Source organism: Mixophyes fleayi, chromosome 11 (genome assembly GCF_038048845.1).
Source record: "Mixophyes fleayi isolate aMixFle1 chromosome 11, aMixFle1.hap1, whole genome shotgun sequence".
Classification (NCBI taxonomy): Eukaryota; Metazoa; Chordata; class Amphibia; order Anura; family Limnodynastidae; genus Mixophyes; species Mixophyes fleayi.
The window spans coordinates 34,833,656-34,977,834 of record NC_134412.1 but is presented as its reverse complement, the minus strand read 5'-3'; the positions used below and the strand labels follow the sequence as shown (position 1 = coordinate 34,977,834).

General features: G+C 39.6%; 1 protein-coding gene across 1 annotated transcript; it reads right to left on the bottom strand.

Moving 5' to 3' along the window:
* Positions 1–39,479: 39,479 nt before the first annotated feature.
* Positions 39,480–139,318, bottom strand: CACNG6 (calcium voltage-gated channel auxiliary subunit gamma 6). The gene is made up of 4 exons (XM_075189846.1): positions 138,634–139,318; positions 50,567–50,641; positions 44,241–44,378; positions 39,480–41,682 (listed from the first exon to the last, which is right to left on the bottom strand). The coding sequence occupies exons 1-4, from the start codon at positions 138,950–138,952 to the stop codon at positions 41,456–41,458; spliced, it is 759 nt and encodes a 252-aa protein (XP_075045947.1). The 5' UTR covers positions 138,953–139,318; the 3' UTR covers positions 39,480–41,455.
* Between the last annotated feature and the right edge of the window lie 4,861 nt (positions 139,319–144,179).

The following is a 144,179-nucleotide window of genomic DNA, read 5'->3' as shown; positions in this document are numbered from 1 at the left end:
TGCTGAAGCCTATTGTCTTTAGAAGGAGCAGGGTTTTTTTTTTTTACAATCACCCTTTTTTAAAGTAACCACCCAAGACAGACTAGCTATGTGCTTGGCTACTATTATGTGATCGAATGCTTCATAGGGGCACTTTGGAGATTATATAATTATCACCTCAGGGGCCTTGTTAATTGTCCTAGAAACCATAGGCACAAGCATCTTCTAAAGGTAACTTGAGTTTGGTTACCATGATTATGGGTGATTCAATGGTTCAGGTCTCTATGAAATCCTGCTAGCCAGCCCACATTGTCTACCATTACATGAAATACATGCTCTCTTTGTATATAGTATACTATTTGACTCCTTTTACCTTTACACAGAGATGTCAGATGGGTGGCATTACACAGCTTTCAAGTCCAGGGACACATTATTTAATTAAGGGTAATTTAAAATTTGAAAAGTTGGGTTTAATCTGGTTAATTGAAATGCAAGATTGCAGTTTAGAACACACAGGTAGATCTATCGCTTCTATTGCAAAGAATAACAAATATGCTACACTTCAATGTCTCTTACTGAAAATAAAAAGGTCACTAGAAATGTGTGCAATATATAGTCTTTTGAATATGGATAATATACCAGGACCTTTCTAATAAATTACTTTCTCCACACCTGTGCTTTTAAAAAAGGTGTGATTATATTATTCAGGAGTCCTTTCCCTCCCAGAAACCAAACTATGAAACAATGCTCATGATAATTTAATAATGTCTAAAAAAAATTAAAATAGGTTTAGCGTTAAATCCTATTTTTCCATCTTTACACTATGGCCCATATAATGACGATCTGATATATTCGGGGTTTATATCATGCCAATTTTAACTGATTTGAAGATATTCAGTTGCAATTCTGTTCCAATGCATGAAAGAAACTATCTCTTGTTTTTACCCACAACCAGTGGCCAAATTGGAAATTTAGACGTGCTGGCATGGAAAATGTAAGTGAATGGCATTTTGTATCTTTCAATGAAAGCAGTAGCAGTAGGAGAAGTGGCATACTATATTATACCAGCCCACTACAAGCACTGCCCATACCACCGTATACCAGCCCACTACAACCACTGCCCATACCACTGTATACCAGCCCACTACAACCACTACCCATACCACCGTATACCAGCCCACTACAACCACTGCCCATACCACCGTATACCAGCCCACTACAACCACTGCCCATACCACCGTATACCAGCCCACTACAACCACTGCCCATACCACCGTATACCAGCCCACTACAACCACTGCCCATACCAGATTGGAGAAAATGGAACAAAAACTTGGATCTATCAAGTAAATGAAATGTACAGATGTTAGTAAAAGTGATGCCCAATCAAGAAATGGAACGCATTGAGAAATTAGTAGCTTACATGTGAGTTCAGGCCTTTGTGAAGGCTAGTTTATGCGATGGTGGTGATATATGGTGTTGCCACATTGTTATTGTAATTATGAAATCTTACATATTGTGCCATTAAATTGAATAGGGGTTGCTGTTCTGTCACACCAGAGAACATTGGCTGACAAAGTGTTACATGCATTGTTTTGACAAAATTACATTCATGGAAAAAGGAAGTACACCCGCATTCAAATTGGTGGGTTTTACATATCATGACTTAATTAACAATTACCCAGCCCTCATCAAGTCATAAAATTTTGTAAATCTAACCTCAAGTGTCAGATAACCTATAATAGATTATCTTATTATCTATTCAGCAAAAAATAAGACAACATGAAGAAGCCATCAATGACTTGAAATAATTGTTTTCTGTATAAATTACATATCTGAAGACTTTATGGCCCACTCCTCCGTAGAACGTTGCTTCGCTTCATCAGTGCATTCATTTATGCAGAGCTCTCAGAAGCTTGAGACATGGAAAAACCTATGAAATAGTGAAAACGAGGAAGCATGTGCAGTGGTTGGCACTAAATGAATGAGGTTGGGAATACGCTGACTATGTATGAATGAATGTATCAACCCATGAGAAGCACAGCAACAAAATTCCCACACTTTTGATAGGTGGTTGGGTGATGGAATCTAGTAGACACTTCGCTTCATTCATGTAGTGCTGGTCACCACTAATGTATGATGGATGGTTTAACAGGTTTCTTCCTACATTGGATCAAGACATAAGAGTGTGGATAAGGACTTCACTGGATGAGAAAAGCTTAGTCAGTGCTTTCACTATGTTGGATGGAAGACCGTAAGATTTTTGTTTTTATGTACTTTGAATTAAAGGTTTTAAGGACAAGGGCTTGGGCATATCTTTACTTTTTTAGTATTTCAAATATCATAGGATACCGTGGGACTTCTTCCTTATACAGGAACATAAAGGAGAGTAATGTTACCACTCCTGAGGTTCTTATCTCTAATTAACCAAACCAACAGCATCTAGGGCAGTATTTTAACCGCAGGGCTTGCTAACGCTAACAGTAATGACAGAATTTGCAGTGGGGCCACACTGTTCATTTATTAAACTTATGGGCCTAATTCATCAAGGCCCACACACTGATCGCATTGCGCGTTTTCTTTAAAACACACATAAATCAGCTCTGTGCACTCCTCCTGTGCACAGATCTCAAGATATGTGTGCTGTTGAATTCAGAAATATATATATATATATATATATATATATATAATGTTAACCCGTGCATGATACTCATGCATTCTAGTCAAATCAAGATACTTAAGGTCTTAAAAAGGTTCTTGTCATGCATTTGGGCCTAGCCCAGGCCTCCTCAGGGGAAGATCGTTACTTCCCGACGCAAGCGCCCTTTTTAATGTGTGTTCATGAGGTAAAATTACCTCACGAAAATAAGCTTGACTCCTCAACTCGTAAATTTAGCCTTTACTACCCCTCCCACGGGGGGATGATGGAAGTTAACTGACTTGACTATTCTAATTTTTTTGTCAAATAATGTCAGTATACCAAATTTCAGGTCAATTGGATGAGCCCTTTCTGAGAAAATAGTTTTTTCCACACACACACACACACACACACACACACTAACGCACGCCTCTACACATGTGTGTTCATGAGGTAAAATTACCTCACAAAAATGAGTTTGAGCCTTACTAAATTTCAGCCCTTTTTGAATTTTTTTTCCCACACACACTAAGAATTTAGTAGGTCAGTGTATAACTCTGCCCAGCAGGTGGCGCTGCAACCTGGGTTTTTTTTTCCACACACACACAGACGCCACTAAGCATTTATATATTAGATATAATGCCACCAGTTAATAATAAATACATTAATGATAAAGCAGTAAAATAAAAACATTTATTAGGGTGCTGTTAGTGTCTGCTGTACGTAAAACACATTTTTACAGTTGCTCCTGATTGCAAACACATGTTATAGCATGCATACTAGACTGTCCTCACTAGTGATCAGGACTTAGACTATCCCTGTAGCTGGAGCAAGAGAGACAGCAGAAAAACAAGTAACTTTGAGATGCCCAGAGCTTCATTTGGACATGGCTGCATGCACTTGGGTTTGCCACGCGCTTAATGTACAATGATTATGGCAGAATACCCATTCCCTGCCATGTTCATTACCTGAAATCGTAGGTTGTAGTAAGTGTCTTTTACTTTGAAAGATGGAGTGGGTAGAGCTGCGTGTACTGGCATGTGTCTCAGTTCTGGGTATGCGTAGAGTGATTTTGCATGCGATACGCTCAAAATTGGCAGATACATGACTTAATGAAAACAAATAAGAAGCGCAATGTTAACAACTCCACCGCATTGATGAGGTGACCTTATATTGCATTCAATCCACTCTCTCTCTTTTTCTCTTTCTCTCTCTCTCATATATATATTATATATATATATATAACACCCCTTTCCCAGCATGCCTTTGGGGGGAAATTTTCTTTCTTTTATGGAAGAGTTGATTACTATGTTGCTTGGTTAGTGTTCTGTGAATTTGCAACATCAGAGGGAGACTAAAGGAACCATCTGCCCACCTACTCATGACCTCAGACATACACATAAAGCATCTATAATCCAGACTGGTCGTTAGAAGCCACACCGGCACATTTATTGCTGAGGCATGGACCAATAATGTTTTATTTTCTTTCTCTTATCAAAAATATATTTCACCATGAAAAGGTTAATATAGCGGTGGATACATACCCATGAAAACAATTTAAGCATCAGGGAGAATTATCAAAGCAATAAACCAATAGAGCAGCAAAATTTGTACACAAGCCAATTGGTATGCTTCCCACCTTCTATTATTGATAACACTAAGAGGTACCTCTGGCCCACTTATCAATAAGTTTGCTGAAAACATGCACAATACTCTAATCACATAAACAGCATTTGGTAATAAAATATTATAACGGTCAACCTTACTTCGAGCAGTGTAACAGAAATCATGCAATGCAATTTAATGGGTATATACAAATGTTCAAATCCTTGATGTCAGGGAGTGATTGTTAGGAACCCCAACAGCCAGCAACACAAAACCCGGAGTCTACTCAGAAGTCTGGTTTTCACTGGAGCCCCTAGTGGTGGGGACAGACTTGGCCGCAGACAGCTGAGGGTCGTGAGTTGTGCACTGACTGAGGAGAACCCAGCTTTAGCTTAAAGGAGCAATTAGCAGAGTGAAGTCCAGGCAAGGGTCGAGGGCCGGCAGCAGACAGAATATCCAGTACACAGAACCGAGGGTAGAGGTCACAGGCAAATCAGCAGCGTAGGAGTCCAGGCAAAAGGTCTAGGGGCACAGGCAATCAAACAAAGTCAGGAATCAGGCAAAGGTCGGCAACAAATAATCAAATCCACAGGAGCAAGAAATATAGCAGGCTAGTAACAGCAAAGCAGGAACTATAACCCGCAGGGAGGGCTTGTCCCTTCCTGCTTATAAACACATAAAACCCAATCAGGATCTGTCCTGCACAGCAGGTATTACTTAGCCCAGCTGGGCTACAATGATGTATGATGTGCATACGTGCCCGGTTGCCCTGGATGCGGGGATGCAGCGCTGGAGGCAAAGAGCGTCCCGACCATTGCCTAGGCAACGGCCAGGACCAGGAGGAAGTGACACACCGGTCGTCGTGACGACGGCCAGGACGCCGAGCAGAACCCGGAAGTGAGTCGCGGCGGTGGCCAGAGCCGCCGCGGCTAGTAAGAGTATCCCCCCCTTGAGGAGGGGTTAAGGAACCCCGACACCAAGGTTTTCCAGGAAAGTTTTTAAAGAAATCAGCAAGTAATTCATCTGAGTGAAGATTTCTTTGTGGTACCCAGGACCTCTCCTCCGGGCCATATCCTTTCCAATGAACCAAGTAGTAGAACTGACCTTGGACCTTTTTTGAATCAAATATCTTCTCAACTATGAATTCTTGATGTTAGTCTACCGAAACTGGCTGAGGTCTAGAGGGCCGACTTTCTGAGGTGTACAGGCACGAAAAGTTTGCCCACTGGTGTTTCAGAAGGTGCCTGTGGTTGACATTGCTGAAGGGTTTTACCCAATTCCTGCGTGAAGGCAATCAAAATAGAAGAAGCGGAAATAATGGAACAGGGCTCAGAAACTGGAGTTGGAGAAGAGATAAAGTTACGGGACAGGGCATCTGCTCTTAGGTTTTTTGAACCAGGCCGAAAAGTAATAATAAAATGGAAACGAGAGAAGAAGAGGGACCACCGTGCTTGCCTGGAGTTCAACCTTTTAGCGGACTCAATATAGGATAAGTTTTTATGATCCGTATAGATTGTGATGGTATGTTTTGCTCCTTCAAGCCAGTGGCGCCATTCTTCTAATGCCCATTTGACGGCCAGTAATTCACGAATGCCCACGTCGTAATGTTCTTCAGCGGAAGAGAATTTTCGAGACAAATAAGCACTAGGATGAAGGCGGTGGTCCTTAAGCTCTTTTTGAGATATACCGCTCCAACTCCTACATCCGAAGCATCAACCTCAATAATGAAAGGAAGGTCTGGATTAGGATGTCTCAGAACTGGAGCAGACATGAAAGCACGTTTCAAGGCTTTGAAGGCGGAAACTGCAGTAGGCGACCAGATCTTGGGATCAGCACCCTTGCCGGTGAGAGCTGTGATGGGGGCGTTGAGAATAGAAAAAGAACTGATAAACTTCCTATAATAATTGGCGAATCCCAGGAACCTTTGGATGGCCTTCAAATTAGAGGGTTGTACCCAATCAAGAATAGCCTGTACCTTTGTGGGGTCCATAGCAAAGCCTTCAGGAGAAATGACATATCCCAGAAAAGTGACCCTGGAGACTTCGAAGTCACACTTTTCTAGTTTAGCATACAGATGATGACGGAGCTTCAGAAGTACTTGTCGAACATGTTCCCGGTGTTGTTCTAATGAGCGGGAATAAATCAGGATGTCATCTAAATAGACCACTACGAAGGAACCCAGGAATTCACGAAGGACATCAAGTCTTGGGAAACAGCTGGAGCATTGCTGAGGCCGAAGGACATAACGAGGTATTCATAATAGCCCATTTGAGTATTAAAGGCGGTCTTCCATTCGTCGCCACTTCGAATACGTATCAAATTGTAGGCCTCTCGTAGGTCAATTTTGGAATAAATTTTAGCTCCCTTTAGTTGATCGAAGATGGCTGAGATAAGTGGAAAAGGATAAGTATTTTTAATGGTTATTTTATTTAACCCTCTGTAATCAATACAAGGCCTAAGCCCACCATCTTTTTTTAGCCACAAAGAAGAAGCCTGCTCCGGCGGGAGACTTGGAAGGCTGTATGAAGCCTTTTTGCAGGTTCTCCTTTACATATGATTCCATGGCTTGGGTCTCTGGAATAGATAAGGCATATAATCTTCCCTTGGGCAACCTAGAACCAGGGACAAGGTCAATAGCACAATCGTACTCCCGGTGTGGAGGAAGAACATCTGCTTCTTTCTTAGAGAAACGTCATAAAATTCACGGTAATGAAAAGGCAACCGTTCAGGGCAGATCTGAGTAATTCTGAGTGGTAGAGACAAGCATGAGTGAGAACATCGAGAACCCCACTTGATGATTTCTCCCTTGGTCCAGTTGATACAAGGATTGTGAAAAACAAGCCAGGGGTGGCCCAGAATTAAAGGAACCAAAGGGCAATTAATTAGATACAGAGAGATGGTCTCGGAGTGAAGGGCACCCAACTTTAACTGCAGAGGAGGTGAACGATGATGTATTTCACCCTTATCTAGGCGATTTCCATCCAATCCAAAAACAGTGATGATGGATTCCAGAGGAACGGCTGCGAAACCCAAGGACCGAGCGAGAGCCAAGTCCAAAAAGTTTCCGGCAGCTCCACTGTCCAGAAAGGCTGAATCTTGTCCATTAAAGGTGAGCTTAGCAGGTACAAGCAAAGAATTTTTTGGAGAGATGACTTGTAGGCCTAAGTGGACACTCTCCATGTTCACTTGGCCTGGTCTTTTCCCGGTTTAACAGGGCAAGAACGGAGCAGATGGCCCTTATCTCCACAGTACAAGCAGACACCCAAAATACGCCTCCAGGTTCGTTCCTCAGATGATAGTCGCTATGCTCCCAGTTGCATAGGTTCGACTTGATCAATAGGAGCATTTTGCGGAAGCATAGGAGAAATGGAGGAAGAACTTTCCTTCTCAGCCTTCCTTTCTCTGTATCTCCTGTCGATTCGGATAGCTAACTGCATAAGTTCTTCGAGGGATCCCGCAGTAGGGTACTGGACCAGGGAGTCCTTTATTTGCTCAGAGAGACCCAGACGGAATTGACTACGAAGAGCTAGGTCATTCCATGCACAGTCTGAAGACCAACGCCTGAAGTTGGAACAATATTCCTCAGCGGAACATTGCCCTTGCGATAAAGATTGAAGCTGTGCTTCGGCAGAAGCCACTCGGTCCGGGTCATCGTAAATCAACCCAAGTGCTTCAAAGAAGGCGTCCACAGACTGCAACTGAGGATTGTTGGAATCTAGGCTGATTGCCCAGGATTACGGATCCCCTTGTAGGAGAGAGATAATTATCCCCACTCTCTGCTGTGGAGATCCAGACGAGAGTGGTCTCAAATTGATGTAGAGCTTGCAGCTTTCACGGAAGTTACGAAAGAGCTTACGATCTCCCGAAAAGCTGTCAGGTAAATGCATCTTGGGTTCCACCATGGCGACTGAGCAGCTTGTGAGGTTCCGGACGCTTGTTCTTGGGCAGCATGCCGCTGGGACAGCTCCTGGACCATCTGGGACAAGGTCTGGATTTGTCCTGCCAGCACTAGCGCCGGACTTGGTTCCATAGGACAGAATGTGATACAATTCACTTACTCCTAATGTAAATTTTTCTGGCCGGTTATAATGTTAGGAACCCCAACAGCCAGCAACACAAAACCTGGAGTCTACTCAGAAGTCTGGTTTTCACTGGAGCCCCTAGTGGTGGGGACAGACTTGGTCGCAGACATCTGAGGGTGGTGAGTTGTGCGCTGACTGGAGAGAACCCAGTGATAGTGTAAAGGAGCAATTAGCAGAGTGAAGTCCAGGCAAGGATCGAGTCCCGGCAGCAGACAGAATATCCAGTACACAGAACCGAGGTCAGAGGTCACAGGCAAATCAGCAGCGTAGGAGTCCAGGCAAAAGGTCTAGGGGCACAGGCAATCAAACGAAGTCAGGAATCGGGCAAAGGTCAGCAACAAATAATCAAATCCACAGGAGCAAGAAATATAGCAGGCTAGTAACAGCAAAGCAGGAACTATAACCCGCAGGGAGGGCTTGTCCCTTCCTGCCTTTTAAACACATAAAACCCAATCAGGATCTGTCCTGCACAGCAGGTATTACTTAGCCCAGCTGGGCTATAATGATGTATGATGTGCGCACGCGCCCGGCTGCCCTGGATGCAGGGACGCGGCGCTGGAGGCAAAGAGCGTCCCGACCGTTGCCTATGGACCAGGATAAAGTGACGGCAGAACCCGGAAGTGAGTCGCGGTGGTGGCCAGAGCCGCCGCGGCTCGTATCAGTGATGGAGATGTTGATCCTAATTATTTGTTCCTGGATTTGATGTACACAAGTACAACATGGATGAATAAACAAATGCCACTGTCCCTCTGAGCTACTAAGCTTGACAAGGCACAAAGTGTTGTCAGTAATAACACTTTGTTATATTTTTCTGGCATAATAATACACCTCTCCTGTAGATCTTTACAAACAACACTCCTTCACTTTCTCATAAGGTCCCTCCAAAATGGATGTAGAAACATGTGTAGTGAATCCTGACTGTTCTTTCCTTTTTACTATGTTGAGTCAAATCACTGTTTCCTTAAACTGTGTCACAATTCACACTTGTAATACTCTCCACTGAAAATTGTTCTCTTTTTTCTTTTTGAATACACTCTTTCACCTTGGTATCGCAGTCTCAAATCCCCTATCTACTTCTTCCTGCACTATACCCTTGAAGCTAAAACAAGGGTTTAGCTTCAACCCTACAAGAGGGTTTTTACAAATTTATCTTCAGGTCTCCCCATTAGTTCCCTGTCTAACTAACAATAACACAAGACTGAGTCCATTTAAGTAGATAATATTCTAATCAATTTCTACTTATCCCACTGGTCTCCATGTTTCACAGTCAGCATGGTCTCTCTCAATGATGGAGTCAAGTAGCCACATCCACTCTTCTCCGAACGGTCTCGTCTTCTCTCTTGCAGATTCCTCCTCCAGTCTCCTCCTCTCTCTTTCTGATATTCTAATCAACTTCTTAAGTGTTCTGAAGTGTTTTCTCTCACTATTGCCTTCTCCTGTGTCTCTGACTTGCTCGCACCTGCTCCTCTCTGCTCACTCACACACTCCTCCTCCTTTTTTTTCTCCAAGAGTCCTCACTCACTTTCCTGCTCTTCACCACCTCTGCATTACTCTGAGTGTGCAAACTAATTCCCCAGCTGGGAGCAGGTCCGCCTTCAGAAATCATGGAGCCTAGTACGGGCCCCCCCGTGTCCCCCGTGTGTCCCCCCACATGAGCAACAGCAACACATACTTACCTGGGGCCCCGCTGGGCTCCGCTACTCTGTCTTCAGCCTGGCTGTCACTGTGACAGCCAGGCACCAGGATGCGATCGCAGGGGTGGAGGAATCATTCCCCCTGTGATCATGTGATCTGTCACAGGCAGACCACATGATCGCAGGGGGAATGATTCCTCCACCCCTGCGATTGCATCCTGGTGCCTGGCTGTCACGGTCACATGATCGCAGGGGGAATGATTCCTCCACCCCTGCGATCGCATCCTGGTGCCTGGCTGTCACGATGACAGCTAGGCTGAAGACAGAGTAGCGGAGACCAGCGAAGCCCCAGGTAAGTCTGTGCTGCACTGTTGTACCAGGCCCCCTGGTGAGTCCGGGCCCGATACAACAGTACCCCCTGTACCCCCCTGATGGCGGCCCTGGCTGGGAGATATAGTTTCCAGCGAGCACCACCATGTTCCATCACGCATGAGTGGCCCACCACGGACACAGGTGCTAAATATAATTTAAATAGCAATAAAGAACCCTTTAAATGGAAGATACCCCTCATTCAACATTGAAAATTTCTTTAGCAACTTCAATTACATCTCTTTTCTCAATTCTTCCGTGATAAGAATTTCCCATTGAAAGTAATGGATAACACCGGACTCAAGCAGGCAAAACATTTTTTGTGAAAAAGTGTTAGAAAAGCAGCATTATAGACACACCCATATTTTAGAAGTATGGCTAAATGTTTAAAGTATGTCTAAGTAACTGGCTATGACACACTATTCTGCAAAAGCAGAAAGCCACAATGAGCATGGTTGATACAAAGTATACAAAGTATATATACTATAGCACCATTTTGTTAAAAAAGAGAATAGCATATATCAGTTTCTGAAAAGGAAGATTATAGGAACAACCTTTTGGTCCTTTATAAATATCCACTAGTCCCCCTTGTTAAACCAGCATTCTGTTTTAGTTTTATAGTAGTAAACATTGGATCTGCACAGCTATGTAGCAGTTTTAATGTTTTCTTTTACATATGTTAATAATAATTAAAGTAGTTTATTACGAGTTTCAAATCATCATCACATTTTTTACAGCAATCCAATAAGATTAATGTAATTATACTACGTGTAGTTCAATTATATTTAAAACTAGGTTAATTAATCTAAGATATTTATTATTAAAAATCATGCTAAAGTACCACTTAAACAAGTGTATGGGGTTTTTTTTTAGCTGAAAGGAGATTTAAAGTACAGCTGCCTAGTAATATATCATATTGCAACACTTTCTAATATATGTTTAGGTTTCCATGCAATATTCCATATTACATGTGATGTTTCCAAGGACAATGTACAATTCATTTTCTCTGCTTACTTTCTGTTATAGGGGCATATTTATGAACGAGTGAATGCCATTTCCACCATGATATTTTCACTTCATCCATTAAGTAAAAGGGGTAACCTTTGGTGATAATCACGCTGGCATTGGGGAAGCATATTTAACAAATATTATTTTCTAGAACTACACATTTTTCTAAATGTTTAAAATATTTTTTTTTTACATTTCTATAAATGAATTGTATCTAATTTAAAAAATAGTTTTTTACAAGTGGAACTGGGATAGCAAGTGGCACACATGTACACAACTGCAGAAACTTGCATGACAAAGTGGTACGTTAACTCAGTTGCCTCAGCAATATTTTTTGTTAAAATAACAATGGTAAGTGAATTTATTTTTGGCAATAAAAAAATCTTATTGCCATGATTAATGTACCGCCTAATCCAGTAACTATTGCTGAGATGTACAATGAAAGGAAACAAATCCTACTCTGATAGCCTTACACTCTAAAAGGGTGAATTATGTGTAACCACTGTCACTGTGTGTAGTGTTGAGGTGCACAGTTTAGGCAGTGAACCTCCTCTGCAGCCCTGGCTAGCTCCTGGCATGGATGTAGATGACCAGAGAGTCACTTGCAAGTTATTTTTATAGAGTCTTTGTGAAAATGTTGGAACACAGGTGATGTAACTTGGTGGTGTGGTGCAATCAGATGTCTTAATATTGCAGGCACCAGACCACCTCTATATCGCAAAATATTATAAATTAGGACTCGAATGGGGACGAATGCTCTTAAACGGTGGGCTTGCATTCTAACCACAGCACTTTTCTCCAAGGGTTAAACTGGTCATCATGAGTTTGAAATAGCCAATAGGATCACTACTTTAGGAAATCTTTATAAGCTTAGGGTCATGTGAAGTTCATCCTCTTTTCTTGTAGAGTTTTCGTGGAGAAGAACTTGCAATCAGATAACAATCAATTTATTACTTTACTGTTTTGTCTTTTTTCTACTTTATTCCTTTATAATTCCCTTACCCTATCTGCTACATTTCTTTATTACCATCTTTTGTATCTTTACATCAGCTTTCACTCATTTTCTATCCCCTCATAAGTTTAAATCAGCTTTCTCCTATTTTCTATTCCTTTATTCTTCCTCATAATTTTCACATTTACTCTCCGTTACCAGACGTGATGCATGTTCAAATCCATTCCCAGCCTAGAAGCAATTTGCCCTCCCCCTCCAGTCATTTGTCCTTGGGCTCATTATTTTCCCCAGCATCATCGGTCAACAACCAAGTGATGTCAGCGGCCTCTTCCGACCAACTGTCCTTTTCCTCCCAAGGGGTCATTCCTCATTTTTTCCCTTATGCACCTTATTCACAAGTTTCTGTTCTACCTTCATTTGCCCCGCCACAAACTCAGCAGAGCCCCCTAGGGGTTCAACCAACTCAGGCCACACAACACGGCTCTGATACAAGTTCCCAGACACCGAGAGTGTCATTGCCCCAGTACAGAGCGAGCATGGCTCAGGCAATTGGGGTCAACCCAGGAACCCCTCTTAGTGTAGACCCACATGTTTTAAGCAGCAGTCAGGCTGCATTATTTGTGTTACCGGAAGCTGTGGTGTTTCCAGTTGTACAGGTTAGAGGTGTCGATTTGGGTGTTGGACAGCAGAGTTCTCAGAACAGGAATGTTGTAGGTCAGTCAGGCATGGCTATAGAGACAACTGAAGATGTTGCAGGAGTGTCGGCAGTACAGGTGCATGGTGAGTATGACCATTTTGTTGGTGCAGACAGGCAGGGATCTGACTTTTAGGTTCTGAGTACTGATGAGGATTCCTCGGACTCTGATCACAGGTATCGTGAAGTAATGCGTATTATGCACACACACCTGAGACGTGATAGAAGACGCACTAAGAGATGAAGGGATCGTACGTTAAATAGAATTCTCCCTGGAAAAGATATTGTTAAATGTTCCAATAGGGCTATTTTAAGAGGTCTTCAAGCAAGCTCAAGGCACAAAATTGAACAAGGCATTTATGTGGATGTTTTTAGTCCTACAGAACAGGGGAAGGTGAAGCTGAAGTAGGCAAACACAAAGGACGGGGGGAGGTGAAGAGGCAATTAGGTCTTATGATAATTTGGTGATCTGTTTTATTATCTTTGCTTCTGCACATTTGCTTAAGAGGCCAGCTGTACATCAAGATATTCTAAGCAGAAGATGCGTGGAGGGGGTGGGGACAAGTTGTGGAAACAATATGATGAAGAATTCCATAAGAAATTAGATGGGGAAGCTAGTATTCCATTCGGATTCAAAGACATAGAGATCTAGATGGCCGTACAGCAGTCCTATTTGACCAATCATGTTTTAACCGGTAACACAAGAAAAATCACGTCATATAGAGCAGGCCAGTCCTTTCTCAGCGGGAATACATTTTTCAGTTTCAATAATTCCCTTTGTAATAAAGGACAACAGTGCAGGTTTAAGGACGCTTGCCTGCGATGTGGCGGCCGTCACAAAGCTAAAGACTGCCCTTGTGGCCCCAGCACACAAACCATAGGCCCCTTCTAAGTAAAGTCCCATCCCCTGCATTTGTGCCATGATAGGAAAATGGACAAATTTTTGAATAGGGGTTTCAAGGATGGTTTTAGGATTCCCATAAAAGGTTTCCTTATGGTGATAGCTACTAGAAATTTGAAGTCGGCTTATGACTACCTTGATATCCTTGCAGACAAAATAGCCAAAAAAGTCACATTAGGGCGCATATGCGGTCCTTTCCCCTCTATTGAACAATTTGATTATATACAAAGTTGGAGTAGTGCTAAAGAAAGTTCCCGGTCAATTCAGGTTCAGTTAGCATTTGTCATATCCTTAAGGTGGTTCTATTAATGATGCCATTGACCCAAACTATTCTTGGGTTATTTAGAATTTGCCCATGATATAGTGAGAAGTTTTGGCCCAGGTACCCTTATGACAAAAGTAGAGGTGGAGTCCGCATTTTGCCTTCTGCCGTTGCACCCTGAATCCTTTCGTTTCATGGGTTTTCGAACAGCACTGGTTTTTTTTGTGGATAGATGCCTACCTATGGGTTGCTCTATCTCATGTACATATTTTGAACATTTCAATACATTTTTGCACTGGTGTATAGCAACAGGATCCAACCAGGGGGGGGTGACACACTACTTGGATGATTTTTTGATGGTGGGGCTGGATTGGGTATTATGGGGAAATGGCTCTCAACTACTTTATTAATTCCCCTTAAGTCTTAGACTAATCCATAGCCCCTCCCCCCATTCTTCTTTACTGGGAAATTTGGTCTGTTGGCTGTGCTGGATGTATGAATTAAGATCCCCTGTTGCAACAGCCTTTCAATTACAGTATATACCCCTAATTCCACCTCTGGTTTTAATGGGTACTGTGGTATTTTTGGAGATTGCCTGTGACTTTTTATATGAACCATTACAGAGGCTACGTTTGCCATCAGTCCATTGTCCTGTCCATCTTTGGTCCATAGGAAACCTGGTACCTGGTACTTAACATTTCCTCTACATGAGATGTACTTTGTTCTAGAATGGTAGAGTGCAGCATTAGCCTTTGTGGGGTGTCTAATATGTCCTGTACTTCATGTGCAAACTTCCCTGGAATATCCAGAAATACACCATAAGGGGTGCAGTAAATAATTCCCATTACTCCCATAGCTGGAACAATTTTGTTAGTAACCTCTCCTTTACATTTACAGGTTATCACTGACCTGGCCGCCCCTGTATCCAGAAGAAAAGTTTGTGTTACACCACATACATCAACTGTCAATGTAGACTCTTCCCTAAGATTCTCAGTTAATCTAACTGTTTGTAGGATTTCCTTGGGTCTGGGAAATCAGACATAATTGAATGCAGTTCAGACCTAGTCTATGGACAATGCATTGCTACATGTTTTATGGGGACTACACGATCCTTGTCTGCTTTCCCATTAGGAACTGCAATTGTCTGCACAGGATGTAAGCCCAGTAACTCATTACATTCAGGACTAATTACTGGAAGCACTGTTTCAGTACAATGAATGTTTCCCCGCCTATTGGTTTCTACACTATTCTCACTGATTTCAGCCGCTGCACCTGGTGGGACCGCTCCCTTTCTTTGTCTGCATGGCACTTCTTGCATATTTATTGCATGGGCAATGGCTGAAATAACAGTGGGTTCATCATCTTCTTCAGAACATTACCTCGCATACCTCTCAATATGGAATATATATTACTTATGTTATTTTTATCGTTTTTGGTATCGGTTGTACTTTTTCCCCTTCCGCATATGGTGGTGGGGGCACACTTGCACTCACTTCTCTTCACTTCAGAACACTACCTTCTACTGCGCAAGCCCTCTCGTACCACATTCTCCCTTCTTGTTGCCACAGTTTTAAACAGTGTGTTTATTTCTCTGTTTAAATGAGTTTATCAAACAGATTTTATCTCTAACAATGCTTAATACTTCTGGATCGAGACTACCAATCTTAGGAAAATGTTTCACTCACTCATTGGTCATCTTGACCTACTTATCACAGTACGCCGTTGTGTACGCTCCATATTTCCTGTCAATAAAATACCTCACAGACCCTATCAGGCCTTTTTTGACCTGTACGTCGGTCACATCGGCCATCTCTCACGTTTGTTTAGCACCCATGTGGAAACGGAATCTTCAACGCTTCGCAGTGCAAAACTCCCAATAGAGATATTTTTAGTGGCCGTTGATGAATTCCGTAAGCTGCGTCCACTCACTTCTCAGCTAGGTACAACTTAACAATTCATGTGATGATAAGCATACACAGCGAGGACCCCCAACACAGTCACTTAGCTGGGAAGACGGAAATATCAATGTTTTAGTGCCCGTGTGGAAGCGGAATCCTAAACGCCTCGCAGCACAAAACAATACCCCGCCATTTCAGCTGAGTAATTTAGAACTGGGAGAACTGAATATTGAAGAATATCAGCCTTTCCAGCAAATTTCCTCCCACAATCCACAATTTCACAATCAGGTGCATATGCAGCACGTGCGGTTCAATCGCACAGCCTGCATGTACTAATTATCTGCAAATTTATGCAATTACAGTTGGTATTAAGACAAAAACCCTGTCAATTTTTATACCCTGTCTACTCAACACAAGCTATGAAAGGTCAATGTTTATACTGTTTCCTCAACAGAACCTTTGTCTTAACCTGCATTTTCACAGTCAAACAATTCACATTTCACATACACCTTTCTTTTCTGTATAGAAAAATACTTTCCCAAATGGTAGTAATAACTTCTCAGAGGTTTAAACAATTAATTTCACTATAAAATAAAACAGCAATATCTATCAATAAAAGCGTTTAAGCATGTGGCAATACAGAGAAATATATGCGTACACTACACAAACAAACTACGTTTAAATGGCAAAATGACCTGAAAAAGAAACAGTTTTTCTTTTTTGTCCCTAGGTTTTAACCAGCACCCCTTAGATTACACAAAGCGGATATTCGGTTTTGCAACACTGGATGATAAAAGGCTTAGAACTATTTGCGTTCTTACCCAAATATGACGCGTCTTCCATCCTTTGTTGAGAACCAAAATCCGAAGGTTTTGCGAATCCTCCGGTAATGTGATCTCCGCTCACGAGCCTTCAAATTGTATTGTTCGTATTGTTGCTGCCAAATAAATATTGTCCACTGCGATCAATATGGTTCCAATGTACAAAAGAGATTTAATAGCAAGATGTAATAAATAACAATAAAAGAAAAAAGTACAGCCATCACACATGCAGAGCACTGGATACAGCTAACAGTAATTCAGTCCTGAAGCCTGGGGTCAAAGTAGACTAAATGGTGGTCTCAGTGCTTGGTTTATATACAATTTGTGTTACATAAAAAACAGTGATGATGTCATAAAGTAAACAAGAGTATTGTAACTGTATTCTCCATTGGTTCAGGATTTAGGACACTCCATATTTATAAGTGTTCGCTAGTATGATTGCATAATTAGCCCTTCCACGCCGTAGCGTACCATTCGCTTATTTTCACATAAAACCAATTAAATTGATGTTTAGTAATTTGAAATGACTTAATCCAATTATATGACTTTCCCAAGGGCACAGTATGAAACAGGATAGACAGGCGAAGGGGAGCAAAAACAGCATAGAGGGCACAGTGTGAAACAGGGGAGACAGATGAAGGGGAGCTAAAGCAGCATGGAGGGCACAGTGTGAAACTGGGGAGACAGGTTAAGGGGAGCTAAAGCAGTATGGAGGGCACAGTGTGAAACAGGGGAGACAGATGAAGGGGAGCTAAAGCAGTATGGAGGGCACAGTGTGAAACTGGGGAGACAGGTGAAGGGGAGCTAAAGCAGTATGGAAGGCACAGTATGAAACAGGGGAGACAGATGAAGGGGAGCTAAAGCAGTATGGAGGGTGCAGTGTGATACAGGGGAGACAGATGAAGGGGAGCTAAAGCAGTATGGAGGGTGCAGTGTGAAACAGGGGAGACAGACGAAGGGGAGCTAAAGCAGTATGGAGGGCACAGTGTGAAATGGGAGACATGTGAAAGTAAGCAAAAGCAGCATGAAGAGCACAGTGTGAAACAGGGGGTGCAGGTGAAAGGGCGCAAAGGCAGCATGCATGTCATAGTGTCAAACATCGGTAAGAAAACATTAAACTTATTTTTTTTTCTTAATATTAAACCTAGTAAAATTGCGACCCACACAATCTTAGACTTTGACCCAATTGGGGTTTTAAGTTTGACATGTCTGTCCTAAGGCTCCCTTAAGAGGAAGCACTTTGTCAGTGAAAAATATAAAGTAAATAGCAATACTGTCTGAAAATATGAAGAAAAAATGATTTGGCATTGCCTACGACTGCACTTCATGCACAAGTATTAGTCTCTCTTTGCAGGACATATATCTACTTACTTACAGGAAGAATTCATTAAGACTCGGGTATCTGCATAAACAAGATGGCAAAACCAAGGCAGCTTTAGGATATGCAAAACAGGGTTAATACTGTACTTTGTAATACTTTAAGGTGAGTGTTTTAGATTTGACAGGCTTTGTCATAGAAGAATTCTGTTTAGAAAACTTAACATAGTTAAAAATAACTGTATACATTTTATTTAATGATGCACAAAGCATGTACACAGAAATAGACACATTTATAATAACAATTCAGCCTTAATACACTGTCATAATTGGTAATACTATTCTGTTGCAAATATTTACAGACCTGGGCACAGTAAAAGTTAGATGGCAGTCAAAAGTATATGCAGTAATAAATATAAGCTTCTTCTCCTACATGAGCACATTTTCCTTCCCTTCTAGGGCTTAAACTACATTTCACAGTTTGCCTTTGATGTTAATGGCTTTCTTTGGCGTTTACAGAGTTCTCTAACTTATCTGAATAAAGTATTTTTTCTGGTATGTCCTGCGAAAAATCAGGGAGCTGTGGTCCTTTACACTGACAACTAGAGCAGAAGTAGAGGCAGACTAGTTTAAGGTTACAAAACATGCTACTGTATTATTAATAATATTTGTATCAAAAACAACATTTGGTGAGTAGTGTTAAAATGAGCTTCTAAGTAAACTCTCCAGCTGTTGTGGCATTCAAGGAACTGCCTTTTAGTACTCAACACAACATATCGAAATGTTTATCCATTTGCATATTTCTACCTACAGAATTACTTTAGATTTTTGTTGTGCTTTGTTCTGCTTCCAACTGCTAATGACAAAACTTCTCTTGTTCCCATACCTACTTAATTCCCTACCTCAGGCTCCAAATTTTGAAATGCTCTCTGAAAACCCATCTTTTTTTTATCGCTTACCCCTCCTATATTATTTACATTGGTACATCCTCACAGTCCAAGGGGTAAAAGTATTAAACTGCCATTCATCAAACCTGCCTCAGTTTTTGCAATTTTATTAAATGCAAAACCTGGTGAATGTTGCCTTTGGTAATATTGCTGTTTTACATATGGCCGTCAAACTTGTCGAAAATCTGACATTTAACGAATATCCACACTGAGCCAGACTCGCTTCTCTGGTTTTAGATCTGCTGAGTTTCCATTAGATTGTAACCTCTCTTGGTATCATTATAGTCTGCATTTATTTTGTCTACCTTGTATGTCCCTGTTTTTTGTATGTCCTGTTTTGCCCACTGTCCAGCTCTGCATAGCACCTACAGATCAATAATAATAATAATAATAATAATAACTTTAAAATGCCTACTTTTGCATTAATAGTTTTACTGTCCTTTACCAGTGTAATTTTCAATTCTCTGAGCAGAACATGGCATTTCAAGAAACAATTAAAAATTTGACAAAAGTGCAATTATTTAGTGTGTGCACAATTTTCTTGGGCTTTTGCTTGTGCTGTGTTTTGAATTGTTAGCTATGTGAATGGCACCTGCAGAATTCACCAACGTTTTACCAGCATCTGCATTGCTTTTGGAATGTGAAATGAATAAGTGATCCAAACACACTCGCTTGCATGAGCTCTACATATGCACATATTTGAATAATTCAAATTCAAATATGATTATGCCAGGTATGAATTTGAATACCATTTATTTTACTGTAACGGAAACAGTAATCCATCTCTATACTATACTCTATACTAATTCTTGCTTAAAATCCAATAGCTGGCAGTCAAATGGATAAAAATAGATAGAGCCCAAAAAATATGGAAAATGTGTGGATTACTGTAGTGAAGAAAGTCCTCCATTATCTGAGGGATTGAAAGGCGTCCTCACCTGACTAAGTGTCAGCCTCTCTCCAGCATCTAATGATCTCAGTTAGGGGTCTATTCCAACTGACAGACAAACGATGCTTACTGTTTGTTGCAGCACACTGGCCTACTGATCCGTGTGAATTCCACTTCGTTCTGTTGGAACGCAAATCCACTTCTTTGTTCCTGTTGTACGCACAACCCTACTGCATTCAATGTGTGCCACAGGAAATCCAATGGTCCATCGCCAATTCCCAATGCATTTCATCTTGCAGACTTTCTCAAGGGATGAGCACTATCCATGTGTATTGTATCATAAATAGAATTGTATAGCCTTCCTTACTCCTCCCTCTGGATATAAAAACACTTCCATTTTTTTATTTCATAACAATTTACAATTAAAAGTAATTCTGCTATATAAAAGTCCATTAGAATACTTCTGCTTCTAGAACCTGTATAAAACTAAATATAAATATAAACAATTTCATATATAATAAGCTCAAATCCAAAACTACATACTATTTGGGGGAAAAAAATGATGTAAGAGGTTCTAGTACATCTATTGCGGATGTTAAAGAAACTTGACAAAAAGGAAAAAAATAGATATTGCTCAAATGGAAAGAATGGTAGATCTATATGCAATTATGTGCGTATATCCATATATAACACATTATTACACATCTATGCTTGTATGTCTAAGAAATATAGCTAGAGAGTACTAAAGGAAAAACTTCATCTCAAAATCAATGTTAAGTCCCTTGGGTGTTAGGGTACCTACATTGAAAAACCATTTTGTTTCTTCCTGTGATAACCGTCTTTCAAAATCTCCACCTCCCCGGTCTGGTATAACAGTACAAATACCCAAAGAGGTGAGGTCCTCAAAATGTCTATTATGTATCTCATCAAAATATGCTGAGACACTATGGGTACTTAATCCTATCCGTATGTTCCACACATATTCATAAACTCTTACTTTTAGTTTCCTCTTTGTGTGTCCTATATACTGCAGTCCACATGGACACGTCAATAAATAGATAACATTCTTACTCTCACAAGTTATTTTACGTTTGATGTGTTATTTGGTGCATTTCATTATTACTTACCTGTTGTTTGCCAAGATCTGGAAATCCATTGTTCCATTCAGCCTGAACTGTTTACTGTTTATTTTGCCTACCCTGGACTATACTTTTCTGCAATAAACAGTTTAAAACGTTTATATCACGTGTCTGGCTCCATGGCTGTAATTAAGGAATTGGTTTTGAACAGAACTATAACATGATGGTATACTCTTGTCCATTTGAAAGGGACTTGAATTGTTCTTTTTTGTTTGCTAAGTGGCTCTTAATATGTTTGCACCCAAAACAGTTTTTACAATTAAAAAAGCCCCCTACTTGTTCATTTAACCAAATATTAATAACCACTTGCTTTTCTTTCACATAACTTGATACTAGTTTCTGTTTTAGATTAGCAGCCCTTTTAAATCTAATAATGGGCTTCTTAGGCAGTAACTCCTTCAATGTTTCATTCTTTAAGAGTATATGCCAATGTTTTGATAGAATCTGTTTTATATTTCCAGCTGAACTGCTGTGCTGTGATATGAATCTTGATTAAAGAAATAAAACTATGGTGGGATAAAACAACTTTAGAGAAATACATAAGCATGAAAATTATTCCAAAGGCACTGAGAATCCTATACATAGTTGTGAAACTGTTACATTTCTGAGTAAATGGAAAATTGTTCAGTGGCTCTGATCGAATTATTGATCAGTCAGAGGGAGGAAGCTCTGCAAAAAATTATTAAAGAAATTGACACTATTCAGGAAGAGCTAGAGCCACTAGAGCATATGGAAGATTTTATTAACCTATATAAAATGACACAAGCTAAACTTGACAGAATTGAAGGGATTATAGAAAGGAAACAAAGAAAGCTTTAAAGGGATCAGGATGAATTGACATACTGTTCAAATATGAACAATATACAACAAAAATGAAGTGTCTATAGAATAGACTATAGAAAAGTTGGAAATACAGGAAACAATTATAACTACTGATTTCCACAGTTACATCTAAGAAATGAAAACAGAAGTACAGCTAATTATGAGGGATATTATACAGAGTCCATGGCCATCCGTAAGAATGAACATTATCCTAACAAAAAAAATGAAAGAAAATATGAAAGAAGATTTAGTAAAAATAATTAATCATGCAATCATTTTAATGATAAAAGGATTGACAATAAAAATAGAAGATTTAATTATAGAATGAATGAAGAACACAAAAAGAGAGTTGAGATAAAAGGAGAGGACACTAACAACAAAAATGAATCATCATTTAAGGAAGGGGTTAGAGATATGGAGAGAAGTAATAAAGAGATGACTACAGTCTTAATACATAGAATTGAGGATAATCAAGAACTCATACACTATGAAAAGACAAAAAAAAACATGTCTCAAGTGACAATCTAGACTTGATAGACCAAATATCTTTTTAGAAGTCAGCCCACAATTAAGAGATTGCCTGCAAAAAATAATTTATATTGGCGGAGAGGCAGAAGCTCAGGGAGGTAAAGAATGCTAGAACTAGGAGAGGGAGAAGAAGGAAGAGTTACAAAAACATTGAAAAAAAATAGATACAATCTTGGTACTTTCAAATTAGAACTCCAACATGTACACATTTTGAATAAGGGTTTGAAATTTGTTCCACACAGTATTTTGAACAAGTTTGAAACTTTCATAGACTTGAATAGATTTATTCGGAAACTCACCCTTAAAATTTTAAAAAAATAAACATAAATGTGATACAATTGAACCTAAGAATAGTGGGATGCCCGGTTCTAAGTTCACACATACACATCTTAAGAAAGCCTCTATTTTCTTCCAAGTTTTATGAAAGTCGCTTTATAAGTACGTTTGAGAAGTTGGTAGAAGATGAAATCAATAATCTTAAAGAAAACAAATATATGAGATATAGCTTATTCCCCGATGAACAAATGGCAATGAAAGATCTTCAAAAATATTAGAAGATAATCATCAAACCAGCCGATAAATGGGGGGGGGGGGGGGAATTGTCATCTTGAATAAGACTGATTATATAAAAGAGGCTGTACAGTTATTGTCACATGTAAAAACCTATGAGGTCTTAACAAATGACCCCGCCATGTAATATAAAAATTAGCTTTTTGATATATTAAATGGATGATCATAGGCATTCTGAATACACAGGGATATGAATTTTTGAGAGACGAACACCCTTAAATACCTGTCTTCTATTATCTCCCGAAAATTCATAAGAACCTTTCCCAACCACCAGGGAGATTGATTATTTTGGAGTTTCACTCCCTGACGTCTAAATTGTCAGTATATATAGACTGCTTTTAACAGCCCATTAGTAGCAAAACAGAGAAGTTTTTTTTAAAAGATACTACTCAAGTTTTAAGTATCTTAGACACAATGAAGTGGGGATCAGATTATTTACTGGCAACATGTGATGTAAAGTCTCTTTGCACCTGTATCCCACACAAAAAAGGCTGTGACCACATTGAACAGTTCCTGTCAAATATGGGAAAATTAGAAACAGAACAGACTGATTTTATTCTCAATAGTATCCACTAAAAATAAAACTTTTTGGTTTTAAGGGTTACATTATAGACAGGTGAATGGCACAGCCATGGGGACTACATGTGCCCCAAGTTTTGCGAATTTGTATATGGCTAATTGGGAAAATGATTTATTTGGAGCAATAATCCTTATATGCAATACCTCATCAAATGGTATAGATATATTGATGAAATGTTTGTTATCTGGCAAGGAGATTGAGCCATTTTAGAAGATTTTATCACATATATTAATAATAATACATAAAATCTAGAATTTACGGCTGAAATTAGTGCTGAGAAGGTTGCTTTTTTGGATTTGGAGATTTTTTATTGAGGGAGGGTCCATTTCCATCAGAAAATTTAGTAAACCAGTGGATTGTAATGAGTTTATCCCAGCATCTAGTAATCACTACAAAAGTTGTTTAGATAACATACCAAAGGGGCAGTTCAAAAGAATTTGAAGGAAGTGTTCAGAAGTGGAACAGTTTGAACAACAGGGGTCCGAGTTAACAAAAAGATTTGAATAAAAAGGCTGCGATATCAGAAAAATGAATAAGGAATTTGAAGAGGTTAAATAGATGAATAGATCTGAACTCCTCAAGTATAAGACAGATGAATATAGTTGTCTAGGAGGAGATAATATATCGAAACATTGGCATATACTCTTAAAAGATGAAACATTCCGCTCTTTATAACCTCCCAGCTGCCCCTGTCCCTTCCTCACAGCAATCCAATGCTGCGCTGATCTCAGTTTTCCTTGCTACATCTAAACTCCCCAAACTATACCCGCAAGCCCTTAACACGTTAATGAAGAAATCTCATTGGACAAAATCCATATCGCTATTAAATCACAAAAAAAGTGGCAAATCCTTGGGTCCTGACGGTTTCACAGCAGCCTATTATAAAAAAAATTCAAGCTTGCTTGCCCCCCACCTGCACTCCCTATACAATGGTGTCCTTCAGGGGACCCCCTTCCCACCTGAAATGCTCGAAGCCAAAATCATAGTGGTGCCAAAAGTGGGAAAGGACTCACTTCATTGCGCTAGCTACAGACCCATCTATCTCCTTAACCTGGACCTAAAGATATACACTAAAATCCTGGCAAATCGCTTAAATTAATTCCTCCCATCATTGATCCACTATTACCAGGTAGGATTTATCCCGGGGTGCCAGGCAAGGGACAACACCAGAAGAGCCATTGATGTCATCCATATTGCAAACACCAGGAGGTCCCCTACCATTATCCTCTCTCTGGATGCTGAAAAGGCATTTGATAGGATGTCCTGGGGTTTATGAGAGCAGCTCTGGAGGCCTTTGGCTTCACTGGTGACTTTCTCACTGGCGTTCTGGCACTGTACTCCTCACCCTCGGCCAAAGTCCTGATCAATGGTATACCCTCAAATTCGATATCCATTCAAAACGGTACAAGGCAGTGTTGCCCTCTCTCTCCCCTCATTTTCGCTCTAGTGATTGAGCCAATGGCCTCTCAAATTCGATCTAACCCCAAAATTTGGGGCATGCAGGTGGGAGACATTAACTCTAAAGTTTCGCTTTTGGCAGATGATGTGCTACTTTCCCTTTCTCAGCTGACCATTTCCCTCCCCAAACTCTATAAGGTTCTTCAGACCTATAGTGCGGTATCTAACTATAAGATAAATTATACAAAATCAGAGGCTATGCTGGTCCGTGTCCCCCCCCGGGAAGCCGAGGTGTTGCGGTCCTCTTTGAAATTAAAATGGCAGACCAGGAAAATAAAATACTTGGGAGTCTATCTTACATCTCGATATGACCTCCTTTACCAGGAAAACTTCCCGCCCTTATTCTCCAAAACACAATCTGATCTGGCCTCCTGGAACCGTCTTATTATCTCATGGCTGGGCAGGATCATAGCAGTCAAAATGAATATCATACCCAAATGGCTATATCTCTTCCAAACCCCACCAGTTGCTGTCCCCACCACCCTCCTATCTAATATCCAGAAAGCTCTGACTCGTTTCATCTGGAACCACAGGTCCCCAAGGATCTCGCTCAATGTTTTGAAAAAGCCCATCTCTGGCAGCGGCAGGGGATTACCCGACATCAAGCTCTACTATCTGGCCTCCCATTTCTCCCAAATTGTTGCATCATATGCCTCCTCGGGTTCCACCTCGTGGCTTGACCTAGAAGCGGCATATATAGCCCTCCCTGATTCCACTCCGCTATGGGGTCTACCCCCTATACATTGTCCCCCCCATCCAAATTACTCCCTACCACTAAATTTGACATCAAGGTTTGGGATTCTTACTCCTTCAAACTAAAACTCACATCTGCCCTTTCCCCCCTGACCCCCATTTGGTTAAACCCTATATTCCCTCCTGCCCTCTCCAAGGTAAGATACCGCCTTTGGACTCAGGCTGGCCTGAAATTCCCGTCGGACTTCTCAAAACAAGGTCAATGGCTCACACTAGCAGATCTTCAGCCTCACCCCCCAGCCCGAATGCTTAACCCTTTTAAGTTCTTTCAAATCTCCCATTTTTTGAGATCTCTGCCACCCAAATATTTACTCTGCCCCCTTACCCCATACAAGAACCTGTGCAAACTCCACCCCATGGATAAGGGTATGATATCACAACTTTATAATATCTTTATTGAATCCACTATCCATCCGCAACTCACATGAAGCTGACTGGGAGAGGGATCTTGGTCCTCCCCCAGATGAGGAGGCCTGAGAGGACATGAGACTGGGGATATCCAATGCCACACAACTGGTGGTCTTGTCCAGTTATTACTCCCTTCTGGGACGCGATCCATGGCTTTATCAACACTCTATTTGAAGCTCCAGTGGCGAAGGCTTGGATTTTTCTCCTTTGTTACCCTTCACCAGACCTTGACCAATTTTCGAGAAAGCTAACAGCACACATCCTCACAGCTGCCAAATCCCTTATATCCCTTAATTGGAAATGCAGCTCTCCTCCATCTCTATTTACTCTCAAGAAACAAATTTGGCATGTGGCAGCCATGGAAGAGATTACTTACTACTTACACGATAGAGGTTACACTTTCAACCAAGTGTGGGCTCCTTGGCAGTTCGCAGAGCGTTCTTTCCCCTCTGGCCTTTAACGACTTCGTCAGGACCCATGTGCGGCGATCAGGACTCTGTTCCTGCTAAGCCATCTTCTGATCCTCTACAACATTTACATATTATCTTCTTCTCGATCACTCCTTTGTAGCAGCCTTTGTGGTCTCCCCCCCACCCCTCCTCACTTTCTCTTCTAATTCTCCCTCACCCCTCCCACCCATTGCACCGTTTCTATTTTTGGTTTATATACTTTAACAAAAGCAAAAAATGTGGTTAATTTATGTTTAAAGTTATCGTAGGGCGTTTTCGCTGGATCCTACTGCAATGTCAGTGTCCTTTTATGTATATATTGTAAACGTTTTACCTCCTATTGTACACGCCTTTCATTGACTAACCATCCAAAATAAAGATTTTTTTTTAAAAAAAAAGATGAAACATTGAAGCAATTACTACCTAAGAAGCCCATTATTACTTTCAAAAGGGCTGCTAATCTAAACAGAAACTAGTATCAAGTTATGTGAAAGAAAAGCAAGTGGGTATTATTACTTGATTAAATGAACAAGGGGGCTTTGTTTTATTGTAAAATCTGTTTTGGGTGCAAACATATTAATAGCCACTTAGCAAAAAAGAAAGAAAAATTCAAGTCCTTTTCAAATGGACAAGGGTATACTATCAAACATAAAATAACTTGTGAGAGTAAGAATGTTATCTATATATTGACGTGCCCATGTGGACTACAGTATATATAGGAATCCCAAAGAGGAAACTAAAAGTAAGAGTTTATGAACATATGCGGAGCATATGGATAGGATTATTTGTCCTGTTATACTGTAGTGTATACAGTTATACTGGTATTTGTATGTTATATGAGAGGTGGAGATTTTGAAAGACAGTTATCACAGGAAGAAACAAAATGGATTTTCAATGTAGGTACCCTAACACCCAAGGGACTTAACATTGATTTTGATATGCATGCTTTCCTTTAGCACTCTTTAGCTATATTTCTTAGACATACAATCATAGATGTGTAATAGTGTATTGTATATGGATATACGCACATGATTGCTTATAGATCTACCATTCTTTCCATTTGAGCTATATCTAATTTTTCCTTTTTGTCAAGTTTTTAACGTCCGTAATAAATGTACTAGAACATTTTATATAGTTTTTTCCCCATATAGTATGTAGTTTGGGTTTTAAGTTTACTGTATATGAAATTGTTTATATTTATATTTATTTTTATACATGTTTTAGAAGCAGAATCATTCTCAAGGACTTTTATACAGCAGAATTACTTTTAAGTAAAAATGTTTCAAGGATTGTTGAGAAAAAAAAAATTGAAGTATTTTGTTTTTCAGAGGGAGGAGTAAGGAAGGCTATACAATTTTATTTAAGAGACAATACACTGGATAGTGCTCATCCCTTGAGAAAGTCTGCAAGATGAAATGCATTGGGAATTGGCATTGGTCCATTGGATTTACTGTGACACACACTGAATGCAGTAGGGTTGTATGCACAACAGGAACAAAGAAGTGGATTTGCGTTCCAACAGAATGAAATGGAACGCATGCGGATCAGTACGACAGTGTGCTGCAACAAGCAGTAAGCATTGTTTGTTTGTCAGCTGGACTAGAACCCTAACTAAGATCGTTAGATGCTGGAGAGACGCTGACACTTAGTGAGGACGCCTTTCAATCCCTCAGATAACGGAGGACTTTTTTCACTACAGTAATCCACATATTTTCCCTATTTTTTTCCGGCTCTATCCATTTTTATCCATTTGGCTGCCAGCTATTGGATTTTAAGCAATACTTTTTCTATATAAGGACTGCGACATTCATCTAGATATATGCATATTTATTTTTAATTGATTGTTAGTATGCCCATACTAATTTTGATGGTTTGAAGTTTTTATACCGTTTTTAATACTTTTTTAAATTAAATATGAATTGCTTTAGAGGTTGTGGCGCCTGGTTCACTTAGATTGTTCATATTTTAATTGGAAGTTAGGTATCTATTCTATTCACCCTTTTTAATCATTCTTATAAGAATTGCACTTGGGCATATATATTAGTGAATGATTTTTTTGGGTCTGTTTTGAGAGCTATTATTCCTGGTGGTATGAGCGCTTAATTTTGATTTATTCCATCTCTACACTACCATCCACTTTTAAGTGTTTATAGACAATAAGAACTATTTCTCATGTGATGCTATTTGTATTATAGGCTAACGTCCTTTTATTATAGGCAACTGTTAAAGTTGACTGGCTTTTATTCTATTAGTAATTCCCATAAATTAAGTCAGCCAGCTAGCACGCACTATGCTTCCAAAATAACAGTCACTTCTGACTGCTCTGCAGCCATACAACTCTTCCTTCTGTGGCTCTGCCCCGCTCTCCTTATTCTTCACCTCACCCCTTGCTGAGTGACTAGTCCCTACCTCACTGATATTTGCAGAACAGGAAGTGCCAGACGCTGTTCAAGTCAGTCTTGCTTGGTCCAGGTCACCCATAATCTTTTTAAAGAAAGGAGCCCAGTAACAGAAGAGTGTTCCATAATTAAGAGGCCAATGAGGGCAGACAAAAGACCACAGGAAGGGGAATAAAAGGAGCCTCAATTGTGCAAGAGCCCCTAAAAGGGGTGGTGACAGAGGGGGATGTAAAGCCGCACAGTAATGAAAGCGCCTTGGTAATGAAAGTCCCAAAGAGAAGGGTAGAAGCAGCTGAGGGGGATCCCCACCTTCAGAAGTAACATTGCCACAGCAGTCAGAGGTTGGCACTACAGGGAGAAAGGCAGTGATGGTGTGAAAGCACCATCCACCAGGTACCCTATGGATTAGCCCCCTTGGAAAGACCACCATACCATCGGGGAATGGGGGGGGTTACTTCACAGTGCAGCATGGCTAATTGGGAAGTGCAGCTGGTAGGGAGGTTGGAGACTGCATGGCAGAGGAGTTCCTGGAGAGTTGGATGGAGGTCCTGAGGATTTGTAATTGTCCATCTGCATGCCTGCGACTGGGTGAGATGAAATCTCTTGAGGAACCTGTGTAATGCATCTGTAGTCTGTGTCTGTGGAACTACTGCTCCCAGCAGCAGCGACTGGTATGTAACATGCTGTGAGTTTTCTGAGTTTATAAGTACTATGCAGGAGTCTGCTATGAGGAGATAGCAATAACATCTGCTGAATAAAATATGCAGGAAGAGGAGTTGGAATAAAGTTTAGTCTTTATTTTTGAACCACGATGGCCTGGCGCCCTATGTCATTTGCATTGGACCCACACCATTGCACTAGAATCTGCCCACATGTGACTATGTTAAAAACCCATGTATTGCCCTCTGGTATTGGTTGCCCGTACCTACCAGCTGGCCGGAGCAGAAAGTACCATCTTTAATTGCAGTTAAGACCATCAGGGGCACCCTTCACAGTGCAAGTATCATTAACAGTAACAGTCAGGTGTAATATTAGTTATGGTCATATATCGACACTCCCTGTTGTTTCACCACTATATCTGATCAATGACCTGTCAAAACTGCTGCAGGGCTCTGGCAGTGAAAGTCAGTGGGATATATCTAGCCTATAATAGCAATAATCACATCAGAACAGGGCAGTAGTGTCCTGGCTCCAGGCCCGGCGTTCCCATTAGGCAAGGTTAGGCAATTGCCTTGGGCGCCGGGCTCTGCAGGGTGCCTCGAAATTAAAAAAAAATGGAAATCCACGGGGAGGAGAGGGGGGAAGGGGCTATGAATCTTACCTGCATGAAGCTGCTCCTCTCTGCTCTGTCTTCTCCCCTCCGCTCACTGACAGTGACAGGCCATGATGATGTCATCATCACGGCCCGACAGTGTCTGTGAGTGGAGGGGAGAAGACAGAGCAGAGAGGAGCAGCTTCATGCAGGTAAGTTAAAGAACGACATGGGGAGGGGTGGGGAGGGGAGCTGAGGGGAGGGAAGCGCAGCGGCGATTTTTAAAGGGGGGGCGGCGATTTTTAAACGGGGGGGGCGGCGATTTTCACACTGTGCCTAGGGCGCCAAGGACCCTAGCACCAGCGCTGCCTGGCTCAGTTAAAGTCCCTTGTCTTTTACTTTCAGCCTTCAACTCCTCCAGCCCAAGCATTATTGACCAGAAATGCTCAGTTCTTCTTGGATTATTAATTAATTTGCTTCATGCAAAGAAACCTTACAAGCTTATGATTAAAATAAATTATGTACTCAATAGCCCTAGAATAAATAATTTTCTTGAATGATGCACTGACCAGTATACTAGCTTGCTCACATCTATATTTGATGTGGTATCTTCATTTAATCTTAACTTAAATGCTGTCTTTAAAATCTGAAACTAACATCAGGGCCAATCCTTATTAGCCATTTGAAGTCATTGACCAAGGGAAAATATCCTCTTTGTCCTACTGTTCTACTAAAAATGTCATCTTCAATGTATGTATTCCAAAAATACAGAGAATTCAGCATGCACTTATCGCCACCTCAACTAGCTCTTGTATTTTCCACATTCACAGTGATTAAAAATAGGCAAACAATTTGGCAAACTTTGGGATTCAATGGATTTAGTTTCTGCAATATTCTCAAAAAAGATTATCAAACAGAATTACATGAAGTTCACTGATGATGGATTACTTACTATAGTATAAAATGGCATTTATTAAACAACACAAACAGTACAAAAACAATTTAAATGAAAAACAACTATTTATGCCCCCAAAATGGCTTATTAAATCATTTTATTCTGCTTAAAACAGAAATAAAAATTTGAGAATGGATTCATTGACAATCAAATTTTCTGTACCAAGATTGCAAATGTTTACATGAATTAACTGCAGAAGCAGCACTTGTCATTGCACATACCTCACTAATTTACACAGTATATTGTAAGTCCAGAGCACACAAACAAGTCTTCAGGAAACAGATATAGGGGTAAATTTACTAAACTACTGGTTTGAAAAAGTGGAGATGTTGCCTATAGCAGCCAATCAGATTCTAACTGTCATTTATTTAATGCATTCTATAAAATGACAGCTAGAATCTGATTGGTTGCTACAGGCAACATCTTCACTTTTTCAAACCGCAGTTTAGTAAATACACCCCATAGACACTCACCAGAACTTCAGAACTGAACATAGCCGTGCTTTGGGAGGTAAAGGTGCAGCAGACATACTGATATTGATTACCATGGACTCCCAATATCATGTGATGTTTGCCATTGCTTAGAAAGAGCATGATTTATTTATTTTATCTTTTAAAAGTCTTTATTTGCTTTGTCAAAACATTAAAATATTTACGTCTTTATTAACATGATCATTAACATGAATACACAGTTCCTTCACTTCTGTCTGTATAATGCAGCAAGGTCTTGTTAGACCTGTGCTCTGTGCCCAAAACAAAGTCTCCTGCTCAACTCTTCTAAGATTTCCTCTGTCCATTGGCTCAAGTTTGCAGACACCAATCCTGATTCCCTCACATACTCCCAAAGCTAGATCTCAAATTACGTTGACTCTTAACTAGAGACGTAAGAAGAGGTTCCAGTTAGCATGAAAATGCTTCCTCCGTACTATTTCTCTTTGCTTTTTATCAGCAGATGGTGTTTGTATTCTTTCAGGAGTATTTTTAGCCAGTAGCTGCAACTTGCAGTCTATGACCATGATGATAGACAGCACGAGAAGTGCTAATGGCAATTGATATGAGTACAGGTCTTAAGTGTAACACAGACATGCAACTATGTTTGCTTATTTGAAATTATTTTATATTGTATATTATAAGAAATACATGTCTGTTGATATTGGGGCTGATGCAGAGTTGGTCTCAAAATGGAAATAAATTATTTTTAAAAAAAGAGTACGGAAAAATAATGGGCTGAATTCATTAAGGAAAGTAAAGCAAAAAAAAGGAGTAAATGTTCATTTCGGGACATACCATGTTACAATGTAAGGGGTGCAAATTAGTATATTATTTTGCACATAAGTTAAATACTGGCTGTTTTTTCATGTAGCACACAAATACTTGATAGATTTATTTTTACAGTGAAATTTTAAATTGTTCTAAGACATGCCCTATCCAAACTTTAAATCTGTCCCCACATTTACAATTTACCTCCCCCTCCAATGCAACATGGTTTTGCCCAGGTGCTAAGTTACTCCTTTTTTATGCTTTGCTGTCCTTAATGTCTCAGGCCCAACGTGCTAACACCCATATATAGAGTGCTATACATCTCGCGATAAGTCCGCCTTTGCATCAGCAGCATGTGAGCCTGATGTATGACAAGTCATCAACATCAGCAAGTAGTTGCACATGCCCAATAGCAGTTGCAAAAGATATGTCTTTTAATAGGCGTATGTTTCTGCAGGTCTGAATGAGCCACATTTGAGTAAGAACACATTTACTGTAGGTTTGCATTTACACACCCCTTCCCTCTCCCTTTTGACTCTCCAAGTGCAGGCGGGCACAAGTGCCACGTCACGCAAGTCGGTATAGGTGAGTATGTGTGCACCCACTTTCTTGGCATGAGCAGAGCGATTTTACACAAGATACGCCCCGCAAACTGGTGTATGTCCGCCTCTGTATCAGCCCCATTGTATGCAGTGCCCCTAACTTGTTCAGCTTGCACAAATAATTTTGACTATCACTGTATTAAAACATTTACGTTAGCTTCAATCAATCTCAGCATTTATAATAATATTTTCCAATAAGCATATTATATAATATTTACAGTATGTAGGTAAATATTTTAGTGTATAGGATCATGACATTTCCATAAAACAATAATGCAATATAATCTACATAATTTATTCTACAATGAACATTTTAAAAATGTCAAAGGCCCCAGATATGTTGATTGGTTGTTGATTTTTTGCAAACATACCTCTGTCACATATGAGGTATAATAGTTATATTTGAAACACTATTTAAACTTTATTAGGAGATCATTATTTCTGATGCATCAATAAATGTCAGTGTTGTTCATTGACTGCAATACTTCAGTCTATAGATTTATATAAACTAATGTTTACTCAACTATGAAACTATTCTTATTGATTTATGAATAGCACTGTATTGGTGCACATTTACATGAAGCATGTCGCATAACATTTCTGGTAAGTAGCTAACATAACTACTAAATCTATGATCTATGTTACTGCCAGTTGCTTCTATGTTTTACTGGCCTTCTGTTTTAAATGAACTATTTTTATTAAGATGATGTAAAAACGGGCTTTGAATGGTTGCAAATGTGTTGTAAAGACAAGGGGGTAAATGTAGGAAAGTTTGGTTTTATAATATCGCAGATTTTCGGCAAGCTTGCTGGCAATAGTTAAAATAGCAATCTAATTAAAGGCAAAACCCTCTGGGTAGCCGACACTTGCAGAAAATCACTGATCTGACAAAACCGGACTTTCACACATTTACCTCAAGGTGCTCAGCAAGATGATCTTTATAAAAAAAATAATGTAACAGATCTGAGCTTACTAATCATCACTGTAAAGATGTGGAAGACTATTGCTACTAGCGGGAGACCAAGTGATTATCATTACTGCTTCACACCACTGGGGCCAGGGGCGGAGCTATCATTGGTGCAGCAGGTGCTATACACTGGGGCCCATGGAGATAATGGGGCCCACTGCATGGAGAACTAGCGAGCTGTGGGCTCCGGTTCTCTCCTCCCGGCTTCCCTGCACCAGGGCCCAAAGCTCGCTAGTTCCGCCTGTGACCAACTATGGGCTCAATTCTATCCTGGGAGTTTATATGTTTACCCCATGTACGCATGGGTTTCCACAGGGTACTCCCCCAGCTTCTTCTTGTAGTCCAAAAAATGTACTGGAAGATGAATTGGTTTTTGACAAAATGAACTCTAGTGTTTGTGTGTATTTGTGTTGTAGAGAATTTAAACTGTAAGATCCAATGGACAAGGATTAAACATTCTCTATAAATGCTAAAATAAATATGTAGGCAATGAATAGTAATAATACCACTAGCATGTTGGATGTGTACTGGATATCTCTCTAGAACAAGAACCACATGATAAATGTATGATTTTCAGGTCAATTCAAGACTGCAATTCAATGCAACTGTCTTTCTGAGTTAACATTTTCCAAGTAGTATAAAAAAGGCTACCAATACATTTAGCTTACTATCGTTCCTCTAAAGCATAGTTTTCGTTGCAGTAGCATAAGTATGCAAATGGAATAGGAGACAGATTCTTAAGGTTTTTAAAACTGTAAAAAATAATAAACAATAGAATAAAGTTATTTTAAAAGTTTCTGCCTTCTAACAAAGTCATTTAGATTATTACGTATGCAATGCTTTATAAAAGGCCGATCTATCTGCCGCACAAGGTCTGTATTCAATTGTTAAATATTCATATAATACATTTTCTAAGTGACTATTGAAATGTCACGTGATATTTGCATTTAAAATATTTCTCATACATGCAGTGAAGTCTACTGGCAGGCACCTGACACAGTAAAAATGCCATTTTAAACAAGCACTGACAAGTTCCACACATGGTGAGGGCTTCACTAAGGGTAACAGAGCCTGTTTACTATCCTACAAGATGTAACCAGAGCAGGGCTGGGACCAGAATAACTATTACTTTAGCCAGCACAGAGCTAACACTAATATGATTCTCCTGCTTTAGCCTGTCTACATCTAGATCCCGAATCACTTATATAGGGATAATTTTTCAAAAATACAGCCCTGAGATGTCTTACCTCAGCATTTAACCGTTACTTATTTTCGCTGTAGAGAGTCCACCCTGAGCAGTAGGTTTTGGAGCCTCCAGGGTAGCAGCGACTAGTATTACTGCAGCATAAGCAATTCTATTATTGTGACGTCTGCATCATTAAAAGGCCATTTAATGTGCAGGGATTATAAAGATTACATTTCCCTTACATGTAAATTGACCATACTAGGAGTTTAGAATGTGCAAAATATGGACCTTAGATGTATTTTAAGATTATTACTATTATATAGTGTTCTTTCTTAACTCTTTGCATGGAGCTACCTTGCTGTCAGCGAGTTAAAGAGGTAGTGAAATATTTATATGGTTGCAGACAGTAAAAAAACCCTTTTTGGTTCAAATGTTTTGTGTTGTATAACAGCGACCATACAGAGGGCTATAATGCCTCTGCCCCAAACTGCTGAGAGGCAGGGTCTTCGTATGTGCATATAAAAACACAAATTGGGATCGACTTCTGGATCAGACAGGGCACCATTTGCACACTCAGACAATGACCACATACACGATAAGATGTGGTCAACGACTGACCAATTCTACCATCTATCCTGACGAACATCTGATGGCTCCCCATCATATGCAGATCAGATATGGCTATCTCTTTGGGCACATACATGCTGTACTTTGCAGACAATCAGGTCTAAAATGGCCTAACTGGCTTTCTAAATTGTAGTGTGCATTTCTCATACTTTAATCTCATCCGGTGCTGTTTTGAAGCTGCTAAGCTTTGACCTGGTCTTTAGTTGTCATTTTGCATAAGTTGGTCTATTTCCTCTTGCTTCTGAAGATTTATCATTTAGGGGTAAATTTATCAAGCTACGGGTTTGAAAAAGTGGAGATGTTGAATATAGCAACCAATCAGATTCTAGCTATCATTTATTTAGTATATTCTACAAAATGATAAGTAGAATATGAATGAATGCTATAAGCAACATCTCTACTTCAAACCCACAGCTTGATAAATTTACCCCTTAGTGTTGGGTTAGTATGCTGATGCTCCAGCATAGATTTTTTTTTTTATATAATTGGGAGCCTGTCAGCTCCTCTTTTGAAGAGTTCCCCATTACTTATTGTACTAGTAACATATAGCAGATTATTTATGTTATGAGCGTTTTGTCGCTATCCAATAACGATTGTCGAATCTTGATTTGTGTTTCCAACGCACAAAGATTTATTCTCAAAAAGTAGCAGAATATATTCAAGCGAAATAATAATAAGTACAGCCGTTACTTATCGCAGGCGCTCTGAATCCAGTGTACAGTCATTCAGGTCTGAAGTTTGTGGTCAAGGTGACTGAACACTAGAGGAGGAGCTGCTGCTTATATGCACACAGAGATACTGTAAACAATGCAGATGGTATAGCTTGCTTCTATTGGTCCAGGTTTCAGGAAGGCCCAGGGGGTTGTCGATCATTGGCTAATTCAACCTAAAGAATCCAAAGGTGGGGGGTCATTTCTCCAGGGGATATGCTCCGATCTTCCAGCCAAGATTCATAGTCTTAATAGTCCATAATACCCTAACATTAATAACTTGCGTATGCACTCTGCGATCCCTTTGCAGAGTGAACCGGAGAGTCGCAAATGTAAAGGGGATTAATATGATACCACACATGACATGATTCCTTCAACCTCTACCATATGTTTTACTGATATGCATATAACTTATAATATTACACATAAACACTACTATATTTCGACATAAATAACTATGTGTTGCAACTACCATTAATGTGTACTATTTTACAAATGTGTGTGTTGGTGCGAATGTATGTAAAAGCGTAAATACTGTTTTTGCCACGTGTTGTGGCTGCGTATGCCCTTCCACGCCGTAGCGTGCCATACGCATCTTTTCAGACAAAGACAACCAAGTTTGCTCGAGTTTAATTGAAATGACTTTATCCAATTTGCTGACTTCGACATGTATTTCTAAATTCTCTTCATACCTGCAAATCATGGTCTTGTTCCACTAAAACACTCTGGAGGTAATTTACAAAGTGCAAAAGTCGACTGCTCAATGTTAAATTAGCTTTATATTTGTCATGTGCCTCGATTTGCGCTAACGCATTCAGATTTCCGCTGAGGAGCATGGATTTGTGAAGCAAGATGGGAGCATTTGTGGGAGCAGAGCTCTGCACAGGCAGAGGTGAGAGGTGGAGCAGGGGCTGGGGGGCAGGGGGGTATCTGTTCCCTGGGCTGGCCCATAGTAGGCTACTTTGGGCTGGGTCATCTGCATTTTTTTTTTCATTTAAAATAGGCTGCTGAGTTAGTCTTGCCTCCCGGTCTAAAGTTTGCCAGTCCTCCCCTGATGTGGAGTGAGATTATTTATAACAAAGTACAGAATGCAGATGTGCCTCATTTTTGCAGAGTAGTGAAGAAGCAAGATTATAGAATCAAAATGAAAGAAAGTCAAGTTTTAGTTTGTTCCTCTCTATGCTGCATGCAGTCATTTCCACTCCGCAAAGAACATGTAGTTTGTACCAGCTCAAATCTGGCAGAATTCTGGTTGCATGTTATACTTTTACATGAGACTGATATTGCGCCTCCATGTTGTACAGGTGCACTCCGATCAATGTAATAGACGGCTTCAGACACACAAATTTGCCACATGTAATTAAGACAGCCTGGATGTCCCCTCAGGTTCATGATTAATGCAATCCATTAATGAGGCTAAACTGAGAAATATGTTACAAGAAAGGGTGAAAAGCTTTGTTTAGTGCAATAGATGGTACTAAGGCAGTAGGAGGTTGTATATAGATGTGTCATTTACACTTTATCACAGTCTGCCTCTGTAGATGTTTACACCTCTCTGCACACCACGGTGCACTTCTAGTTTGTAGAGTAAGGGACTGATTTTGAGTTAGGAGCAAAGCAAAGAAAAGGAACAAATTTACACCTTGGCAAAACCATGTTGCATTAGAAGGGGAGAAAAATTTAAAATGTAGGGACAGATTTATAATTGGGATATGGCATGACATAGGTCAACTTTCATTTCAGTGTAAAAATTAAGCTATCATACAAAACAAAAAGTATGGTCGCACACAAAATTAGGACCAATCATCTATAGTGGGTACTAAATGCAACCTCACGCAATAGACGGGGTGCACTCTAATTTTTACTTGGTTATAGTCAGAGAAAAAGGAAAAGAGTAAATAGAGGCACTCCGGTCCCTAAGAGAATAGTATCAATTAAAACGAAATTTTATTGAATTCTTATTTAAACATCAAATAAAGCGGCAAAATATTGATAAAAGTGTAAGTTGTATATGTGGTGTATTTAAAATACAAACACCCGACAGTGGCAGGTATTGGATATCACAAAGGCCAATTGAATTGCATTGAATGTATCTAGGAACATATCACACTTCAATTAAAGCTTCCGCAGTCAATTCCTAACATCAAAATAGTATCCAACATCATATGGGTCTGTCTATGGCCTATTGAGAATTTATCTGTAGCCTATAGGTCAATTCCTATGCAGTCCAGCTATGAGAAAGGGGAAATTAAATATTGCCCCTAAAATCATACGATTATTAATATTTCGCCGCTTTATTTGATGTTTTAATAAGAATTCAATAAAATTTCGTTTTAATTGATACTATTCTCTTAGGGACCGGAGTGCCTCTATTTACTCTTTTCCTTTTTCTCTGACTAAAAATAAAGCTATCAAGTATTTGTTTGCTACATAAAAACAAAGCCAGCATTTTCTTTGAGTGCAAAAAAATAAGTCAATTTGTACCTTTTGCATTGCAACATGTTTTATCTAGGTGCAAAGTTGCTTCTTTTATTTGCTTTGCTCCTAACTCAAAATCAGGCGCTAAGAGATCATCTTCATGTCCACTGGGCATGCCATCCAGGAGCACTGGTGCACAACCATGGCATTCTACCATGTGCATCAAGTGTGCTTTGTATCTGACCTCCAGAGACATCTACATGCGTACATATAGCATACATACTGTACTGAAATATTTGGCAGAGAAAACTAATACTTATAGACAAATAATCGCTTTAAAGTCACATTTATTGTGACAGCTTAAATATCTGCATATTTAGGACAAAATCGATTCTTGCAAGTAATTTCTTATTGGAAGTCTGTTTCCAATTGTATTTATTTATCTTTACAGTGGTTTTACAGTTAAATTGCAAACGTATGGCAGCTTTACCCTTTATACCAAACAACATAAACATTGAAGAATAGTTGATCCTATTTTAAGTCCATGTTGTCTCTCAACAGTAGAAGTGTAATGCTGCAGAATGTTGGACCCCCACTTTGCAGTGTTTACTGTGCAGGCTTCAAGTGAGTTACAGAGTTCGGCTCCTCTGTCAGTGCATCTTTCCCCAAATCCTTGTTACAACTCCTCTCATTATTAAACAGCAATGAACGGTCTGTGCTTTCAGAATCTTGGTGACTCTTACTCTAAAGTTTAGGAAACTGGACATTCAAAGGGAAAAAATGTTCATGTAAACTGAACTGGTTTCACAGTCATTAATGAAAGAACTAAAAGAGATAAATGAATGGTGGTAAGGAGTTATTTTTAAGCTACAACAGTGTAAGCTATCCATGGGCTTGTGTACTGCCAGCAGCTCTTAGCATTAGCATACATGGAGCAAGGGGCCCTTCCTCTATAGTTAAGGATTCTGATATACTTAAAGCATACTTGCCAACTCCCGGAAACTTGCTTCCGGGAGTTGGGGGCGTGACTGGAGGGCGGGGCAAGGCCAATCGCGTCATTTTGGCCCTGCCCCCCGCGGAAATGTGCTGTACATTGCAGGGGGTGGGGCCAAAATGACACGATTGGCCTCCCACACCCCCTCCCGCCCTCCAAAATGGCGTGATTCACAGAGAATCGCATCAAATGACGCGATTCTCGGTGAAATCTTGGATCCGGGAGAAATGCCAGCTCCCCCAGGAGACTGACCAGAATTTCGTGAGTCTCCCGGACTTTCCGGGAGAGTTGGCAAATATGACTTAAAGCTGCACTACGACCTAGTTAAAGGCAATAGTGTAGGTTTACCATAAGCCAGAACTCAAGAGACTGATCCATGCAGCCGCTTTCCCAGGGCTCCTCAATTCCTCTTATGGCATGGGGAGGTGATTGGATAGACTAATTAGTAGCCAAAATCAAGATATTGTGGCTTGTGATTGTTCTTCCTGCTCACACTTCCTCTCCTCTGCTATCTAAAGGTGATTAACAGAATTTATTTATAATACAGAACTGGCAAAGCCTCAGGGAAAATGACATGTAGCAGCCCCAGGGTTCTGACTGGGGAGGGGGACTGCACGGCCATTTTTGTACTAGGTGGTAGTGCAGTGTTAAAATGTTTGTTAAACTATGGTTAGTGTTAGAAAACGCTGACTGAATGAAGCCACGGGTGAATTAGGACAGTCTACATTTAAAAGCACAAACATCATGGTATGAGTAACTGTTACAGCCAAGTTTAAAATTCTTTCATACTGATATCATGGAAAGTGTATAAGCCATTGAGACCTGGATGTACAAAACAAGTATTTGTAAATCCCATTGGCTCATAAAATACATTGCAAAGAGCATCCTTGGTCATATTTCCAAAATGGATATACAAAATATTTGCGATTTGAAAATTGCAATGAACGGCTTACATGTTAGTACAGTTCAATACAAACACTCACCAGAATAAAAATAACCTTTAATAGTACAATATAATATAACACCAAAAAAAATGAATATTGTTTCTATACAATAACCCTCCCCCAACCCCAAATAAAATACATTGATAGGGTTCTGGACACTATAAAGCTTATTTACAAAAGGGGAAAATGAACCGTCCAGTCCGAAATAGGAAACAAATAGTTTGTCCTTCTGCTGAAGCCTCTTCCTTTGCAATTGCCACAACTCCTACAGTCTGAATGATGACTGTTACTCTGAATCAGGTGCATAAAATACAATGACGTAAACAAAAAACTGTCCTCATCTTGCAAAGGACTTTAGTGTTGGGGATCTGGCCACTATTGATCGTTCTCTAGCTATCATGCTAGAAAATTTGGCAGTAACGATCTCGATTTTATTTTCTTATGAACTGCTTCCTTTCTTCATGCAGTATTCCCAAGGTTTTTTGGGCAAAGATGGCAAAACCAGGAGCAAACAACATATTCCTCCAAATATCAAGATGGCTCCCGCTGCTACTGCACATGCTACAGACCACGAGTATTCATATTCTAGTTGTACGTTCTGATTGCTTGCCATAAGCCAGCCAACAGCCTGACGAAATATCATCATAGTGATCAGGACAAACACACCTGAAGAACGAGAAAAGTCACAACAAGATTTAGCCGAACATACATTTCCTTCACATTTCACATATCTAGTACAGATTTTTCAGAGCAGAACTGGTAAATTGAACCTTGCCTCATTCCCACCCTTTAATTGTGTTAGCCTGAATGCAATGAAAAACCGAGTCCCTACTAAAACACAGTATTACATTTTTAATCCAGTTTTTCGATATTTACACAACACAGAGAACAAGAACAATGAGTTAAAAAAAAAAAAATTTCTTGGGAGCAAAAATTCCCAGGGAATAGAGACTGTACTTGGCAATCAGGAGCAGTTGGCAACCATGGTTTAAAATTCATCGTTGACACATTGTAAGCATCCATGTTTTATGACAGGTTAATGCATAACATATATATCACCCTCAACAGGTCTGAATTCCACTGCACATATGGCTGCTCCTCCATCCTCTGCAGCATATAGAGGGTGGAGTTCTAGCGTGTCAATACCTCTTGTTTTCGATCATGACAGTGCATTTTAATTATTTTTGGATTTGCCCCCAACACTGAATGTAGTTAAATATCTGATACGCATCTATCTGGACTGCGTAGTGGAGTGGCCCCGGTACCTAATTTGGTACCGGGGCCACAATATATCACCCTCAACAGGTCTGAATTCCACTGCACAGATGGCGGACACCGGATGGACGTCTAAAACCAACATAGATGTTAAGACCGCAGTTCCTCTTTTTTGGGACTGCACAAACAATTAACGTAGTAATATAAATGGAAGTTACTAATTTTTTGAACTACAGGAAGAAAGAACGTAGTAATAAAAATGGCAGTTACTCTTTTTTGGAATTACAGAAAGAAAGAACGTAGTAATAAAAATGGCAGTTCCTCTTTTTTGTAACTACAAAAACAAAGAACGTAGTAATATAAATGGAAGTTTATTATTTTTTGGAACTACTGAAATAAATAAAGTATTAATAGAATCGGCAGTTACTCCTTTTTTGAACTACAGAAAGAATGAACGTAGTAAATGTAATATAGATTGCAGTACCTATTATCTGGAACTGCTTAAAAATTGAACGTATTAAATGTAATATAGATTGCAGTACCTATTCTCTGGAACTGCTTAAACAATGAACGTAGTAAATGTAATATAGATTGCAGTACCTATTCTTTAGAACTGCTTAAATATTATTTTTTTTTATTAATTTTGTATAATTTTTAAAATAATTTTTTTTAGTAATTTTTAAGACATTTAAATAATTATAACATTTGTATGGACTTAGCACAACAAAGCACAGGACTAAAGCACCACTGGACTCAGCAGGACAGACACTGGCCAAAGCACCACTGGACTCAGCAGGACAGAGCACAGGACAAAAGCACCACTGGACTCAGCAGGACAGAGCACAGGACAAAAGCACCACTGGACTCAGCAAGGACAGAGCACTGGACACAGGCATAAAGCACCACTGGACTCAGCAAGGACAGAGCACTGATCACGCAGGAGCACCACTACCCTACACACCCTCCCTCTTCCCTGATGTCAGGCGAAATGAAGATGGCGGCCGAAGGTGAGTATTTATGACATCCGAGTATCGCGAGATCCGACGCGAGACTTGGATGTCATAGCCTCGTTTCGGATTCCTTTGGCGGCCGGAAGTACCCGAACAGTGCTCGGATCCCGTCGGATCCGCACTGTTCAGGTGGACTCGGATAAGCGGAATCCGAGCTCGCTCATCCTTAGGTAAAACCTGTCATTTTATAACTTTCATTACATTACCTAGCAGATTATATAATATTTGTATGGTACATAAGTAACTGTGGTATATTACCATAATTATATTGTTATAGTTTTTGAGTTGTAATGCCATTTTTCAATATACTTTTTGAAATTTTGCCAGAAATAATAATAATCTATGGGAGTAAGTCAAATAGGTGTGAGAATGTGACCAGAAGATTCATCATTCAACATGTATGCTATGCCCGGACCTGGAGCCAGAATGTGCAGAAGAACGGTAGCTGGTATGGCCACACAACCAGACTTTATACCTTTTTACTTCAGTACAGCCCTCACTGTCATAAACAGACACAACAATTTTCTGATACACTTCTATCGTATCTTTGACACCATGCAGGACATCTGGTCCAGAGGAATCTTCTGTCAACATGAGTGAAGTTATGGGATTTCATCTATATATAAAAATTGCTATGTAAATGTATCCCAAGCCAGAATTAAATGTTTTCATTAATTTCTATGTAGGGTGTTCGTGTTGTATCTACTGAAATGGCTAGACACTGGTACCTGATGTCCAAGATATTTCTTCTAATACTAGATACCATCAATTGTGCCTCCCTTCTAACAAGATTTGAGCACAAACATACTGCTTAGGGGGAGACATACTCTCCCATTAGCAACACTAATAAAATATATCTAAATATATTTTTATATTACAAATTGAGCATTTTTTATTTCAAATTAGATAGTAATTCTCCTTTAATTGTACCTAGGTTATTGCAAGGTTAATCTGTTTTTAGCCATTTTAATATAAATGAATAAAATATTATTTCCTTACCAGAGAGAATGAAAAAGAACGATGCAGGCTTCAGGAGAAACTCAACACCTTTGCTCAGGACCATAGTAATACAGATTGATCCCATTACCATAAGAGTTATACTCAATAGAGATAGAACAGCTGCAGTAATATTTAGATCTGTGGAAGAAAAATATTTAAATACCACACAAGAAAATGAATAACGTTTTATATAATTACTATGACATATAATGAATGGGAGAGCTGAACTACATATACACACATATTAAAGTGTACTTCCCTAAAATAATATAACATTATCTCAAATAATGGTACACAAATTAATGCATATTATAGCCATCAGGTTCTGCAGGCCCAGAGTACCTATAGCCAAAAAAACAATAAAATATATGAATTAATTTCTTCTATCAAACCCAAATTACAATTTCTCAGGCAAACAAAAAGCTCTCGCCTACACGGGGGAAACATTATTACTTTAGAAAATACATGGTAGTGCTGTATAGCATTTTATTTTCATGATAGATAGATAGATATATTGTGACAGAAGCACTGGAAAAGTTATTAAAGGCAGATATACAGTATACGTCCCAGGTTTCTGTCTTGTGTGTTTTAAAACACCAGGGAGTTAATTTGTGTTTAGAAAAGAGCTTCACATAGAGTGTTTTCAGCTGTAGAAAATGCCCTTGTAAAGGTCCCTGGGGTTATGAATGGAGAGAGAAGGGCAGGCTCCATTCATCAAACCCATTCCAGGGCTTCCAACCTACCAGACACTCTGCTGGTAGGCTGGAAATCAGAAGTTGCACCTGTGGGGTGGTGGTAAAAAGCTTCTAGGCAGTTCCCTCAGGCTCTCACTACCTGGGGAGCGGGTCAGATGCCTGCTGAGAGACACTGCAATTTATTACCAAGTTATATTAGTCAGAAACCAGACAGGCTAGGACTTTTGTTTATGTTTTGTTTATTTTTGGGAGCTGCTAAATAAAACCAGCTGCGGTTACTTGGAACCACGGCACTGGACTGGTGTGATGTACTTGGCTGGTGTATGCGAAGTGCAGCCGTCTACCCCAGCAGACGGTAACCCTAACCTGATCTTCGACAATATCTATACACACACACATACACAGACACACAACACACAGTTTTTCCTGTAAGACCATGTGCTCCTCACACATTCATACATAAATACATTTAGCAGTTAAATTAGGTAAAATAATATTAAGACATTTCAAAGTCCAGAGATGGGAAGAAAGTTACAATAATAAATGTGTATAAATATAGTTGATTTGCATTATAAAAAGAAGTACAGTATGAAGGCATTTGGTTCCATAAGCAGTGGCATAGAGTTGCATAAGAGGGCTAACATCCCACCATCTTCTGTCTTTTGGGTGATCACTATTTGCAAAGGAAACTATATAAATATTGCACCAAGAGAGCATATATTAAAAAATTATGTTAATTTAAATATAAAAAAAATATTAGCCCAAGTTAGGGCTTAAGGGGTCACCTAGACAAAATGTAAGTCTTTATTTTATTGACCTTAGTGGAATCCAAAAATTGATAAACACATTAGGGTAACACACTCAGCCTTCTTTTTTTTAAATCTTCCTGTTTGCTTTAAGTTCCTGAAAGTCATGAGTAAATGCAGCTTTCGGTACTACATGTACTGAAGCAGCTTGTACGTGAAAACTGGGAATGTTTTAGGATAGATGAGCATATAGGACCTCAGAGTCAGACGCAAAGTCCGTTTTAGGTGCAAAGACCAAAAAAACCACTATCATGCGTGTGCAGCAAGCACCATATCCGCCTGCATTTTGGACGCCATTAACACTTGCGACAGCTTGCGGCTTGCTATGAGGAAAAGGGCGGAACGCGGAATTGTGAAGGTATGACCCTGTAAGTAAATCCTAGATGCAGTAAGGCGCTGACGCATCACACGTCAAAAAAAGGGCTAAAACTGTGCGGCAGGAATTAGGTGGCGCAATAGTTAGCTAGCTGCACGAAATACTCGTAGCTCGGTAGGGTATTACTGAGTGGGACGCAACTGGGGTTGCATGCTACTCGTAATACCTTACCAAGCTCTCGCACACTCCCACTCCTACACATCTTAGACGCACATTACGTCCGATTATAAATGAGGTCCATAACGTATTGACAATTTCAGCATGGACTATTTTCAGCACCAATCACCCAGGAATCAAAACCTTTTTATAACTAGACAGAAGAAGACAAAAGAAAAAAAAAATGTTGTTTTTAGGATGTCAGTTTAAAATAGGGATCTATTGATTTTCTTTTTATATTTGTTTTTGTTGTTCTAACCCACCATGTTAATGCCAAATGCACAACAATGTAATGTCAAATGCCTGAACAGCGACAGAGCAGTAAAAACTGAATTATGCTTCATTTTGTGTGTGAAAGATATTCCCACTAATCTGAATTCTAACTAAATAAACAATCCAAGTTGAAATTTTCTAATAATGTTATCTGGGACTGAGCAGGAAAAACTAAGATTTATTGAAGACTATTTTGGCATAACAGTCGTTAGTGGTCTACACAAAACTCGTACGTCCAAAATCTTCTAACTTCTTGGTCATGCCACATAACACCCACCCTTCACTGCCTGAAATATTTGCCTGCCAGAGATTCTAAATAAAATATAAGATTCTGCATAACCGAGGGCCCGACTACCTGAAAGTACTGTTGGTCCTTTACACCCAAACCCGTGGTCTCCGATCAGTTTCAGCCCATACTGTATTCATTTCTTTGCACTCGAGCATTCTGTCACGGTGTTCTCTCTCTCCCCCCCTCCCTCTCTCTTTATGGAACTCCCTCCCCAATACAGTTCAAGAGGTCTTCTCTGAAATTGTTTAAAGAAACAGACTGAACATGTACGCTACAACACAGGAATTTAGTTAATATACACACATTTATGCTTTCTTTATCTCTAAAATACAAGATTGTACAGAACACAAGATATTCTACAAAGGTGGTAATAAAATACATGTACTGTCTACTTGAAGATGATTAGACTCTTCTTGGTCATAGTTTCTAGATGTGAATCTCTAAGGTTGGAAACTTTATGACCATGGAAAAGATATTGCATACGTTTTCTAGTAGACTGGACAACTATTATAATATGTGGTTAGATATGGGCCATGACATGAATGTAGTGTCTTAAATTCTCATATTTAGAAATCACATGAATCTCTTGTATTAAAAACTAAGTTCTCTTTCTACCATTCTTTTCTGGCATCACTCAACATTATTGTTTATTTAAGGCAGCGATAGGCAACTTTTGGAAGCCAATTTCATATTGAGGGGTGTTCCATTGAATTCATGCTCTCCTAGCAGACAGAAAATTGATCATTCATAACTTTACCATTTTCTGTTGTTTATTCATTTTTATTTTACAATAAACTATTGTTTTATATCTTTGTATATCATTTTGTTAATTGTTTTTTATCTTAAGTGCTGTGGATTTATTTTCCATATTAAATTACACTTAATAAGTTCATGTTTCTGTGTTCTTACAAATTCACATATCAGACTAAGCTTGGTATTAGAACATTATATAGCTGAAACAGAGAAGGTCATTTGGTGTATGGTAGCTCTGGCTTAGGGGAGATCATATGTTTTATGATAACTCTGATTAAAGTAAGTTGTGAGAGATTAGTTTATACGAAGGGAGAACCGAAAGCTTCCTGAGTAAGACTGTCAGCTCTTTAAAAAAAACTTTGGTAGCAGCATAATTGGTAAGGCAAAAGTTATTGTGTGGTATCCCACACACTAACATTTGCAGGGAGAGTTTTTAAAAGAGACCAGGTGGTTGTTTTTGATTAACCCTTTGTCATACACACGTCATACAGGCTCATGATAGACTGATCATTTTAAAGGAACTCACACAGTCTTTGATCACCTGCACAACCGAAGGAATGCTTGTATAGCGAATTCTAAATGCTTTAGCAATAACTGTCTGCATCATTGCTGTATGGTGATATCAGAACACAAGCATAATATGCTGAAGCTACAAGATTGAGGAAGGCATTTTGTAACTCTATTGAATGTGCTGTGTGCACTCCTTTTGCCAGTGCATAGGACTAATGACCAAGGCTAAAAAAAATCTCATTTGCCCAGGAGAGCTACAGGTGAGCCCCTTGCAGTCAACATGCATGTCCATGGTCAACTGTTTCTCATCACCGCTCTATGGTGATAATACTTTATTTATTTTCCTCTACTATTTCAATGTGGTTTAACTGTTCACAACAAAAAGTACTTATGTAGTTCCCAACTGTACAATTAATATTTCTATCATGGAGCTCAAGAATATGTAGATAAATGTTCTATCAAAATGGTGGCAGAGCATTCCTCTGTTCCCCAGAAGCACAAAACATAGAGGAGGTAATTTATGAAGGATAAAATGTCCATAGCACAAATACATCTGTGGATCAACTCAATTTGTGCAAATACGGCTAGATTTCCACTGGGGTGCATAGATTCATGAAGCAAATGGGCTGCATTTGCAGAGGAGCAGACGTTTACACAAGCAAAAGAGAGGCGTTGGATGTAGTGACGGAGGTCTAAATAAGGTATGCAACCTACTACTGAAGAAACTACCTACTGGTAAAAAATGCATCAGGACACAGAGTAGATAAGATACGAGCATTGGCTAACGCTCTGATATCTGTCAATGTGACAGGCTGGTGTGTTGGAGAGTGCTGAGGTCATATCTTTAAGTACAGAAGAAGCGTACCATTACACATTGTTATGAGGAGCAAAGCAGAATTTTTTTTTTTTTTGCAGAGGGTACATTTTAAGGGGTATTTCTTGCTGTGCCCGAACATTCTCCTTCTGCCAAATAACTTTAATTATGCACTCAGAGCTGTAAGAGAATAGGTCTCACCACATACTTTGAATGAGTATACAATGTACTGTCATAAAATAAATAATTTTTAAGAAACTGGCAGTGTGCCTCCCAGCCCTTAACCAGCCCCAACTTTATTATTATTTTATTGTTTTTACTTTTGGAAAAATTAGCTGAATCTCACAGATACCACTACAGGGGCCCCAATCTTAATAATTACCCCAATCCCTGCAGCTCAGGGTTATAGAAGGGTGGGAAGAGCGGCCCTCTCTTGCCCACCCTAGAGTCACCAGCCCTGGTCATACCAAACTGGGGCTGGTATGAGTGATAGTAGTGGATCCCTACACTTGTGATCTCTCCTTTGTAATGGAAACTAGCCCAAGCTGGTTGTGGATTGGGAATAGGGAGCATGATAAATATTTATTTTTTATTTATTTATATTACACAGGGCATTGTACATCATTTTAATTACAGTTGGCGAATACACCTGCAATTACACTTCTCCGCCAAACTGATCCCATTAAAATTAAGTGTTCCACAGAGAAGCGCATTTCTAAGTGCACTCCAAGCAATTCAAAAATAAAGCGTCACACACACAAAAGTTATACATCTATTAAATACCATCCGATCTGATGTTACATCACATTCATGAAGAGCCACACAACACATCCAAAAACTTAATTGTGGGTGACAGGTTCAATAAGTTGCACATAAATTCCTATCCAGACAAGGCTGGAAACCAGCACTCCGTATAAAAATAAACTTTATTGTTACTTTTAAAGTCCATTATGAAACTGTTCCATTATACCATCCATAGCAGCAAGTCAAAAAAGACAGATAATTATTTTCCAATATACTCATCTTGTGCTGGCACTGATGGAATAAAGCTCATGATAGTGTATATCATAAAATACCCAACGGCCGTTTCGGTGCTCCTGTGGCACATTTATCAAAAGGCTGCTATGATATCATATCATAAACTAGTCAATGGTCAACTTGTTCAGCATTGGTTTCACTGCATAATGAACAACTCAGGCTTACATATTTTGCACTACTCCCACAGCCCGAGTTTGAAGGACAGGTGACACTCCCACCTGGTCTTTATAGAGGAGCTCTCTTCAAGTGCTCTGCTTGATTAGTCGCACTGCAGACACAGCTACTGTTAGGTGTGGAAAGAAACCTCTAAACTACTTAAAAATATGTAAGTTAAATCACACTCTATGCTGTTATTTTGTCACACATATATCCTCCACCTGTGTATCTTTAAACTGGGTGCACTGTTGTACAAATGTGTAACTCTGTTTGCAGCCCTGCCTCTCTTAGGGGCCTGTGGCAAATCACTCCCTTTGCCACAATATATTCATGTATAGGGATGGTACAATGTGTGCATATTTATTTATATATATATATATATATATATATATATATATATATATATATATATAAATACATGTTTGATAACAAATGATCTTAAATGAAGAATGTAACTTACCTTTATGCGTGACCCGTTGAAATATAAGTGCATTTTCACCAGTAGTGAAGAACTTGAAATATGAACAATTGGAATCTATAAAAGAAAAGTTGCAGAACTAAATATCGGGTGCAAAACACAGCAATAGACAATTTGTGAATAATAATTTGTGGATTTTAGTGCTTATGGTTTCGTACAACATTCAGTATCCTGAATGTCACTACCCCAGCACATGGATACTATAATTTACAATTTTTTCTTAAAGTAGACCTCTCACATAAACACAAACTATACATTAAAGAAACACATATCTTACATTCACTGTGTGTTACAATAGTAAAATGTCTTCTTCATTGTCATTTTACATGCTTGCATGAAATCAGTTTTCATTTCTGCTTGTATGGAGAATTATAAGCGTGATCATCCCATGTACTGGCAGGAGCATGCTAACAGTGCACCCAATAAACTACTTGCAACATCATTATTATTATTATTATTATTATTTATTTATAGGGCGCCACTAGGTATCCGTAGCGCCGTACAGGGACAGACAGAAATACAGTACAGGGTGAGACATCACGGAACAGTTAACAAAAAGCACAGTAACTCAGAAGCTCAAAGTACAGCTAGATGACAGGCGAGAGCCCCAGCGGGGTAGCTAGAGGGGTAGAAGGGCCTCACAGAAGAGACAAGGAGCTGGAGAGCAGAGTTAAGGTGGTGGAGAACAGGAGGAGAGGAGGCCCTGCTCGGAGGAGCGTACAATCTAAGGGGAGGGTAGGACGGACAGAGACGCAAGGGTAGGAGGAGGAGAGGGGGAGAGTGGAGGCAAAGACGGAGGGGAGGGGGGGAGAGGAGAGCGACGAGGAGGAAGGTAGGTGGGAGACAGGAAGGAGGGCAGTTAAGTGGGGGACTGGAAGGCTATAAGGAAGAGGTGGGTTTTTAAGGCCCGTTTGAAGCTGGACAAGTTGGGTGAAGTTCTGATGGAGCGGGGGAGCTGGTTCCAGTGGAGTGGGGCAGCACGGGAGAAGTCTTGGATGCGAGCGTGGGAGGAGGTGACCAGGGGGGAAGAGAGGCGACGGTCATTGGCCGAACGCAGAGGGCGGGATGGAGCATGGATGGAGATGAGGCTGGAGATGTAGGGAGCGGTGGAGTTGGAGAGGGCCTTGAAGGTAAGTGTAAGGAGCTTGAACACGATTCTGTAGGGGAAGGGGAGCCAGTGAAGGGATTGGTAGAGGGGGGAGACAGAGGAGGAGCGGCGAGAAAGGAAAATAAGCCGAGCGGCAGCATTGAGAACGGAGCGAAGGGGGGCGAGATGAGAGCGGGGGATTCCAGTAAGGAGGAGGTTGCAGTAGTCTAAGCGGGAGATGATAAGAGAGTGGACAAGAGCTTTAGTGGCGTCTTGGGAAAGGAAGGGCCGAATGCGCGCGATGTTGCGCAGCTGGAAGCGGCAAGATTTAGCAAGTGAGAGAATGTGAGGGGCAAAGGAGAGAGAGGAGTCGAGGATGACACCGAGGCAGCGAATTTGAGGAACAGGGGAAAGAGAGGAGTTGAGTACAGTGATAGAGAGGTCTGAAGGGCAGGGGGAATGAGCAGGAGGAAAGACAATTAGTTCGGTTTTCGCAAGATTAAGTTTGAGAAATTTAGAGGACATCCAGGAGGAGATGGCAGAGAGGCAGTCGGACACCCTGGAGAGGAGGGAGGGAGAGAGATCAGGAGAGGAAAGGTAGAGTTGGGTGTCATCCGCATAAAGGTGGTACTTGAGACCAAAGGAGCTGATGAGTTTGCCCAGGGAAGAGGTGTAAAGAGAGAACAGTAGGGGTCCGAGAACAGAGCCTTGGGGGACCCCTACTGGAAGGGAGGAGGGGGGGGGAGAGAGATCCAGAGGTGGTGACCGAGAAGGAACGGTCAGCAAGGTAAGAGGTGAACCAGGACAGGACGGAGCCAGAGAGGCCAAAGGATTGAAGGGTGTGGAGCAGGAGTGGGTGGTCAACGGTGTCAAAGGCCGCTGAGAGATCCAAGAGAATGAGAAGGGAGAAGTGGCCCCTGGCCTTAGCAGAAAGGAGATCATTGGAGACTGTGGCCAGGGCAGTTTCGGTGGAGTGGAGAGGGCGGAAGCCAGATTGGAGAGGGTCAAGGAGGGAGTGCTCAGAGAGGAAGGTGGAGAGGCGGCTGCAGACGAGTCTCTCAAGTATTTTGGAGGCAAAGGGGAGAAGAGAGATGGGGCGATAGTTGGAGAGAGAGGTGGGGTCAAGATTAGGTTTCTTGAGAATGGGGGAAACAAGAGCGTGTTTAAAGGAGGAGGGGAAGATACCGGTGGAGAGGGACAGATTGAAGAGGTGGGCGAGGTGGGAGCAGGTGGTGGGGGAGAGGGAGCGGAGGAGGTGGGAGGGGATGGGGTCAAGGGGACAGGTAGATGGGGGGGAGGATGAAATGAGAGAGTGGACTTCTTCGCCCGTAGTGGGGCGGAAGGAGAAGAGGGATTGGTGGCTGGGGGGAGAGGGAGGACGAGTGGGGGGGGCAGGCGGGGGAGGGGAGGAGGAGAATTCAAGTCGGATGGCCTCGATTTTAGAGGAGAAGAAGGAGGCAAAGTCAGCGGCGGTAAGGGAGGAGGGTAGAGGAGGGGGAGGGGGGGACAGGAGGGTGTTGAAGGTGGCGAAGAGGCGGCGGGGGTTGGAGGACTGGGAGGAGATGAGGGATTTAAAGAAAGATTGTTTGGCGAGAGAGAGGGCGGAGCTGTAGGAAGATAGGATGAACTTGAAATGGAGAAAATCAGCCAGGGAGCGGGATTTTCTCCAGTGTCGCTCGGCCGTTCGGGAGCATTTTTGGAGGAAGCGGGTGAATTTGGAGTGCCAGGGTTGGGGTTTGGAGCAACGGGGGTTGACAGAATGGGCCGGGGCGACGGCGTCGAGAGCAGAGGTGAGCGTAAGGTTGTAGAGGGAGACCGCCAGGTTGGGGCAGGCCTGGGAGGAAAGGGGAGAAAGGAGAGTATCGAGAGTAGAGGACAGAGTGGTAGGATCAAGAGCGTCAAGGTTGCGCCTGGATTGAGTAGGAATGGGCATGGGGAGGGGGGCAGGAGAGGAAGAGAGAGAGAAAGAGAGAAGATGGTGGTCGGAGAGAGGAAAGGGAGAGATGGAGAAGTCAGAGAGATTACAGAGGAAGGAGAAGACTAGGTCGAGGGAGTGACCAAGGCAGTGGGTAGAGGAAGAGGTCCATTGTGTGAGGCCAAGGGAGGAGGAGAGGGTGAGCAGTTTAATGGACGCAGGGTCAGTGGGGTTGTCGATAGGAAAGTTGAAGTCGCCAAGGATGATGGAGGGGAGGTCAGAGGAGAGGTGGTGAGGAAGCCAGGCGGCAAAGTTGTCAATGAAGAGGGAGGTGGGACCAGGGGGGCGGTAGATGACAGTGACGCGGAGGTGGATGGGGTAGAAGAGACGAATAGAGTGGGCTTCAAAGGAGGAGAAGGAAAGAGAGGGTTCAGGGGGGATGACACGAAAGGTACAGGCAGAGGAAAGGAGGAAACCCACACCACCGCCTTGACGGGCTCCGGGTCTGGCGGAGTGGGTGAAGGAGAGGCCACCATAGGAGAGAGCGGCGGGGGAGGCAGTGTCAGAGTCAGAGAGCCAGGTTTCAGTAATGGCAAGAAGGTTAAAAGAGTTGGACAAGAAGAGGTCATGGATAGCGGTGAGTTTGTTGCGGACGGATCTAGCATTCCAGAGGGCACAGGAGAGGGGGAAAGAGGGAAGAGGAGAGATGGGGATGAGGTTGGCAAGGTGGGCAGTGCGTTGGGGAGGGCGGGGGGAAGAGGGGGGGGTGGGGCGCCGGGAGAGAATGGGAATGGCGTGTGAACAAGGGGGCATAGTGAGGGGGGAGAGAGGCGGAGGGGGGCAGAGAGGAGCGAAGGACAAGGGGGATAAGAGAGCCAAGGAAGGAGGGTGGAAGGGAAGAGGAGGAGGGAAGGGGTCAGATGGGAAAAAGGGGGGGCAGCACGGAGAGAGGTAGCGGCGGAGGGGAGACAGAGAAGGGGCTAAGGGAGGGCGGAGCAGACAGTAGCAGAGAGAGACGGCGGCAGGTGACGGGGAAGACAAAGGGCACGAGGAGAGAGGGAGGGAGATGAGGTCAGTTAATGAGGCCTAAAGTGGCCTCAAGGAGAAAGGGGAATATGAGTGGCATAGTGGACAAGGCAGGAGGGCATGAGGAAGACAGTGGGAACTGGGGACAATGAGAACAGAAGATGACAGGAAAATAAAACTAGAGGCATTATACTGCAGTATGTCTCCAGCTTTCAAAACAGACTTCTGATTGGTTCTGAATGGTCACAAGGCTTGTGCTAGTTTTACTACCTATTTAAAATTACCTTAACTATCTGTTAATTCAGAACAATCAGTGCTCACACATCTCCTTAGTGAAACAATTGTATCTCAAAATGTTCTGTAGTTATATCATGTAAATTCATGAGAAAAACACATTTGATTCAAAGTGTCCAAACTTACATTTCATTTACACCGTGTGCATGTAAACTAAGGGTAAGTTTTTGCCTGAATGTTCCCTAAAATATTCATGGAGCACGTCAAGTAAATGCAATATCTGAGGCACTCATGAATATTGGTCAGCTAAGACAAAAGGGCTATTTGTAGGCAACAGATGCACTTTAACATATTTTTCTAAAAAGTGAAGGCCATTTACTAAGATTTGCACCATTGAGAACAAAATATAAAAAAACCAAACCAAGCGATTTTCTGGACAAATTCTTCTACAGTGTTTGTTACTTGATATAGACAGTCAAGTTTATAACCATTTTTCATGACAATCTGAACAGAGAGGATTCAGTTCTGTTTCAGGTTATGGTTGATGCTACACAAGTAAGTCTATGGGACTGATACATAATATTCAATAAACAATTGAAGGAATCCTTGCTAATAAGCCTTATTTATTAATGTACAATATAAATGTTTCTATGGGTCTTCCCACCTTCATCAAGATCTTGTACATGCATGTCAAATATTATGCCCAGAAATATTTAATCAATTAATTAAGCAACCAAACATTATTGAACGCTATTAAGTGCTCCTCTCTAGGACCAGTGCTACCATATATTCAGCTTTAGGTAGCTGCCTGGGGCACCACCGAGGCATCCACTCCCCTACTACCTCCATGGTGACAAGGTGTCAGAATTACTCTGTGTAATCGATGATACCTGCCAGCAGTTGGCGCTACTGAGTACTGAGGCGCGGAGTCTATCACGCCCCTGGTTTTCACCAGGAACCCCCGCAAGGAGGTATGGACTTCGCTGCAAGAGATGCGCAGGTCGCGGCCCTCAGTATCAGTCAGCTGGCGAGGTAACAATTGAGGCAGCGGTGATAGCCCACCAGGATGCAGGATGGAAGAGTAGTCAACAAGCCGGGTCACAACCAGAGGAACGGATATAGCCAAATCAGAAGCAGGAGAATGGTCAGGAAGCCGAGTCAATACCAAATATCAGTCTAAGCCAGAATCAGGAACCGAAGAAGAAGTCAGAAACAAGCCGGGTCAGAATCCAAGTAACAGCAACACAGGAACAAATGCTGGAGCAAGGCTGAAGACCAAATACTCTGGCACTAGACATGTGTCAGAGACTACTTTATATACCCTAAGGTGCCTCCTGATAGGGTTAGGGAGATTTTGGCGGTAACACATGCTGGCTGCAGACAGGTGAGCAGAGATAGCGTCCCGCTGCTAGGCAACAGGACGTGGTTGCTTGGAAGGTGCAGGCGTCCGTCTCCTGCCCCAAGTGTCAGAGACGGCGCCTGACACAAGGTCATCAAAAGGGGCACCTGAAAGTTTTAATGGAAAGCTGCATAACTGAGTGTCATGTGATTGCAGCACTCACATGTTACACATTGGACGTAGGCTGATACAAATACTCTTGTGTAGCTGACAGCAATGGAGGAAAATCAGGTTAAAAGAAGGGGTAATGTGGTACACACTGGTGAAAAGAGGGGCATCTGTGATATGGAAAAGAAGGTTGGTGAGCATGTGTGAGAAAAGATGATGGGTATGGGGGCATGTGAGGGAAAAGCTGATGAGCAGGGGGGCATGTCAGTGTGTACCAGGTGTGTGAAATTGGTGTTTGACCTGTGTATAGCAATCAGTGTGTATCAGGTGTGATAAGTTGGGTTGATGTGTTTATAGTGATCAGTATGCATAGGGTAAGTAAACAGAGTGTCTGTTGCTGACTTATTGCCGCTATTTTTTTTGCTCTGTTCTGAGATTTAACATTTGGAACCCCTTCTAGAAATCCTCTGTTTTCCCCTGTGCAGCAGTGGAGCCTGAACAGCGTTATGCATCAGACATCAGTACATCTGGACATCAGTGCATCTGGACTGCAGTCTTGCCAGCCAGCCAAGAAGAGGTAAGAGTTATTATTTTAATTTTACAAAAGTGAAGTGTGTGATTGGCTGGGAAGTGGGTATTGGGGGGAAGAGGGGTAGCAGGCTGAACTTTGCATAAGGCGCTGAAGAACCTTGCACTGGCCCAGCTCCGCTACCTGCATATTTACCATCAATGTACATATTATGTTGTGCTGTATGGTTCACTTCCATGCCTGTTTTGTTTAGAAGTGGATCATTTTACATTTAAAAGTCAATTAGGAATCAGATAATGTTTTAAGCACTCACCCATACTCTTTACTACACATTCCTGTGAGGTCAAAAGCATGACCATACAAATTAGTCAAGTCCTTACTTGTAGATGGTAATAAGAAATAATGTGTATACAAATAATTGAAGGCAACCCTGTGCATACAATTTGACAAAGTATAAATGGCATGGATTAATATGCGTAAATAATTATTACCCTATTTTTTTAAGACCACCAAAAGGTGACATGATATATATATATATATTATGGACTATGGATGGTATAGTCAATGTAATAGTAATACAGCTCGGTTAAGTTTCAATTATCTTTTCAATCAACAGAGTGAATGTGCATGTGTCACTATTGAGTGTTTGAAGAATTTATTTATATTGATTTAAGTACGCCTAGAAATGCGCTTTCCTGCAAAGCTGCATTGGAAGATGCATATTGCATGTCATTAGAAGTATTGCACGAGATCCCCAGAAACCTGTTATATATGGATCACTTAACATACATAAAAATAGTTCTGAGCCTCCTATATGTCTGTTTAGCAATAAATTATGCCACCCAGAATGCACTAATACTTTTATTTAGAGATATGTTCAATTTCTACCTACATAATTAAAAAAAGGAGTGATTTTTTGTCCAAACTTTTTTTCATTGGACACAGAAAAATGTAGATGTATCTAATAGTTTTCATGAAATCAATATCGAAGACATTTCTTAAAAAGGTTTCCTCCACCAGCACACCTGCTAATTTATAACTTGAACTACTACTAGAACTCCAAGATTTTAGAGTGTAAGTATTTTATATTTGCAAATGATGGGCCTGATGCAGAGTGGGATGTTCACCAGTTTCTGTAGCGTATCTTGTGTAAAATCACTCTGCACATGCCCGGAAAGTAAGCGCATGGATATGCACCTATGCAGACCTGCATGATTCTGTCACTTAAGCCCTCCTGTGCCTGGATAGGCAAGATTGGGGAGGGAAGGTGCATGCAAAAGCAAACTCAGTACACTGAAGGTGTCTTTCATCATCAGCCCCTATTTCTATTTACAAATTCACAGACAACAGAGACAATGGTGGGTTATTCAGTCGCTTCTTTCTCTGCAAGTATATATATATGGGCTAGTTGGAGGAACAGTATAATTACCATATACCTGTGTTTATTTATTTATCTGTTGGTGGGGCTTAATAGATGATATGTTTATGATCTGTAGGAGGAGGTGGTGGATTAAGATGATCTGGGACCATGCGCTGTACATAGGTCATGGTCCACCGCCCAACACACAAATGTTGATTACATAGGAATTACGCATTCTGCCATATGTAGGTACAATGTGTGTGATCCTGCCATATGCACCATTTTCCTGGGTGACACTACCCCCCAGCTTACCTTGTTACATATGACACCAAGCCCCCATCCTCTTGTCACACCCTGCCACCCTATGTTACATATCACCCCCACTCACATACAATATGTGAGATTGGGATGATGGGTGGTGTCATACGTCACAAGGGGAGAATGAGATGGGGAAAGTGGAGAGGGCAAATATGACACATGTCCTCCCCACTGTCTCTTTATCCCATATACTCCCTCCTCAATCTCATGCCCCAAGCCCTCCCATCCTTCTCTTTCCCTTGGTTTCCTAACATATCCAGTGTACGGAGGAGGAGGCCTATTGTCTTCTTCACAGTAGTTCCCACCACTGCTACATGTGGAAAGCTTCTCTGAGCAGAACACCGGTGATAACGATTATTCTCTGTGCAGATCTCCTATTTCATAGAGCAGCAGTGTGAGGATGCTGTGTAGCGAACTGCAGTACTTTGACCCTTCTCCACTAGTCACCACAGCAGAATAAGTGCTGCTGAAGAAGGGAAATCCTTGCTCAGCCACCTCCCCTTTCAAAATTTGTCAGGCTGCTGGCCCACAGGATGATCACCCAATCTGCCGCTACTGTATTCCTCTACTCGTAGGAAGATTATAAACAATTGCAATCCTTTTTAATTGAGATTAAAGGGCTCAAGTTGAGTTGAACACAGTTTGCGTTTTTGGCATACATTGCTAGTTTCGGAAATAGTGGTTTGCGCAGAAGTATAAAAGTGTATTATACATGAAAAAACACAAACTGTGTTCAACTCAACATGAGTGCCTAAATCTATAGATCCAACATTATTTCCATGTGCTCGTCCACAGTCCTTTCTTTTGTGATCGGAAAGGAAGATGCACTAAAAATATAGTTCATTGACCCCCTTGCAAATACTTACATAATCATGCAGGTAATGTATGCAACAATTACTGCTTCCATTATTATCCCCTCAAAGAGCATTTCCATTGCTATTCAAAATGCATTTTATTTGCTGTTCTAATAAAGGTAACCCAATAACCCAGAACTCATACATACACTTAAAATCTACAACAGCAGCAGCTCAGGGGGCCCATATATGAAAACGGAAGCATCGCAGAAATGGAGCAGGCTGAATACATATACAATAAATACATAAATCTGTAACACCATAAGGAAAAAGCCTCCATTTATTTGTATTAATAAGAACAACTGGTTAGACCAGGCCTGTCCAACCTGCGGCCCTCCAGGTGTTGTGAAACTACAAGTCCCAGCATGCCCTTCCAGCTATCAACAGGTTGTCTACTGGCAAAACATGCTGGGGCTTGTAGTTTCACAACACCTGGAGGGCCGCAGGTTAGACAAGCCTGGGTTAGACAGTTCCAGATACTAGATTGTGATGACATAGTGATTATATATATATTGTGTAAATAATAAGTTACTGTTAGATTTGATTTGCTAGTGTCATATTAAGGGAAGAGGCTGGGGCCAATAGAAGGAGGAAACACTGAGGGCAGTAAATGGGTTACAGGAAACAGGGAGAAATAATTGTGAGAAGTTTAGAGGGCAAAATAGCCCATTTACACTGCCTAAAAAAACCTGGGTTTTTGCAGGGACGAGCTCCGACGACCCGGGTCAGGGCTCAGTGTGAAAGGGGGTTAGTGCAAAATCCTGGCTCTGATGACCCAGGGATTAGACCCAGGACTTTACAGGGTTTATTTCCATGTCAGTCCCGGGTCGCCTGCAGTGTTTTTCAACCCAGGTCTCACCAAACACCATTGAAAAGTAAAATAAATAAATAACAAAATCATCACCACAAGAGGAGCCAATCAGAGCTCCTCTTGTGATGTTGCCAGGGAGACCCCGGCAGCCTCGTGTTCAGTGTGAACACGGTCTATCCAGGAAGTTACTGGGTCCAAGTTGCAGTGTGAACGGGGACTCTGAGCTGGGATGCTCTGTGACACAGCAAAATCCCAGCTTGAAAATCCCGGGAAATTGCAGGGGTGGCAATATGAAAGTGGTATAAATTAAAACACTTGTAGTATGTAGATAGACATGACAAGAAAGGTAGCGTCAGGGGTGCAGGCTTAAAATACATAGGTATATATTTACTATACTGCGGGTTTGGAAAAGTGGAGATATTGCCTATAGCAACCAATCAGATTCCAGTTATCATGTTGTAGAATATACTAAATAAATGATAAATAGAATCTGATTGGTTGCTATAGTCAGCATCTCCACTTTTTCAAACCCGCAGTTCAGTATTTATACCCCATAAAGTTACAGAGTGAAAAGACAGAGAAAGGTGAGAAAAAAAGAGGGGAAAAGGGTATTGGATTAAAGGGAGATGCAATCTGGAAAGCCTATATCCTGAGACAAAAGAGTGAGGTAATATTCCGGAACATTATAAAGGTTGACAGCGTTGAAGATATGTAAAATAAGAGGTTAATATTTAATAGCCAGGTAAGTAAGCTGGAGAGAGTAGAAATGGGAAAGGCAGAACAAACTATATGGACAGCCACCAGGAGACCTATCCAAGCAAAAGGCCTGAACTCTCACAATACCCACAGTTATTAGTTGTATTATTTGTGTCTCTCTTTGACCTCAAAATGTTGCAATTAGCTCTGCAATTTTGGTAAGAGAAAATGTAATGGTGCTCTGGTTACAAATGAGGTAAAAACATTTTTATCTTCAATTCTAAGGGGGGGTATTCAATTGACGGCGAGATCGCCGAAAATCCCGCGCTTTAAAAATATTACCGGTAATGCGGTAATTTCTGGCTGAAATCCAGCAAGAAAATTACCGTATTAACGGTATTTACGCGGAGGATTACCGTATTACCGGTAATATTTTTAGAGCGCGGGATTTTCGGCGATCCCGCCGTCAATTGAATACCCCCCTAAGGGTCAGTTTAACAAAGGGAGAAAAACCCTAAATCTAATGGAGAAGACTATTGCTGGACATCACTGGCAATAGCCTTCACTGGGGGCCTCGGGCGAAACTTCCCCATGCTAAGCTGTCCTCCTATTGTTATTTCATCTCAGGATTGCTTCATCATTTAAATAAAGCATTTTTCACTAGTAAAACTAATTATTATTTATTTTTTTCAACTTTATTATTTAACATTTGAAATGTCATTGCACCGGCAAAATTTTATTGTTAAGCAGTGATAGAAAATCTTCCATATTGCCCATTGTTAAACAGAAGCTTAAATCTGTGAATCTTACTGATGCATTTTTTGCAGCATTTAGGCAAAAAGGAGCTTTCCTAACTGTTGTTACTATATTGTGGAAGCTGCTGAGGATAAAGAGTCCATAAGGTGATGTCCCCTTGGAAAGTGCCCCAATACAGTGAGTGAGTGTCGCTGCATTAGGGCAGTGTGGCTATACTGAGGGCAAGGAGAGAGGGAGACAATACCCTTGGAAAGTGCCCCTTTACAATGAGAGGCATTAAGGCACTACAGACACCAAAATAAAGTCCCTGGATCCTGTGATGCTGTCGCTGTAGAGTCCCGGGAGATGGGGATGGTTTATGTTGGAGCATGTTAAAAGCCTGTCTGCCTGGAAATGTGAAAATCTTGGAGAGGTTGTGGTATGTGAGCAGACTTGGCACTACTGCTCCCAGCAGCTGGTATGCAATCTGACAAAACTGAGATTGCTGTAACTAAGAGACTGGGCAGGAGGAGAGAGGAGACTGTGTATTAAACTAACGAGTTTACACCTGCTAAAGAATTGTGCTGGAGGAGTTTGAGAATGTATACATCATAGCAACCATAATGCTTGGGTGCTGGAGGAGTTTAAGAATGTATACAACACTGCAAGTGCAAACATTATGCTTGGGTGCTGGAGGAAGAGATATTGCAATAAAGTAATATATTTAAAGTTTGAACTGGTGCCCATCTTAGTGTCCAAATCCATGCACTGAACTGGGTTAAACATCCATATATATTCGGGAAGGCCCTCTGATCTAATTTACTATACCCACCAGATGGAGGGGGCAAAAAAGACTGTGGGCTAGATGTACTAAACTGCAGGTTTGAAAAAGTGGAGATGTTGCCTATAGCAACCAATCAGATTTTTGTTATTTATTTAGTACTGTTTACAAAATGACAGCTAGAATCTGATTGGTTGCTTTTGGCAACATTTCCACTTTTCAAACCTGCGATTTAGTAAACATACCCCTGCATGAGGTAGTAGATCACATGTCCAGGGAGACCTTCACAGCAGCACCATTTTTCACTGGAAAGTGACTCAACTGATGCCTAGTTGATGATGCTGGAAAGTGCTGTTTCAGGCTATGTTTTAGGATATCGCAAACCTGCTCAATTGGGTTCAGAGCTGGTGACGAGAGTCTTGTCTCCACATTGTTTTGCCTAGAGAATACAGTGAGCAAAAATGCAATGTGGTAGTATTTCATGATAGTCCTCCTTTAACTTTTAGATCAGTAGCCAAACTTAGACTAAAAATTTGGGGAATTTCCACAGAAATCATGTAGGGAAAAAAATGTGATGATATTATAAAATTATTAAATTTTATAATATTGGATAATAATCCAATATAAGGAAATAAAAGGTTACCAAGGAGTTCTGTGAACATACACCGATAACTTCTATATCTCTGTAACAGTTTAAAGTAGGGGTTACATTATTAATTTGTAATACGTGAGTTTTCATTAAATGAATTCTGTTGCTTAACTCACAAATAGACTCAGACTGACAAAGACTCACATTTACACAGACTCACAATCACAGACAGTGACTGACGCAATAAAATGACTGACAGTATGACAGAAATCCTTCCCACCACCTCCTCTTGCCTTTCTTTCTATAGTATGCATGGGACTGATCTGACACACTGCTGTCATCACTTGTCCTTCTGTTAGGGCCACAGCAATAATTCAGTATGCAATGACCCAACTCTTATATAGATAATATTATATAATATGAAATCCAATAATGTCTATTGTGTAATTAAGTTGGGTTTCTTAAATTGGCTGAGCACCATGAACCATGGAACAACTTGTCAACCACTACTTATGATGAATTCCACACTGATCTTGTTGTCGCTGAAATTAGAGCAGACATTTTTCCTAGCTTCCACTTGTCATCAGGGTTATGGTGGAGCCAGTTAGATTATCAGAGTAAGAAGATTAAAGTGGTATTGCGCACATATTGAGCATTTCCTTTCTATATCCAGCTTGTGTCATATTGTTTGTGAAATGACTTCACTATTAGCCGTTCATGTCCTCTTCTCCTGGAGGTGAAGAGTTTAAAGTTTATACCACTCTCTGTATCACACATAAAAACCATTGTTATAAAATGTTCTATCATTTTAACGGAAAATGTAGCTGCAGAGTCTTGTCTAATCACTGACCTTCAACACCTTGGCTCACCTCGGCTAGTGTCTGACATTCTGCTGTTATAATTAGAGAGTACAGTGTGCAAAGATGCCATGTGGGATGTGTATGTCTGTGAGTATGTGTGTGTCTGTGAGTGTGTGTGTGTGTGTGTGTGTGTGTGTTTAGGGGGGAGAGCAGTGGTTGTGAATGAAAACTGAGACTTTTTCTTTCTTTCTGTTACTGGATGACAAATAGGCCAAAACTTTATTCCTCTATCATTCTTCACTTATGTTAACTAGAGCACCTGAATGATGCTAGTCCTGTTTCTGTGTGAGAAATGTCACTGAGAAATGTCACTGGAGAATGGAGAGTGACAAGAACACTGCTACCCCTGTTTCTGTGTGTGCAATGGTGCTGGATCTGCTGGGGAGGGAGGTACTTATGGAATCCAAAACCTGCGAGATCCGACGATGCAACAATGATGTTTTGCCTCGACTCAGATCCAAAGAAGCGGAAAAGTACCTCGGATTGGCGATGTTCCACGGGATTCGGTTTTCGGAAAACCGAGTCTGAGCATCTCTAATTTTTACATGCATTCACTATTCCTTTAGGTGCATTTCATTTGAGTGTCGCTGCTACTTACCCTAAATAAAAATAGAATCTGTGAAGTGTGTTTGGTCTGAGCAGCAATCACAAATTGGTGAAGCAGCTCTGCAAATAGGAGTCACTGAAGTCTATGAAGAATGTGAACACAGTACACATGGGCATTAAGAATCATGGATGGTCTATGAATGCAGTATGTTCTATTATCTTGCCACCTTGGGCCACATGTGTACCATTATCCTGTTCTTCATCATCATCATCATCACCATTTATTTATATAGCGCCACTAATTCCGCAGCGCTGTACAGAGAACTATCACATCAGTCCCTGCCCCATTGGGGCTTACAGTCTAAATTCTCTAACACACACACAGACAGACACAGAGGGGCAGACACAGACTAGGGTCAATTTTGTTAGCAGCCAATTAACCTACCAGTATGTTTTTGGAGAGTGGGAGGAAACCGGAGCACCCGGAGGAAACATACAAACTCCTTGCAGTTAAGGTCATGGTCGGGAATTAAACTCATGACCCCAGCGCTGTAAAGCAGAAGTGCTAACCACTACGCCACCGTGCTGCCCATAGTACTCTATTTGTAGTGATAGTTATGCTGCACTCATCAAACAGTGAACATCATACCTCCCAACTGTCCTGATTTACATGGGACAATCCCGATTTGAGGGCTGTGTCCCACCATCATGATTGGGACATTTTTGTATTATAGACGGGAATATTGGAAGGTGTCTTGTTCACTGCTGCTCTCTGGATGCTGCAAGCACCTGTCACTGGTACATACAACAGTAAATGGGTGTTAGGGGGTAAAGGGAGGGGGGCAAGAGGCTACCACACTCCAGTCCAATTCCTTATGAGCAAGCTCTAAAAGACAAGTATTATTATTGTTAACCCCTGGCTTTAGGGTTGCATTTCTTGGTTGAACCTTTATAGTAAAATACAACTCTGCTAATTCCAATACTCTTCATCATATGAAATAATAAAATATAAGGACAAATTGCAAGGTGTAGAAGTGTTAAAAACTAATGTTATCAAAAAACTAAGATTGGCAAGGGTTCAATATTCTATCAAAACATCCTATTGTGTCCTATCTCTCCACAGTCCCATCAAGGAGAAATGAAGTCATATAAAAGTCTACCTATATTTGAACCACTTTTCTTTTGATGGACGGCCATCTCCACTCCCTTGGTTGCACCTTCTCTACACATACTGCTCACAGAGGAAAGGAACACCAGAGTTCCCTCCCTTCTGTGCAGAATTTAATTTTGAAGCATTAAATTTACCATCCATGCACACAGCATTCTGAGGTTAAAATCTCTTGTGGCGTCAGTGGTAACACATCGTGGAGCTCTTTAAACAAAGGGAAGCTGGGCCCCCGAGCTTCACAAGTAGCAGCAATATTTGACACAGCAACTGATGGGTCCACTCAGCTGCTGGGCCCCGAAGCTGAAGTCTTACTGCCCTGGCTGTTATTCCATTAAAAAGGGTATTTCTAAAATGCCCTCTTTTTGCTATGACTGATCAAATGGCAGAGCTTTGTAGGTCAGTCAACAGTCTGACAGACATTTCTTCTCACAAAGAATAGCTTTCTTTCAGAAGAGAGGAAGATAAAGAATATATAGCTGACTACATGGTCATTTTATAGGGTTTGGACCTGTTAAGGTGCTTGTTGCTGTTGGCTTCTTAAACTTTACTGTGACTGGCCTTTAGGAGGTGTTTTTTGTCGGCTAAATTTCAGCGTTTGGCAACTCTGTTTATCTTTACGGTTAATGCTTCCGCTTTGAGCATTTTAATTCTCTGATTGGCTGGTTGGGTTATGCACCATGATACTTGTTAAGTAGGCTTCCCAAGTAAGGGCATAGGGAAGCCATTGTCGGCGAAAGCAAGCAAATTATACTGTTATAACCATTTAATTATTATTGGCGATAACCAGTTGTTGTACAAAAAATACCTGTGTTCGCTGCCTATAGGGCTTTTCGTCCTTTCATAATTTGGTCCATAAGAAAGGTAAATCCTTTGCCATAAAAATAAATTATTAGGATTGTATGCTGATTGGCTACATGTCTTATCCACCTAACAACTGACAAGCAATGCTCTGACTGACAGTAGACCTTGTGAGGCCAGACGCAGATTTTCAAGAGTAAACCCTTAGAACTAGCCTAGTCTTTGCCTACAGAAGTCCTCTTTCCCTTACAGATGAACATGCTCACCAGTTCTCAGTTGGAAGTCGGTAGTGTCAGCAATACAGGAGAGGCATATAGCCAAATACCAAATTAAGGCAGATGGCATACCAGAGTATGTCTAGGCAATAGGTCAGGTGGTTGCAAGGCAGAGGAATTACACACTCTTTTAGTGTAGAGAGCCAATGAAATGGCTTCTTGGCAGTCAAGCTTCCTGCAACTGATACATGGCAGTGGGGTGACTGCACTTTCAACCACTCCGAAGCGTCCGTAGAGGGAAACATCATGGAGCCTGATCCTACCACTTGTGACAGACCTACACATATTGTAATGTTCTGACTAGCTACAGTTCAAGCTAGCCTTGTAAATGTTCAGATGATCTGATTGGTTAAAGGATTTGTCTAGCTCCACCCACATCTAAGTTGTTTACATATTGAAATTAAAAATAAGCATTCACATCCTAGTGAATTGCACCTAAAAACAATGTTAGAGTCTGCTCTCTCCACAGTAAAATGTAATGTCAGGCTTTCTCTGTTGATGACAAAAATACATTTTAATACTGTACATTTCCACATACCCTGCTGGTAATTTTTAAAAAGATGACTGCTTAAACAATTTTCTATCTTATTTACGTGACAGAAAATGGCTTTGTAAGCAGCTCTCAAACATTTCTGAGCTGGAAGTAAACGGAAATTAGGCCTTTTGCTGTTTTCAGATATGGAGGGCTTGTAACACAACTGCAGCTTGCAAATCCAGTCTGCAAATTCAATTCTATGTTTCTGTGCCTGTGTGGGCGTCCTGCGTAAAGCTTCACCTGCTACCACTACAAGAGATAATAGCGCACTGCTGCAGTCGGAAGTCCAAGTAGAAAAGCATTCATCAGAATAGGAGAAAATGGAAGAGCAAACGACTTTATTATGTCAGGAAGTACAATCACAGCACTTTCAGAAGCCTTATCACTTGCTATCTCAAATACACATTTTCTGTATACTACACAGAAACTGTGCATTATTTTATTTTTCTTGTGATAACTGTAAAAAATTACTTCCTTTCCTTTCTCTTCTGAGAGACATATGAATCTCATTCATACTCTATAGTCACACTCTGCCTTTACACACAAGTATTTTACATTCCTAATAAAGCATTTTTATTCTATTCAGCTATGTAGTTGCTCTTCAATGCTGTAATCTCAAGCAGCATTGATCTGTATATACTTCACAGACAGTGTAACACTTACTCAAAATAGTGGCACTGTGGTTAACATTGCTGCCTCACAGGGCTGATCCTGAACAGGGCTCTATCTGTGTTGAGTAATGATTTTGGTTGGCAGCAGCAAGAAGAGTCTTACAACTTGCAAAGCCAGTCTTGGGACCCGCTGCACATGCTTGAGCCAACATGTGACCTGGAACTGGAAGCCTGCACTTGGGTTTCCAAATTCACCAAAATGATATATTAAAGTTAAAAAGCTAAAAAAATACAAAATAAAAATTAAAACTTTAGAATAAAAACTTTATTTTAATAATAATGCATTTTTCCTGTGGGCACCCACTACTAACACCATCCTGATATGGCGTTAGCAAATAGAGGATAGCAGCAGTACTTGTAATTGTTAATGTTAGAATGCTATTGTTTCAGTGGAGTGCCTGTGGAGTAGGGGCATTTCTGAGAAAGTTATAGTTTTTATTACAATTTGGCAAATCTGCTCCATTTTAAAGATAGAGGATTTCTTAACATTGTGCAGATGAAGTAAAGGTTTGTACTGGATGTACACTGAATGGCTTCACATGACAGTAAAAATATGGTTGACTTTTCCTCTCTTACAGATTTTTTTCTGTGAGGAATTAGCCATGTTTGGGGTATTCAGGGGGGCTGGCTCGTGTTTTGGGGCACACTGTAAAATTATTAGCCCTGACACATCTCTCATTTAAATGTTTAATCATTCACTGCAGTCCCAGATGCAGTTGTTACAGAATCCATGTTGAATTTCCCACCCCACCCAAGACTTCACTTTATTTATTCACTGCTTTGAGCTGTGGACGGGAAATTTATAAGTGATTTGCAGTTGTTGTAGCAAACTTGGCTGGACTGACAAGGTGTCTCCCCCTTCCTTCTCATGTGAGCCTCTCCCCAACCCAGGAGTATTGGAGAAATACAAGTTTATCTTGCCAATCTGGTTGTAGGGATTCACTATTGCCATGCTGCTCACTTTTTCCAGCATCTCGAGAGGCTGACGGCCCTGGACTAGATGGATCAGCGGTGATGCAGTGCTGCTCCTCGGACCAGGAGTGGAGTTACATCGGTAAGAGTGAGCCAGTTTGGAACAACCAGATCTGTGGTCTAAGAGCAGATGGGTAGTGGCTAGACTCCTTCCTTCACCTGGGTAGTAGCCACTTTATCACCACTCTCTTGCCATCATAGACTGGACTGATTGAATTGAGCATGTTGGAGTGCTGTCTGTTCAGCTGGCAAGCACCCCGACATGTCCACTTTATGCTCTGAGATGTCATTCTGGGACTGCATATCCCTTGTGCCTCAGGAATACCTTTACCCCTGATAGGCATTCAAGAGACCACTAATGCTGTCTAGTGAATGGACATAGGTAGGACATCTATTGGTCGCATCTCAGCCCTTACCTACATTGCCTGCCCAGCTTCCATTGTCACCGGTGTCTGGCAGTACTCCCTGTGCATTTACATTGAGCCCAACCATCAATTTTACAGCCTACAACTACAGGGAATAGCAAATTCAAGTGACAGCAGAAGACAGAAGAGGTAACTTATCAACCTATTCTCACAAATCAATTTTGTGCCATTAAAAACTGGTGTGCAGGGGAGTTACATGTGAAAGAAAATCTGGTAGGTATATATTGGTATATGACAAAAAAACTGGCTGGCATATAGGGTGGCGATAGATTTGTATCAATCATTTGCAATAAAGATTATTTGATTCGCTGTGGTTCCAAAGCACAAGAGGTTTTATTAGCAAAGTATTACAAGGCAAACTTTGGCATACTGTACATACAGTTGTGCCTGTTGGCACCAACACAAGGTTATGTCAGAAGGCTCTGGTTTCCAAAGCAAGAGATGAACAATTTATACACTGTACAGTTGTAAAAAGCAGTGATATCACAAAGATACACAATTACAGTATTAAGGTCCACAATCATAGGTCAAAGGGTCTTGACCTCCCAAGAACTCGACATGTCATTGAATAATTCCCCTGGATATTGTTCCTTGAGATTGCCAGTTGTCCTTCTTCAGGTTTCTACCTCTAGACTGGTATAAATTGGTTCCTTTATGATCCCTGTGAACTGGCTTTTTGGTGTAAAAAGTGATATTATTTATAACTAATATTCTCAAGGTGAGAACACTACATAAATAACATAAAAAATATACCAAACTCAATTTCATTTATATGTTGGAGACTTTAATTAGCCTCTTCCTCACTTTATATTTTTATATTAAAAGATAGAAAATATATGAAATATATGTAAATGTTGCGATAATAATTGCATAGTGTATGAATTGTGTATGAATCACATTGCAACTGATTGTACAGAAATTATTAATTACTACCTTCATCCAATTATTAAACTTCAACAGTGTCATGTGAGAGAAAAGTTTGCATATGGAGTAGCATGTGAAAAAATCTGGTGGGCATATAGGGTGTGACATGAGATAAATGTTGGTGGGCAGGTGGTGATATATGTGAGAAAAGTGGTGGCACATAATAGAAAAGATGTGAGAGAAAATTTAGTGGATATATGGAGTGGCACATGAAAGAAAAGCTGGTGGATAACTGTGGGTGATGTGAGAAAAAAGTGTTCATTATGGAGTGGATTGTGAGAGCAATGCTGGCGGGCATATGGGATGGCATGTGAGTGAAAAGCTGGTATGCATATAGAGTGGCTTTTTTTAGAGAGAAGCTGGTGGGTATATGTGAGAAACTGGTGGTTATGGGGTAACAGATGGGACAGTGGAGTGTAGAAACCTGCTTTGCCCCTGGAAAAAGCGGACAGCTACTAAAACTGCAGAGCACAATATCAAACTGAATGTGACTGTACAACAGATACAATGTTCAGAACAAGTGCAGTGTGCAAAAAGAGGCTAACTGTAACCGTAAAATGGACAAAAAGTTACATAAAATCTGCAGTGTACAAAGACAGGATAACCGTGGTTGTAAAACAGACACAAGGTTCAGACCATTCTGTAAAACAGACACAATGTTCAAAGTAAAAGTGGCTGGAAAAATTTGACCATGACTTCTAGAAACATGGCTCTCCTTTCCAGAAGGAGAGGGTAGTCATGTTCTTTTGCTGCTGCACCTATGATGCCAGTACCGGCCTAATGGCGCTGGAGGTACTGGGATCCAGGGCACGGCCTTTGGTGGTAATTGCTTGGACCACCAATGGCAACATTATATAGTGTGTGCCCATATTATAATAACAATGGACCATTATATTATCCCACTATCTGATTGGGTACCACAAGGCTCTGTTATTGGCCCTTTACTTGTTTCATTGTACACCTCTTCTCTTGGGGCACTAAATCGCTCATTCGGCCTCCAGTACCGCCTCTACACTGAAGTCACTCAAGTCTATATCTCTTCCCCTGACCTCTCCACTTCTGTACTATGTTGTGTAACTAACACAATATATCTACACTTGGATGTCCCAATGCTACCTAAAGCTCTACATGTCCAAAACAGAGCTTATTGTTTTCCTTCCAGCAAGAAACACTATCTCCCCTCAAATCTCACTCACTGTTAGTAACACCACAAATTCCTCAGTCTCCCAAGCCTGCTGCCTTGGTGTCACACTTGAATCACCCTCTGCTTTATTCCTCAAATCCATACTCTTTCCCAGTCCTGTCGACGCCACCTTAAAAAAACAATGCCAGAATACTCTCTTTTCTTACTCAACATGCTACCAAAACTCTTATCAATTCTCTCATCATCTCCTGTCTTGACTACTGCAACCTACTGCTATGTGGCATTCCTGACATCCATATATCCACACGTCAATATAAAATAAATCCTGCTGCAAGACTGATCTTCCTCTCTCACCGCTCCACATCTGCTGCACCACTTTGCAAATCCCTACACCCGCTCCCTGTGTCTTTCAGAATCCAATTAAAAATGCTCACCCTTACCTACAAAATCCCTCAACAGCACCACCCCTTCATCCATCTCAAATCTCATATCAAAATACTCTCCCTCTCGCCCACTTAAATCTAGCTCTGATCTGTGCCTTGTCTTGTCTCTGGTAACCACCTTGCACTCGGGCCAACAAGACTTCTCTCATGCTGCTCTTCACTTATGGAATTCCCTACACCGCCCAATGAAGCTTTCCCACAGCCATCATTAGATGTTCTCTAAAAACCCATCACTTTTTTAAAGCTTACGTTATCCCTGATGATGCTACTCACAGTAATTCATACTCACAATTGTCAAAATCTTCACTGCAAGCCACACTCCCTCCTCTTGATTCAGCTGTGCCCTCTTCCACTTAGAATGCAAGCTCTCTAATCAGCAGGGTCCTCCATACCCTTTGTTTTCAAGTCTGCATTTCTTTTGTCTGCCTTGCATGTCCTTGATTTATGTGTGTCCTGTTTTCCATACTGTACAATGCTGTGAAGCACTTACACATCTCCGATAATAATAATAATAATAATAATAATAATAATTATTAAGCAAGAATTCCCCATCATGCCAGCAGATTTTATATTATATCAGCGTTACCAACAATTTACAGTGACCACATTTGCCAAAAATGCTCCAGGTACGTACCACAAGTTTCCCCATTACAATGGCACTGTCCACAAAATACCATCAATGCCCATTTTATACTAGCTGTACCTATATTACGCTAGGAATCCCCTGGTAGAATACCATCGCTGCTCTCATTACACCAGCATTGTCCACATTATGCCAAAAATGCATATATTTACATTATACCAGTAACATCCAACAAAAGTATATAACTGAAGTGCCAACATTGTGCTAGAAATGCCCCAATACATACCATCAGTCTCCACAATATGGCAGCAGTGACAGCTTCACAACTTAATTACATTATACAAGCACTGCTTATATTATGCTAGCAGTGTTCATCTTCCTACTCTACCTCCTGTCCTCTTGATCCCATTCCCTCACAAATTGGTATGTCCCTGTCTTCTGTGCTCATTCCTTCTCTAACTAAAATCTGCAATCTATCTCTTTCTACTGGTATTTTTCCATCACTATTCAAGCATGCAGTGATTACTCCCATTTTAAAGAAACAGAATTCTGACCCTAACTCTCTCGTAAATTACCGCCCCATCTCCCAGCTCCCATGCCCCTACAAGCTTCTCGAGAGAATTGTCTACACTCGCCTCACACACTGTCTTACAGCAAACAACCTATTGGATCCTCTTCAGTCATGCTTTCGCTTTCAACACTCTACAGAGACTGCGCTGACCAAGGTTGTCAATGATTTGATCACAGCAAAAAATAATGACCATTACTCTCTTCTAATTCTCCTGGATCTCTCTGCTGCATTTGACACTGTTGACCACTCTCTCCTGATACAAATGCTACAATCCCTAGGTCTTGAATGCACTGTCCTATCCTGGTTCTCATCCTATCAATCTAATCGCTCTTTCAGTGTTTATTTCTCTGGATCCACCTCTGCTCTGCTTCCTTTATCAGTTGGAGTACCACAAGGCTCAGTCCTAGGTCCTCTGCTATTCTCTATCTACACCACTTCTCTTGGAAAACGAATAAGCTCCTTTGGATTTCAGTATCATCTCTATGAGGATGATACACAAATTTATCTATCCTCTCCTGATCTTTCACCATCTGTGTTGTCTCGCGTTACTGACTGTCTCTCTGCCATTTCATCTTGGATGTCTTCTTGCCAACTCAAACTCAATCTTTCAAAAACTGAATTAATAGTGGCGACTAGTGCCCCCCCCACCCTTTCACCCCCACAATATACTATTATAAAATGTTTTTGATGTTTTAATATCCTGAGTAACAATTGTATACTTACCTGTTTCCTCAATGGTATTCTGTTGATGTCCTGGATATCTATTACTCAAAATGTTCTGTTACATTGTTATTTACTCATGTTTTGCTCTGTTTTCTGTTTTGTTTTGTTTTTTCTACTTCTGCAATGTACTAATTTGCTGATTCGTATCTGTATATCATTGCGATTTCTTTAAATAAATAGTTAAAAAAAAAAAACTGAATAAATAATATTCCCACCCAAAAACAGAAGTTTCCTGCCTGCCATTTCTATTTATGTTGATAAAATTACTATAAATCCAACCCTGCAAGCTCGTTGCCTAGGTGTAATCCTTGACTTACAACTATCGTTTATTCCCCACATCAACTCTATACAGCTAAAGAACATTTCCAGAATACGCACATATCTGACACAAGACACCGCAAAAACATTAATTCATGCACTCATCATCTCCCATATCGACTATTGCAATTCCCTCCTTACTGGTCTTCCCAAAGTCAGACTTGAACCCCTACAATCTATTTTGCATGCAGTGGCTAGATTGATTTTCTTTGCAAACCGTTATTCCTCTGCTGAGCCACTCTGTCAGTCTCTACATTGGCTGCCTGTATTTCAATGAATCCAATATAAAATTCTTCTACTAACATACAAGGCCATCAACAAAATTGCACCGACATACATCTCCTCACTTGTCTCAAAATATCTCCCAACTCGACACCTCCGTTCTGCACATGGTCTACGTCTCTCCTCCACTCTCATCACATCCTCCCATTCTCGGTTACAGGATTTTTTCTGAGCTGCACCCACTTTGTGGAATTCCCTCCCTCGCACAGTAAGACTTTCATCTAGTCTTCAAACCTTCAAGCGTTCACTGAAAATCCACCTCTTCAGACAAGGTTATGATATTCCTCAACCACCATCTTAATTTCCCTAGATTACCCTATTACCATCCTCTACACAGCTAACGCAAGACAACATCCCTCTGACCAACATTGCCACACATACAGCCCACTCACTACTTTTACCTTTGCATTCTAGCTGGTCCATTGTACAATATGATGTAGCACATGCCCTTGTGTTTCAAACTCCCATTGTCCTATAGATTGTAAGCATGCGAGCAGGGTTCTCTTACCTCTCTGTCTGTATGTATTACCCAGTATTGTCTTATTAATGTTTGTTCCCAATTGAAAAGCTCTACGGAATCTGCTGGCGCTATATAAATAAATGATGATGATGATGATGAGTGTTCAAGTTATGCCATCGCTGCATCATTATAAAGGGAGTGCTCCCCATTATATAAAGAAAGTGCCCAATAGACAATTTACCTTTAAGTCTTGTTTAGGTAATTCTCAGCACTGCATATCCTGCCTGCCAGGTTGTCTCTGTACGTCACTTTCAGATATTAGCTTTTTGATAGTTGTAGCTGACAGGTGAAGGATGAGCTAGGCATTTAGTGTGAGTGCTATGTACAACAAGGATTGGTAGCTACAGAAGTCTGCACATTCACAGTTAAACTATTAAGCCTCTAAGCCAGGGAAAATTCTTTGGACTCAGAGAGCCCAGGAATGACCAAAAAATCCAGATGGATATCTAACAGTTGGCAAGTATGCCTGAGTATTTTTCAAGTCATAAATATTGTAATTCTATTTTAGGTTACTTAGTTTCTGTGCCTATGTTTCCCATATATCTCCTCCTAAAATGTTCAAACATAAATATAACTCTCCATAATAGCTAACAGTAAATCAGTTGTGCAGAAGCCTTTATATTTTGTCATATGCCATACCACTGACAGGAAGGATTAAGAAAGCTATGGGGCAATATCTGTTCTATGAAAAGTGTTTCTGCATATTGTCACTGCTTCCTTCTCTACATGTAGTATTCCATTACCAAATTCTTCCAAAAACCAGCTTGAAGATTAATGAAAGGGAAAGCATGACTTAAAATGGGAAATAATATGTAGATTTACTTTAAATGCAAAACTAATGTCCATGCATGAAAAAAAGACGTTCACATTTTTAGTTTATTTGTAACCTCACCCTTCATTTCATTGTTTAATACAGATTCTTCTTCTCTTCATCACAAGCGGTAAAAGACACAGCGCACAGGTGTGTTATCATTATTACAGTTTATACAGTGGGGAATCATAATACACAGCTCTATACAGAGAATATGTAATCATTCACTTCAGTCCCTGCGCCATTATAGCTTTCATTCTAAATTTTCTACCACAAACACAAATACACTTGGGTCAATTTTTGGCAGCAGACAATTAAGTCACCAGTTTGGTTTTGTAGCACCCAGAGGAAACATGCAAACGAGGGGAGAACATACAAACTCCACACATATGGGGCCCTGACAGAATTGTCAAGGAAAATGTACCAAAATGGTAACATAGTCTGGATAGGATAATTAGAAAGATGCTTCTGAATTAGCAATACTGCCCATAGAGGTGGGCAGAATATTTTGTGCTTAGACTCTCAAACCAGAGTAGACATGCAGCAGTAGAACGAAGTGTTAATATGGAGCCCTACGCTCCATCTCCCATCTTGGCAGTGGTGTCCCCTGTGATCTAGTGAAGACAGGAAGTGGGGCAGCCTCCAGCTGTCTGCATCGCTCTACTGAGCGTGCACAGACAGGAAGTTCATCTCTCAGCAGGTTCTTCCAGTGACAGTTGAACTGAAAAGAAGTGATAACTGGAGTTGCATCCTTTTTGTGAAAACTTACTTGTATCTAGATATATAAAGTGAGTGGAGGTGCAAAATATATATTAGCAACCTGTTCTCTGACATTGCCCACAATATAAAGCTTACTACATGCATATATATTAATGTACTATAATAGTGTTTAACACATTAACTGCATAACCTTGTCATCCTGCCTGTCTGTTGCAGTCAGTATCAACTTTGAGCAACTGTATATATGTATATATCATATGTTACCACAAGTTATGAAATAAAACCAACAAATTGGTTAAGTCTAAAAGCTTCTTGTGGTTTAAAATCTACCACCAACACCACTGACACCTATTCCATATAACAGCACAAGTGCCCTGATAAATAGGTTTCTGCCAATTCCAAGACCTATCAATTATTGGGTTCTCCAGCTGTTGGAAGAAACCTGGGGGTAAATGTTTCAAGCTGCAATTTTTGCAGCGATTTGAAATTGCTGCAAATCTCTAGAGATCATCGGCAATTTCAGCAACAAAGTCGACTTATATATTAACTAGCGATTTGTTGTAGTCTCAAATCAGAAATCGCTGTCATTCTCGAATGAGTTGCATTGATTTTACAAAGTCTCAAATCCCCCGTGTTTGGTTGTAAAATCACCATTTTCAAACCAATGCTTATTTCTGATTGATTGCACGTTTTCAATGCAAAACTCATGCAATTTTGACCTCACTAACATTATAAAAAGCAGGATACTTCATTATTTCAGTTGATAGCGGTTTCAGGAGTAGAGAGAGAGCTGTGGAAAGAGAAGGAGAATTGTGATTGTTGCTAAAGGAGTATGGAAAGTGAGTTGGGGGATTGTGTTATTTGCCTTTTGCCTTTGTTTGTCTAACTGTCTGTGTGTTTAGTTTTTTAGTTTTTGCTTTGGTGAGTGATTTTTTTGTTGTTTTCTGTATTTCCCCTGAGCTTGGTTTGTGAGTTTGTTGTGTTCTGTGTTTCCCCTGTGTTTTCTTTGTGAGTCTATTTCATAGTTGCCTACTCTCCCGGAATGTCCGGGAGACTCCCGAATTTCTGGGAGTCCGGGAGGCAATTCTCCTGATTCCCGGCCAGCTCAGTAAATTAAACGAAGGGGGGCGGTGTTTAGTGACCCTGTGCGTGTTTCATTCTGGCCCTGCACCCTATTTTTATTGGTCCAAAATAGTGATGACAGTTTTGGAGACGGGGCTAATGATGTGATTCTATGTGCCCCATCCCCACACAGACACCTGCTCCCTGGACCTCCCGAGAAACATGTTGCCAAGTATGGTCTATTTGTATGTTGTCTTGTCTTGTCTTTTCTCTGTGTTTTCTTTGTCAGTCAGGGGGGCGAGAGGTAAGAGAGATATTGAGTCTAAGGAAAGTGTGAAGGAGGAGAGAGAGGAGAAGCACAAGTTGCAGAAAGAGGCAGCACAAGTTGCAGAAAGAGGCAGCACAAGTTGCAGAAAGAGGCAGCACAAGTTGCAGAAAGAGGCAGCCAGTCCACCAACTTCCACACCCAGCTAACCTCAATCAGCATCTGTACCTAATTTGTCTGAATCCATTCAGCAATTCAGTCAGGTATAAGCAAATCTAGCTGCATTTGATCAGGACTCCCTGAGAGGTATACAGCGCCAGCTAACAGAAGGTTTTAGATCTTTGCGCAATATTCAAGGCACACAACAAAGTATGTTTACTTCCTTGAATAGGATAGATGCAACCATTATCCAAATAAACACTGGACTAAACAATCTATCTGGGGATTTAATATCTGTCTGTGGCCAATTATTGTCGCGGCTACTGGTGCTCTCATCCTCACTTGGCTGCAGTGTTAGCACTATCCCAAGCACGTCATTGCCCACTACTTCAGTGCGTAGTAGTGGCTGTATCAGGGGTGAAAGACAGGCACACACAATCGGGGAAAAAATAAACACTTTACAAGTTGTTTTGCATACATTTATGGCAAATCAGACAAGTGTCATTGTGCACATTGTGTTATTTAGGTAGAAAATAGATATTTACTTTATACCCACTGGTACAAATTGAATTAACCTTAAGATGTTTAGATGAGCAATCTGGGTAAACTTGTGATAATTTTTTATCTTAAATTGTTATTTCAAAACACATACACATACACTTTAAATGAGGTTATAGGTTTTCGAAAATAGCCATGTGGTTATGATGTTAATTATGAAGTTGATTCTACAAAAATAGTTAAAAATAAAAAAACAAGGTTACTGGTAATTACTAAACAATTGCACTTCCATAAAAACCATACTCAACTGAAAATTAAGTCTGGATGATCCTATCTCTAACCTGCCCCCCTCTGTATTATCCACATCAGGTGCTGGAAGGAGCTCACCTGCGTCGTCACTGTCTACTGCTGGTGTTAGAGGTATACTTTGGTTTAGGGCCAAATTATGCAGCAGACAGCAGGAGAACATGATATCAGCCACCTTACCTGGGGCATAGAGAAGCACACCTGTATCAAGGCACCTGAATGTGGACTTCAAAAGGCCAAAGGTACGTTCTAGTGGCTGTGTGCGACTCACTATATTTGTGTTGTGCAGGAGACTGTGGATTCAACAGAAGTGTCATAAACTAGGATTGACACCCATATCCTGAGTCACCTAGAATAAAACAAGTAGCACATCTAGAGAAGCATCCAAGTCTCTTTAACCCCTTAGTCACTGAGGCTTTTCTACGCCCCCTGTGCTTATCCTATTTTATTTTAGGCTAGTCACATTGCAACATCAATATCAGTCATTTGTTTATGCATTACCCACACAAAATACTTTTTCTTTTCACAGAAGACTACATTTTCAGAAAATATTAATAGTCTGCTAATATATCCTGTCACGGCAAAGAAAATCTACCCAAAATTGCCAAAAAATGTTGTTATTGAAATAGCAAGATAGTGAAATTCAAGTAAATGAAAATTAAAAAAATATTTTGTGATTCTTTCTTTACCATCAATCCACCTTTCCAAAACAGCAAAAGCAGGATTATACACCTAGGTTTTCCTAATAATAACTGCTCTTGAAAATAATAATGTATTTTGTTTGCTTTTTGCTAGTTTGCCCAGATATGAAGGAAATACATAAAATGTTTGAATTGCATAGGTAGTCCATTTTTTTATTAAGACAACCTACCTTGTCAAATTAGGGTGTACCTGCGTTTATTGAAGCCTATACGGAGGAGACCTGGGCATTAAAACTCTGGACTTGTTAAGTCTTTCTGTTTGCCAATATTGGGAACGGCGATGGGAAAATCAATGTCTTTTATATCCAAACATAATAACTCACCATGAAAAACTATAAACATTCTGAAGAGAGATTATCCAATCTTACTATTAGATATAATTTGAAAATCTAACCTCAGAATACAAACCTCCATTATCTTTATAAGGGCAACTATTTACAGAACATATTGGCACCAAGTTTGTTTTAGGAAAAAAATTACAACTGGGAAAAAAAGATTGATGAGGCATTGGGTATCCTTCGGTCTGTAGAGAAGCCAACGTGGTGCTTCAAATGTAACAACTTGCAGTGTATAACTGTACACATCTACAAAATTGTGTGTTACACTTTAAATCAAATACGACACAAATGGAATTTCAGATTAAGTATTTTATTAATTGTAAAACAGAATTTGTAATTTACATTCTACAATGTTCCTGTAATTATCAATATGTTGGCCACACTACTCAGGCCCTTAAGAACAGATAAACAGATTTATATATCTGAATAAATGTGCCAATCACAGTGTTTCTGGATACTACATAGAAGTACATAGAGGTGCCACTTCCTGAATACATCTCATTGGTTTAGAATGTATTCCAAGGACCTAGAGAGGAGGGGATCGTTTCCAAAGGTTATATATCCATCAGGCCTTGTGGATACATAGTCTTAGGGCTCTGAATTAATCAATTGACCTGGAATTTTTGAATTAAACTTTGAGTAATATTTTTCAATAATTTCTTCACTTTGAATTACATTTATTCATAATATTTAATTCTTAATTCAAAATGCAATCATACTTTTCATTTTTGTGCAATTGTCCAGATAACCTTCTCTAGTTATTATAAATTATTTAAAATATTTAATATTTTTTTCTTAAACTATTGTAAAAAATCTTCTATATAACTATGATTGTCACTGGGGGTCTGATTCATCAAGGTACGAATTCTAAACGCAACGTGTATTTCTTTAAAAATGCACATAAATCGGCTCTGCTAGTGCCGAATTCAACAAGGAATGGATCTGAAGATAAGTGCACTGATGAATTTGGGTGTAGGTCTGCTCTGCTCTGCTACAGAAGACACTGCAGGATATGTCCAATACCTATGTGGAATATACATTTGAAACCAAGAGGACAGAAAATTAAAAACTATTAAAATTAATGTTACCTGTTATTAATATAAGCATTAATGACAAATCAGTTAAAAAAAAGTTACACATTTTTGTCCCATGAAATACACTTATTAAGATAATCTTACTGTCTACTGAGCATACATTTTTACACTTGCTCCTGAAAGCAAACACATGTTATAGCATGTGTACGAGACTGTCATCACTAGTGTTCAGGATTTAGACTAGCCCTGTAACTGGAGCAAGAGATACGGCAGAAAAACAAGTAACTCTGAAATGCCTAAAGCTGGATTCGGACATGGCTGTGTGCGCTTCAGTTTGGCACGCCCTCACTTTACATTGACTACGGACAAACAATCCTTCCCCGCCCCATTCGCTTTGTGTACATAAATTAAGTGAATATTGCTGCACTCACTGCCGTATTTCCCAGTTCTGGGAATGCGCAGAGTGATTTTGCATGCGATACGCGCAATCTCTTCACATACGTGCCTTGAAGAATCAGGCCCTATCTCTATAATTACAATATTACAATTTAATCTCACGCTGCAAGTGTTGATAAATACAGTAGCACATTGTGGTACCTATAACAGATTGTATGTGATATATTCAATCCACAATATCTCAATCAACGGATGGATCTATATACTTAGCAATATCTTATAATCATGATGTGTTTAGTTAAGAAAGAAGCATTTTGTAATATTGTTGGTGAACTGCTTCTGTTTTCTGCTCTACAGATGAAACAAAGTATCATATGCAGTTCCAAATTGTTTGTAACATGTCAGATCACTATATTGTTTATATTTTTATATTAACATTATAATTTAATTACATTATAGAAACCCATATAGAATTGAACCTTTATGCTAATTGGTCCATTCACTGGTTGAATTATGAAAACTAGATCCCATTGGACCGTGATGATTAAGATAGCCAGACCTACACTCTCTAGTGTATCCTTCTGAAGAAACTGCTTTCCTCAGCTGAGACACATGTTTACGACTTTATTTTGCACAGTCTTTGGGAAACATTTTACCTATTAGGTGGTTGATTTTCTGGATCAGACGTTGAACTTACAAGCTAGAATATGGATGGTAGAACCAATATGAATAATTCAGGCTGACTGTGTTACGAGATATTAACCAGAGAACTTTTTGTGCTTATGTTTAACCTATACCAGAGGGACAACAGTTCCATAACATTTGCCACCATCTCATTTACTTTACTCATTTACTGCTAATTGCACATCTTTGGTGATTAGACTTTGTATATGAACACCTGGGGCATTGTGTTCTGTTACTCCGGAACCATAACCCACTGATTTAAAGAATTTGAATACTAAGAAGTTGAATTCACTTACAGTGCAAAATTGACTTGTTTCATATTAGTTTGAATAATATTTTTTTATTTATCTGATTTTGGGCAAAATAAAAATTCTAAACATTTATATGACCTAATTAACGATTTTAGGTCAACTGTATAGTACTGCAGCAATTTCTTCTTTTCTACTTATGATGTTGAAGGTGTGTGCAGTACCTTACAGACAGCTTCTCCAATTGATATATATACAAATAATATTTTTCAAACTAATTTTTTATAGATAACTATTTAAGTCATGTAGCGCCCATGGTTACTTTCTTTTGTTTTATTATCATCTGGTGATCAGTGGGTCTCATCCATAGCACTTTTTAGGTATATTTGCAGGACTAGTCCAACTCTACCTGTGGCCTGATGGGGTTAAGTTATAGCTTCAGGGGTCATGCTTCATTTATGTGTATATGCCTTTATTTACTCATATAACACTTGCTCGCCCCAATTCCATTTCTCCATGCATAAGGGACTGCAGGTCTAAGAGACATCTATTTTCAGATGCATTTCCATATGTGTGGCAATAAGGAATTGCATATATTTGCACCCAAAAAAATGGGCATATGTCCAATTCTAAATAATGTCCTTACTGTGAATAGATTAATACAAGTTTAATTGCATCAAACATCCAAAAATAAATATAAACTGAACTAAAGATATCCTGGTTTCAGATTAAAAAAATCGGATTGCCTACTCCTGGGTATACAATTATGGTTTCTCAAAGAGAAAGTTACAGCGTAATAAAATATAACGCACACGTGAGTAGAAAGATACATTGTACTATTTAGATCCCCTCCTTGAAATTCAAGTTTTCAATGACCAATGCATAATATTTAAGGGAAGGCATAAATTTAAAATATTGTATATACAAAATATGGATGCACTGTTTAATAAATTAAATGTTCTTCATTTATTTTTCATGTGGATGAATCTCAAGTTATGCCCTATTGAACTAACAGAATCTCATGTGGACAGTGCTGGTATATCTACTTATGAAAATACTAACAGAAAAAATACATAGAAATTAGAATACAACTAAACTGATTAAAGTGTGAGCTGTCTTCAAGGTCCAGTCTAGGACAAGACTTAATGCAAAGTCTCAGAAAAAAGTATATAATCAGACTTTTAACTGTAAGTGAATGTCAAGGATAGTGTGCAACAAAACATATGTGTACTTCTGAGCCATATTATCCATAAATTCCATGGCTTTCGTCAATCACAGATTGGAAAACCAATTTGATTTTCTCAGTCAATCCCAAATCCTTTACTTAGAGGGAACTACCACTGCACTGAGTAACCTGCTATTTTACTCTATACAACACTTGAGTCTAGCTGTCATAATTAAACGTCTCAAAATTATCTGCTTTCATTGGCACCCTACAAAGTTTTGGGAACTGATGGAGAGTATATAAATAATCTATGATTTTATATCTCATTATATAATATATATCAGAATTCAGCCATAGTTGAATGAACACACTGACTGTGCACATACAATCCCTTCCCCCACCTGTTACTATGGAACTTGAATATCAGAGAAACAAGTTTTGAGTAGTTGGTCATATTAACATGTGAAAGGCTGTGGTCTGTTTCCTGTGGAAAGGTAAACTCCATTCACAAGAAAGGTTTTTGATCTCATGTAACAAGGGAAGTGAAGCACTGGCTGTTTTTCTACCTGGGAGGACACACATGGCCGAACTGCTGGAATGAATTGGTGGTTTGTATATGGGGCCTGGAGAGGCCATTTATATTAGAATCTGGCTATCCGGATAAATGTTTTAATGGAGTTTTGAATGGAATGAATAAAAGGTGAGTGAGTCTGGAAACATAGTTGAATGTGTTTTTGAATGGAAGATGGTTGATTAATGTTGTAATGGAGTTTTGTTAGCTTATTTGAGTGGAATTGTCTGAGTTCAGATAAAATGGAGTTAGTGAAGTTTTGGTCATGTAAGAATTTGTGGTTTTGGCAAAGGTTATTCTTGGAAGGCTAATGGAAATTGCAAATGTTGTGTAATAGAACTGTATAGAAATAGTTTGTTTAATTCAGTTTAGTGTAAATGTATAGTAAGTTGTGCATAGTTTGTTTGTTAGATAGATTGGTGGTGTTGAAAAAGTATTTCATGGGAAAGGGAAGAAACCGTTTAGATGATATTGGAAAGTCTGCTATGCTGCTGTTGAAAAGTGTGGCGGACATTAGGATTTAGATGCATTGCAAGTGATTAGGTTGTTCAGGAAGTGGTTAGATTGTTCAATATAATGTTTTGTTAGACTGTTGGTTTAAAGGGTAGTTTGTATCTTGGAAATAATGTGGTTTATTGCTGGAAATGTTGATGTTGTTAATATGGCAGCAAGGTGAAATACCACGTGTTTAGAGCTTGCTGTGTTCAGACAATAGAGGAAATGGATCTAGAAGCTCCATGCTTGTAAAATGGCTGCCATCTAGAAACTCTCATGTGAAGGGAATGTGGATACTAAATAATGGCTGTTGGACTTTGACTGAGATAAGTGAAATGAAAAGATAGAGGGATAAATGTGGTAGAGTATGTAAGAATATTTGGAAGGTTAACATGTATGCTTGAGTGTGTGTCTCTCTCTCCCCCCTCAGGTCTCCCTCATCCTCCCCCTACTCACACACAATGCATTCACACACCTGGATCAATAGGTAAAGCTTTACTCACACACAGACACTTATACAGACACAATGACTTGTATATTTATATAACAGGCAATAAATGTAATGCATTTGCACTAAAATCTATACTTTGTGTAAAATATTGTTACGCTGTTTACTGTTTTATAATATATACATGAGTTTTACAATTAGAATGTTAATAATACAGCACATATTAAATGAAACTATATTTTGTGCGTAGTTTTTCTTGAAGATATGAGCATTAGCTATTATATGAATATTGGTCCTGTGGATTTAAGGGAAAATAAGAATTATATGTCTTAGGTTAAATCACAGTTACCTTTGCGAGGAGTGGGTTGACAGAAATAGTCATATATAACGGTATTAAATGGTCATCCATACATTTGCCAGATTATTAAGGAGATTAAAACCCCTTAAACACCCAAAATCCTTTTACAAGAACTAAAATAGACTGCTCTCTTCGGTGATATTTGATGCTATTTCTGAATGCAATGTTAGGTGGTCTGTGGTTACAAAAAGAAAGAAGAAAGAGGAAGGTCCTAACATAAGTGTGCATAATAAATTACAATTTAATAAGCTAATACAGCAAAGCTCATTCTACAGTGGTCGGTGATCACCTTTACACACAAATATATATGTAAATATATATAAAGATATATATAATATATATATATATATATATATATATACAGTATATATGATCCATTTCTCGTGTATTTACAATGAAGCACAATTGAAATAATAATTGCTACTATTGCATATTTATTTCATTTTATAGACTGTCAATATGAGATAATAATCTTAAATGTGCAAGCATATGATTGATTACAAAAACTCGCCATTTAAATTGCTGAGCGTCAGTGAAGAAATCCCTTTTTTTCCATGCCAGTTGCTTTGTTATGCTTCGTGTTAAGTAGTAGTTTCTGGTTGTAGTATTTAAAGGTGCATTTTGTCAAAGGCAAATGGTGTCTTATGTGCTCACGTATAATGTCCTACCAAAAAAGGATTATTCTTCTGGGAAGCACAATTATCTAATGGATGATGAAGGAAGAAGAAGTGTCTGCAAGCCAATAGATTTTGTTGCCAAACTATATTTTAAATTGTGGCTGATACAAACATGAGGAAAAGTGGGAATTATCCCTCAGTCATAATTCAGCAAAATTGGGTCAAAATGAATCAGAAATAATGTTGAATAACATATATCCATTTCCTATGCATTAGATAAATAATGCTTAATACTAATAGTGCATAATAAAAACGTAACAATGAAAAAGAAAAGCCTCCTGTACACTACATACCACAAAGCTATTTCCACTACACTCTAGAATAGCATGTAACAGAAACTTGTATATCCAAAGGAACTACAACACTGGTCTCTTTAATTGGCTCTTGCTTCTGAGTGACATGGAAACAGAGGTCATGGAGAATGCCGTTGAGACTCATCTGTCATTGTGAAGATGAACAAACCATAGAGATGACTGATTGTGTATTTCACAAAGCAAGCTGGTGGTACAAAATCAGTCCAATGATCTTGGGGTCACAGCAGCTGAGGGATGAGTGAGGGCAGTAATTGGCTTCATCAACACATTCAGAACATTATATTGCTTTGTCAGAAAGCACTTCTCAAATTTTTACAGTAGCCGGTGGTTCTAATTGTGAGATACCTTTTTAAATAAAGTTTTATTCTACTGTCCCTCTCTAGAGCGCATTGGGTGAGAGAGTGAGTGTTTGTTTTTAATTGTCTCATGTTTTTTGCTGTGTTTTATCAGTTTTGCATTACATTATTAATATATCATTAAATAGATCATTCAGAGGCGGAACTAGAGAGCTGTTAGCACCGGTGTAGGGAAGCGTTGAGGAGAGAACTGGGGCCCACAGCTCCCGAGTTCCAACCCACTGCATCTGCCGTGCAGTGGGTTCCATTACCTCCCTGGACCCCGATGCCTCCCGCACCAATGGTAGCTCCATCACTGAGTTAATTCATATTGTTTGTGATTGTACATTTTGGTACAGTTTTGGTGATCTATGGTTAAGTGCTGTTGCACTAAAAGGTATATTGTGTCCTGGGTGTTCTGTACCAGGAATCAAGCAAGGTCAAAGTTATCTACAAGTAAATTTAGATATAGACAGGTTCTTAAAATGAACACTGGCAGCCTGGTCAATGCAAAGTGCATACTAGCTCAATTATCTTACTGCAAAACTGTTCCTATTAAGATATACAATGGTCATAAAGTCTTGCTCATAAAGAAAATATAAATTATAGTCTAAATATAAAGAAACTGATGCATGAGCAAATTAGAGCCATTTTTCAAGTTTCATGCATGGAGATTTTTCCGAATGCAACATATTGGAACTGTCATATCGTTCAGTGTGATGCACCTCTTTTTAAGCTCAAACACTTCAGTTTGTATGTAATTCACTAAAGTGCTCTACCATCATCTGATCGTGGCTCCAAAATCTTATATAAATATCCATCAGAGGGCCCTTTACAGTGGCATTTGGTTGCTGTTCAAAAATTTTAATTGAAACCCTTCACTTTCACTAAAAAGATGGTTTCATAATAACTCCCAGAAAATTGTACTGTGACTGAAAGATGCCTGTATTGTCAGTCTGCACTGAATGTGCATCCTTTTGCCAAACTGGATTATAAGATAGCCCTAACCATTAAAAGAATTCTAGCTGTGCGTAGGACCCCTGCCTCTCAGCTGCCCAACTTCATTAATATTTGCCAGCTGGATGAATAAAGATTAACTGTTTCATTGTCAATCTCCCTGCATGAAAAATACATGAAATAAAGAGGCCATTTATGGTCAACTGTAAAATCCTGCATCTACTGATCCATCCATTCATCAATTTCTATATATATATATATATATACAAGTTAACCCGTACATGATACTCATGCATTCTAGTCAAATCAAGCTATTTAAGGTGTTAAAAAGGTTCTTGTCATGCATTTGGGCCTAGCCCAGTCCTCCTCAGGGGAAGAGCGTTACTTCCCGACGCAAGCGCCCTTTTTTAACGTGGTTTTGTCCACATGTCACCACGTCATCATTTTTTTCCATCACCTCATCCTTCATCTTCATCGCCACATCCTTAATCTAAAACCCGGGTCGGGCGGGTTCATACTGCACCTGCCCGACCCGGGTTTTAGAAAAAAAAAAAGTGTAAAAAAATGTTTTAATTAAAATCTTCTTATCTATACTGCCCTGTGCCCCGGCAATATCCCGGGTTAACAACCCGGGATATTGCCGGGGCGGCAGTATGAAAGTGGTATTAGTAATACATGAAGATATTATGGAGAGACAGTCTCAACAGCCAATGGGCAGCTACAGTGTTGCCAGACTGAACCAACCTGAGCAAGAAGTCACCAGGAACTAATAATTTTATCACTACTTAAAAAAACCAGTTAGGCAGTCATACAGGATAACGTTTATATAGATAAATAACTATGTTCTACACTATTTATGGTTTAAAGATTAATATTTCCAGATCCTCCTCTTTTCTGTTATAGGCAGCCCCCAAATTTGAACAGCATCAAATTTATTGTTTCATCATAAATAAACAGGCACATTTCCATGCAAGATTATGGCCCCTATTTATTAACCATCACATTTTATATACAATGTATTTCAATCCTCATCGCAAAAATAAGGATTGCAACATCATGCATATTTATTAAATAACTTCAACAGGAACAGCAGTCACGAAAAACTGCTGCCCCTGCAAAGTTCAAACTGACCTTTTCACTGCGTCTTCTCTCCCGAAAACTGCTGAGCGATCCACAGCAGTCTAGAAACTCCATGTGCGCGTGCCCCGTCCGAAAACCTAGGGCATGCGCACAAACATTTCTGAGGAGGTGATACTGCATGTGAGAGGGAGGAATCACATTGATCCCTCTACACGTGCGCTGTTCAGCTCTGCTCGCTGAACAGTAACACACACGGTAATGTACGTCAGCCGGACCTGGCATACTTTAACGTAAACAGGTTCTGATTTTTGGATCTTTATACATTGCGGAATACAGCAGTTCCCATTGACATCTATGGGGACGGCTCTGCAGTTCGAAGAGAAATGAGATTACAGAACTTGGGAAATCTTCCAATGGGCTGCATAAAATTTTGTGCAACTAACATTGTGTCCTAAATGTTCCACTGGGCTGTATTTATTCGAAATAGGACAGAAACTATAAACACATCTTTATTACCAGAGAATAAGCACAAGAAAAAGAAAAATACATTTTGCAAACCAGTTTTGCAATACAGATTTTAGACGCACTGACATGAAAGCCATTTTCAAACTTCAGAAAATCTGGGAAAAGTAAATATGTGACAATATTTAACACAATAAAAACAGGAACCAATTTAGCCAAAGAATTTATGTCGCGCCAGGATTCTAGGATATCTGTCTGCGCAGCTCTCTTAGGTCATCCACTTTATAGACCAAATCCCAGTAAAGAGCAATTGACTTTCACTCTCTTAATTTAGGACACAGACATGAACATTACTGCTTTGAGCCATCATTTTCGATTATCTATTTTTATTTTTTTAATTTATTACTCTAGTGTCATTAGTGTTCCTTTCTGTATTGTGTAGACAATGAACGGACTTTTATGTGCATAAATACTTGTAGTTTTTAGAATCTTTTATAACATGTTTACCCTGACAAAGTGACCGCAGAGTCCTGAAAGTTTGCTGTTTATCTTTTCATTTTTAGGTTGCCATGAAAAAGTATCACATCAATACCACCAGTATTTTTATTTTTTTTTCCATTTGACGACAACATTTTGACACATCACTGTACAAAGTTTTATTTTGTCTAATTTTGTGTCAAATGTACACATTTACCCAATTGTTAACACCCCTAAAGCAAATAAACACATAAAATATTAATATATATTACATGTTAGCTAGTATGTTTACTTGTAAATGATTACACTTTAGCTAATAAAGATACCATAGTGGAAGCGTATCTATACATACAGTGTAATATTTTGAGATCTGAAGAAATTGAGGTCGCTTACCCCTCTTAAATACTGACGATCACCCACATATTTACGCCTTACTGTGTTTGGTAAGACACTGATTATAGTTAGCTCGATTCTTATTTAGATCAGCTCTCTGCCTGCCTCCCACAAATTCTTCATCTGACAAATATAAACGGCTAAAAATTTGTGACACACGTGAAAAATTACAAGGTTGTGCTTATGTACTGACACAGTGGACATTGTTGTTTTAAGATTAAGTAGTATATTTACTAAACTGCGGGTTTGAGAAAGTGGAGATGTTGCCTATAGCAACCAATCAGATTCTAGTTATCATTTATTTAGTACATTCTACAAGATGACAGCTAGAATCTGATTGGTTGCTATAGGCAACATCTCCACTTTTTCAAACCCACAGTTTAATAAATATACCCCTAAGTCTGCAAGCATGGGGAACAAGTGTCCTAGCTCTATGTCCACCAATGAAAACGGTGCCAAAAGAATGTATGAAAAGCCCAAGATAGTCAGTGACACATTGATGGCCACACACACTTTCCACACCACCAGCTACTATTGTTCTTCTGCTATCTAATGTATCAATTGTTCCCTCTTAGATTGCAAGCTGGTTTGGACCGTCTTTACTTTCTGTTTAATGTCATTATATGTCATTTATTTGTATCATGATCTCCTCAATGTACAGTGCTGCGCTTTATGTTAAGGCTTTATAAATAAAGGATAGTAAAAATAATCGCATTGTCATTTTGTTGAATGTACTAAATAAATGCTAACCAGAATCTGATTGGTTGCTATAGGCAACATCTCCACTTTTTCAAACCCGTAGTTTAGTAAATATACCCCTTAGAGTTGAGTAAGGCCATGCCCTTCTCCCAAATCTAAATAAGTCTGCACATTTTAAATGTGTCCCTCCTGAAAAGCAACATGCTATCAATTGCTCATGGTAGCTGGATTTGCTCCTAACTTTAAATGAAGCCTAGTGAGAGTGCAGGTCCAAATCATGTTACTAAGTGCAGAGATGGCAACTTCATACCCTAAAGAGTTAGTAGGCTATACTTTAAAGCGTCTTGTCACTCTTTCTACATTGTATGTGGATAGACCTGAAATTGTGCAAACAGAGGTAGGCACAGACTGAGCACCTTAAAATGTGTAGGCACATTTGCACACATATCATCATCAACATTATTAAAATTTATTTATATAGTGCTAGCAAATTCTGTAGCGCTATAAAATTATGAACAAATACAGTAATAAAACAATACTGGGTAATACAAACAGAAAGGTAAAAAGGCCCTGCTCACAAGCTACACTCTATGTACACATAGCAGGCCAAAAGGAAGAAAGAGGGTTTGTGGCTTTTCATCAATGGAGCCTGGAACAGAGTGTATGGTTCAAACTGCACAGGACAAGATGTATGTGGCCCCTGAATGGACTGGTGCAACATTTGTGTAGCTCTGGATAGAAATTTGGTCACGAGATGAACCTTTCAGTATATCATCTCACTGCTGCTCATTGCCAATGGCTGTGTATGTAAATCATGAGGAGATTGCAGACTTTCTACTGTTGTAAAAGGAAAAATACTAGTGAAGTGTTATGGATAGGAAATAAAAAACTATAGTTAATTGATATTTTTAACCAGATAATTCTTTACTTGATTTTTAGGGGATGATTTAGTTTGGCTACGTTAGTCTAGGAATAACACGGTGCTTATAGTATTACCATTAATATGGTCTATTTAACCCGGATTTCTGCTTGCGGCTCCTAGGGCTGCAATCAAAAATCAGCGTTAAAATTAGCATACTAACGGTAATACTGTGCACTACTACCGTAGTAATGGTAATAGTGCGCAGGCCACGTTATTCCAAAAATAATGCAGCCAAATTGATTTGGCCCCTTAATGTGTGATTTTATTTAAGACTTATAATGGCATAAGGACAAATTGTAGACATACTGCTCCAACTGATTGAGTATTACATGTCCTTCCTATCTTAACCCTTCTATTCTGCTAAATATATTACAGATGGATTATATTTATTTTACCGTAAGAGTGTAATTGAGCGCTAGACGCACAGAACTTCAATGTAGCAGATCCTTCCTGGTCCACTTCCACTGAAATACAATGGGGGTATTGCAATGTTATTGTATGCAATCTGGTACGTCCACTGCTCTTCAATCATTGCCAGATGTTATGTGAAAGAAACATGAACCATCTGTAAATATGATTCCCTTTTTATGTGATATATATGTGATAATATGTCACTAAGTCTTATATGGGAAGACTGACAATCTGTAGACAGGCATAAATGACTCGGATTCTACCACTTCCCTGACTGCATCCCCCACCTCCAAAGTATACATTATATTTGTAATAATGCACTCCCTACTGTAGGTTATATACATATTCAAAGTCACCAAAGAGTGTGGTGATCATATAAAGGCACAATGCTCTAGGCCTAAAGTTTTTATACCACAGTAATCTGGAGACCTTGTAATAACCATATATTTTACAGTAGTCAATCTGTTATTCCTTATAAAAAGTTTTCCTAATGACCCCTGAAGTGATGTGAGTGACCACTCACTGATTATAAGCATTAGACATCAACCCCCCCTCTGGTGCTTGAATCAACAACTCCTGCTCTTTTTAATTATATTATTCTGTTACGGACATTCTTATATGGTGATAACAGAACAGGCATTGCAGTGATTTGTTGAATAGGCTCCCCCATCCAAGCATTTGAAAACACCCCTTTAAAATTTGCCCTGCACCCTCTCTATCAATGCAGGAAAGGTTTGATACTATGTACTCAGCATAGAGAAGTATTCTGAAATTGAGATATTTGCTTTTTCACTCAATCCCTTAATGACTACAGTGTAGACATTTATGTCCGATGCTGGTGGGCTTTATTCCTAGCAAAAATTAATTACCATTTGTTGGCTATGGTAATCAAGCACTATACTCAGAACCCAGCTGACATTGACAACACTGGATTCCACTGAAATAACCAAAGCCTATTGCAGATCTATCATGGGTGCACAGGGTGAGGCATCTCTGGGGGTCAGAGGTAAGAGGATTGACTTCTAAGGCCTTTTGGGGAGATTCCCTACACCACTGAGACCCCCACATCAACTTAGAAAACAGCAGAGTGCTATTCTCTTCTGAGCAGCGCATGCGCTAGTGAGCGGTATCGGTTGTGCATACTCTTCACTTTTCAATGAGATCTGACCATGTCCACCCCTGTGACAAGCTATTACTTACAGCTCCTGGTCACTGGATTGCTGTACTAGAGCTCACACTGATCGCAGGGAATCCTGTGATGTCAGAATTGTGATCTCACAGTGGCTTAAATGTCGGAAACCCAAGACAAAAATTAGCCACTTTAATTTTTGAAGTAACTTTCCATGGTTGCAACAATTGTGTAAAGGTAACTTCAGGAAGAACTGCAGAGAAGTGTATATTTTTCAATTTTTGCCTGTATAAATAAAAAATATTTACTTCATTACCTTACATAAAGAAGGCTCCCAAAAAGTCATATTCACTAGTGTTCATTCTATGCTCCACCCACTTCTTTTGATTCAGCTCTGTCCTCTTCTCAGTACATTGTTAACTCTCTCCTGAGCTGGTCCTTTTATGTCTCTGTTTTATGTATGCAATGTTTTTTCCATTGTCCAGCTCTGTGACACCTTCCAAACAATAACAATAATAATACAGTTTTCGTTGTTCATTAGTACAGATAAAGCATACTTGCCAATATTGTGACTCTGTCCTCCATGAGATCCTGGAGGACAGGTCATGTGACAAGGGTAGATGGCTTTGCGTCACCATAGCTCCTCCCCCACTATAAAATGCCAAAATTCATGGCATTTAATAGGGGGAGCTTAATGACACAATTAAGCCCCGCCCTGATATTCAATGCCGTGAATTTCAGCCTTTTTTAGGATCCAGGAGGTTTGCCTACTCTTCCGGGAGTCTGGGGCATTGCCAGGGTGTGTGTGCCTACCAACAGTCCTGATTACAACAGAACAGTCCTGATTTTAATGCTCTGTCCTGCTTTCTACCTGGGGATGTGTTTGTACCGTGGGTGGGAATGATGGGGGAAGGAAGGTATGTTTGTCCCCTTTCCCACTGCCAGGTGCATACATGTTGGGAGGTATGATTATGTTGTTACAGTCAATAAAGGATATATACAGCTGTGGCTAATAATAATGTTTGTTAATAGGCGTGTGATGTCACTTATATAAGTGAGCATGGCAGCAGAGAAATTACAGGAAATGATTGGAGGAGGCAAGGCCAGGTGAGGCATTGTGACTGGATGCCATCAGGAAGAACTGTGCTCTTAGGAAGGCAGACTGTGTGCTGTGGGCAGTCCAGCCCTAATGCTCCCCATACCAACCCCACCCTTGACTGCAGATATTATTTATAAAGTTCACACATATATTGATGTGCTATGCTACAAATGTTGTATCTTAAAGTGTTCAACATTGTTGCAGAATACCTCTATAACCAAACCTTATGTACAGACTTGAGATTTCATACCAGAGAATTAGCACATAGTTTAATGGAAACTCAGATGTCACAAAGGTTAAGTTAACATTGTCAGTTCAGGCTAATCCTTTAAAATGTTACTGGAAAACCAAATTCCTACAAGGAAGCAATTATCTAAAAGAGCAAACGATGGGAATAAAGCATCATTTGTCAGATTAAACTTCAACGCAGCATTCCTATAGTTAGGTGTGTTTTATAGGATAATGTCACTTCACAATTTTTTACTTTATAGTTTTCAATGTGATTAGTTGGGTACTCACATCATTTAACTTTTACACTTACAAAAATCAATTGCTTTACAGCACAGGTATCTAAAATCCAAACAATTATATTCACCGCAATATCAATTTCATAATAAAAGTTAAAGATTATCCCTCCTGCCTCCAGTGACCAGGGGCCTGATTCATTAAGGATCTTAAATGAAGAGGATCCTTATTTCAGTCTCTTGGACAAAACCATGTTACAATGGAAGGGGTGCAAATGTGTGTTCTGTTTTGCACATAAGTTAAACACTAACTGTTTTTTCATGTAACACACACATATCAACTTTAAATTTCAGTGTACAAATAAGCTTTTAAGTTTTTGTGTGTGTTACATGAAAAAACAGTTAGTGTTTAACCCTTGTGCAAAACAGAACACACATTTGCACCCCTTCCATTGTAACATGGTTTTGTCCAGGAGACTGAAATAAGGATCCTCTTCATTTAAGATCCTTAATGAATCAGGCCCCAGATGCCTCCCATAAATCCTGTTTGAAGTAAAAAAAAAAAAAAAATTCAAAAACAAGAGTGGTATACCCCCCCTCATTGTCCAACTAGTCCCAGTACAAGACATCCTGGACTGTTTTCCACTAAACAGGGAAACTGTGAAATTGAGTCCCCCTCACATAGATAAAACTAGTAACAGCCTAGTCAGTGCACAATGGAAAAATCCCTGTCCTGAGGCTAAGAGCTTGCTCTGAAAAGCATTGGTGATCAGGGTAGTCAACACGATTGTGATCCACTGGAATGGGAAATTTCCCACTCTGTTGTCCCAGTATAATGAACGCTGGTACCTTAGACTCTAATATTTTATTGCCTACAAAAATGAAAAATAACATTACTGTTATTTTCAACAAGTTATTAAAGTAGATGGAGCTATCTAGCACATTATAAACTGTTGTATATTACAGGCTTGTATTGATGGCTCTTGTGTTTGAAGGCTATGTGCCTAGATATAATGTAACTAACATTAATTTGTGCAACAATAGCGATCTGTGCCATTTATTAAAGACTGTTTCCTTTCTACCTTTTCTACATATGTTTGTTTGTTTTGTAGTATTTAACTTTAATGTGCTTTAATTGTAATTATACTTGTGGATATTTAGAAGAGTGTAGTAAAGAAAGATTATATTAAAAAGGCAAGTTATATGATGATTTAATAATAGTTACTACGCTCATATAAATAAATATTTCCATCCTAACTCTTTTTTCCTTACTCCTATGTTCACACACACACAAAATATCCTCAGACCATTTCATCTTTCACATTCCACCTTATATAGTCAATATCCGAACCTTCCCTGACTCATATACCTTACACCACCAGATTTCTTAAGCCTTTTTTGCCAAACACACATGCCTCTTTATTACACCCAGTATAATACCTCCACTTCCGTTATGTTCCCTTTTTCAAAAACACACCGAAACACACCCACCCCAGATGTTAATCCACAGGACATCTAAGGACTACCTACAGTGCTCCACGGCTATAATCGGATAAGTTTCCATTTTGCTAGTCTTACATGACTTAATGGGTCCCCAATCCACAACCAATATTTGTATTCCAACAACTTAAAAGATAACAACAAGAAAACAAAAAAAAAACATCCCTGTATATGGGATTAGTGCTATAGTAACACCAGCAAAAGGCAAAATGTAACATTAGAAAGGTTTTCTCTAGCTATCCATGATTACACCTTTCACTAATTCTGTATGGGGAAATAATAGTAAGGGTGTCTCTGTTCAGAATGTCAATGTGCATCAGAGAAGTTTACGGTTCAGTAAAATCTTCAATTCTTACAGCATAATGTTCATACAAAATACCATGTACCTGTGCAGAAAACAGTAGTTTGCAATTGCTTCTCCACTCCCTGCCTGCAATCTCTGCCTCTCAGCCCAGCACAAATACAAACATATTTATACCCAGTACCGGAGCTACCATTGCTCCAGCAGGGGCAGTGCACCGGGGCCCATGGAGATAATGGGACCCTCTGCACAGGGAGTTAGCGAACTTTGGGCCCGGTTACCTCCTCCCCATTTCCCTGCAGTAGAGCCCACAGCTCGCTAGTTCCGCCGCGTTCATACCAATTATCTGAGGATAACATTGACAAAAACTGCCCCATAATCGGACAGTCCTGAGTGAATTTGGGGCAATAGAGGCACAAATAGAGAGATATAAAAGTTACAGCAATGTGTTATTCATAAATATGTAGTGCTTTATTATATTACATAGCAATGGCTATACAGCATTCAGCACTAGCAACAGAAATACTTGCATTTAATGTGATGACCATCATTAGACAACCAGATATAGTTACATCCAATTTAATGAACTGGAACATGCAGTTTAATTTAATATACATAAAAGGTTGAAAGTTCTTTTCCTTTAACTTATACACATATTGTTCTGCTATACCATTCATACTTACTTTAGCTCTTATTGCATCTGCTAGACTCTAGTAATTACACCTTGGTAGGAAGCAGGGTAATAAGCAGTTAGTGACTAAGTAAACTTGAATAGAACTCAATGTATAATTAACACTATTATCTTGTTCTTCACTTCAAAAGAAATCCTATTGTATTGGATAGCTTTATGCACTTCTAAATAAATACCTATATCACTCTATAAAAGTAATACTGTACCAAACTGCTTTTTATTTTTGGGGTATCTTACATACAGAACTGTCACCAGGTATACAATGAGTTCATACCACAAAATTACTTTTAGAGCTATACTTTAATTTCTGTTGGATCCCAAGGGCAGACCTGTGTTTATCCAAAGCAGACTTGAATTTATGGAAAGACCATATAGCCCGGGATTAGGTCAGGAGGCTTCCACAGATATCATGTCACGATAGCCACACCACTTATATATATCCATGGGTATATATATAAAGTTACAGTGAAACCAGCCAAGCCTTGATCCTAAGCATATTTACATTTTGAGAAAATAAATAAAACTTAATATTTTTTATATAGTGCTCGCAAAACCTAAATAAGATATTGGCGATGTGTTTTGGATGTGGTTTTGGATCTAAAACATGTTCGTGTTTTGGTTTTGAACAGGTTTTGCCAAAAATTTTGAAAGGTTTTGGTTTTGGGTCTAGATGTACTTCAAAATTTTGAAAGATAGGTAAAATAATGTCATTTTGAGCTGATTTTGCTCCAATATTACTATTTATAGCATTAACATTCATGTTGTTAAATAGAATTAGATGCACTAACAGGTACTCGGATGCCCCAATTACTTAGAGTAGTAAAAGCTTATGAGCAGCAATTGGTAGCACGGAGATAGAAGGTAGGAAGTCAGGCGACCCAGTACACGGATAACCAGGGTCAGGCCAGAGGTCGTGGGTCAGCAGCAAGCAGGGAGAGTCACAAACAGGCCAATAGGTTTGGGCTGGCATCAAACAAGGATATTCCAGAAGAATTAGCCACAAGGTCAGGGGCAATCAGCAATCAAGCAAGCACCAGAAAACAAGCCAAGTTTACAACAGGAATCAGAGGTATTCAGAGGTTTCACAGGACAGAGAGCAGGTTAGCTATTGCAGACAAAAGCGCTATAACCAGGAGGAAACCAATCAGAAATGAGGCTAAGAGCACGTCCCCCACGTTCACTCAGGAGGTAGCAATAATTTAATTACAGCAGCGGACGACCGGAAGTGATGTCCCGGCTGCCATGGCAACGGCCGAGATGCGGGCGCAATCTGGATACACTCGAGCCATCCTTTTTTAGGGTGTGCTGCTCTGTTGACCCTTGCATGAAAACAGGAAAACATATGTTATAGGGTCAGAATGCCTGCACCATCCTTGTCTCTCTCACTCGCTTATTCTCAGGTGCCTGAATCATTGTCTTCAGCCTTTACCTTGGGAATATGTCAAGACTAAAATCTTACTACATTTTTCAGTTTATACCTCTCCCTGTCACAATTTTCACCTCCCCTCCCAACCAAAAAAGTCTTGCGCCATATGCTGCAGCTCAATCAAAATATGGGATAATCAGGCCCAGTATTTAGAGCCGCTTCTAATGGAGCACAGGGATAAAGAAGCAATTGCCCCCCACAAAGAAACAAACAAAACATAATAATCACAGGACAATGCTTCAGTGATACACTTATTTTGAGTATTATGTATTGTAAACCTCAATCCATAAATTCACCCAGAATTTGCATTTCAAGTTATAAAAGCAGCACATCTGCTTAGTGCTTCATCAGCACTACTAATTCCAGTGATGTTGGGGCTTGTAGGGGGGATCTCAACTTGTTTGTGGAAGTGTTTGGGATTTCCCTGGGATCCCTACATAGGGCCTTTATGCCACCGTAATTAGCAGGTATGATGAAACAATAAGCAGATGCACTGCTCCTATGGTAAGTGTGGGGTAACATAGTGTCAAAAGATTGTCTTTAGCGCAAAGGGGAACGAGCCATTATCGTAGCAGTGATTGACACTGGTAATCAGCATGTGTGCGATTTCTCACTTTATTTTTAATATTTTTTTTTTAAAGATAAAAAACAAAACCCTAAAAGTGGTTCCTTTTTTCTGATCTTGTCTAAGACTGGGACCGTTGAGATTACCTTAGTGCCAGTGGGCCTGATTCATTTTCATACATGTCCTTTTGTGCAGAGACGGATTTAGACCTCATGGGGCCCTAGGCAAGAAACGCAAGTTTGCGTTCCAAATGCCGAACTTCCTGTCAGTGGAACGCACATGCGTTCCACTGCGGAGGAAGGAAAAGGCTGAAAAAATCTCTCTCTATTTTTTTTTTTTAACGGAGTGTCTTACCTTAAAGCGGAACTGAACAACTGAGGGACCGGACACCAGGTAAGTTCACCCGTGTATAAGCCGAGGGGGCTTTTTTCAGCATACAAAAATGTGCTGAAAAACTCGGCTTATACACGGGTATATACGGTATATATTTCTTTAAATACATCATACTAATAGAATGCATGACATTGGGAGACACCAGCGTATGTCAACTGTACAGTATCACAGCGTCATTGGTGAAACTATTAATTGGAATGAGAATGTGGACTCAGAATGTGAAAAAAGATAACAATGGGCTTCATTTATATCTATTATATTATAATTATTCTATACAATTACCTGTGCTTCACAAGCATATAGGGGTTTATGAGAGAGTAGTACACCACATTGCATCTTGTAGGAAATCTCTCTGCCCAGAAAGTGAACATACGCATATTGTGCCTGGAGAGATAGGATGGGGACGTTTAAATATAGGATGAGTACAAGAGGGATGTGTATGTGCAATTGCAAATGAATGCAGACAGGGAGAAAGAAGTATATGCCCCTGTATGGTGGATCATCAGGGTCAGGTGTAATTAGCGGATGGTGATGATGGTCTGTGGCACTAATAAACCATTTGTAATTGGCTGCTTTCGATTGCACCGCTGAAGTTGATTGGTGCTTTCTTTATCACTTTGGCATATATTATGCTTTTGTGTGTGTGTTTAAGAAGAAAAAAAAATTACCTAAGAGGAATTGTTTCTTCTATATTAGAAAAGTTTTTAAGTTTTATCAATGCTTAATAGTGGATGCATTTGTCGCACATAAAACAAATGTATAAACACATGAATACAAGTGACACATGTGACACCTGTATGTGACGTGTACCTGGTGAAAACCGAGTGCATATGTTCATGACACTGAGCTGCATGGAAGTTAAGATAAGTATCGATCAGCATATTGGTGTAAATACACAGCTTCCATGTCACGTTTTTTAAAGAAAAATTATGTCCAATTACACCCAATTGTATCAGGCGCATAATATTCTAAGCGGATGGGGAGGGCTAACCATATCATTAGGAATACCTCTAATAACTTGTGAGTCAAGGCAAGGCAAGGCTGTAGTTAGAGTCTCAACTATGAAAGACTGTATTGTACACTTGTGCATTGCGACTGATGCCAGCTAGTGGCCAGTGGCCAAAGAGGGAAACTGGGACTAGCCAGAGTTAGGTTACCTGTTGTCTGTCTGACAACATATTTGCTATGATGTGAACAATAAAGCACCGTTTAATTGAAACAAGAAGTGCATCATCAAGAGAAGAGCGTGCCTGTGTCACTATATATATATATATATATATATATATATATATATACCCACACACAAACACACATGCACACGCATATACATATACACACACATACAACCATACATACTGTAATGCTCTGGTAAATTTGCCCTTGACTTATTTAAAGCTACACTTTAAAGCCTAATATATATATTTTTTAGGTGTTATATATGTAATGTGCATGCAGCCTACTGTATATGGGCCCTGCTGACATCACCTTGAATTTAATCAGGGTACAATGGAATTTGCTCAAGTTGTCATAGCGACCAAAATTTTAAGGAACTGCTTCTAATGCTTTAGATAATTACAGTAAAAAGGGAGACAAGTTAAAAGCAAAATATATTTCCTGTTATTTGATTCTTGCTCTGAAGCAAAACTCTATTTTTGTTTCAATAAGATAATCAGTTTGGTAGGGTTAAATGGCTTGCAAGGTTTGTGGCTAACTTGTTGATCTAAACGTCTGAACCACTATATATTATGAGGGTGGTCAAAGAAAATAATTAAATGCTGTTAATTGTGTGCATAATTTCACACCACTTAATGCTTCATTAGTTTCTAATTATGATCTATGTAAAAAGCATAATACAGTAATATATGTTCCTCCTGTGAAGTAAAAAAATTATTTTGTTTTAACAAAGTAGCTAAATGATCATCAATACTGTGCATTAGTGTAGTAAACAATTCAAAACGATCATTCACAAGTTTCATTGCATCTCATTTGCTGACAATCTACATCTTTTGTTCTCAATATTTGGTCAGCAATGGAATGTTGAAAACGTATCGTACAATAAATAGAGTACAGTATGTAATTTACAGAAAAGCGAAAAGCCCACAGGATCGCACACAATAATATGCTGTCCTCAAATTGTATTACAGAAAAACTATTCTATATAAGTGTGTGAAACATTGTACAAACTGTAAGAATCAGCCAACATTTAGGCCATATGGATGTTCAGCAGGTTGTAGACAGGTGAAGCCTGCTTCTATAAAACTAAAGCTGGAAGATATTTACATGACCTAAAGTGGAAACTAAATCAAAAAGATATTTCAATACATTGTAGAGGAGAGTAAACTCTACTGTCCCACATATCCTTGGAAATCAGAATAACATTGATCAGACGTTGCCCAATATAAAATGCCATATTTTTTGAAAATATGTCTCATGCCTCAAGTGTATTTATTTGGATCAATATATGAACTGCCCTACAATGTGTGCTACAGCAGTTTTTGTCTTTCCCTCATACTATACATACATCATGTGCAAAATAATAATACCATATAATTTATTTTGCTTATTTTTCTATATCTATGTTTATATTTATTTATTAGAATATTTTGCACAGTGCCTCCCATCTTGAGAGTGATCGTTGTGGCATTACCGGGTTAGTAACAGTAGAGCTGTCAGCATAGATGACCCATTTATCACTTTATCACATGTATGAATAGATATCCTACATTCAGATAGGGTGTCATCCTATAAAGTGTTAATAGTGGTGTCACAGATGCAAGTTATCAGTATACTGGTAAGATCTGTCCTTAGTGACTGGATGAGGTGAGGAAGAAGCAATTTATATTGGAAAAAATATCTTTATTATGACTGTATAAGTAAAATGATTAAAAAAAAGACAGGGAAAAAATGCTTTAATTTATTTCCTTAATGGTAGTGCTACCCTAAAATGATACCCTTGACTTTATTCTGCAACTCTTTACATTTATAGGGATACTAAATATATGTACTTTACTATAGGTATAACTATTTATATGGACCACAATACTTGTGAACAATATGTTTGTTTAAAATTCTATTCAAAATTTTCTTTGTAGCTTTACCAATTATATTAGGCTTATGCTTTCTTTGTGTTTATTGTAGCATATGTTTATATGCAATGACACACTAAGATGTCAGTGACAGCTTATGACAGAACACAGTACGATATAATTTTGAAATTGTAGCACAATGAGCTATATAGGACTTTTTAGACAGGGAGCCAGTTATTATGTGATTGAGTTTCCTCTGCACGTAACCGGTGACATTTTATACATTGCCAGTGACAGCTCAGTTTCACTGCTCTAAATGGACAGTTCACATAGTCAGGTTTATAAATTAATGGGCCCTGGACAAAGATCTCAATAGTTGGGCCCCTATAATCTGAATAATGTAATGTTTAACTTGCAACTGCATCCCAAGAGAGTATAACTCATATAAGGTTTTTTCAAGATCGAGTAAGATATTTTGTTCTTTACAATCCATTTTCACTAGTATAAACTACTATGCATCTTCGGACTACCTTGGTCAACTTTCGTGAAAATAGACACACTCCTATTTTAAACTTATCTCCCTAGGGCACAAGTGGTCTAAGAAACAAGATTTAGGGGTAAATGTATTAACCTCCGGATTGTTGAACTCCCGCGAGTTAGTCGTCTTCAGCGCTTTAAATTTAAAGCGGCGCTGACTTGTAAAGGGAAACTTCCCTTTACGAGGCAGCGCCGCTTTAAATTTAAGCGTTGAAGACGGCGAACTCGCGGGAGTTCAACAATCCGGAGGTTAATACATTTACCCCCTATTGTTTTGTTCATACTATCCGGCCCCAATTGCTAATACGTTTGATGGTGGAGTTGGGTACGAGTTTCCTACAGAAGAAACACTGACACTTATTCTGCCGACATGAAAATGTTGGCAGGCTAAATGCCGACATCTCTGTTTGCCTGACACACTGAAAAAGCTGACAGTGTGATTGCCGACAGTCACAATGCCAACATTAAATGAGCAATGTCTGCGGGTTCCAGCAGCCATACAGCCGCTGGACCCACTGGCTAAAAACAGTGTTATAAAAAAAATAAAAAAAAGGCTGCCCCTCCACCTCTCCAAACAAGTTAACCCTAGTGCTGCCAGCCTAGTGCTGATAGGAGTAAAATCGGTGTGACAAAAAGCATGGGGTCTGTCCGATTTTACACCAACCGGCACTAGGGTGTTTCAACCTGGCTGGTGGCACTGTTGCATGGGAACCCGCAATGAAGACCACCATCTTTTATCTCAAAAATGAAAAACGATAAAACAAAGTAGTTACTGAGTCCAGCATCTAAATGCAGGATTTCTAACAATCTTCAAACTATAATTTGCCGTCCCTTACAGTAATATTTTTTTGGCAGTTTAAATTCTTTCTTCCAAAAGTAATTGATATTATGGATAATTCGCAAGATTTTTGCCATAAAAAATATTGGACAGTTAATTTTAAACTTGTGTAACATAAATCATGTTTATTTACACTTTCCAGATTGTTTAGTTTTTCTTTGTACCCTAAACTTAGCATCCCCTAGGTTAATATTGATGTCAGTTATCGGCATAAGAAATGATCCAATGCTTTTAATTGTTTGGTGGGTCTACCAATTAAGAAGGGAAGTGTATAAGACTGTTATGTTGGGAGGAGGGAGGCATTTTTCATTTGTTTTTTCCCCTTGGATTACAGTACAAGAGATCAAGAAGAAAGACTTGGAAGTTGGTTCAAAATTATGTCTCATCAAGAAAATATTTTTTAATGGACTCATGGGGGTCTGAAAGAGGCAGGGAGGAGTAATTTATTTTTTCCCAATTTCCCCAATAATTGAATTCTTAGCCCTGGAAGCTGGTTTTTACTATGACTTGAGGATCAACCCTGGTGGATCCCCTGTTATAGTTAAAATTAGCTGTGGCTGGTTAGCATAGATGATGGTTGTTTAATTTCCAGAGGGTACATGCTACATATATTTTAAATAATTTATTTACTTGTTATTTGGTTTTTTTTTGTAAATTAGTCCTTATATTAATGAGAATAGATAGATAGACAGATAGATAGATAGATAGATAGATAGATAGATAGATAGATAGATAGATAGATGATTAGTGATTTTGCTGTTTCACATAGTGCTTTGCCCAGTAGGATTGTCTGAAATCCTCAAAGAATACTAAAAGGATGTCTAAGAGAATATTTGTAATGATTTTCAGCTGTGATTTGTGGTATAATCGCTGAGGAAGAGCTGCCACTTTGATACTTTCATGCCAGTTATTTTACGTTAGCACTCTGCTGGCTGTTGCTACTGATAGCAAGTTTTCCCAGTGGATAAAATGCAACTGGAAATGGAGCTCTATGGTGATCAATGATATCTAACAATTATTTGGAATGCAGAGAGCATTTGCAGTTATTTTGCAGCGGTTTGTAACATAAAGTACCAGGTATTTTTTAATAAAAGGACAAAGTATGCTCAGGTTCCAATAGTGAAAGGATCACCTACCGACCTTTTGACTTTCTCCTCAACGCAATGTTGTGTTAAAATTTTCAAATATGGTATAATATGGCATTCCACTGGCTCATTATCAGAAAATGCAATTATCTTATGTGAATCAAGACCAAGGTATTTTTAAGTATGGGGAGAGCCCACAAGTATGTTTGCAGCATAATGATATTTCTCTATAAAAACTACCCTTCCTAATTTTTGCTGTATTTCACACTTTAATATTCTTCAGATTACTCTCCCTCCCTTGAATTTCAGGTCTGTACAGTAAGGGCAGTCAAGATCTGGAATTCACTGCCATGGAAGGTTGTGATGGCAGATTCAATTAATATGTTTAAGAAAGGGTTAAACACATTTTTAGCGGAAAAGTGTGTCCAGGGACACAATTGTTAATTAAGATGAAGGATAGTAGTGGATAGAGGGAAAAAATAGGACTGCAATATTGAATTTGGAGAATTCTTTACCGATGGAAACAGATTGGCGGTTGCTTAATCTGGATCAATTTTCAAATATAAGTGAGGGATCGCAGGAGATCCAAAATAGGTTGAAATTGATGGACTGACATCTTTTTTCAACCTCATCAACTATGTCACTATGTAACTAGGTATGTGGTTTGAGTAATATATCTACAAAAGGCATCTTGTTTGCAAAGAAGTAGCTCATCTGTTAATGGTATTGACTGACCTTTAGCCCATTAAGTGATACGTAGGATTTTATGATGATGGCTGTCTCACAATTAGGAAGCCGTCAAGTATGCATGTTATGTTGACTTGCACCAATCACACTGTGCATAGAGTTTTAGGTGCATTGTAAACTTTGGCGAAATAGGCGACTGTCTAAGTTCTACCTATGGTAGCAATGGCCCTAGCATGCCCCAAGCACCAAAAACTAGATGATAAACCCAACTCAGTTCGGAAATTGTGTGCTAAACTGCATAAAAGAGTAACTGCTACATAAAAAGCAATAAAAACACAATCAAAAAGAAACTATATATAAATTGTGGAAAAAGCCAATAGCACTGCTGATTAACCCAATGAAATAAAGAAAAGTAAAATTCCAGAATTTAAACTCTCTGCAAAGATACATCATTTACAATCATTTCTCCCACTGTGTAAACAATGGCTGAAAATAAAAGTAAATGATGGGACAGCTTGCTGAGTTAGGTATAAGGATTATGGATTTGTAGCTTAATTGTTAAAACAATAAAAGTTTATTGAAGCTTATGTGAGAAAACAATACGGCTATTAGAGAGGGCAACAACACTAAACATATATTTGTGAAAGTGATTGCACATTTATTGCCATGTAGGGTATGTATAGCACTTTCTGGCTTGCAATTATTAGTCTCATAAATCTTGATGATCACAGCAGAGTAGAACTTCCAGTGGTGTTTTAAGATGAATTATCAGAAAATTAAGCTCACAGAAATTCTCTAACCTCCTCTCTGGTTCTACGGTTTTATTTTGTTGGTAGTGCGTTACTCAGCAGTAGTACTACATAGAGGCCAACGGAACATTTGTAAAGCATATATTGTAATTAAAGCGGAAGTTTTGCAACATCAGTAGAAATGGAAGGCGCAAAGAGTATCCCATTATAATTATAAGGACAAGACATGATCTCCGGGACCACAGATTCAAGTTATTTTGCTGAGAAGAAAAGCTTTACCGTCCTTCGGCAAAGCAATGAACACTGCGCTATATATGCCCTCTACAGCCATTTATTCAATTTAAATAATCCTCTCCTGCAAAAGGACATTTTGTTTCTACGCATCACTGCAAAACTAGGTGCACTTGTGCGTGTAATCTTCATTGAGCAAGGAGCGATCTCTTAGCTACTCACATCAGTGAGTGCACTGCAAACGTTAACACCACCGCAGCTGCCACCGTCCTGGCTTACAATTTTGTGATCTTCTCCGTAAAACAAGGTGTAATTGCAGAGAAGTAGAAGCATGACATCACAAAAGAGCATTTGTGCTGCTGAGATTCGTAATTGACAAAAAGAAGACACAAATGTTTATGTTCTATATTTTTTATTGCTGTTTGTTTAACTTCTATCTAAATCTTTGCATTCACAGGGATACTGATACTATTTCCAATTTCTATGGTTATAAAATGCTTCTAAAACTGGAATTTATATTTTCAATTCCCTATGCTTTTACTAATTTCATTTTAATATGTAATAATCAGATATAAAATAAAATAATGGGACAGTACACACAAGCAGAACTAAGAGTTTCAAATGTCCAAAATATAAAGTCCAGGTTCTGAGACAAACAGAGCGTTCGGGTACCCTGCCCCTTTCCTGAGTGTTCTTGGAGCCTTTAGATGATCACATAGATGGGGAAGCAGGTGGAGTACTCCAGTACATTGTAGTCAATTAGACACGCTCTAGAGTGTGCTATTTGTCTAAATCCCCTAGATTCGCCTTGCACAGACATCCAACCTTTCATACCGAGATCCCCCTCTTGCACAGGCACTCTCATTTGTATGGACATCCTCTTTGGTACAGAGACCCTTTTTATGCGCAAGCCTCCCTTTTGCATGGATATATATCTCCATATTGTTGAGACTTATTTTTGCAGTTATTTCTCCTTTTTGACACGCCCTGTTTTACATAGGGATATGTCCCATTGTCCCAGTGGTGGGATACCTCCTCATCTTCTAGGTCCATGCAGAGTTATAAGCAACTCTGTTATCGCAGAGACACTGATGTTCATAGTCAGAGCATGAACTAGCCTCACACTTCCACATGAGGAGCTTCTGAGCAGAAGAGTAGACATCATATCATTGGGACACTTCCTCTGGGTTCCGTTCCCAACTTGACAGCAGTCAAGATAGAGGAGAGTTGTCAGATTAACAGCAGTGTGACAACAGAGATGAAGGCAAATTAAAAATAAAGACTGAATCCCTGCTTTAAAATTCTGTGACTGCCTCCCTATAAGTGAATAATTGAAATCTTGTTCTATGAATAAAACATTCTGATTTTGATTTCAAAAGACACAGCAGGAAACCTCTGAGATGATACAGGTTAGAGTAGAAAATAAAATTGTTATCATTGTTAATTAATTAAAATAAAATTAATTAATGAAAAAACTGTAAATGTAAACAACATGTTGAAACATGCTTTCATTACTTGGAAAGTGACATCAGATTTACAATCTAAAGCTAGGTACACACTACAGAATTTTCCACCAACTTTTTATGCCGAGCGATTTTACATGCGATCGATGATCCGATCAATCGTCCATTTGGGCAGACTTTCGACCATCGTGTCATTAAACACACTGACCCGACTTTTGAACGAGTTGTCGTATGTCGGCTGATTGAGCCGATTATTGGATGAAAACCGTGTAGTGTGTACCTAGCTTAAGAGTTTGCTTGCTGGAGGCACCAGAAGGATCAATGACTGTGGTAGTATAAAACTAGTGGTAGTATAAAACTAGAGGTGCTAACAGGTTTGGCTTTTTTATGAAATACATTATATAAATAGGTTTAGTTTCAACTTAAAAAGCTTTCATAAATACCGCTCATAACAATCACAAATACATATATAGCACTTCCTATATCTTGACAGAATTTGAGACATATGATATTATGAGGCATTTTCTGCTGAAGGAGTCTAAAAGTGAATGAGTTCAGTGTTCTATATATTTAATTGTTTTGATATATAACCATCCCCTTTTGTGCCCTCATAACTCTCATTGACTCTCTCATTGCCCTCTTTCAAGCCTCTCATTGCCACCCTCAAGCCTTTACTTGCTATCCACATTGCCCTCTCTCATCCCTCTCATTGCCACACTCATTGTCCCCTCTCATCCCTTTTATTGCCCTCTCTCGCAGTCTCTTATGCCTCTCATTGCAATCTCTCATGTCTCTCATTTCAATTCCTTATGCTTCTCATTGCTGTCCCTCATCCCTCTTATTGCCACCCTAATTGCTCCCTCTCAGTCTCCTCCCTCTGATTGCCACCCTAATTGCCGTCTCTCATCCTTCTCAATGCCCACTCACACAATTCTCATTGCAATCAATCATTGTATCTCTCATGCATTGGGTTCACTCCCCCCCCAGGCATGTCCAATTGTCATTGCATTGCCCCCTTTAATGCTTCATTACAAACCCCATACATTGTCCCCTTCTCCTGTCTCATTGCTATCCATTGCAGTTCTGATAACCTCTTGAAACATTTACATATATTTGTTCTATTAGTACTTCAATTTCAGGCTTAGTAGGACTTTTGGTTTTCAAATATGCAAATATTTTATTATGATTCTGGTTTAATTTATTACTATATTCTCTAACGCTGATGTGTCAAGAAAGAAAGAATATGTTTTAGAATGTGTGCCACAGCAATATAAAGGTGGGGAATCACTGCTGTTTCATATCACATTTACAACATTTCAGCTTGTATTAAACATTGGAAACGTAATGATAGATTTATATCATACTATCCATCCGTCAACCTCCCATTAATGATATTAAACAATTATTTCTGGTTTCTGATGCTTGTAATAAATCTTCAGTTAAAGTGCCATGTGGACTGTAGAACATGACAATTGTTTGTCCTGCAGCGAGAACAGTTTGTGTTCTGGTTCCTCTGGATAGACAGGGTGACCATATATGGTGCTGACTGAATGGCGTCTGACTGTTTCATTTCTGTCTCCATAGCAACTATTACATGTGTAGATACTGTACTATAAGATTAACATATTGGATTGTGTGTGTATTTAGTTCCCATGGAAACTAAAATTGGGGAAATACAGAACAGGCTTTTAGAGAAAAGGGCAGCTGTAGTATGGATTAATTGTAGGGAAGAACTTCAAAGTTTCTCTTCTTCCTATATGTTGTGTATTTATCTCCAGCTGAGCAGTTTTGCAGTAATCTGTCGTATTAGTTAATCTCACAATAAAATAATTTAACCGTACAGCATGCACTTAGTTTTAAAACATAATTGGCTTGAGTCTTCATACCATGGTCATCCTTTATTAACAGAATCTCCACCTCAATATCACATGGAGTGTAGTATATAGTTTCTAAATGACAACATTTAGAAACTATAGCTCTTTGCTGTGCCTTACATTGATTATCTAATCTTTCTCCAGTTAATTTCAGAATCATTGTTGCCATGGTAACACCAGTGAGCCCTTTATATAGCACCTTAGCAAATTACATCGTCTTTAGAATTTGGTCTGCTTTGCAAGTTGGTTTTAGCTTCAAGGAACCAGTGCAAAGAATTGTGTGCTACAAACACTGTAATCGGATTTGAGCCCTTGAGAAAATAAGAGCATGATCATTTAAATGTGTAAATCTCGCTCTCTTCCCTTTAGTTGACTTCTTTCGAAGCAATAAGTTGAGCAATAAATCTTTCAGCCATGAAGGTCAGATGTAAACCAATTTGCTTTTAGATTTCACAGCTCCTAATTTAGGTATGAATTTATATTTCAATTTCAATTTAGGAAGAACAAATTAAACATTTATGCCAGCAAGCATTATCAAGTAAACAGAATGCTTTAGCCACTCTGATAGATAGTCAGTCCCCCTATCTTGATGGTCAGTTATGCAATTACTCGTTAATTTTTCATTGGGGTAAGATAATTATCTAAAAAAAATTTTTTCACGAAATCCCAAAAGGGTCTGTTAAATTTAAAACTATAGTTTCAAAGGTAAAACCTAATTTTTGGGCTCATTCACATACTTTTGCCAGTGTTTTGATGACGACACGTGAAAACAGACTTTGCACTAATATACAGATATAAGTGTTTGATGTAAAGGACACTGATCAAACCTGAAGATGAACCATGTAGCATTCTGTCTATAAATAATACAGTTATTTGAGGTGTAATCAGTGGCATCTGTTAATTTACACTGTTCTTCATTAAATGCAGTTGGAACAAACTTGAAGGTACTGTGGCTCACAGTCAGGCAATACACAAACGCATGAACAAGTCTTTAAAAAACAGCCATGGTAATTAACCAGTATAAGTGATTAAAAAAACAAAACACTAAAGTCTATATAACAAAACAAGATGCTCTCCATCCATGACACTTTTAGGGTTTATCTATAATACAACTGGAGTCATTTGCCAGATACTGAGTTAGTTCTCAGATCAATCCTTCTCCTTTTACTCTTCCTCCACCTCCCCTCTTACATTGAATTTTAGAATCTGACAGCCCACTTTATAACAGGGTATTGCACATAGACTACAGAGCCAGGAACTAGCAGCTACTGGCTCTGTTACTGGACTTCTAGTAACTCAATCATTGGCAACATACCCTAAATCATGCAGCCACCTGGTATGGGCCACTTAGGGACATGGGACTCAATCACAGTTGTATCCTTTGTGAAAGCTATAGTTATACCACTGTCTTTAATAGCAAGGAAGGACTTAGGCAAAGAGCAAAATGCTGACTCCCCCCCAGAAATGCACATTAGAATACCCTTGTGAGTGGTTCCTTCCAGCTCTATAATATACAGAGGATCAGGGCCCGGTGTCAAAAACTGGTTATAAAGGGGCCACCGGGGAAAGTAATAGTAGGGGCCCACAGAATAGCATGAGCATTGGATTGCTAAAAGGGCTTGGTCAGCCTGTAGAGGGGGCGTGGCCAATCCACATAGGGCGAGACTAACCCTTAACAACCACAATAAGGGAGCAATGTTACACCAACATTAGTCATAGATACAGCGGCTGATGCTGAGTTAGCTGCACACGTGTTGAAAAATTAAGCTCTAAAAAAATTTAAATAGCCTATATGCTGAGATGTATGCCTCAAAACACATATATTATGCATTTATCTCCTGCTGAGCAGTTTTGCAGTAAACCTGTTGTATTTTTTTTATCCCACAATAAAATTATTTAAACGTACAGTATGCACACTGTTTGAAAACATATTTTGCTTTAGTCATCATACCCTGGTCAGTCTCTGAGCTGTGAACAGGTTGACAAGTTTGTAGCTTCTGCCTGATCTCCCTAATGTGTCAAAGAGATAACAGACTGGCACCAGTGGCATCAATATATATAGCATATATCCTTATATTTAGCAAGTAGTAATGTCATCACTTCTATTTAGAGAGTAGTGATGTCACTCCTGTAAAATATTACTTATATTTAGAAACTTGTGATGTAATTTGTGTCACATGACTTATATTGAAAGCATTCCATAATGGTATGCATACCTGATAATGAAGGCAAAAAACTCTTGGATATATTGTAAGGATCACCTCCTACAAGTCACTTGCTAGTTTGAAATTAACTTATGCATAATAAGAAATAAGCGCTTATCCCATCTGAAACATTCCACACACACAACCAGAGAGACAGTCAGAGAAAAATATTGAGACTTATGTTGTAGAATGAGGCCTATATCTACAGTTTGGTCTGCCTTCTGTCTTTATGATTGTACACTTAGGGGGGTATTCAATTGTCCCTCCGGGCACCGTTGGAACGAGCGCGTTAAAACTATTACCGTTTATACGGTAAACTTGCGCGTAAAAAACGTTAATACGGTAGTTTACTCGCTGAATTTCATGCTGCGAGATGAAATTCAGCGAGTAATTACCATATAAACGGTAATAGTTTTAACGCGCTCGTTCCAGTGGCGCCCGGAGGAACAATTGAATACCCCCCTTAGTAAGCTAGTAAATATCCACACCACATTCTCTTGTTGCGTTGTTCCAACCCTTGGCCTGCAAAATACAATGCAGCAATGATTATGGAACAAAAAACATATTTTGGGACTTTTGCAGAATTTAGGACTTCCTCCTAATTATCAAAGCCTCCAGTCAGTAAAGGCTATCAGCAGGTAGCCATCTCTGGGGACCTCCTGTGATGCTTCCCCAAAAGCCCATTTACCGAGGACAGTTGTGGTACAAGTACCTCTGCTATCCTCTGATTGCTAACGCTATCTCAGGATGGTATTAGCAGGGGGTGTCCACATGAAAAAAATACGCTTTTTTTGGAACAACCCCTTTTTCTGGATTGGGTATGTGTACAGAAGTGTGTGTGTTGCTTCTGATTACTAAACGTCACCTCAATATCTTCTGTGCAGTGCCTCCACCTTAGTCAGGATTCAGTCGTATCTTCATTGGTTAATATTGATGGAATATGCAACACCATTACTTATAACCACACACAAATAATATAGCAATAGACCAGACTGATCTTTAGAAGACACACCTGTACATTTATTAGAGGAGATGTGGACTACCAAAGTTTTGATAATTTTGGTATCAAAAGTATACTTATTTATATCAAAAGGAATTTTAGAAGTAGCTTTAAAACAGGAATAACACATTAAATTTTGGATGGGTATTTAGAAAGTAATAGTCTATCTCAGTGTTTCCCATGCCCAGTCCTCAGGTACCCCTAACAGTGCAGGTATTCCAGGTCACAAGTGAAATAATTACTACCACCGGTGGAGCTTTCAAATGTGTCAGTCAGTAATGAATACACCTGTGCTCCAGCAAAGAGATATGGAAAACAAGCACTGTTAGGGGTGCTTGAGGACTGGGTTTAAGAAACACTGGTCTATCTTATCAGAAATGGGTTGACAAACACTAAACAAAGTTTGTATGTTTACCAGCTGTAGTACTCTATAGTACTGTTAGGCTGACGGTCTGATCACCAACCCACATAACTAGATGGTGGAGGTCTTCACCTATAGCTGCCGCCTTTCCCCTAGAGCTTGATGTGCTCACCGGTACTCAGATGCCCCCAGGACTTAGCTCCAGGTGTAGTGTGGGTTGGTAATGCAGGCCCGTAGCTGCAGGCCAGGAGCCTGAATAGAAAGCATCGGATAGTCAGACAGTAGCCGAGGTCAAGGGTCACAGGCAAGCAGAGTAATCAGTAAACACGCCAAGGGTTGGGGTCACAGGCTAAGTAGCAGAGTCCATGGTACAGGCCAAAGGGTCAGGTTCACAAGCAAACAGGCAGAGTCCAAAAGTCCAGGCAGGGGTCATACACAGGAAATCCAACAGAGTAGCCACAGGACAGGGTACAACAGACAGGAGCAGGTCAGCAAGACTGGGTCAGAAGCGTTATAACCGACAGGGAGGCTAAGCCTTCCCTGCCTTAAATACACAGACCAATCAATCAGGGCTAAGCCCTGTAATTATACACTTGCCAGGAATAATTAAATGGAGGTCAGATTAATCAGCCCACAGGCTGAGGAGAATTCAGCACCTGCGCCCGGCTGTTCTATTTGCCGGGGCGCGCTGTGCAGGGAATCGTTGTCCGGCCATTGCCTTGGCAATGGTCGGACCAACTGGCGTAAGTGATGTCCCGGTAGTCAAGGTGACGGCCGGGACTCCAAGCGGGGTAACAGACGAGTCGCGCCGGTGCCCGTGGCCGCCGCAGCTCCTAACAAGTACTAAGAGGTATCTCTGACCCACTTATCATCACTTAGTGCAGGTCTACAAAATCCCTCTAGTCACATAAACACTTTCTATAACAATGCAAGTTTATTACTCTCTACCTACTGTCCCATGTCAGTCTACCAGCTGACTCCCTCATACCTCCTGTCATGTCTTTTGCTCACTCTGTGTGAGTCCCCATAGTATTACTCCCACTCATCTATGTTACTTATCAGTATTATATCTATTTTTTACTTGCCTCTGTATCTGGCACTATGGAATCTGTGGCGCTTTGTAAATAAATAAATAAATAATAATAATAATCATCACACTCAAGTGTGCTTCAAATGAACCAGACTATATCATACAATGGAATTTATACAATAAACATATAAATTCAATTATATGTTTCCAGACAGTAGTACCGATGCAGATTTCAACTCTTTGTCCACAGAGCTAACATACATGAATACAGTAAGATGCATGAAATGATAGCATAGTTCTCTGTATCTCTCAGCTTCACATAACACAAAGGATTCCAAGTAATAACACTTCTGTTTATCCTTTCTAAGGATGCAAAAACACATGTAACACATGCAGTTCCCTGTTTTCCTCTCTGATGAAACAACTCACAGCTCCTTTTCCTATCACTGGTGCCACAGCTGACACTTTTTATTGCTTTTCCACAGATAAAGGATTATTTTCCAGAGTTTTGTACACTTTTCCTCTGTTTTAGACCCAAAGTCCTATCTGCCTTTCCCACAGTACTGCAAAGGAAATTACAATTTATCTTCAGGTCTCCCATTTAGTTCCCTGCATAACTAACAGAAAAATACTCAGTCTATATAAACCAGCAATCAAATAAATTCAACTGGTCTCCAACTTCCATTTACAACATGGCTTCTCTCAGTTATGGATTCAAGCAACCACATTCACTCTTCACCAAATGGCCTCGTCTGTTCTTTACTCACTTCTACCTCTGGTTTGTCTCTCTCAGACCTCCCCTCAGTTCACTGGTTCTCTCCACTCTGCTTTCTCCTGCTCCTCTCTCCAGTTCCTGTCTTTCCTCTTCCCAGATTGCCTCTGGCAGTTTCCTTCCCTGCTCCTCTTCTGCACTCCTTTTCACTCTAAAAGTTCCCCTCTGGTCTGCCCGGTGATATATTTTGCCGCTGGCAGTTATTATCTTAGTGGCTCATACGCGGTCTGCTTGGGTCGCCACCGCGGAAGGAAAAGGCACACGGTCGCACACAGCTATGGAACCCTTGCTCAGTTGTCGATGATACAATATCATTCCCATACAAAGGGCAGGGTGCACTCTCGTCTGTTAGTAACAGTATACAGGGACAAAAGAGAAAGAACACAAGAGGCGTTCCTAAGGCAAATATTACAAGTAATAGAGTTGCAACAATAGCTAATATTAAAAGACTTACATTTTAATAATTTCTTATTAAAAAGCAGCGACATATAAAAAATGTTGATGTGTGTTGTGTATTTAAAATAAAATACCCAGACAGACGGCAAAAAAAGGTATTATATAATCATGGCATATGAGATACTGAGATAGACCATTTGATGAGGGATTGGTTCCTATATCTCTGTGTCTCAAATTGTGAAATTCATATATAGGTCACCAAATCAAAGTGTATTAATATTTGTCTATATAAAGAGATATAAGGGGATAACTCTCTTCAGACCTGTAATCTAGGTCTAAAAATTCCTATATTGGTGTCCAACCATAGTAAGTTTTACACATATAGGTGGCCACCTATATAAGGGGTATACGATTTAACAGTTTAATCATTGGGAACCATCATAACCCACTTCACACTGTACATATCTGATAGTCGGGCTCCCGTCCCCGGCGAGACACACCGAGTCCGATGCTGCTGTCGGGTAGCAGTGATGCCAGAAGGGACGTCACTAGCCTGCTCACTAATGTACGTTTCGCAAACGCTTTCTCAAAGCGCTTACGACCCATTCTTGCTGACCTGCTCCTGTCTGTTGTACCCTGTCCTGTGGCTACTCTGTTGGATTTCCTGTGTATGACCCCTGCCTACATTTTCAGGTTTTATTTTTAAACTTTAATATATATTTATTTTGTAGAATCTGGAACTGGGTGCTCAAGTCTGGGCTCCCAATTCAGTTTGCATACGTGAGCTGGCATGCCCAGAGACCCAGGATTGGCTTGCCTCTAGGCATAGGAGAGAAAAACAGAAAGATAGCAACGATAGACTGAGAGAGAGCAGCCATAGACTGAGACAGCCTACAGTGCCATATACTACAGTACCACAGAAAGTCTGGGAAAAAAGAGGCTGTCAGACAGTCCAGAGAGTGGCAAGGATGGATGGATGCCAGAGAGACAGCCTGAGCTGCAGAGTGATTGCGAGGCCAGGAGGCCAACATCTGAGTGTATTCTGTAGTGAAGTTAACCTGCACTGAGATTGTCATATTATTGTGCACATGAACTGCGCACTTAGGGACTCATGTAGTGGGGAACACAGTTTCTGTCTAAAACGCAGACAGAAATTACACCCCAAAAAGACACACCTTACATGAGTAAGATGAGCTGGATGCATTTAAGTTTTACATCTCCTGACAGGTCATATGTGCCTATATAAGTTGCATTTACTCCAACAAGATCCTTCCTTCCCTCGTTCCACCTCTTCTATCTTAAGAGGCTACAAGCAGCCATAAAAACAAGATGCAACTCAGTCTACATATGGCTGCAATTGTAACTAGTGCTTTGTGGACATGCGCAAAAGAATAAAAAGTGTTTTGAAAGCACAGTTTGTGTCCAACTCTACATGAGCCCCTTAGTTATGCTGTATAAACAATCACTGGAGCTACACTATAAGTAGAGTGTTGGACAATAATTTGTTATGGATAAACAACAAATCTAGACTGGGTTATGCTGTAATCCATAGGGTTTTGAGAAAAAGCGTTAGGGGCAAACCCAGTTCCTCAAGTTTACTCCCCCTCTTCTAAGCTTATCCTACGATCTATTACAGACTTCTGTGATAGTAAGCCATATGTTTTGGCATGATTCCTTCTGAAATCCCTGAGCTGTCTCTGACTGCTTAGTCCTCGTATGCTTGTATTTCTGGATATACAAATCCTGGGCAACAACACGACAACAACAGCTGCAACAAAAGCTCTCAATGGGATTGTGGGGATTGTTAGTGTTTTACTTATATAGGGGGGTATTCATTTAGGTGTCCGGCTTGTGGTAACGCGCTGGAACAGGCCGCAAAGGCAATCCACGGTACCGCAGTAACGTGGATTTATGTGCACAGCCCATAGGGTTGCGAAGGAAAATCCACGTTATTGTGGTACCGTATTACTGTCAATACTGCACACTTTTTGTGGTAACGCTCGTCTGGAAACATAATTGAATACCCCATAGAGTTAGGATGTGTAAAGCTGAATGCATGTGAAGCTAATGTTTTGAGTAGCATATACAGGTATATATTTGGAGCAGGGAAGCCAAATGGCTAAATACCTGTAAATTTAATTTTCCATTTATTATTTAATTAATAGTGTTGAACATTCATAAGCTTTTTCATTGTTACTACACCCTAATTTGCATACTCATTGGTTTTACCTCCTTGAACAAAAGAATCCATCCAGCGTCTCCAACAAATACTGCTCTATTGCATTCAAGAAGTAGGTGCTGTTACTGAGCCGTTGTATTTGGTGTCTACTATACAGTATATACAGTCCTGGGTGGAGGTATGGCCTCTACATATGTATCAGTATTACTATGATAGAGTTGAAATATATATATATATATATATATATATATATACACACACAAAGAATTCACATGTATTTCTGACAACCATGAATTATGCTTTGTGAACAGGGTTTGACTCAACAGAGTGAATATAACTCCTGCTTCTCCCTGTAAGAATCCTGCTTGTTATATGAGGAGGTTGTTGATCTTGAGGAAGGCACTAGATGTGCATTGCATGTTACGTAATTTCAAAGCAGCCTTTCAGCCTTTCTCATTTTACTTTTCCCAGACCTGTAAAAACATTTTACTGTTATAATACTAAAACAGATAACCCAATTAATCAATGTTTTCTCAGTATCAATTTAAAGTATTATGGTGTCACAACACTCTGGACAACATCTTCTCCAACTAACCTATCCCCTACTTATATTCAACTACGCCAAAGCTGAGTGATGCCTCCCAATTTTGGTACTGGCAGACTGTTTAAATAAAGATCATCATAGAGATCCATAGACATCAATATGACACATGCATCCCGAGGAAGTGGTAACTTTAAAAACACAAACCACATTGATAATAGTGTTGAAAGAACTTCTTGGTAATAAGTGGACATTTTTATGATCCTATGAGGGGAATTCAATTCGATCAGGATTAACGCGGCGATTATACTGCAATTTAAACGTGGATTTCTGCAAAGATCAGCATTAAAGATTACCATACTAACAGTAATAATGCGCACTATTACCATATGACCGCTAATAGTGCGCCGGCCGCATTACTTTCGCGAGTAATGCAGCCAATCAAATTCCCCGCTATAAGACTTCAGTTGCAATTTAATTGTCGATTGTTGATGCTGCGATTCTTCTGCACAGAAAGCCTCGAGCATTTGTTTAAATATTCTGTGCTTAGATTGCTAATTCATACATATGTCTATGGTTACCACCAATTGAAGATGATCACATTATATTGGACTCACATTAATTTGTGTTGTTTTATTGCTATACACTCAGGGAACCTCTCTCTCTGTTTCCTTTTCCTTTGCTGCTTCTCGACTGTACCCAAAACACAAGAGGGCTGTGTCCAACTGAATGAAACCAATCTGATCGTTGTTACATCATTGGATTGTTGTATTATTTTATTATATATTTGTATTATTATTATGTGCTACCTATTGCATAGTGACCAGTGTGCCTTACTATACTTATTTCATCATGATGTCCCTTTGTACACTGTGTATAAATTGATCTGCACTGATTTCGGACCGTAGTGCGATCTTATTGAAGCCATATTCTAACACTAGCCGTGCATGCGCAATTTATTTTGCCTCTACTTTTAAATTTTGCTTTTATATACAATAAAAAATGTTGTGCTTTGGAACCACATTGAGCTGATTGGACCACCATTTTTTTCCTTTTAATAGCAGTTTCTTGGGTGTCAGCTGTTGGCAGTAGGTGCACTGTGCACATGCCCTGGTTTTTCCTACACCATGTAAATATGATTGGAGTGCAAAATTACCAAGCTTGTCATGTAAAGTTGTCCATACAGACAACAGTGAAATGTGAGTGTATTATTTTTTTCCCCCACATTTTTGTAATGATGTCATCCAATGTGGTTGCCCTGTGTTTCATTCTCTTCATGCCAGAATATGATAAACTTGTATAACACAAACTAAAGTCACTAAATAATATTTTGGACTAGCAAAATATGTTCCAACTAGTTAAGATATAGGGTGCTATGAAAAGGGCAGAAATGCAGTACACATCAAATTCTCAATGTAGCATTCAGGATGGAATTCTCATTAGATATAGCTTAACGTTCTTATTTCAAGATTGTCCATCTTAGAGAGAACGTTGGTGACAGGTGCTCTTTTACTATTGTCTGCGTAATGGTTCTTTTTCCAGAACCATTATGCAGGTATTTAGGAAATTAGCAGAATGTCCGAACTTGTCTATTTAGGTTTTCCACTTTTCAAAAGATTTAAATGCAGCTTGCCTTTGCAAATCAGGCAGATTGATCACTGTACTTAAGAACCTAGTTGTGCTTTAATATTACCAAAAATTTGCATAAAATGAAATAATAATATTAGATACCCATTCCCTGATGCATATGTTCCATATATGTTCTTTAATGGGGTGCTACTTCTACAGTAATTTAGGTTTCTTCTAAATCGAATTTGCATAACTGATGCAGAAAGATATGGCATTGCTTAAATAAAATATTAATCTTTTCTATGAGGCCATTAAAATGAATGTCATGTGATGCAATAAATGTAAATTTAAAGTTCGCTAAATATGTAACTATAATTGTTACACAGAATAATTGTAACTGTATAATGCTATACAGTAAATAGAAAGTTCCGTGCTTTGCCTGTCACACAAAAGGGGGTATTTTCTAACAAGCATCTAGAAATGTGCATGTGTTTTTATTACAACAAAAATAGCTCAATAAAAATATTTTAATCATTGTTCAATGTTAAGGCTCATTTATGAAAATGCAAAAGTGCATAGCAAACTACATTTGCGTGAATGGCTCTGATGTTGCAGGTAAGAACATGAATTTTCAAGCCAGGTTGGCTGCGTTTGTTTGCACAGTCGGGATATGGGTGAGTCAGGGGCATACCTTGATGAGTACAGAGTAGGTGCATGGGCAGCATGGTGGCTCAGTGGTTACCATTTCTGCCTCACAGTGCTGGGTCATGAGTTTGATTCCTAACCAGGGCCTCATCTGTGTGTAGTTTCTATGTTCTGTGTGGGTTTCCTTCCTCTCTCCAAAAGCATACTGGTAGGTTAATTGGCTGCTGACAAAATTAACACTAGTATGTGTGTGTGTGTGTGTGTGTTAGGGAATTTAGACTGTAAACTCCAATAGGGCAGGGACTGATGTGAATGAAAAATATTCTCTGTACATTGCTGCAGAATCTGTGGTGCTTAAAAGCCTAATCTATAAACTTTCTCTTGTGAATTCCAGAGATAAAAGAGGGTGTAAAAAGTGTGAACTGATAAGTTGGGAGCTGTGTGATGTCTTCAGTCCTAACAGAGAGTGGTAATGAAGAGTGCACCAGCATCCTGTTTTGCAGGATGAGATCAAGGAGTGGCACATTTCAAGATTTAAGGTGGCATTCCCTGCTTTACAAGAGAACACACAGCCTTTGGAGTCACTTAAAAAATTAGAATTTTACACAGCTTCAGAGATCGGGTTTCGTTCTATCTTTCAGATAGACATACTGCGGGTGGTCCTAAGCAGTGGATTAGACTTTGGAATTGTGATTCCTTATTTCCACTAATACACATTTTCAGTTGGATGCACAAACTTGGGAAACTAGGTACAGATTGATTTTCCTTGGTCAGTTCCAAGGACCTGGAAGAGGTTGTGCACCTTGAGATGTGTTTGGTAGACAAGTAGATACACTTTTGAAAACAAAGTAGCAATTTAGGTCTGCATTTCATTTGGTACTGTATTGTGTCTTAAGAGATTTTCTTCATGTACCTCTTCTTTCCCAGTGACTCCTTACTGAACACATCCTTCCATACAGACCTGCCTCACGTGCCCTGGTTGTTCTGGGTCATAAGAAGACCACAGATGTCTGCCAAAAGTATTAATGACTGTTGAATAAGAATACTAATTACAGCCCCAGATGACTGTATTTGCCTTTTGGAACCTTCATGAGGTTGAGCTCAGTAAAGCAAGTGATTTACTCCTGGGAACTGAAAACCTGGACCTATAAATAGGTACTAATCGGACGCCTTTTCAGTATCCCATCAACTCTGAAGTAATAATCTGTTCTATATTGATATTCAAAAATATTACACTGTTTCAGATACAATTTGGCTGATATATTATAAACAACATCTCATGCTAAGAAATTTAGAACATCCTGAATTCTGAATCCTTTACGATTCTTCACAAGAGATGATCAAAACGGCCACTATTTAATTCACCAAGCAAATGACCAGAATTGACTTGTACAGTACAAAGAAGTAAATCTGTACCTGTCATTAGCACCATTAGCTATACAGTTGTAAAACATTACAATGTGATCTTCTCAAGCAGAGCGATTGCCAACATGCTGGTGCAGAAACACATTTTGTCTGTACCTGTCATTAGCACTATTACTTATGCAGGTGTAGAAATACACATTGTGATATCAACCTATGTGTTTGTCAAATCAATACAAGTGTACAAATGGCCCATTTTCCACCACATCTGAAAGAAATTTAATGTTTGTGCTATTCCAAGAAAATCTTATACAAAGTTCAATCATTCATTACAAAAAAACAAAAGGAGATATGTATTTTGAAAGACCCCCATCCATTGTCCCCCTTCTTGATCTCCAAGAGCAATACCTGTGTAATATGTTAAAAATGTACCATAATAGGTGTAACATTACATTTATTTAGAACAAAGAAATATTCTGCATTAAACAGTAACTAGATTGTACCGTATAATATGTTAATCTGCAAGTGCAGTTGTTGTCTTTTTAAATTGTTTTTTTTTTCCAGCAGAACCCTCGTGAGAGCTCATTTACAATGAGCGAAAATGTTGGAAGCACAGAGTAAAGTCCACTTTGGTGATGACACGTGACTCAAATTGTAGGGCAGTTCCTTATAGCCATTCCCCCTATGCAAAGGCTCTTGAATTATAGAAACTACTCTGGGCAAATCACAATTTGCAGATTCAGACAGTCGAAATATGCAAATATGACATGTTCTCATAATAGTCAACTGTTTGTGATAAGCAATATTGCAGTTATTGTCCATTACAATGTCTATATTTTAAAAAAATGTTTTCCTTTGCGCTCATTACTGTATACATTAAGATTCATGAACATATTCTAAATACAATTAAATTGTATTATATTCATAAACTATCCATGTCCAATAGTGAAACAATAGTGTTCTTAGTGAATACTTGATTAAGCAACAGCGAAACGCGCGTCGGCGTATTAGCTGGCAACACTTGATGTTTGTACTAAGAGGAGTCTGATTATTTAACTACCCCTATAAGCCCAGAGTTAGAGGGGAAACCTAGCAGGCAGTTAGCAATACACTCCCCATAACAGCTATTATCATTTTGTGATAGCGCTTCTGAGACATCTACCATGCAGCGCTATTGAGTGTGCTGCAGGGTAGTCTGCACAACAACCGATTATAGATCAGCAGGAACTAGTCAGAAGGGATTGCATACTAGCAACAATTATTCTGCAATAGCGTTTCTGATATACTTTTCCTGTTACGCTATTGAGTGTGCTGCAGGGTAGTTTGCATATCAACTGACTGTTGATCTGCAGGATTTAGTCAGAAGGGATTACATACCAGCACTTGTGATTAATATAAGAGGTAATTGGGATATTTGTTTCAACCTCTATCTGCTAGCTGGACATTATCAAGCCTGTATAGCCTGCTATTTAACAGGCATTATATTAGAGACATAACAATTGCTTATTATGGCGTATGTTTCTTTATTCACTATCTGACTAATTTATATTAATCACACTATTATACCTCTGTACCATATAACTTATAGTGGGATTATATAGGTACTACATTGAGTGTATCCAGCTTTTTATCTATATCCATGGGATTTTAATTGCTATATTTTAGTATATTTCGCTTTTAAGTTACTACCTAATAAAAGTTATGTTTTATAGGATGGCAATCATCAATATTATCAATTAGAAGATTTAGTGCACCTTATTTCAGAAACTTTGCCCTTTTCTCCTTTTGTTCTGAATACTTTGGAACCAAGCACTCTGATTTATTAGACTAAGAAAGGTGATAGCAAAGGTAAGTAAGCTCAAACCAAGGGGTAAATGTATCAAGCTGCAAGTGTGAAAAGTGGAGATGTTGCCTATAGCAACCAGTCAGCCTCTAGTTATCATTTATGTAGTACATTCTACAATATGACAGCTAGAATCTGATTGGTTGTTATAGGCAACATCTCCACTTTTCAAACCCACCGGAATCTCGCAGCTTGATAAATTTAACCCCAAGTCACAACTCAAATGAATGTTTCTGTATCTCCAACTAACTTACTGAACTTGGGGCTCACACTTAATTTCTGTTTCACATTCAAGTTCAATTTAGATGGAATCAGAATTGCTTACATTGCGTTCTGCACTACAGAAAGTCCTCTGAGATTTCAGCCCTTTCAGCTCTATCCCCTAGTACAAAATAAACAACTATAATTTGTAAATTCTTAATTCAGAGTTAAAAGACAACCCTTAAAAAATACATTTGGGCTCATGTAGAGTCAGACATAATCATAAAATAAGCATTTCTGTATTACTTGTGCAAAATACGTTAGTGTTCATATGCAGACTGGGCTACATCTTACACTTACAACTGCCTACACTTAATGGGGAAGGGTAGGTGCAGGCAAGCTTAGGGCAAGCACATGTTCAAGTAATTATAGCACAATCAGAGCTGAAGGCATATCTGTTTAGGTTGCTCGACCTCTGTCACAAGATCCGTGCTGCTGTTGATCATTACCATAGATCTTTGCAGTGCTAAATAAAAGAGCAATCTAAGCACTCCCCCCAAAGCGCTCTAGGCACTGAGCACTCATAGCCAGGGCTGGTTGTGCCAATATCGGGGGGATGAACAGTGTGGAGTCCCAATGCAAAAGCTGCAACCAGTACCAGGCACCGTATGATCCATGGGAGAATTGGGCAAAGGAGGGTCAGACAAGTCAGGGGTCAGAAGGTGAGAGATCCACAATATTACCAGGGAGTAAACAGGAGCAAGGTCAAACAAAGCCAGGGCCCAGGTCACAAGAGGAGGTGAAAACGTAGGGATAAAGCAGGAGTCAAATGCTAGGGAGAGGTCCAGAGAGACCAGCAGCAGCAAAGACACTTGATGAACCTACACCAGTTTGCAGGAAAAGGCAGTCTTCTAAGGGCCAGCCACAAGTGGTCGAGATACTGATGAAAAGATAGGAGCTTAACCCCTAGCAGGCAGGAGAAGGCAAAGCAACATCCACAGAAAATATGCTGCAGTGTAGCTGGAGGCAGGTCGTGACACAATATTTTTCCAGATAAATGTGTGTTATATGTGAAATAGTATCACAAGATATCATTGGATAACAGATGAGTTATTTAAAATATGTTTTTGTTTGTTAAACAATGAAATGCTAGCATATACTGCATAAAAAATAGTTACTGAAGATTGATATTGAAATACAGTAATTATCATAGTACTTAAGTTAGATTACATTTGTGTAAGGTAAATGTATGTTTTTATTATTAATGTGATGATATTACTGCTGGACAGTAATGGTTGATTTACCTGGACATACTGTTCAAGAGTGTAATATAACAATAAAATGTTGGTATTTTTTGCCAAAATATCAGGTAAGAAATAATAAACCAGAAGTCTTGAAAGCTGACATATATCTACAGAATATGTGCCTTCTACAACTTTCTATAATGGTTACTGGACCCATCAGATGCTGATTGGAAACCTGTGACACTTACACAATAACATAAATGAACAAGTCACTGCTTCCAACAATGAGTATACTTCTCTCCTGATACATTCCATACTGCTGTGAGCATTCAAATGCTCTCTTTGGCTGAAGTTTTTTCCTTGCTTACTTTCAAAACAGGGAACAGACACAAGAACAGGAAAACAAAAAGGCACTCAGATTCTAACACCTCAAACAATCACATTTCATTTGTGTGTGTTTGTGCCAAATTTGTACAAAATTCCATACTATGCATCTAGCTGACACTTCATACTGAGAGTCACAATCAGAAAACCGCAGGTTTTCTACAATGGTGATAGAAGCGAGCACCCTCCTGAATAGATTGTAAGCTCTCACAAGCAGGGCCTTCATTTACCTTGTCTTCTTGTCTGTTTTATATCTAGTCTACCCCATACTTGCCAGCTCTAGAATGTTGGCCTCCAGGAGATCCCAGTGGGGGCTGGGGTCAGAGAATCAAGTCATTTTGGCCCCTTGACATAATGACTCAAACGCACCATGATATCCTGGAGGGTGGGCCAAAAATTATGCTATTCCCCACAAATTTGCCTCATGGTGGCTCCAAATTCTGACCACTTCACTAGGAAGTGGGCAGATGCGGAAGAATTCTCTACTCTTCCGTGAGTCCTACCCAGAATTCGGGAGTCTCCCAGACATTCCGGGAGAGTTGGCAAGTGTGGTCTAACCTTTATGTCTTTGTTTATGTTTTACAGTTGTTCTGTTTCCCCACTGCCTGGCTATGCAAAAGTTTGTATTGACCCACAAGTTAATGTTATTGATAATAATTGGTCTAAAAATTAGACAACGGAAATTGCTCTATAATATTCTCAGAACTAAAGTATTGTAGAACTCTGGTGATAATGTACTATAATTGGCTGCAATAGCATTCAGTTCTATAAACACATCCTTTTAAACTGCTGATATGAACAGCTGCCAATTGCTTGAATTGGATGTCAAGCTTTTAACCATCCACAATTTATTATTAGTTGTTAAATAACAATAATAACATTACAATTAAGCAGTAAAAATATTTAATGTAGTACAATTTAATCTAACTAATTTCTACATTAAAAAATTGCTGCTTATAGGTAGATATGCTAAAGTGGGACTTAACCACCCCCCAAAAAACCCCAATCTTGAAACATTACTCTGATGAGTATATTCTGCTTTTCAGTTTCTATCAAATCAGATAATCTTTGTTTACTTAGAATCATGCAGACATTGCTGAGTACATATTTGCCATATTTCTGTGCATTTGCCTTACACACAACGTCTTGTTTTAGCACAATTGTAGGTGGATCCGTGTGTTTGGTATTTATTGGTCCTGGCAATGCAAATATTTACTTTGTTCACTTAATGTATTGAACATAAATTGCATTTCTGCACCCACTAAAGTGAAATGTCAAACATGTCAAATGCAAAAAATTAAAAGCAAACTGGTCATGCTAGGGCATTTACATTTGGAGATATTGGTAAAATGATGTGTTTAAGGGCAGCTTATTTGCATGCATGATAACAGATACAGCAATCTATACCTAAATTTTGTTGTCCTCCAACCAGGTGGACCACAACAACTTGGGGTTGCAGCACCCAAATCTAGGGTTAACTGGTGTAGGGGGGGGGGGGCTCCTCCTCAGATATCAGAAGGAGGGCCCCCAACTAATAAGAAAAAAACAGACAATCCAAACAGCAAATCTCATTATTATATTGTTTTCTTTTGAGAAATACCATTGTGATAGATCTAGCAAAAGATGAAATTCTAAAGTGTTAGAATATTAGCATGAAATACAAATATATCACTTGAACATGATACAAAGATAACTTTCTCTTACTTGGAGTTTTTGATTAGCTATTGGGTTGACCAAAATGTGCACCTGGACTGGTGTGACACAAAGGCTGGGGTGCAAGACTTGGTTCAGTGTCCTATTAGGAACATTTTAAAGGAATAAATACAGGTAGTCCAGTGCCCTGGCCACTATGGGATGGTACCGGTGAGCAGATACCCCCCAGCCCCCCAGCCCAGACAGCCCCTAGTGTGATACATGGGAACTTGCTGGGATTGACCACCCCTGTCTTTCACTTGCACTTACTTTCCCATTCTCAGTGCAAAATTTGGCGCAATTACTCACATTTGCCTGTGCGGAAATCACAGTCCTGGTGGTCAACACACCCCTTTAAAATTCCTAAATGTATAATTTATAGACACAGAGGGTCTGAGTCATTAAGGAATGCAAAGCATAAAAAAAGTAACTTTGCACCTGGGCTAATCTACGTTGCATTGGAGGTGAAGGTAAATTTAAAATGTGGGGACAGATTTATAGTTGGGATAGGGCATGTCCTAGATCAACTTTACATTTCAGTGTACAAATAAGCTTTCAAGATTTGTGTTCTAAAAAACAGCCAGTATTTTTCTTATGTGCAAAATAATAAACTAATTTGCACCCCTTGCATTGTAACATGGTTTGTCCAGGAGCAAACTCACTCCTCTTTTTTGCTTTGCTCTCCTTAATGACTCAGGCCCAGAACCTGCATAATTCACATGTGAAAAATAGAAGAAACACTGCACTCAAGATCCAAAATGACAGACCTAAACTGATAGACCTGCAACTAATTTATGAAAGTATCCCTCCTTGATTCAAGATAGACAAAATGTAATAAAAATATTATTGCGCTCAATACCAGATAGTGTCACCTGGGTTTGCCCGGTAAGTTTTACTCACTGGGCAATCCCAGATATTAGGTAGGTTGCACTGTGTCTATATTCAGCCGTCTTTTACTAGATATTAGTTAATTATCAATAAATATTATTTTTACTTACACTTGCACTTTATGTGTTATAATTTCTATAGTTTTAATCCCCATTTCATTGAACAGTTCCATTGAGTATTAATATATATATAGCACTATCTGGTATTGACCCAATTGTAAAGCGCTACGGAATAAATAAATGTTGATGTTGATGATGATTGAGCGCAATAATTGTTTTTTTACATTTTGTCTATAATTCACACGTGTCAGTAATTAAAGGTATAAACTGACAAGCATGTTGAAAGAAAGCACGTGATAGCCAATATCACTCCTAGTTACAGTGTATTCCCAATAGGGCAATAACTGATGATGTCACTGCACAGCTTTCTTGCTAAGCACAATGTAATATGAAAGGCTCTTACGTCTGTTGTGAAGCAAGAAAGTACACACTGTCCTGACAGACAAGAGGGGCTATGGGGCTTATGGGGAGACAGATTTTCATTTGCATTTTTGCAAAATTGTACTTTTGATTTCGTGAAATTGACACTTTGAATGACATTACCGCTGAAGGGTTTACACATTCCATTAACGTAAAAAGTAAGGTGAGGTATATATATATATATTTGTAAATATTAATGCACGTAAAAAATTATTTATTCTAACGAAAAATATATTTAAAATTATTTTGGTCTTTTAACACCATGCTTAGATAACCGAACAAGTATCACAGCTGTATAAGTACCTTAGCATCACATAAAATAGGCTTCTCTATGCAAAGACGAGAGTCACTGCCAGCGGGGTTATTATTGTTATCACCAACAGTAACCCCTTTGATGCATAGTATGATGTGATAACAAGGCCTGTCGCTGGTGAAATCACTCTTTTCACCAACCATAGGACCCTTTCATAAATAATGCCCTTAGTCAGGAAATCAGGGACAATTAGTAGTCAACAATGACATCATTAAAGCTGAGGGAAAACTATTCTACTTCACAGGGCTCAGGAACAGATGAAAATTATATTCAGCCACATGCTTGTGCTTTAATCTTGATTACCGTCCTAGTTCAATGATTTACTGCAGCTATTTGCTATCTGTATGCCATGGCTGTGTAAATTTATTGCGCGTGTGTCATCATAAAAAATATAAAAAAAAAAAAAAGAAAAAATGATTCAGACTATTTACAAGTACAAAACTTGGGACAGTAACTGATTACTGCACTACAAAAAAATGTGGTAAATGACGATTTTGATTTCCATGTGCCTTGAAATGTTCACACGTTTTGTAAAATAAATATCCTACTGTTGCTATATACATTAAAATAGTACTATTTACATAAAGTCTCCAGATCATGGAAAATGTATGCAGCACAGTCTATTTAAAATACCTACCAGAATGAATCTCCCAAGAGGCTCCTGCAAGGGTGGATCAGCCCCTCTATATTTATATGTAGGTTGAACGTATTCAGAAGTTTTGTTATTTGCTAGGTTAGATCACTTCTTACTTTAAACATAGTGTTAGAATATATATATATATATATATAGCCAGGAATTGGATTAGACTAGATATATGCATTTTTTTTGATTAGGAGACTATTGTACATGAAATCTGAAATAACATATAATATTCAGAGGCCACACAAACACTTTATTTGCTGGATTTACTAAAGGGTGGTTTGCTTAATCCGCCGGATTTCAATGGTCTTTCAAAACTACCGCATTTTCTAAAGGCCGAACCACTAGTAAAAGGACTGAAGACAAAAGTTTCACAAACCTCCACTTTTACAAATCACCATCCCAATTTTTATCATGATCAAAGTACAAACATCTAGGATTACTAAGTTGCTGTTTGACAAACCGCCGGGAAATCCATCAGCAAAACAACCAAAACAAAAGAGGGGGTTGCGAGAGGCCAATTTGCTCAAACTGCATTCTATTTGAGTTATTGTGCCATTCAGAACATAGGAGGAGGTATCAATGACTTAGGAATTATGCGGATAATCAATGCTATTGATTGAGGGGCAATATTAATTGATCATTAACGTCTGGGGAAAATATATTTTTCAATACATTAATAGAATAATATTAATGTATTATTATATTATAGGGACAAGTAAGTTAAATTATAAATTAATTTAGCCCCTTCAATAAATCAATTAATAATGCTTGCTCCCATAATTCATAGGTCTTTGATTCCTCCTGTTATGTTCTGAATGACAAGATAGCTCAAAGCATGTTCAATCAGAAGTAGGTATATGACTTGGTAAAATTATTTTAGATTAGAGAGTTTTCCGATTTAATAGTGATTTTGAAGGTGCTTCAAATTCAATTAATCAGAAAGCTGTACTCCATAAATATTGTTATTATGTATATATGGACACATCTACAACTTTCACAGTGATTTCATAACATCCACGTATATTTGTAATGCAGAAAGCAAAATAATATGAATGTAAAAATAAACAGATTTTGTTGACATTGCAATATTACTGAAATATTTATTTCAAGAATAAATCACAAATACATGAGAGCCAGACACCACCATCAGAGGCCTCCAATGTGATTATTAATATTGTTCTTGCTAAGCTGTGTTTGTAAATTATATTGGTAAAAACGGACCTTGAAAGGAGCCAGAGTGCGTGGGTGCACTGAACAGCAGATTCTCAATGCAGACTTTCATGGTGGCAAAGGCATTTCTAGACTTTAGTGGGAGTTAGATTCTAAGCCTCTCCTACTCTAGCTTATAACATGGCCCTGGAATCTCCCGGGGGAGAATTCTTTAAAGTTGGCATGTATGGGGTAACCCCTCCCACCACGTTCATTGCCAAGAATGTGCATTCTACTTCCCCACATTTGGAGGGAATTTCAGAGCAACACTGCTGTTGGGTTTAATGCTGTGGTGGTGATGGTGTGTGTGTGTGTGTGGGGGGGGGGGGGGGATTAATGGATGGTGGAATAATTTTTATTAAGCACAAAATTATTAACTCTTTATTTTCATATATTTTAAAATGTTCACTTTTGCTCAGCTTAGATGGGTCTTTGTATTTCTAACTCTGTCAAATGAGTGTTCTGTATTACACACCTAATCAAGAAATCACAAAAGGTCATTTCTGAACAGGAAACAATGCAGACACACAGTGTATGGTTTTTGCCCATGACACTATTTGACGACCATGCAAATATACACCTGCACACATACAATGCACATTTTGGATGTGACTCCGTGTTGATGCGTTGCACAACTGTTTTTTGAGTTTGTGGTCAGTTTTAAGACTGTACATGTCGACAAAAACGACACCTTACATTTGCATTTTTTTGCCTTCTCTGTAATTAATTGCAACAGTTTTATTTTTCCTCTAAATTATTGTTCATATTATTTATATCTTATGTTAGTCTGCGAGTAATGGGCTCTATTTTGTACACTTAAATATTTTATTTACACTGACATTTATGTAATATATATATGAGCATTTCTGATAGAGTCACAATGCACATGTACAAATAAAGTTGTTTTGTGTAAACACAAGGCTCCCATCCGTCAAACCAGGAATATCCCTACATGTGCAGCCTCCATCACTTAAAGCTCATTAAAAAAAATCTTGCTCAGCAACACAATATCTTTTCTTTCTGCATTTCAGTGGAACACCAGGCACGTGGCAATCAACTAAACTGCCCAACTCCTTGCCTAAGAGTGTTGCCACCATCTCTGCTAAACTATATGCTTACTTGTACAAATAGCAAACAAAGACAAATTACATCACTTAAGAATGCAAACCAGTGTTTGGGAGCCACTGAGATTAAAGATCTGCAGATAAAGAAAGATGATAAGTATCACTGATAAAAGTTCAAACCTGCAGAGCAAACGTGATTTTGTGTGGTCACAAGACTATTTTCACATGAATGCAGCTGTTTTTTAAGGAAATGCATGAATTGCAGGCCAGGATGGTGGCATCAGTGGAGCTAGACGTTTGCATCAATTGATGAGATGAAGATGAATGCAGGGCCGTCTTTCCGACTGGCACGATGGACAGGAACCCGGGGGCCCGGCGGACAAGGGGGCCCGAGGCAGGGACTCCTGAAACCCCCCTCCCCCCAAAAAAACGTTCCTTTTGTGGTCACGTGATCGTTCAGGAAAGGTGGCGATCCGTCTCCCTCCCTGGTCCCCTCTTCCATGCTGTGCTCGCAGTGAATGTTAGGCATGAAGACGTCATCACACCCAACATTCACTGCGAGCACAGCACGGGGGAGCGCAGGAGAGTGACGAAGAAGAAGAGGAGAAGGGGATCGGACTCGGAGAACAAGGCGATTGAAATATATATATACAAGGCGATATATATATATATATATATATATATATATATATATATATACACAAAATCACTTTTTTTGTTTTTTACATATATATATATATATATATATATATATATATATATATATATATATATAAAATGTTGTTAAGATGGCCCTGGATGAATGCAGCAAGTCATGCATCCACATACAAAAGTGAGATTTCTTATCAATATTTTTTTTTAGTGAGATTCAAGAGGGGGGGGGGGAATTCAATTCGACCACACTCAACCCTGCGTTAATTATATTACCATTACCATTGATATAGTCATTATAATCCTGATTTCTTTCCTGAGCTGCAAGCAAAGACCAGCGTTAACAATTACCGGTAATAATGCGCACTGCTACCGTAATATCGGTAATAGTGCACAGCCACATTACTTTCAGCAGTAACACGGCCAATTTAATTCCCTCCAAGCAGTGGGGAAATTGCATTAGGGGTGTAAATTCTCTGTTTCATGGAGAGCCATAGAACATTTTTCTTTCTGCACAAGGAATCGTGTTTTCACATCTACAGAGGTATGGCATACCAAAATCTTGCAGGCCTTAAATGTTAAACAGCATCTGTTGAAAGTCATTTTTAATCCCACATTTAAATTGATGTTAAAAAACAAATGGGCCACTCATAAAAGGCTGAAAAGTGGGTATATTATCTGGCTATAGTGCTTGTAACTTTGGCCCAAATAATAATGATATTTCTGTGATCACTCCCCCTCATTAAGTGGCTCCAGTCTTATACTCTTACTTACCAACTTTCTGAAGTTGGCTTCCGGGAGCCTGCCGGGGGAGGTGGGCGTGAGGGGGGTGGGGCGTCAAAATCGCGGCATTTTACACCGGGGGCGGGGCCAAATGCCATGATTCCAAGAGAATCGCGGCATTTTGGACCAAATTCTGCCCACTGCACTAGGAAGTGGGCAGAATCGGGAGATTGCCATACTCTCCCGGGAGTCCGTGAGACTCACCCAAAATGCGGGAGTCTCCTGGACATTCCGGGAGAGTTGGCAAGTATGCTTATACTGTATATTAAATTATTAATATGCTTTTACATAGGAGAGACAATTTATCAAGTATCACAGTAGTAGCAGAACAGAAACATTTTTCTTTTAAAAAAAAAGAAGAAAATAAAGGTTATTAATTTAAATTAATTATTAATTAAAACATTATATAATAAGTTATATAGTACCTCTAATGCTGCTTACAAGTGATATGAATGATTAAAACATTCTCTGTGAAGCTCTGTGTAATATGTTTGCACAATATAAATAAAAGTTAATTAGCTGAATTTAATATGAGTAGCACACAATTTAATATGAGTTAATATGAGTTGCACACAAACTTTTTTAATCACTCCGGGTACATAGGTCAATATTCGAAGGGGTACCTCTAAAGCCCATTAGCAAGAGAAATCCCATACACCATCATTTAGCCCTGTGAAGCAATGCACGGCAGTGAAGGTAGAAGCAGGATGATGTATGACAACACAAAAGAACAGACAACAGTCTGTGAAAATTATATCTATATATGTAAATAATTTGTTATATTATTTGTACTTTAAACATGAGGTTTAGACATTATATAGTGATTCTAAATATTATAGATATTCTGATCTGAATTGCAATACCTATTCAATATCTATTAGACAGCATGCTACTCTTATTTAATACACCAACTTCCAAAAGAGTACTGGGGGTAAATGTATTAAAATGTGGATTTTGCAAGTCGCCGATAGTTGGCGACTTTGCAGGGGAAATTTAAAATGGCAATGGCTTTAAAAGGCAAAACTTGCCTTAAAACCATTGCCGCTTTAAATTTCCCCTGCATAGTCACCGAATATCGGTGACTTGCAAAATCCGCACTTTGCTACATTTACCCCCCTGGAGTAATGACATGATTTTTGACACAGTGTAAATTATGTTTATTTGAAATGGAAAGCGTACATAAAGTGAGTTGCATTCAAGACTAGGCTTGAAAAAGTACCCAGGACATATTGTTATTTAGAATACAAACTTCATAAATGAAGTGACAACTTTGCACTGTGTTTGTTACTGTTGATGGTTGCAATTTGTAAATTAGTTTACTGAGAAGTAATCGCTTGAACAATGTCATTCTAATAAATATAAACAGCTGTATTTCATAAAGAGACTTAACAGGGCACTACACCTAGAATGTAAGCTGATTTATTTGTAAAGATATCATGGGCTAAATGTATCAAGCTGCGAGTTTCTGGTGGGTTTGAAAAATGTAGATGTTGCCTATAGCAACCAATCAGATTCTAGTTATCATTTATTTAGTACAGTCTTCAAAATGATAGAATCTGATGGGTTGCTATAGGCAACATCTCCACCTTTCAAACCCACTGGAAACTCGCAGCCTGAAACATTGTAGTGTCATCCACACTCATAAAATAGTCCATACCCAGTCTAATATATATATATATATATATATATATATATATATATATAAAACAGCTTAGATAAGATTTTCAGTGTAATAATAGTGATAATAATTAAGGAATTTTGGACATTAGTCCAGAATTGCCCATTAAAACGAAATAGTGCAAGTATGAGCTTGACAAAAAATAAAGTAGAATACTTGGAGTATGGGGTTTGCTGTCAATCTGAATACACTTTGGATGGTACGCTTACTGTCTGCTATTAAGTGAGTATCGGTATTATGAATGTGTGGATGATCAAACATGAAAACAATGGCTTCAATAATTCCCATTGCTATGTAGTCTCAATCTTCCTCTGGCTATTCTTACCTCTCCTAGTAAAATATTTAAATGTTGTCAGTCATTTTGGGCTCAAATAGAAGACTGCAATAGAAGTGCAGCACAGTGGCCTTGTGGTTAGCACTTCTGCCTCACAGCACTGGGGTCATGAGTTTGATTCCCGACCATGCCTTATCTCTGTGGAGTTTGTATGTTCTCCCTGTGTTTGCGTGGGTTTCCTCCGGGTGCTCCAGTTTCCTCCCACACTCCAAAAACATACTGCTAGGTTAATTGGCTGCTATAAAAAATTGACCCTAGTCTCTGTCTGTCTGTCTCCCTCTTTATCTGTCTGTCTCTGTGTGAGTGTGTGTCTATATTAGGGAATTTAGACTGTAAGCTCCAATGGGGCAGGGACTGATGTGAATGAGTTCTCTGTGCGCTGCGGAATTAGTGGTGCTATATAAATAAATGATGATGATGATGATGCAATACCATTGTATTGTTACTGACAAGAAGAATTTTATGCATAGGAAAAATCTCTGTGATGACAACTTTATCTCAAATACGTTCAGTTGTGATAGACTTTCAAAACGCTTGACTATTTATTTGTATTTTGTGTTCATTATCTAGTAGATCATTAGTAATATACTACTACAAATATACATTTTTACACATATAAATGTTTGAAGTACATTTACCCTACCTTGCCCATATTAGTCCATATAAAAAGAGAAACTACAAACATCAATAAAATTACAGTGTTAACATACAAGCCACCTGATCCTGTGGAGGGCTCACATGCATTGCCTCAATTCCCTACCTATCACGCCGCTCCTCCTCTGCCTCCCCTCTCTGTCTTTCCTTATACTGGCTCCCCTTCCCCTACAGAATCCTTTTCAAACTCCTCACCACCACTTACAAGGCTCTCTCTCAGTCTACTGCCCCTTACATCTCTAACCTCCTCTCCATTCACACTCCTGCCCGCTCCCTGCGCTTGGCCAATGATCGCCGCCACTCCTCCACTCTGATCACCTCTTCCCACTCTAGAATCCAAGACTTCTCCCGTGCCGCCCCCCTTCACTGGAACGACCTCCCTCGCTCCATTCGTCTCTCACCCAATCTGTGCTCCTTCAAGCAGGCACTTAAAACTCACCTGTTCCTTAAGGCCTACCAACCATCCACTTAACCTCTCACCTCTTCTGGTTCTCCCCTGCCCCCTTTCTCTCTCCCCGTTGCTTTACTGGCTCCCTTTTGTGCCTGACTTTGTTTACCCTCCCTTACGATGTAAGCTCGAATGAGCAGGGCCCTCTTCCCTCCTGTCTCCATACCTGTTCTTCTGCTCCGTCTCTACTGTATCTGCCTGCCTGGAGTTTCTGAAGTACTGGTACTTTGTGTTTATTGTTCTGTACTGCTTTACCCTGTATAGTCTACTGTTTGTACCATGTACGGCGCTGCGAAAACCTTGTGGCGCCTTACAAATAAACGATAATAATAATAATAATAATATCAAACAGTATTTTGAACCTCTCAGTCAGGAATGGGTTAAGGTAGATGTCAGGTTTGCAACCTTAGCTCTCCACCCACTGTTATCAAAGATCCAATGGAAGCATTTACTGAAATTCGAGAGTGGAGTTCAGTTGGGAGACAAAGTTCATCACTATGTGTCTGTTTTATGGACTGATTGTGATCAGTTTCTTGACCACTAAGCTCCAATTCACTGCAAAAATCTCCTGCAGGAGTGGAAATGGAGCCCATATGGAGGTATGTGCCACCAAGGATTATGCTCTATAGGACACACTGGGCCACCAGGGACTGGGCTATATATGGGCACACAGGGTCACCAAGAAATGGGAACATTTTATGTCACCAGGGAATGGTCTCTGCACTTTTAAAGTGGACCATCAGGAACTGGGCAAGGTATGAACAGAAAGGGCCACCAGGAAGTAGGCTTCGTACTGTATCTGAACCCCCAGGGCTAGACTCTGTTTTGTACACTGGCCACCAGGTAAAGATCTCAGTACTGTACACTGAACAAGAGGGAATAGACTTTCCTTTGTACACTGTCCACATCTGCTCTGGGTAAACCACATTCCTAAACCAATTAAAACATGTCTATTCTTTAGGCACGATATACTTCACGTACCGCTCTTATTTCGGTTCTCCCTCATCACCTGCATGGATTGTTGGCATGTCTATGGTAATGATTAAAGGTGGGAGGTGATGACCCGGAGAATTTGACACACTTTTAAATGATCACAATATTTTGATATCACAAGAAATGTCATAAGCAGATATCTGTAACAAGCATTATGCTGTTTGGCGAGATCCAAAACTTAAAAAGCTGGTAACCTTTTTATGCGCATATGAGAAAACTTTCTAAGTACATTTACCAAGATCATGCACAGATTATACCGTATTATAACATATTGAATGACAGATTTTAGTAGGCACTTGTGTTAAGCTAATGCATATAGAAAATAAATGTTTGACAGAAACATATAAGGTTGTTTTTTTTTTGCAAAATAAGATCAGTGCTGTGACATGACATTTGCTTTGGTCTCACAAATCTCTCTTATGTTTTTCATTTTTAGTCTTTACTTCAGTACAGCAATTGCAGAATCAGATTCCCACTAATTGTGATCTATTGCCTTGATTGGTAGGAATATTTAAAACATAAGCATTCCACATTTAACATTTACAGTGGTCACATCCTTATTTGATATGAGTTTACGGACCACCAAATTGCAAAATAATGTCAACATTAGGCATATTGTAAGAACACTGACTATATTGGCATCAGCAAGCAACAGCTAATGTATAAAATATTGAAATTATTCAAAGATATTATAAATTAGTTGTACTAATTTTTTTTTATCATGATTATGACTTTGGACAAGTCAATGTTCTCTCGTATTCTTACATTTTAATTCATAAGTTGATTGCTACAAATATATGTGTGTTATTTCAAATGTAACAATACTATTTCATTCTATTATACAATGCCAAATCCTTATCTCCAATCCTGGCAATAACACCTTTAACCACCCTTATTATAACATGGCTAGCGTCCACACAACAGCCATAGGCATTTTGGATATTAGCCATTACTGCTATATAATTTTGACAGTAGATGGCTAATACTGAATTTGTCTGATTATAGCAATACGAATGATAATTCATTAATTTACTAAATAAAAGAGCATTTCATGCTCGTCTCAGCTTAATGTCAATCTTGCCAGTTTTGAATGACACTGAAGCTCTCTGTGGAGCATTAGTCTTAGATCTATATCTCTTGCGAGTCTGAGGCACTTAGCTCTGAACTTTACTCTGCCCTGAAGCAAGTTATGTGTTGTCTTCTCTGTAAACAGTATGACTACAATACATAATGGAAGTACTATACCTCCAGGGAGCTCCGCAGGGCCACAGGTTGCTCGGTATTCATCCACATCTCCGACCCACAGTTTCTTGTAGCAGAACTTCCACAGCCCAAAATGGGCAGCCTCGCATGTCATACTGTGGTTTTGCTTATAGGTATTCACCTCCACCCAAAACTCTGTCCCAACTGCAAGCACCGAAAGCGTAACCCCTATAAGGGCCACAAAAAAGGCCAATTTGATCTTGCCCTCTTGTGCATCAGTCAAGCCCTTTCCACGCTGTCCTCTACCTCTTCCAGAGAAACGCTGCTCCTCCTCTTGCACGAAAAAATTAGGCCACATCATTTGTGTAGTGAGGCTTCTTCCTTCCACTAAGAGAATTGATTTAAATAACCAGAATGGTCTACACCCTCTTCTTCCTTTCTACGATCTTCCTTCTCTTTTCTCTTATTATTCAGGTTGCTGAAAGGCAATCTGCTGTAAGTTTCACAGGCTACAGACACGCAGCAGGGACATCAATGTGCTCTCCCCCTTTCTGCTTTCGCTCTCCCCCTCTTGCTGTTACACATAGACGCACACACATGGCCTGGAAATAATCTCTGCACCTGTTACATTCATCAGATCTCCCAGGCAGAGCTGTTATTTTAAGGTTCCCTTAAAGGCACTTGCCTCATGCACAGGCGACAGCGATCAGAATGAGGCTAAAACAAAATGAAGTTAACTTATCTCAGTTCAGCCCTAGATAATATGTACGAGTGCCCTGGCTTTTGCTGTATCATCTGCATTTATGTTGCATGCCATTGATGCTAGATTTTATTATGATATCAATTTCCTTCAGTAGAGCTCATACTTAGCACAAATCCCAGTGCCACTTACAGCACACTCTGCTGTCACAGTGTTCAGTAGCTTTTTCCGGGCTCAGGAAGGCCTAATTTAGAGCAGCCTCCCACTACGCATTGACCTATTGATCTGGATTTCCATCCCTAATATCTAAAAACTAAACGAAGAATCCTGTGAAAATACTAAAACATGCTGCTTCAAATAAATATCTTGGCTGATTGCTTCCAAGTTGTCTCTTAGCAAATTATTTATTGATTTGAAGGAAGGACATGGGGAATGCTTTCCGAAGAACTGGAACAAACACTCTAGATATTTTTTTTTTTTGGGCAGAATACTGCAGGGAAAACCTGTGCCTGAAGTAGAAAGAAATAGCTTTCACAGTGTCACTGTAGTTAGAAGCGTATGTGCACTGGCAAACTAGCTAGGCAGCTCTGTAGAACACTGTCAGAAACAAAAACGCCTCTAGCTCAACCCAGTCTAGTTATACTGAAATGCAAAGCCAGAATAATTGGGTACACTTTCAATCCTGCAGACTTATCTATAGCTTTCTCTCTCTGATGCTGAAGTATATGCTGATTCAATAACAAGATTAATCATCACAATATGTAAATATGTATGAGTGCTTTACATGTTACAATACACTAATCATGGTTACTGTGATGTCATTGAAGGGGGTGTAATTGAATTATGTGCCTCACATCCAGAATGGACACATTTTACAAGTGTCATCTTTTTGGATGTTCTGTATTTTAATTACAACATATGTCACATGTCAGTGCTATTTTACGTGACAGAGTTAATGAGCAATATAATTATTTACAAACTCAGTAAAAGTGTAGGGATCAGGAATAATATGTCAATTTAAAATCATCACGTCAAAAAAACGGGCTCTATACAATTACTATTTTGGTAAAGTCTTTAATCTAACAAGAAAAGTATTTTTGATTTTTGTGATTAAACAACTTTGATTTACCTCATCATATGCTGTATATTAATAAACAGGGTCCAAATATTGCCAATCCCTATGACTCTCTCCAAATCCCATGAGATTATAAGGCATTACCATTTTTCTTAAATAAAATCCATGTGTCAAATCAGGGATGGCTAATGTAGCTAGCAAAATGAAATCATGAGGTATTTTGATCAAAACATTAAAGCCTGCATCCCAGCGTCAAGGGTGCCTCATTAGATGCAGGTCCTACACCCACCTATATACATCAAACACGATTAAAATGCAGTTAAAATCTGATGCACTCACCTCCCAGTTATAGGGGCTTGCATCTAGCAAGGGCTGGATTGTAAGCCCCACTCAAATGAACATTAAAAAGGCTTAATGGACAGCTGCTTAAACAATATAGGCAAAATTTTGAGACAAAACCTGCACTCGGTATATCCCATGTTATATATCGTACCAGCTGCATGCCAATATAAATGCCCATATGTCAATACAAAACAAAAAGACAGTAGTTGTCAGCACTTATCATTAACAATGCATATCTGTGTGTATCTAGCAAAATTAAACTAGAGGTATTAGTTTATATTTTGATCAAACCATTTAAGCCTGTCAAGGGCACCACTTTGTATGCAGGTCCTGCATTTACCTATATGCTTCAAACACCATTAAAATGAAGTTAAAATCAGATGCAGTTGGTACCATATATAACATGGGATATACCAAGTAGAGAAGATCTTGGACATCTCGGACCTGATTCAAAGTGAGAAGCACATTTGTTTGCATAGCGTATCTTCTCAGTTTTTTGCACTGTGCATACTCAGAAATTGAACATACACAACTATGGCTATTGAGACCTGTGATTTTTTGCCACTTACAAATCCATATGCCCAGGGCCACCAAGAGGAATTTGAGGCCCAAACACATTTTTTGGTGGTAGGGCTCCATAAATGAGCAGGATAAGGATTGTGTGCTGCTGTGTAATGGCAGCATGTCGCCAAAAAGGACATGGCCACATAGTGTTGAGGGCGTGGCCAATATGGGGCATGGTTGCACTTTTTTGGACATGACATATTATATATTTAAACTGTGCTATTCTCTCTTACATGTTATTGCAGCTTTCACAACTTGGTATTGGATTCTTGTCTGGACCCTGGAATGTTGGAACCTGTTTGGAAAATGTACAGGTACATGTAATATGGAAAAACTGAGGGATAAGTGACCACAGTACATAACACTGATCACACAGTATATAATACGTTCATAATATTATAACATTACATTGTTCACGCCACCCCCAGTGGCATCACGCCCTCCCCAGCCACATCACACCCTCCTCAACCACATCACGCACTCCCCAGCCACATCACATCCAGGGCCATCTTTTCCAAGGGCACGATGGGCAACTGCCCGGGGGCCCCACGGGCAAGGGGGCCCCATAGGCATGGCTCTTAATGAGAATAAATAATCCTGCAAAAGATAAAACCTGCAAAAAAAACCTACAAGGGTCACTGAGCAAGTACATCTATATATCTCTATATATCTATATCTGTATCTGTGTCACTCACCGGACTGTGAGTGCCATTTCTCCTGTGTTCAGGAACCGTGGCCGTCCGCCATCCTGAGGGTCTGCGCATGTGCAGCCCTTAAGAAACCTTCAGTACCTGTTGCTTTTAATTAATTGGATGATCAGGCAACCCTCCCTATTTAAACCACCTGTAATCATTACCTAGTTGCCTGATCTTGGAGTCTCATTCCCCATGAGCCTCTGAAGGTGTTCCTGTGTTTCCTCGTGTATTTAGCTCCAGCTGATTCCTGTCTACTACGATTGTGGTTTCCTGACCACTTCAACTCTCCTGTGTTCATCGTGTCTGCACTCAGCTGATTCCTATCTGCTACCGCTGCCGGATTCCAGACCGTCTCTACTCTCCTGTGTTCAGCGTGTCTCCCCTCCGCTGCCTTCGCTACTACTGCCGGATTCCAGACCGCCTCTACTCTCCTGTGTTTAGCGTGTCTCCCCTCCGCTGCCTCCGCTACTACTGCCGGATACCAGTCAGCCTCAACTCTCCCATGTTCATCATGTTTCCAGTTTTACTTACTACTGCTTCCTGAGTATTGCTCCGTTGATTACCGGTTACCTTTCGTGCGCTGCACCAACCTGATTACCGCTTCCATCCTCCAGTGGTCTCTCCTCCTGCCGGCGTTCAGCCGTTCAGGTATCCCTGCACTGCTCCTTGACAGCCTGCTCTCCTGAACCGCGGTATGCATACTTTCCATTGACTTTGCTATTGTGTTGCATATCCGTCTGGACTGTGTTGTGTTCATCTCCGGAGTCTTCCATCTACTGAAGCTATTGTTACTTTTGACTTTGTTTCCTATTACCTGGATCTCTATAGTGACTTTGCATACTTCAAGCAGCGCTTGTCAGTTATTATTGTATTGTGGCTATCATCATGGGATCAAGTTCCGTGTGCCCCCCGTGTATCCTCTGTATTCCATTCATCTCCTCGTGTCCCTCCTTACATATATATAGCAGTGGTACAACTTGCTGAATGCAGACCACTGACTCCTGTTTCCCATTGGCACCAGTTTCAAGTATCCTCTCACATAAGCAGTGGTACAACTTGCTGTACGCAGACCACTGACTTCCCCGTTACCTATTTGCACCTGGAACCCATTCCTTCACTATAGACAGTGGTACAACTTGCTATACGCAGACCACTGACTTTCACCACCTCCTCTCTACTCCTGGACATTCCTCCTCACCATAGCAGTGGTACAACTTGCTGTACGCAGACCACTGACTCTCCTCAAGTTTACTTGTCCATCTGGTTCCTCGTGTTCATACATCTAAGTCATTACCAGTTGCTGCTAGTCATAGACTTTCATTGAGCATTCTCTCACCATCTGCTGATTCTCCTGTTCCGTTGTCACCCTGCTACCAGAGGACCATAGTACCAGCTATATTACTCTGGTAAGAACATCATCTGGTGATATCCTGGGCAAAGACTCCTAGTGCCCGTGACAATCTGTATACATCTATATATCTATATCTATATCTAGGGGCCACGGTGCACTGCTTTGCCCGGGGGCCCATAATGTTGTTAAGATGGCCCTGATCACGTCCTCCTCAGCCACATCACACCCTACTCAACTATATCCCGTCCTCCACAGCCACATCACACCCTCCTCAGTCACATCACGCCCTCCCCAGCCACATCACACCCTCCTCAACCACATCATACACTCCCCAGCCACATCACACCCTCCTCAGCCACATCACACCCTCCTCAACCACATCACGCACTCCCCAGCCACATCACACCCTCCTCAGTCACATCACGCCCTCCTCAACTACATCACGTCCTCCACAGCCACATCACACCCTCCTCAACCACATCATACACTTCCCAGCCACATCACACCCTCCTCAGCCACATCACACCCTCCTCAACCACATCACGCACTCCCCAGCCACATCACACCCTCCTCAGCCACATCACACCCTCCTCAACTACATCACGTCCTCCACAGCCACATCACACCCTCCTCAGTCACATCACGCCCCTCCCAGCCACATCACACCCTCCTCAGTCACATCACGCCCTCCCCAGCCACATCACACAACTCCTCAGACACATCATGACACCCCCCCAGACACATCATTCCACTCTCCCACCCACATTATGACTCCCCTGAAACACATTATGACACCCCTCCGACACATTATGACACCCTTCAAAAACATTACACATCTAGGATAAAGACTACCTGCAGAGT

Excerpts from the sequence above, each read along its gene's own strand:
- CACNG6 (XM_075189846.1), bottom strand. The coding sequence starts at position 138,952 with ATGATGTGGCCTAATTTTTTCGTGCAAGAGGAGGAGCAGCGTTTCTCT. Across the intron at positions 50,642-138,633 it reads CCCTGCGGAGCTCCCTGGAG|ATTCCAATTGTTCATATTTC; the intron begins GTATAGTACTTC and ends TTTCTTTTATAG. Across the intron at positions 44,379-50,566 it reads TCAACGGGTCACGCATAAAG|ATCTAAATATTACTGCAGCT; the intron begins GTAAGTTACATT and ends TTTCTTCCACAG.